The sequence below is a fragment of the Episyrphus balteatus genome, chromosome 3 (assembly GCF_945859705.1).
Source record: "Episyrphus balteatus chromosome 3, idEpiBalt1.1, whole genome shotgun sequence".
Lineage (NCBI taxonomy): Eukaryota > Metazoa > Arthropoda > Insecta > Diptera > Syrphidae > Episyrphus > Episyrphus balteatus.
Window position 1 is genome coordinate 114,871,369 of NC_079136.1, and position 123,837 is coordinate 114,995,205.

Sequence of the window (123,837 nt, forward strand, 5' to 3'; positions counted from 1 at the left end):
TCGATCACCACTTTACTTGCCACCACCCTTACTCCTAGAATTTTGTCCTTTTTCAATCAATTTCCATTCTGTCCAATTCCATAGAAATTATAGACTTGAATAAATAATATCAAGTGATTGTAGTCTCTAAGTGAATACCCAATTAAACTGAATGGAAATATCATCCTAAATATTATTATGTATTTTCTCTCTATAACAATTCAAAAATTAATACAAAAAAAAAAAAAGAAGTGAATAAATGCATTTCCATTTTATATCCATAACTCAGCCATGAAATTAAAAAATAACAAAATATAAAATCCAATATCACATTGATACTATCAGTAGCTATGAATTTTTTGTATTCATAATTATAACAAAAAAAAAAGAACTCACCGAAGAATCGACTATCCATCGAATACATTCAATAAACCAGAAATTGATCCATTTAATTTTCATGTTTGCCAAATGCATCATGCATGACCCAACTCCAAATGAATAGACCACGCCGCACGCCACACGTACCTATTCAGAATTCAAAAAAGGACTAAAAAAAATAAAGAAAATCTACGCTCTCGTCGATATTTTATTCAAAATGCATATTAATGTATGTAGATGAGAGGTCATAAAAACCAAGTTTCCAATTATTTGCAATTAGTTCTATTATAGCTATTTTTAACCTCTCCTCTTATACATACTCGTATACTATGTATCTGGATAGAGCATCCTTGTATAACATTGGCAAAAACCTATTCACACACAAAGTTCAATGCAAAATGTGAAAACACGATTTGAATCTGTGAGTCTATACAAATTGGCGCCTATTCAAATTCTAGTACATATTATCTTTTTTTTAATTTTCTTTTTTTATTTGAGGTGAAAACATGCCAAATGGCATTGACATCCGTTGGCGGTCTAACTACCCCTCACATATATAATTCGTCATATGGTTAGTTGGGGGCTTGGGGTTGGCGGCCATGTGAATGGAATACCATAAATGGAAAATTCTATTCGAAATCGTTTTTCCCTTCAATGATAATGGAGGGAGTTTATTTTTTTTTGTGTTATTTTTGAAAATTACCCTCGAAATCGGTTTTCGTTGACAATTTCTATTCAACGAATGTCCACATGAAAAGGACACGCGTGTCCTTGGTTTGGAAAAATTTAAATGATAGTCAGGTTTTCAGGCGCGTATTTAGAAATTGATCAAAAGGGTATTGTGTTGATTCAATGAGTATTTTTTTTTTTGCAGATGTAAGTCCCCAGGAGGGTTGTAAAAATATCAATTGAAAAATCTTTGCTTCCGGGTACAAAGGGGTTATGTAAAAAAAATCGATTTTCGGATTTTTATTGGACTTTAGTCAGTTTTTTTTTCTCTTTCGTTTGGTCCTATCGCTATAGCTCTAGCATATCTCCTTCCGTTAGAAATGTCTCGGTACAAAGGGCTTAAGTCAAAAATTTTTAAATTTGTGCGATACTAAGGGCGTAAGTTGAACTAACTCCTTTGTTTTGGCATTAATTTTTAATATTAAATAAAAAAAATTATCCAAAGGCATTAATACAAGAGGAAGATAGAAAACGAAAAGCCATTTTTCTACAGTATTATATTAGTTCAAAAAGAATTCTCACATTTGGTAACGCTGGTCAACAAAATTTAACTTTTTTTTTGCCACAAGAACCAAAATATACTTTTCTAGTAGTTTTTGTAGGTTTTGTGGTGGTTATTATAACAACATATATATTCTTCTTTCAAAAACTGATTAAATTTTCCCGAAAAACGAAGGCTAATATAATTTTTCTGATTATGGATTCGAGTTGAGCAACCCAAAAACCTTTAGAAAAGTATATTTTGATTCTTGTGGCAAAAAAAGTTTAATTTGGTTAGCCAGTGTTGTTTCTGATTCAAAGACCGCTACTTAAATTTTAAATATCTCGGGAAATAAAAGAGATATCGGAAAGATTTAAACATTTTTTGAAAGAATAAAACTAGCTCTTATTGGCAACGTTACAAATTTATTCACAATTAATTACTCCACATAAAAACATAACCTCGAAAACAGCCAAAATTACGTTTTTTGACATTTTATAACGGTAATATTTCAAAAACGAAGGCCAATCAAACTTTTCTGTCTTCAGATTTGAGTTCAGCACATCAAACACTACTAGAAAAGTATATTTTGGTTCTTGTGGCAAAAACCTTGTTGACCAGTGTAATTAATCACATTGATATTTCCAACTTTTTTTATAAATTAAACTTTGTTATCAAGGTAAACATAGATTTTTCTTGACTTAACACCTTTGGACCAAGTTTATTTTTGAATACTAAATGGCTCTAAAGTGTTAAGTCAACAAAATTTTTTTTAAGAACGGTCATTTTCTGGTCAACAGCATATGGATAGGTATTAAAAAAGATCTTATAGATGATAGTTCTGCATCATTCTTTTTTCAAAATAATAATATTCTGATTTACAAACGAAAATTGAAACTTCAATCTCATTTTCCTCAAAATTACCTTTTCTGACTTAACACTTTTGTACCCGGTGCCAAAGAAATATAAATGCATTTTAAATTTAAAAAAAAAAAACTATTTATTGCTAGTGAAAATATGTGCATTAAAAAAAATATTTACTACAAATAAAACATTTTCTGCATTGATAAAAATTCAATGCAAATATTTGCATAAAATATTTTTTTAATATTCGTCGAATTTCTTACAATTTTGGCTATTTGACCATACATAAGCTATTTCAACTATAATATTGATCCAAATATTTTTCAGTTACCTACATTATTTTGCTTTTTAATTGAAAATTGTTTTATTTGCAATAAATATTTTTCTATGCAAATATTTTTCGGTTGCAATATAATTGTTTTTAATGCAATTTTTTTTTTCAGTTGCAATAACTGCATTAGTTTACAAAAAAATAAAAATTTTCTGAACAACAAGTGCCGTAATACTTTTCGTATAGATTTGAGCCTAGAAAACTCGAAAATTGTATTTAAAAAAATATTAATGGACAGATTTTCGAGATATGATTTTTCAAAGTTTTTTGTCGTTGTTTTTCCCAGCATCTAAGTATGCTGGCTATATTTTGAGTAATAAAAGACTAATCTGAACAGAAAAAAATCGGCACCTAAGAGCTGAGTAAATAAGCAAGAAACACTAGAATAACTTTTCTGGGTCACTATAAATGTTTAAGTGCAATGTATTAAAACATTTAAAAAAAATCGATTTTTTGAATTAAATTTTTGCAAAAAAATCTTTATTAGGTACTGAAAGAAAAAATCAAAATCTTTCGAATCCTCATAGTTTTAAATTTTTCATGTTCTTTTTCACTTTCTGGCAAAGATAAGTTATAAGGGTATGACCATTTTTTCAACGATCAATATTTTCGACTCTTTCTGTTACTTTTTGAATTTTTGTCTATAGCTTGAAAACAAAGCTGAATTTGAAGATTTTTAATAAGTAATTTTTGTGTAGATAATAAAATTTCCAATTGATATGTATCCTTTTAAAAATTTTTAAAATTTAAATATTTTAAAAAACTTAAGAAAAACTATTCAAAAAAGAGAAAAAAAAAAACAACATTTTTGATGTTTTTACTAAATGATCTATTTTTATCCTTTAAGCATTTATAGATAGTGAACATGTACAGGAGAAAAGAAACTACTTTATCTTTCAACTTAATGGTCACAAAAATTGAATACGGCAAAAATTGGATAAAATATGGACTTTCAAAATCTACTGTTTTACATGGCCAACACTTAATTGAGGTAATGAAATCCGTTCTTTTTGGTTTATGAAAATTAAATATGAAGTTGTTTATTTTTAAACTGCAAGTGTATGGTTACGTTAGCCTTGCAATAATCTCATTGAATTTAATAAAAAAAATTTTTTTGTTGAGGTGCTGTGTCGAGTATTTTTTTAAGCTTTTTGATAAAATATTTAATTTTTTTGCAACTTTATTACCCTTAACCTCCCACTGGAACCGAACATGCTCTACAACGACCGACGCGACGGGACTAGTTTCATGAATGCATGAATTCTGTTTCATTAAATTGTAAAAGTTTTCAATTTAATTCATTTAATTAATCAATGTTTGTTAAATTAATTAATGAAGTCCGAAAACTTCCGTTTATTTGGTTTGTTGGTAAAAGTTCATCAATTAAATTTTCAAAAAAAGAAAAAATCTACTCAAAAGAGTTTGTTGGCCCAGAAAAAAAAAACAAGAAATCATCAACAGAATAGAAAACTCCAAAACTTTGGTGTCTGTCGAATATGCTCTTGGTCTGCCACTTAAGGGTAATTGCTCACTTAATTAAGCAAGCTATAGGGGAGGCTGAGTGTGAACACAGTAACACAGAGGGGAAATATACAAGGGTGTAGAACAAAAACACAAAAAAAAAATAAATACAAGATGTCTGCATTGCTTCGACTTCGACGGTATTCGGAAATGTAATAAATTTCAAATACTTGAGGTATTTCTGAAGGTTGTGTTGCAGGTGAGAGAGGGATTTTGGGCTTTGTTCTGTTTTATGACGAACGTAGTACCTTAAAGGTGTAGAAAAAAATGTTTCCTAATTGTTCGCTTCGGAATGGATTCTTATTCCATTTTTTGTTTGTTCTTTTTTTTGTTCTTTTTGCTATGAAGACTGGAAAATGTAATTTATAGTTTGAAGGGGGTTTGTTTAAAGTGGAATGATGTTTTTTTTGTGTAACTTTTGTTTTATCTTAAATTTGAACAGATTTGCTTGTTGGTAGAGGAAAAAGCTTTGACGAAAAACAAAGGAGATATGCACCCTCAGGTGTTGGTTGAGTGAGTTAATTTCGTTAAATGAGGAAGGATAACTAGAAAAAAATAATGGAATAAATTAAGAAATGTCTGGCGATAATTGGTAAAAGTGAAAAAAAAAACATACAGTAAAAAATACAAATTAGTGTCTACCAAAATAAACTTTTTTTTTTTTTAAATATTTTTTTAAGGTCTGAGGTGTGTACAATTACTACCCATAAATAACAAATTAACTTAATTCAAAGATGTTTCCCCCCCGGGAATAGTTTTTTGTTTTTTTTTTGAAGTGAAAACTTCTTTAGTATCGTAGTGATTTGAAACAAGATGAAACGAAAACGCGACACGACTTCAACTTGTAATAACTTTTTTGTTTTAATAGATAGATAAATGAACTTTGCACTGTAGATAGGTAATTAAATAAAATATAATTGTACAAAAATTCAATTAATTTCATATTCAAAATTCTGAGATAACGGTACAAAGATGTTCTTTTTCTACACACGTTATATCTTTTGATCTAGTGCACACACAAATTTGATTTAACTTAAATACGCATGCTGATAACATAACCTTTTATTTGATATATCACTCATAACGGTAGGTGCTCTACAAGTTACACAATCTTAAATTGAACAAAAAATTAATAATACCTCAAAACACCTGTGGAGATCTGTTGCCGATGACCAGCCACCAGTGTAGGAAGTACCGTTATCTCAGTTTGAAATATCGACATGGCTGGATATAAAATAAAATGCACGACTGGGTCGAACGTACTTGCTCTTGTAGTTCAAAGCATCTTTATCTTAAATATCTATTGGAAATTTAAGATTTTGTGAAGAAAAAAAAAATAAAAACAAAAAAAAATCGAAAGTTAAAAAAATTAAATTTTTGAAAAACTTTTTTTTTTTAATTTTTTTTTACATTTTACACTTCAATACCTATGATGTCTGTAAATTTTGAAAAAATTGACCTTTGCTTTGATGAAATATATGGACTTAAAAAACATGTCAATTTTTGAAAAACGGCAACGCCATATTTCCGCTCTTGGCATTTTTTGAGAAAAACTAAAAACGCAGTTTTGTTGGAATCAATAAGAGTACTGCGCACACCAAATTTAAACGAAATCGTTATAGCCGTTTTCGAGAAATTTGAAATACCTCGAAAACGTTATATGGGAGATATGCGTTAAATTAAAAAATCATCTGTACCAAGTTTCAAGCAAATCCATCCACCCGTTTAGGCCCTAGCTCGATGTACAGATGGACGTACAGACGCACAGACGCACAGACCGACGGACGGCATGACGAAAACCACTTTTTTGATCTTCTCCATCATCGTAATGTTGGTTTTGATTAAAACCTCGATTTTTTTTTTCTACACGAAACCAATACTTGCCCTATAGAGCAAGTAAAAATCTTACTTTTTTTGTAGGCATGGTAGAAATATGATTGATACGTCATATAAAAAGTGAAATAAGCATTCAGATGATATTTTATCATAGGTTGTCATTTAAAAAAATAGATTTAATGGGAGAAAAAAGATTGATTTTTGTACTTTTTTGATGAAAAAATTGATTGGGTTCAAAAAATTCTAGCTCTTTTTGTAGATGTTGTATAGACATTGTCAATATAAATATTTTGAGCTGAAACAATAAGCTTTTGGGTGATATAAAATTTATTATAGTTGGGTGGATTTAAAGGTGATAGAATAAAAAAAGGTAGACTTTTTCGATTTTTTTTTTTTGCAAGAAAAATGATTTTTTAAGGTTTCACTTCTACCACGTGTGAATTGCACACATGATTTTTTTTTTTTTATAGAAACAAAATTCATATTTTTTACCTACAAGGCATACTTTTACATATTTTTTATGTTCGTTTTGACTTTATTTTTTATCTAGCTATTTATGATTATGATTTGATCTAATTATGATTATGATTAAATTGCTTCACAGCTAATTCTAGTTACAAATCAAAAGATTTGATGGTCACTGTGGTGTATACGTAACTTTATTTTTCTCTATAATTTAACTGTTGATATTAAATATTTGTCACTGATCAATTATTTGGACCGATTGAGTTTTTATGATAATTTTCTTATCATTGTTTCATTGTGCAAAATTTAAAAATTCACTACTAACCTCACTTACAATTTTGTTTCTATAATGCTTTACAGAAGCAACAATTGCATCTGTAAAGCTTTATAGAACCAAAATTGTTTGTCGGGAAGTCTGATGTAAGCTAGTATTAAAATCTTTTTATTTGCTCGCCTGTAAAGCTTTTTCTTTGAATTTTCTCAGAAAAGTTCACCTTTTTCAGAATATTTAAAGACTAAACAAATACACACACAGAAATTTCAATTTAACATCACTCCGTACCTTCTTCAAGAAATGGAGAGGAGTTATCATTGAAAATAAAAAAAAACATGTCTCCCAACTATTATGGATGCTTCGCTGAGCTACCACCACAATACATTCGATTCTTATGTAAATTGTTTTACTTTTCTTCTTCTTCGTTTGTTTTCATCTTATTTTATTCGAGAAGATAAATGTGTGTATGCTATGGGGTCTATAAAAAGATTGAGCAGTGCTGGATTAAAGAAAACAAGCAAGTGGGAAACAAGTATCAAGTATATTTTTTTAAATTAATAGGTAACGAATAGAAACCTTCTTTATCTTACGATTTTAAAACAACAAAGAAAGATATTATATTTCTTTTACTTTACTTTACTTTACTTTACTTTACTGGATTTAAAGCTTACCTTAACCTTACCTTACCTTAACCTTACCTTAACCTTACCTTAACCTTACCTTAACCTTACCTTAACCTTACCTTAACCTTACCTTAACCTTACCTTAACCTTACCTTAACCTTACCTTAACCTTACCTTAACCTTACCTTAACCTTACCTTAACCTTACCTTAACCTTACCTTAACCTTACCTTAACCTTACCTTAACCTTAACCTTACCTTAACCTTACCTTAACCTTACCTTACCCTTACCTTAACCTTACCTTAACCTTACCTTAACCTTACCTTAACCTTACCTTAACCTTACCTTAACCTTACCTTAACCTTACCTTAACCTTACCTTAACCTTACCTTAACCTTACCTTAACCTTACCTTAACCTTACCTTAACCTTAACCTTAACCTTAACCTTAACCTTAACCTTAACCTTAACCTTAACCTTAACCTTAACCTTAACCTTAACCTTAACCTTAACCTTAACCTTAACCTTAACCTTAACCTTAACCTTACCTTAACCCTACCTTACCTTGCCGCATATTTGTTTCTTTATTTGTAAAACCGGCACTGGTTTGTGTGGTATGCGATATACACCGCAACCCTTTTTCTATGACTGCTATTTGTATGGTACACTCACCCTCCACGTGGGTTATTTGAGGTTGCGTATATAGGCGCATTAGTGGACATAAAAGCAATTTCAAGGATTCTTTTCCATCGAATATAGGATTCCTTTTCATTCTGTTTAGTTGTTTTTCTTGTTTTTTTTTTTATTATTTTTTTTTTATTTCTACCCATTTTTACGCAAAGCAATTGAAAGAATTCCACATCTTTGTGGCACTCTTGGGTGCTGCTTTGCTGGTTGTGCTCAATATAATTTTATTGCACTCTCATATGTGTGTATATAGAGGAGGGGAATATAGGTTGAGGACTATGATGTGGTTTTGTATGAATAGGCAACATAGGCAGCGATGCGTTGCGGTTTATTGAATATATTCCTTCCGCTTCATCCTTTTATGAGGGACTATCATTTTTAACTTGCAATCTAGGTGCTTTAAGGGTAAGTTCACATTTTGTCAACAAAAAAAAAAAAAATCGTTTGCTGAAAAAATACTGACAAAAAAGAGATAAGGTTGGCATAGCGAACTGTCACCCTTAAGCACAAGTTCAAACAACTCTGGTGATGGACTTTATTTTTTGCGGTTCTGGTAAAGGATTCTATTTTTCTATTTTATTTTTAGTGCACAAACGACGACTTTATTCGTTTTTCTATATTTGCAATGAGCTTAGAGTGAGGTACGTTTGAAGGTGGTGGTGGGAGAAAGGGAAGGTTCTTTTTTATTTATTTTATTTTATGACATTTCAACTAAACGAATCCTTTCAATCCTGCGTGTAGTTCGATGGTACTTTAAGCAAACATACACACTCACATCGAAGAATAAAATAAAAATCATGACATTGACTTTATGGATCAAAAGAGTTTGATTCATTTCTTATTTTTCTTTTATTTAAACCAAAAAAGGGAGTTTTTTTTATTAAAAAAAGAAAATCATAGATATTTTTGGGAAATTTAAGGATATTTTTTTGTTTAAAATTTAAATTTTAAATATAATAAATCGAATTAGATCAGCATGATGTCGTGTAATGCAATTTTATATGGGAAATTTTATTAAAATATGAGAACTTGGTTTGTTTATAGGATGAAAATTGAAATATTCCATGCTGTGTCCTGTGGCAAGGATAGCCAACGTAACGAAATTAATTGCTTGCCAAGAGGACCAAAATTCCTGATGGAATCACGATGTGATATAGGAAGGGTCAAGAGTTGTATTGAATTGAATGTGTGCGTGTATGTTTTTGACATTTTATTACAAAATTTAGCAAAACATTCTCTTTGACAAAATAATATTTTGGAAATGATATAGAAAATAAATTCAATGGATGTGTGCATGTAGTTTAATTTTCAATGCTACTTAGGGATATGATGATATAGCGACAAACATTAAATAGCAAATTTTAATGAGATTTATCGTGCTTGAAGAGAATTATATTTGATTTGGATTTACAAATCATAATTTTGTTCATTTATTGAATTTATGCATTTTTGGTTAAGATTATTTATTTATTTATTTATTTACCTACTAACTTTTGCTACATTCACGACCGTATTTTTTTTTTTATAGCATATTACTGGATCTGTCCAATTAACACAGCACTTTTCAATACTCATTCCAGGGAAAAAAATTACAAACATATTTTTTTTAGATTTTAGAAAAAAATAGCTTGGTCTAAAAAAGTTTTGGTTTAATGTAAATTAATGTAAAAATAACACAAATTTTTATTGAGGATTTTCGAGAAAAAACCAAGGTTGCTGAATTATTTGCAATCGAAATTTTTGGCGAAAAAAAATCATATTCAATTATTTCCTCCAAATCCATCGAGCGATACATCAAAAGAAAGGTCTCTTTAAACTCTATTTATAACTGATAGCAAAAAGTTTCTTGAATTTCTGAAAGAGTAGGTACTGACACTATCTTTCGAGTACTGGTTCAAATGCCTATATTTTCATTATTCCTTGAGGTTTTCTAGTCCTCTAATAATTCTAAATTGAACCCAAGTTTTACAACAAAGCAAGTAAATATATGTTTTGATTACTTTTGCATTCAATCCTCGAAAAGACTTAAAGCAAAAGGGCATAAAATAAAAGTCAACATATCTCTAATTAACACCCTTATTTTCATGCCCAAAAGTTTTTAGCCTAAAATCTCAAATGTCTGCTAGAACGTGTGTCCATATGTAACAAGGACACAACTAGAAAAAATTACTAATTAGATAAAACAACTAATTAGATTATTTTCACACCGTCATGCGTTGTTGCTATGCCTACCCATAAACTTACAATAAGCTCTATAGTAATTCTATGAGATCATGCCCAAGGCTGTAAAGCACACAAATTAGGAATTCTAATGACAACCTGATAAGTGGAGTGTTTGTTTTTCAAACACATGTTTTTTTTTGTTTTCCCTGTGGAAAAATTTGCTCACGTTTACCAGGACAACATAAAGAATTAGCCAATAGACTATTTGATGAAATTGTTCTCGGGTAATTTATATTGCTCAATCTGAAAGTATTTCAGAGATTTAAGAATTGATATATACATGAGTGTTTTTTTTACTGAGTGTCAAACTTCCATACACAATCTTCTCAAGGAACTAAAAATGCAATATTTTGAATTTAAGTATATCCCACTTCTGAAATTTGTAATAATCGAATTTTTACATCTTTATCTGGCATAATTGATGATAATAAAAATGCAAATAGCTTGCAAAAAGATTCTTTTTCCATACATGGATGTTGTGGAATAAAACGGTACAAGTTGCACGAACCCGGATAGTAAACAAGACATGAATTTACCCTTTAAAGTCTTATTGCATCGGAGAAAAAAATCCCTTCCTGTATCGGATTTTCAAGGAACGTATTTATGAAATGTTACATTATTCTCTATCAGCCTTAGGATAAAGACATAGATCGTGAATTTACCACCTTGGGTAAATTACATACAGATGCTATCCGAAAGGGGTATAAATATTATGCATCCTTTAGCTCGGTTTCTCGAAGTAAAAGAAGAAAAAAAAAGGAACAAGATTTCATAATTTCAGTGGAAAGAAGAAGAAAATTGCAAAAGACGCTTGCCATAAGACGCATTAGGGTGCACACACAAAAAAGTACCTCAATAATGGCAAAGGAAATGGAATTTCATTTACCACTTCATAGCGGGTAAAAGAGTTTTCACTTCAACAGCAGCACCAACACAGCAGCAGCAGCTGGACTACCGGCTCCTTATAGCTTTATGTGGACTTAACACCGCTTGCCCTGGCTGGCCGTGACGAGACTAGACCAAGGCTAGGAATATATTGGACAAAGTGATGAAGGACCAGTATATCAAGTAGACTATCCTTGCCTTATTTTTTTTGGCGCTGTATCGAGATTATACTTTATGGCTTGCGAACATGCCCAGACGCATGGAGCATTTATTTTGCAAGCAAGTGAGGGTGAAAAAAAAAACAAGTTCAAGAAGGTGGAAGTCATTAAAGTTCACTGCAAGGATTTTTTTTCATTTTGAGTGTTCAAGAAGTTTTTAGGGGGGCCAAATGTGAAAGTGCAACGAGACGAGCACGGTACCGAGTGTTTCCTGTTAGCTAACGCCAAATGACCCATTAAAATGATTGATTACGACTACGACGGTACTGTGGCGGAACGGTAGTTGCGATATAATGATGGGGGTGAGAAACTTCAAATTCTAAACTTGATGGGAGAGCACGTTTAAGGAAACTAGAAATAAGAAGTGTTCTTTAATTATGCAATTGTTTTGGAGTTGTGTTTATGTTGTGAGGATTATGGGAAATAGCATCTGGATAATGTCGTTACACTTCTGTAACTGCAATTGGAAGAGCCTCTGAGACGACAAATAATTTTTGATGGAAGAGAGTTTTGCAGACTTTGAAATTTATTTTTTTAATGAAGTGTTGGAAATTTTTAATGATTTCATTATGTTGGTATTAAAAAAAAAAATTCGTGGGTAATTGTTAAATTTTTTTTAAGGAGGCCACTGCAAGGACTCTTTAAGGACTAGTTTTTGTAGCATTTTAGAAAATAAATAAATTCCTTAAGCTAAGAATTAAGGAATAGAAGAAATACACAGCGATCCTTAACATGTTTAAGTTTGACATAAAATGGTGAAAAATAATAAAAATGAGGATTTGTTTCTGTGCACAAAAATGGACCAAAAAAAAAAAAAAAAAGACCAGTAGACTGGGCTAATGCGTGATTAACAATATTGAATACGACAAGAAGAGAGCGTTGCGATAGTCTCGTTGACGATTTAAAAAATTTCCAAGCATTGAAATCATTGAAAAATAGAAGTGACACCGCAGATTACTCTGCAACTACAAGAGTACCGGAAGATAGATGAACTACATGTTTGCGCCTCAACTATTATGTATTTTCGAGTTGAGTCTTAACTAATAATTTTTTTAAACCTTCATAAAATAAAATGCACGACTGGGGTCGCACGTACTTGCTCTTGCAGTTCAAAGCACTTTTATGTTAGTCTACTTGTAGATTATAAGAGCTGCCTCTATATATCTATATTTTTAAGGGTTTATGTAGAGGAAGAGCCTACGTTGAAACTAAAATTTGTTAAATAAATTTTTTTTTTGTTATTTGACTTTTTTGAGAAAAACAAAAAATGGAGTTTTATTGCAATTGCTTTGAATATTACGTATGCGTAAATTAATCAAAATCGTTAGAGCCGTTTTCGAGAAAATTGCAATAACTAATTAAAGATTAAAGGGAAGAGCCGACATTAGTGATTAAAAAAAAAGGAAATACCATATTTCTATTATCCGTATTTTTAGAGAAAAACTAAAAACGCAGTTTTATTGGAACTTTGTACAGCAATATGTGTGTTAAATTTAATCAAAATCGTTAGAGCCGTTTTCGAGAAAAGTGCAATAACTCAAAAATTTTGTATGGGAGATATACGTTCTAAGCTAGATATTAAAAAAAAAAAAAAAACCAACTTTGGAAATTACGAAAAAAACATCTATACCAAATTTCAAGAAAATTCGTTCACCCGTTTAGGCTGTAGCTACTTGTACAGATGGACGCACAGACCGACGGACGTCATGACGAAACCCACTTTTTTGGACTTCTCCATCATCGTAATGTTAGTTTTGATTAAAACCTCGAAATTTTTTTTTTGACACGAAACCAATACTTGCCCTATTGAGCAAGTAAAAATTAATAATTATTATTATACATATCAAAGAGCTTATATTGATATAAGTTTTCGTATATTGAAAAGTCATATTAGTCTTGAGAACAAGGACGATGCCTTTTACTCCTACTGGCCTAGGTTCGAATACTGGTAAAATTTGAAATTGTTTTTTTTTTTTTTGCGGAGATTTTTTTTGAGAAATTTAATTAATTTTTATTTTAGTAATGTAAAAAAAAAAACAATCTCATTTCCCCGTCAGATTCGAACCTAGGCAGGTTAACTTAACAGACATTCACCTTATCCTCTAGGCTATCTCCACTTTTTGAAATAGGAAAACATTTATCTATATGTATAAGCTGTTTAGGATTTGCTTTTGGATTGTTGGCTTTGCTTTTGGATTGTTGGATTTGCTTTTTTAATTCAACGCACGATATTAGCGACAGCAACTTTACAGCGGAAGTTTCCCTGGGTGTCCACTTCTATTTGTAATTATTCAATGATTGAAATTGTATGAAACAATACCTACACAAATTTGAGAAATTTCTAAATTTTTTGAAAAGGACGACTGTTTTTCGAAAATGAAATAGTATTATTATAATCTCCTAGGCAGCTTATATGGGTAAAACTTTTATCAATTCAAAAAGTCATGTTAGCCTAGCCTAGGTGATAAGTTGATAAGTTGATAAGTGATAAGTTGATCACAACGCTGAAGTTATACTTCTTTTGCGCTGTTGGGGTATGAAAAAATTACTTTCTAAAAAGAAATGTCAAAGGGATTAGCAAGTAGCAACATCTAGTGCTCATAATTGTGAAACAATTTTGTTATGGAATGAACCCACTAAGTGAAACTCTGCTAGAGTTACATCGTCACGGTCCGAATGTAGCTAAACATTCTCGAACTCAATTTGCAAATATCAGCTTTGAGTTTTAGGAGGAAAACATTGTATCTTGGGAATCTTGGATGATGTCTTAGGATACAAAAGTTATGCTATAATTTGCAATGAGAACATTAGAATTTCTGAAGTCTAGTCCATAAGTATGGCAGCGGAAATGTGTTGTGCGTTGATCTTTAAAAAGGTATTTCAATAATAAGGTGGAAGGTCATACTGTCAATCAATTTTCCTGAAAATTTTATTAAGTAATTACAAAAAAAAGTGTGTGTACACAAATATACACGCGATTTAAGTTATACGTCTCATTCACAAAAATTCAATTAGTGTGTTCATATTATAACAAAACTGTTTTACAATTATTATGAATGAGCGCTAGGTGGTGATTCTTGCTAATCCCTTTGACATTTCTTTTCGAAAAGTAAATTTATATAAGCCACGCCGCAAAAAAAGTATAACTTCAAAAAAGGTGTTTTTATTTTTATTTTCATTCTCTCAAAAACTGAAAAAACATTTTATCATTTTTTGTCTTTTATGTTTGATTACAATTAAGCAGTAAAGTACTTGATGATGTCAAATGATGATGAAAATAAAATAGTAATTAGTTAGGTTAAATTAAAAAAATGCTAATATCAAAAAAAAATCAAAACTATTTTTTTCAAAACTATAAAACAAAAAAAAATTTAGAACAGCCTATGAAAACTTTAGAGTAATTTAGGTATATGTGGTACACTTGGGTAATATGGTACAGGCAGGTTTCTTAAAAACTAAGCATGCCTTTACTTTAATTTTTGCACCAGTAGGTGAAGCGATAGCGAAAAGAGAAGCAGGCGTGTTTAAATGTCGAATATATCAAAACAACTGGACGAAATATTGAAAATTCAAAAAAGATGCAGTCGAGTTTATTTTTCAACTGAAAAGAAAGTGCTTGTGTCTGGGCAAGTTTTGTGTTTATCGTTGGGATTTGATTTTTCGAAGTTATTTACTCGTATGTGATATAATTTTTAGTTTTGTCATAACTTAATTAATTTATATATTATTAAATTTTTTGTTCAGCTATTATGTTTTAGCTAATGTGGTATACTTGTCATGTTCTATTGTGGTATAGTATACCACATTACCCATTTAGCAATTTTGCTTCTATAATACTTTACAGAAGCAACAAAAGCATCTGTAGAATCAAAATTGTTTGTCGGGTAGACATTAGCAGAAAACATCTGGAAGAGTGCATTATTTTTGTTTTTTTCTTCATGCAAATAATTTTTCCCCGGGTAAAAATTCTTATTTCATCACTTAAGGCCAAGAAAGTTCTTTTGTCCATTATTTAGTATTTTTTTAAATTTTAATCTTATTTCAAATCAAAATTAATTTAAATACATATATAATTTTGTTCATTCAAAATAATGTAAAAAAAATTATATGGGTTAAGATGTATACCCTACTAACAATTTTGCTCCTATAATGCTTTACAGAAGCAACAATTGCATCTGTAAAAAAATAAAGCAAGTTTGTCGGATAGTGTACCAAATTAGACGACAGGGTGTACCAGTGTACCACATTACACGCACTAGTTTTCAAAAATGACAATTTCGGGGTCAAGTCAATGTTTTTTAAATTTCTTGCCAAGTAATTGTTAGAATTAGCCGAGAAATTGGAATTTAAAAGCTTATATGTTTATGTGGACATCAACAAAATTTCAGAGCAAACCGTTCACGAAATTTCTGGTGAGGTGAAAAAAACAAACATGTATATCACAATACCCCAACTTTTTCTATACTTTGAGCAACTTATTAACCTTTGTAATACATAGTTTTATTACACTGGTCGGCAAAGAAAATAGAGGTTGAACCAAACCCTACTTTTCTAAAAGATTTTTGTCAAAATTTCACTTTCACGTCACGTTTTTGAAATATGAACCCACTTTAATATTGGCAGGTCAAAAACGCGTTTTTTGGGTAGGTATATTTGACTTCAAATTACATTTCGTAAAACTACTTATGCAATCTCAAAACGCGATATTAAAATGCCCTAAAGGCATTTAATTTATTTCAAAATTAATTTTTTTTCTCAAACATGAGAAATTTATGATACCTTCATATTTTTTTTTTTTTTTTTTTTTCACTTCAGATTCTTTGATGTAGTCAGCTTAGAGCAAGCTGTATACTACTATCAGAGGGTTCATCATTAGTGTCAATATGTAAGAGTTCAAATCTTCGTAGGTGGTGAGATCCTCCCGGATAGTTAAAGCCAAGGCAACCTAATAAGTCAGGAGCATCAAGTTGGCCATTAATTAATTGATGAAAGAATATAATATCGTTATTGACACGCCTTTGTTGCAAAGTTTGCATGTTTAAAAGTTGAATCCGCTGATCGTAAGGTGGTAAGTTGTAAGGATCTGTCCAAGGTAGACCCTTCAGAGCAAAGCGTATGAAATTATGTTGGATTGATTCTATACGATTCTTATGAACCTCATAAAAAGGACTCCATACTTGGGAAGCGTACTCGAGGTGGGTATCTCAAAACCTTGATTGTTTTTTTTTTCAAAGTAATGAATGGTTTTTGAACTAAATTCCAGTTTGGGTCTTCTGATTTATATTTTTTTTTTTTTTTTTTTTTTTTTTGACGGGAGGAAATCTTCAAAAGACACTTGGCAGTATTCGACACCAAGTAGTGTGGGACTCTTAACCACTAAAACCACCTCTTTATCAGGACCAATCTTGAGAGATCGACATCAGATTTTTCTTTCTTAACTTTGTAAAATCACTTTGGGGGAAGTTTAAACTTTTAATACTTTCCCATATTTTTTTAGACCATAAGCTCATGAGGCTTGGTTCTTCTTAATCTCCGAACATGGTTTCTTGTATTCAAGACGGACACCATTTCAGAATTGGTATGACTTTGCAGTCTCTGATTATGCGATACAGCGTATTTTTTAACAACTTCTGTAACCGTTTCTATTTGTAGGTCACGATGTAGATCGCTATTTCTTATGTACCAAGGTGCATTAACTATTCTTTGTACAGCCCCATAATTGGATACCATAGGTCCAAACAGGCTTTAGTACTTGGTTATACAGCATTATTTTGTTTTGGGTTGATAAATCAGAGTTGTTACCAAGTAACCAGTACATTTTTCTATATTTCAAGTTTAGTTCTTCTCTTTTCTTTTTGATGTGCTCTTTCCACTTTAGCTTTGCATCCAAAGTCATTCCAAGGTATTTGGCGGTATTGGCGTAAGGTACAGCTTGATTATTAATGAATATTGGAATATTGTTTATCTTTTTATTTGTAAAGTTTATATGTGAAGATTTTGTTTCATTGAGTTTGATATGCCATTTTTCGGTCCAATTTTTGACTGTGTCGACGGCATATTGCAGCTTTACTGCTCCCCTAGAGACACATTTGTCGGGTACCAAAATTGCGGTATCATCTGCAAAAGTAGCCATTATGGTGTGATTCCCAACTGGGATATCCCTTGTGTATAGTAAATACAGGGTAGGACCTAGGACACTTCCTTGTGGTACACCGGCTTCTATTTTCTTCAATTCCGAATATTCTTGATCGTACCTTACTCTAAACAATCGGTCTGAGATGTACGATTTTAATATTTCATAGTACTGTCTGGGAAGATCCCTTTGCAGTTTGTACTCAAGTCCCTCATGCCAAACCTTGTCAAAAGCTTGAGCAACATCTAAGAAAATAGCTGAACATACTTGTTTTTCTTCTAATGCTTTTTCTATTACATCCGTTATTCTATGAACTTGGTCTATCGTGGAATGTTTATTTCTAAAGCCAAACTGATGATTTGGGATTAACCTTCTTTCTTCTATAATTTTGCTAAGTCTCTTCAGAAGCAGTTTTTCAAAAACTTTTGCCATAATTGGTATAAGCGATATTGGTCTGTAAGACGTCACTTCTGTAGGTGGCTTACCTTGCTTGGGTATGACAATAACTTCAGCAATTTTCCAATGGTGTGGGACATACCGTTGCTTAAGGCATGCATTTATTATATATTGGAGTTTTATGAAGGCTTTCAAAGGCATTTCTTTCATCACCTGAGCAGTAATTAGATCGTAACCTGGTGATTTTTTATTTGATAGTTGATGTAAACACATACTTTTTATTTCTTTTAATCTTACAATTGGTATTTCACTTTCATCTATCTTATCAACTAACTGTAAGCTATTTTCAGCCGCGTTTGTTGGGTATGGCTTAAAAACATTCGCAAGATGCTCCGCGAAAAGGTTAGCTTTTTCTTTTGGGTTACCGATCCATTTCCCATCTTGAGATTTCAAGGGGGAGTTTAGTAACTGCGGTCTTTTCAGGCGCTTGGCTGCTTTCCATAGCGAAAAATCGGTTGAAGCATCAGTCGTTAAATTCTTTAGGAATGTACTGAGTGAATCATTTTTGAATTTATAAATTTGTTTTTTAAGATTGTTGCTTATACGGTTAAACGTTGTTTTATCATCTGGAAATCTAGTATTTTGCCATTTTCTTCGAGCTCTTCTTTTGTCTATTATCAACTCTCTTATCTCTAAAGGATATTTTATTTCATTTTGTCTTCTATTAGAAAATGTTGGAGTGCTTTCTTCAGCGGCCTGTTGCACATCAGCAATAAATTGTTCCACTTCATGGTCAATTTGCTCGATTGTATCCATGGGAGATCTTAAATTTATAAAACTTAAAAGCCTTTCTCTAAAATCACTCCAGTTTGTTTTCTTATTTACAAGCTTTGGATTACTTTTTTCTATTACTTCCGATTCACTTAGTGTTAGAATCACTGGAGTATGATCTGATGACAAGTCATAATTACCTTCGACACTAATGTGATTTCGTTTGATTCCTTTAGCTACGAAGAAGTCAATAAGATCTGGTATTTTGTTAGTATCGGAAGGCCAGTAAGTAGGCGACCTGGAGGAATAGAATTCGTAATTGTATTTACGGCCTGCTTGGAAAAGTCTTTTGCCTTTTGTTGATATAAGTCTTGAACCCCAATGGGTGTGTTTCGCATTGAAGTCTCCACCAACAAGAAAGTTATGCCCAAGAAGACTTAATAGATCTGTATAGTCATCTTCTGTCGGGGAGCACCTTGGTGGGCAGTATATAGCTGCTATCTTAAACTCTTTCTTTTTCATACCAATACTAATAGTTGTTACTTGCATATTTTCATTAGTAAGCTTGGTTTCTTCATAATGTTTTAAGCTTTCTTTTATAAGAATCGCCGATCCACCTCTTGCCTTGTCAGCTGGATGTGGAGCGTGGTAACATGAATAGTTTTCTATTACATTATCTAGACTTTGCCCATTGGAGAAGTGTCCGGTAGAAAATGGATAAGCCGGAAATGGCTGATAGGTGCACTTTTGACTGTTCTGAAACTGAATAGAAAAAGTTTCTCAATTCACAATTGTATGCCCATGGTTAAACTGAGCAAACAAATATTTTTTTTCTGCTTTGCATTAAAAAAAAGTTAAATTATTTTTTTTTTATAGCTATTGTTCAACGGTTATAACGCTTTATTAATAGTTATGTGTAAGAAGAATTATTGTAAAATATGACTGATAAAAGCATTTGTGGTAGCAACGTGAAAAACTTAAGATTTTACAGTTCAAATAATTTATAAAATTAATAGGCTTTTTTTGCACTTTGGTACCAATAACTTCCTAGTAACTCTAGATTTGATAAAAACTTTTAAAATTCTGCAATCCTCTTTGGACGCTCATATTTTTAAAAAAGTTGGCCACCTACGTTCCTATGGATTTTTTTTATACCACAGGTGTTTGAAAATTTTCATAAAAATTTGTTTTCACATTTTGCATCGAAAAACAAATTTCAAAATTTTTTTAAAGAAAAGATGCAACAGTTATAAAAACTTTTATCTTCTTATGTAGTGAGCCAATCATTTTAGAAAATTATAAAAATAAGAAATTTATAAAATTCATTCATTCGTGGTTGTGGTTAAAGAAAACGTAAGATGGTGAAATTTAAAGTACACTGAACGGAAAAAAGCTAATATTTTCTAAGCTGGTTGCGATAGAAACTTTTTCTATTCGGTATCAGAACAGTCAAAAGTGCACCTATCAGCCATTTCCGGCTTATCAATTATCTACCGGACACCCTGTATATGTATTTTTGACTTAACGTCAAAAAAAGAACTTAATTGAAAATTAACTTTTGAGTGATAGAATAAATCTGTAAAAAGTTTTGAATTCAGTACAAACGTCAATTGAAATCACCTAACAAAGTTGTTGCTCCCGACTTTTTGTTTGTTTTTTGCCGATCAGTGATATTATTGGCATGCCAGTCCGCAATTACCTGCCAGCTATCTGTTGACCGCTTTCTTTTTTCTTGGTATCTCATATTATCTCTGTGAGATTCGCTTCTTACAAGTATATCCGTGGGAGGCACTATACACTCTCCTAAGGGAATTTAACCAACTTTTTTTTTCAAAATTTTTACCCGCGTATAGCAGTTTATTTTCCCCTTAACCTTACATCGATTTGAGTCTGTAAACATCTTGGTGCTCTCAGGTCTTATGTATATCCTTAAAGTCTGCTGATCAATTATTTAAATATTAAATTGCTTCTACCAAGAACTTTTTTTTTGCTTTAGAAAGGTAATATTATGTTCTTACAATTCAAATACCTACATTAAAAACACACGGGAAACTTATGCAGTTTATAGTAACCTTTACCACTCAGAGTTAATTTTTTTTCTTTTTCCTTATCCATTTGATTCTTCTGAAAATTAAAAAAAAAAAAACCAACAAAATTTAAACGTTTTTGATCTTAACGTCTTTATTCATCTATAACAAAAGCTAACCCCTACATTAAGAAGCTATTATCCAAATAATAGTCCGTCTGGGAAGTAGCCATTTAAAAAAATAGTTTAATTTTAAAAGAAAATGATGTTAGCCTTTCTCCATGAATACGTCGATTTAGAATCTTTTCATTTCTCATCAAAAGATATAAAACATATTGAAAAAAAAAAACTTTATAAAACTCCTCCACTAAACCGGCAAACACAATATATTATATATGCACTTGGTCCCATCAAGACAACGAGAAAACTATCTAACCGCATATAGCCCAACAACAACAAAAAACTTCAATGATGTCCAAAATGCGGAATATGTCTTCTTTGGTCGAAAAATCACTCATCCTAGAAACATCAATGACGTATGTATATCGTCATCATGATGAGATGTATGTGTATCAACACTTCGGTTCACTAGCTTATTATCACTGAAAACAATTTAGTGCGATTAAGGACAATAGCTTCAAAAGCGTCATGGTTAAAAAAAAAAAATAGTAAAAACACTTTTTTATGTAAATGCAAATTTCGAATTTATTCGAGTTAAATGTGTTGAGCAAAGAAATCTTTTCAATACAATAAATTTAACTCACAACATTTGCATTTACATCGACATCAACATATTTGTTTACAGTATTCAAATTTCCGGAAATGGCAGTGTTATCTTGGTCTAAATTAAAAATAAAATATTTAAGTTTTTTTTTCAAATTTCGTTCCTTAAATAATAAATCATACTTGTTTGAGAGCTTCCCGTCGAATAATATGGTGTGGCACTTAGTCCAGATCCATATCCAAGACCAGATCCAGGACTCAGAACATTTGCATTTACATCAACATCAACATATTTGTTAACTGTATTTGCAGTTCCAGAAATGGCAGTTGTATCTTGGTCTAAATACAAAATTGATTATTTTGTCAAATTTTGTCAAATTTCGTCCCTAAAATAAAATTCATACTTGTTTGAGACGTTCCAGATGAATAATATGGTGTGGTACTAAGTCCAGATCCATAGCCAAGTCCTGATCCATAGCCAAGACCCGATCCATAGCCAACTCCATATCCAGGATAACCATATCCTGAATATCTAGGTAAATATCCATACCCTGAGTAGCCATATCCTGGATAACCTAAATATGTAGGATTAGCAGTCGCTTGGCCCCTTTGTAAAAAAGCTATGAACAAAAAATATGTTTAAAAAACTAAGATTTTAAATAAAAAAAAAGTAAAAAAAAACTTACAGCAAAATGCTGCAAGAAAAACAGATGCTACAAAAATAAGTTTCATTTTACTGCTTGAGTTAGATGAAGAAGAAAACTGTATTTCCACGATAATTCGTCGAATGATTTTTTTAACAAATTTCCAGGTTATTTATATAGGTATGTACCCAAAGAAAACACATTACTTAATTTAATTTCAATATTTCGAAGTAAAATCGTGAACTAATTAAACTTTTTTAATGACTAACTAATATTATTTTTTATAGTTTTTGACTAATAAATTTATAGTAATAGTTTAAAGTTAAATGTTCATCATAAAGTTCTATTTTAATCTTTGTTTGCGGGAAACATGTAAAGCCAAAACCGTGATGGGGCTTCATATCAATTAATGAATTGATTTTAATAAAAAACAGAACAGTTAGAATTCAATTAAAAAGTTTGAGTGACCTCAACTCCATATGCATTTCGCCCAGGTAAAATAATAATTTTCATTATTTTTTTCACTTTGTTTACAGAACAGTTAGATATAGCGATCTCTTAACAGAGAGAATTTCCGATTCAATCTGGTTATATATACATACATTAAAATCATGCCACCTTTATTATGTGATCTCTTTGGTTGGGGCAACTATGTATCAATTGTACAAATTGATAGAGAATGCCAAAAAAGTGGGTCTTGGAAGTCAGTCTGTCTGTCTGTAAACGAGGCTACAGCCTACAGTTTGTAGCGTTATTTGGCGACTCTCCAGAGGGATTTTTGGAATAAATTTTTTGGACCAAAAATAACGGTAGGTACTTGTAATATACTGATTTTAGTAAAATTGAAATATCTCAAAAACGGCTCCAACCATTTTGGTAAATAAAATGCACGACTGGGTCGCACGAACTTGCTCTTGGAGTTAAAGTTGCTTAAATTTTTAAGACTTTTTATATAGAAATTTGGAAAAAAAAATTAAATTGGTTTAAAAAAAAAAATAAAATAAAATCTGAAATTAAATTGCCCTCCAAAACAAGTATGCAGTTTTGATTAATATATTAACGTGCATTTTTAGAGAAAAAATTTCAAAATCGTTAGAGCCGTTTTTTAAAAAAACAATTTTTTATAAATAATTTTTTGGAAAAAAAGTTTTAAAATAAAATTGTAATGCCATTTTGTAGAAATCACTAATCAACATCTAAAAACAAAATTTCAAAAAAAATCAATGTCCCGTTTTCGAAAATTTGATTTTTCAAAAAAAAAAATTTCAAAATTTTTTTAAAAATCCAAAAATTATTTTTTTGGAAATTTTATGTTTGGTTTATATTTAAATTATATAAATACTTCTTCACAAAAAGTTTCGTTGAAATCGAATAAGAAATTTCGGAGATATTCGAATTTGAAAAAAAACGGTTCTATGGCAGGTACCGTTAATAATGATTTTCAAAAAAAAATTTTTTTCATTGAAATATAGACCTTAGCTTAAAACTAACATTTGAATTTTTTAAACAAAATCGTTGGAGCCGTTTTCAAGATATTTCAATTTTACTAAAATCGGTATATGACAAGTACCGTTATTTTTGGTCCAAAAAAAAAAATTCCAAAAACCCCTCTGGAGAGTCGCCAAATACCAAGTTTGACATTAATCGGTCCCCCGTTTAGGCTGTAGCTCCTTATACAGACAGACAGACAGACAGACTGACAGACTGACAGACTGACAGACTGACAGACTGACAGACTGACAGACTGACAGACTGACAGACTGACAGACTGACAGACTGACAGACTGACAGACTGACAGACTGACAGACTGACAGACTGACAGACTGACAGACTGACAGACTGACAGACTGACAGACTGACAGACTGACAGACTGACAGACTGACAGACTGACAGACTGACAGACTGACAGACTGACAGACTGACAGACTGACAGACTGACAGACTGACAGACTGACAGACTGACAGACTGACAGACTGACAGACTGACAGACTGACAGACTGACAGACTGACAGACTGACAGACTGACAGACTGACAGACTGACAGACTGACAGACTGACAGACTGACAGACTGACAGACTGACAGACTGACAGACTGACAGACTGACAGACTGACAGACTGACAGACTGACAGACTGACAGACTGACAGACTGACAGACTGACAGACTGACAGACTGACAGACTGACAGACTGACAGACTGACAGACTGACAGATAGACAGACGGACTTCCGGGACCCACTTTTTTGGCATTGTCTACCATCGTAATGTCATGGAAAAATGTTATCTCAACTTTTTTTTTTTTTGTACGAATGCATAACTTGATATATGGAACCTATATCGCAAGTAAAAAATTCAATTGGAAGCTTTAAAACAAGGTCTATCATTTAATGAAAAAGTTTATTTTTGAAAATCATTATTAACGGTACTTGCCATAGAATCGTTTTTTTTTTTTAAATCCGATTTTCTCCGAAACTTCTTATTCGATTTCAACGATATAATATATAACACGATATAATATAATAATATAATATAAGCCAAAAATAAAATTTCGAAAAAAAATAACTTTTGGATTTTGAAAATTTTTTTTGAAAAATCAAATTTTCGTAAACGGGACATTGAATTTTTTTGAAATTTTGTTTTTAGATGTTGATTAATGATTTCTACAAAATGGCATACCAATTTTATTTTTAAACTTTTTTTTCCAAAAAAATATTTAGGTATAAAAAAATAGTTTTTTTTAAAAACGGCTCTAACGATTTTGAAAATTTTTTTTCTAAATCAAAAATGGTTTTCGGTTATGAATAAAGCCTATCTATACATACCATTCGTTTGATGTATCATTCGATGGATTTGGAGAAAAATTTCAAAATGCATTTTTTTCGGCCAGGTAAATCCGAAAAAAAATATTTTTTTTTACCATAGCAGTGCTCACTGTGAACTCATATCTTTTAACCAAAACTTGATTCGAGACTTTTCTTCCAAGCTATCTGCGTCCTAAACTAAAAACAAAAAAATATTAGATTTTAAATAACTGAGCACCTAGACCTATTAGAAACCATTGGTTTTTAGTTGTAAATAGATTTTAAAAAAGGCCCGTCTCACTCGATTAGGAGAAAAACAATTTGTCTAATCCCGAGGTCATGACGTACACCCCTGGAAGAAATAGCTCGAATACTGAATAGTTGCTAAATATTCACGGCCACAGTACACATAAAAAGGTAATATATTCCGAACTGACATTGGTCGCCAGATTGTCAAAACATGACACTTTGGCGACCAATGTCAGCTACCGAATTCTTAATTGTTTAAAACACCGACGAAAAACGCACAAAAACCGATAAACCACGCACACCACTAATTTTTAAACAATTATTTACCATTTTCCGCGATGAAACACGAAGAAAATTTGTTATTTTTCAATTTATAATATTTTTAAATAACATTTTATAAATTAAAACAAAAACAAATTTCCTGTTTACTGCGAGTGAAATATAAAAATTAAAGGCCGACCTGACAGATTGGTGCCCATTTTTGACAAACAAATTTTGACAACGTTCGGAATATATTACCTTATTATGTGTACTGTGATTCACGGCATCTTAAGTAAATAGTCCAGCCAAAATAGACATTCAACCCAGAAATAATTCGCATAGAGCTGAATATGAGAACAGAGTATCAATAAAAGTAAACTGTCAATAGTCCCTACCTGATAATCCCATATGTGCATAAAAAGGTATTCAAAGTTTAAATAATGGAATGAAAACGCGAAAATTGTGAAAATGTTAAGAAGAAATACGCAATTTTTTCCACTCTCTGAAGCCTTGTATCTATTAAACGATGGTAAATACGAAAAAGCTTAAGGATTTCTTTTTAAAAACATTATGGTCTATTAAATAAATTTAAAATATTTTTGTAATAACCGAGTTTTAGAAGAGTTAAGTATGAAAAACCGTTATTTTGGATTATTATTATGAAATTTAAAAAATATTTTTTTTTTAATTAAAGCTCTGAGAAATTGAAACGGAATTAAATTATTTAGAGAATCACATAATCTACATGTATATGTTTTGAAAACTTTTTTTCGCTAACTTCGACCATTTGACGAAAATAGGCAAAAAACGATATTTTCTATACCACTCTTTTGATAAAGTAGTGTTTTTAAAGCATATATCATATGATATTTTTTGGATAACATTGTAGTCCTTAAAGTAAGTGAAAAATATTGTGTATTTAAAAAAAAGTTTTGGCTAACTACAAAAATTTACAATTTTTTAGTTTTGACAGCTTTAACAGCTTTTGAATGACTGCTTTGACGAAAAAAAAACAAAAAACCTTTTTATATACCTAGAAGAGATCATAGTACCTAATAAAATAATTAACCTACAAGCTTTTCAAATACAAGTTTTCGATAGGACAAATCGTTTTAGACTAATATGCAAAAAACCGTTATTTTCGACCACTTGACACATTTTAAAATTACGATATCTACTTAACGATCGCTCGAAGAAAAAAAGTTTTAGAACTTTATTTTTAGGATTTGAAAAACCTACAAGTCTTCCATATTCTTTGTTTAAATAGTTTCTCCCATTTCAAAGTTATATGTATTGTATAATATGATATATTAACATTTTCAACATTTAACCTTCAATAATTTTTTGTGCACAAATGAGATTTTTGGGGACTTTTGACATTTTACTTTAATCGATGATGTTTAAACTGAGCTCTAACTGCATATATCGCAACTCGCAAGTTAACATGTATAGCTCTGTTACTGCAGTGTGTTTGAAAAAAATGTGCTACAACTATACAAACACAATCAAACGACTCTCACTGTATCGTCCAACACCCACACTCTTAAACAAACCAGACACATAGACTGTCCAGTATAATCATTTCACTTATAGAGTGCTTAGACAATTTAATATGGCTCCGAATAGAAGGTCCTTGGAACCGGAAAAAATGTTCCACGTCTACAAAAGCTAACATGAAAACTGCTAGTTATTTCACATCAAATGAGCTTCCTTTCTTCCGTTTTGTCGTCATCGTAGCCATCATCATAGACGTCCTTCCTCGCTACCGTTGGTTGGTCCCCATGAAGGCATTTTCAATTCCTTTTCAATTGTTGTTTCCATTCGTCGTTCAAGCGAGGATATCCCCGTGGCGCGCCATCAGTAGAGAGAACAGTCTCTGTCTCAGTCTCCACTTCCAAATTTGAGATTCGATGATGATGATGAGAACGAGAACTATGATGATGCTGCTGGTGGAGTCAAAGCTAACTATGGTACCAAAAGCGATGGCGTCTGGTCTGCGACTGCTGCTTTCCAGCCATCAAAACGACACGACATGGCGGCACTGGCAGTGGCGGTGACGGGACGATTCGTGCGTTGAATTGCAAATTTCTGCCGATCACAGGAATAAAAGAATTTTGCACATGAATACAAAGTATCGATAGACTATCCTTGGTTATAATATCTGAGGACGGAGAAGTACGCATCATTCGGAGAACTTTCTTTAAACAAGGTTAAGCTCAAACGGGTAAAAGGTGTACGTACGTATGATGGCCTCGAATAAAAAAGTTTTTTTCTTCTCTTCTAATTTTTTTTTTTGATTAAAACTTCTTCTAAAGTGCCGTCGCGTCGTCTGCCGCGTCACATCGCTGTCATTTGCGTAATCGCATTTTGAGTGAAAGTCATATTTTGCAAAGTGGAAATGCCATGGAATTCCTCTTGTTGGCTTCAATGTTGATTCCCAGAGGAATCCTTGTAGTCCTGACTGGAGTTTTTCCTTCTTTTTCTCTTCTTCTTCCCCTCTCTTTGTTATATTTGATGAAATTGAACGAAATACACGGGTTGGTTTTGTGAGTGTTTTGAAGCTTTAAAAAAAATATGTTCAGCTACTTGTACTGTGTACACCAGCAGAATCAATTTCAAAATGAATGGGACATTTTTTTCAATTTTTATTTTTTTTTTTTTTCTGTTTAAAAGAAGGAGTAGGTAGTTTTTGGGGGCACATTTCTTTTGGTAGACTTTAACCCCTCAAAAACGTTTTGAACCAATAGAGCAGTTAAGTGATTTTGTGGCGCCACATTTATTATGAATTTTATGTCGTTTTGCAAATTAGTGTTACAATAAAAATGTTTGAGTTATGAAAAAAGAAGGAAGGCAAGAAAATTTTATGTTAAAGAAAGGAAATTGGGAAAAACTGTTGAAAAATCGATGAACAATTTTTTTCTTTAGGTAATTTTAGTTGTAACAAAGAAATAAAATCAAATGAAAGCATTAAATCGGCAAGAATGTCGGACGACTTATATCTTTATGGCTAACAAATAAAACCGTTAGATAGATAAGTTTTGATCGGTTTGGGAAATAATTTCGATATGATAATATTTTCATGTATTTTAACGTAGGTATTCATAAAAATTAATCCAAGCTTAAAAATAAATTATTTTCTTGCATTGCAAAAAAATACTCAAACTAACTAAAAGCTATTAGCTAATTCTAATGCAAGATTTAATGAGAATGGTTAAGATTGGACCATGTTAAGCTAAGAAAGGCTTTAAAACATTTTTTTAATAAAACTTTATTTTCTTATCCGAAGCTTTCAAAATGCCCTAACATATAGTAAATAAATTAGGTTTGAATTAAGGCGCACGCGAAATATGATTATTCCAATGATTTTTAAAAAGTTGTGCAATGGTGATCTCCCATGGACTGGCGTGCACACACAAAAAAAAAAAAAAAACAAAAACAAAGGGCCCTACACAAAATTTATGAATTTGAGTTCCCTGTGGATTTGTCTAAATTTTTGAAATGTTCTACCTACTTGAATCGGTCATTCTTTTTCCCTATGTATGGCAGGGTTGTAAAAATATCAATTAAAAAAATGCATTTGAAATACAAAAAAATATTTATATCATCTTAAAATATTTAACATTAAAAAAAAAATAAATTGCACGACTGGGGTCACACGTACTTGCTCTTATGCTTAAAGTTACTATAATGTTAAAGCTTTTTATTCAAGAAATTTAAAATTTGATATTTTGAAGAAATTTCATAAAAAAATTAAATCTGTTTTTATAATTAATTAAACTCCGTTTTAAATTATCTTAAAAAAAAAAACAAATATGCCATTTTATTTCTTGTATAAAAAGGTATTTTTAGAAAAATTTTTTCGAAAATTGTAGGAGCCGTTTTTTAAAAAAATAATTTTTTATATATACAAATTTTTTAACATTTTTCAAAAAAAAAGTTGGTATGCCATTTTGAAGAAATAATTAATATACACATAAAAACTAAATTTCAAAAATTTTCATTGATCTGTTTTCAAAAATTTGATTTTTCAAAAAAAAAATTTTGAAATATTTTTTAAAAAACCAAAAATGCGTTTTTTGAAAATTTTCTAAAATTTTAATATTATCTTTACTTACATACTTTTGTATAAAAATTTATATTTAAATCGGGTTAATGTTGTACGAGATATTAAGAAACGAAAAAAACCGTTTTATGACAGGTACCGTTAATAACGGTACAAAAAATATTTTTTTTATTTAAAAAGTTGGCTCTTATGTGTAGTACTACACACAAAAATTTTAATCAAAATCGTTAAAGCCGTTTTTGAAAAAAATTAACTTTTCTATTTCCGTTATATGACAGGTACCGTTAGTTTTGGTCATAAAAAAAAAATTTCAATTTCCCCTCTAGGGAATCACCAAAAACTGCTAACTACCAAGTTTGAAGAAAATCACTTCACTCGTTTAGGCTGCAGCTCCAGATAGAGACAGACACACAGACAGACAGACAGACAGACAGACAGACAGACAGACAGACAGAATTGCCGGACCCACTTTTTTGGCATTCTCCATCATCGTAATGTCATGTAAAATTGTTATCTCGAGTTCGATTTTTTTTACGAATCCTAAACTTGCCCTATAATAGGACCTACATATATCGCAAGTAAAAAATGTATTGCAAATGAAAAAAAAAATTCCATTAAAAATTACACTGCACAACAAGGTTTTGGATGAATAGACTATACAATACTTTTTGAAGGGTTTTCGGTGTGGTGAACTCGAATCCGGTTTCAGAAATATTCTATCAGCTCTAGTTTTTGAAATATCGCCATTAGAAAATGCAAAAACACGTTTTTGGCTGATAGCTCTGGTCAACAAAATTTGACTATTTTTATTATGAATAAACCAAACTATACTTTTGCAATAGTTTTTGGTGTGCTTAACTCGAATATGAAACCAGAAATATTCTATCAATCTTAGTTCTTGAAATATTGCCGTTAGAATTTGCGAAAGAAAACGTGTTTTGTCTGTTTTTGAGGTTATGCTTTGATGTGGGGTCCCTTATTTCAACATAATTTTTAACGGGTTCTATAAGAACTGTTTTTCTTCTTTGAAAATCTGTTTAAATCTTTCCGATATCTGTTTTATTATCCGAGATGTCTTAAGTTTAAGTACGTGTGTTTTGGCTTATTTTATCAATAACGTTATTTCAAACTGCAGTAACTTCAAAATAAAATATCTCGGATTATAAAAAAGATATGCAACAGATTTTTAAAGAAGAAAAGAAATTCTTATACAAACCTTCAAAAAGAGTGTTGAAAAAAATTCCCTCACATTGCAGCCTAACTTCAGAAACAGGTGTTTTTGCATTTTCTAGCAGTAATATTTTAAAAACGGGAGCTGATAGAATGTTTCTGAATTCGGATTCAAGCTCAGCACATCAATAACCTTTGGAAAAGTATTGTTTGGTTTATTCATCATACAAAAACTTTAATTTTGCTGTGCAGTGTTATTTTTTCATTTCAAATAAAAATATTCTGCAATGAAAGAAAATTATTTCAACTACCTACAAAATTTTCTGCATTGAAAAAAAAAAATCAATGCAAAATGTGTGCATTTAATGTATTTTCTTAATGTTCGTCAAATTTCTTACACTTTTCATTATTTGGTCTTATAGCTTGAATATTATAGTTGAAATAGATTATGTATGGTCAAATAGCTAGCTAAAATTGTCAGAAATTCGATGATTATTAACAAAAATATTAAATGCACATATTTGCATTTTTTCAATTCATAAAATGTTGTTTTTGTAGGTAATAATTTTTTTTTGTAATGCAGAATATTTTTATTAGTAGTAAAAGTTATATTTTCAATGCAAATTTTTTACATATGCAATAGCATTTTGTTTTTAATGTAAAATATTTTTAGTCGCAAAATATTTTTTTTTTTTAATGCAACTATTTTTCAGTTGCAGTAAATATTTTATCTTTAACTGAAATTCATATTTATATGCAATAGGTGCATATAATTTTTTTAATTTATAATAGAAAGCAAATTCTTTAAAAATAAAATAATTTTTTCATTGTTTTTAGCAATATCATCTGTCAAACAAGGTTCATTTTCAAATAATAGATGTGGGTACATATTTCTCCTATGGATCTTAGATAAGAAGCGATGGAGTAGAACAGGGAACAGAGGAACAGAGGTTGATTTTATTTCTGATTTCTGACATTATTTGGCCAATTAAACCTTCAAAAATGTCCTTGGCAAATTTCTAACGAGATTCAAAAACAGATTCAGTGAAAAACAAACTCCTTTTAAACATCTGGGACAAAGTGTTATTTCCGGACAGAAGGAAACTTTTGTCATCGTTGAATATCAGACAGAAAATTAAGTTCCTTTTAAGAGCCTCACTGGCTTTAACCTAAGACCTTGAATGTACAGAGCCTCAATTCTGACTAAGACAATATGAGTAATCGATTTTAGTATGAACCTTCTTTAAATCTTTCTTTTATTACTTGCTGTTTGTTCTGCTATCAAATCATTATGATAACTGACATATTTCATACTCATATCAAAATTTCGAACATCTTTTACCGTTTTTCAAAGAAAAAAAAAAAAAAAAAAAACTCAAAACTCCAATGAAATCGCATTGAACAAACATTCCTTCTCTTCATTTTTTAACGATGAATAATTTATCAAGGTGACTATGAAGCCTCTAAGTAACTAAATAACACATCAAACACAGAGTTTTACTTAAACGCAAGCAAAAAAAAAAGCCAGATTATACCTTCTTCAAAATCTAACTAAAAATTAAATTCCCAACACGTTTATCCACTCAAATATTTTACGTGCCTTCGAAATCACATATCACATCACCATCATCATCATCATCAACATCAACATCATCAACGCCTGAACGCAACATACCTTATTCTCCTACTCTAACTCTCAAATTCAGGTGTGGAGAAGAGTTTCTAGTGAGTATGTGTCTCTGTCTCTGACTCTGATGTGTAAATTCAAATTAGATTTTTACATAAAAATGGATGAGAAGGAGAAAATCATGTCCTCCTCACTAAATCACTAGTAAAAAAAAAAGAAAAATCACTCAATCTTTCGATTCAACGATGACGGTGGTGTCACTATACTTCTTTTTCTTCTTGTTTCTAAATGTTTGTCAATGGAATTTGCTTTATTTTCCCTTCTTAAAAGAACTTATATCTTTTGGTATGCATTTTCGAATCGGGGATATACAAACATATCATCAGATGGGAGGAAAAGTTTTTTTTTTTTTTGGAAAAAATAAGAAAAAAAATATGTAGAACTGACAGCTTTGCATGTTCACACGAAGGCTGATCCGTTAGAATCCCAATCGAAACACAAGTGACAGCTGAATTCAAGCTCACAGAAATTTAAATGCGATAAATGGAAAATAAATAGAAAACCCGATTTGAGTCCTTTGGGAATGAAGTGGATGTGTGCTAATTTGATGCTGACAGCATTAAGGAAATTTATTAGATTTCTTTGCCGTGAAAAGAAAAATATTCGTTCATTTCTCCCCCTTTGAGTTTTTTCATTGTTCAGAAGCACATTCCTGTATTTTGAATAAAAAAACATTTTTTTTTGAAAAGTTATCAAAAATTATTATAGACTTAATTTTACCAATATTGCAATGAAGCCAAAGATCTAATGTAAAATTAAATTAAAAAAAAAAACACGTATACGCCACAGTGTACGTATGAAATCTCCTAATTCTTGCATACAACTAAACTTTGTGATCGAAATATTTATCTATTTGTAAAGACACATTCAAAAGTCGTCTTAAACTCTTCAAATCTCTTAAAGCGGCTTTAAAATTAATGCCATCATAAAATTTACTATCAATAAACAAAGATTCATTAAGCAATAAGCTTCTAGAAAAAAACGAGGTCAATCCAACCAAAAGATTTCCAATAAAACCACACGAAGGCACACATTAAATACCCCAAACCAAATTGCCACCATAAAAGCTTGATGGTTAAATAAATCAATTCAAACTTCAAAAGAGAGAGATATTTTCACACCAAAAAGCATTCAAAGTGAAACAATAACAATCGGGAACTAAACCAATTTATCCCACGGGTAGAATTTAATCAGAAATTACTGTGCCACTTTGTGTCGTCGCCAACACCGCACCAATGCCAAACATTAAACCCAAAAATCCTGTGTCGAAATCTCTGATTAAAAGGACGATACGAAAACAACCGCATGTGGCGTGACATTAAAGCCTTTATATTATACACCCGTTTGTCCTTTCTTTCTCTCTTTCTCTTTCACTCTTTCAATATTAAAAGGACTCTCAAGTTTAAACATTTATTCATTCATTTCAATCAACCCAGCTAGCAGCAGCCACCAACGAACTGCCGCCACCGCGAAAGGACCCAACAGCCAACATAGTTTGACACACAAAGAGAACACTGAGTAATTGCAGGCTAAAATAATTGAAATGAGTTCGATCGTGGGTGAAAGGATTTGCAATTATTGTTTCATCTCGACTCCCCTTCATCATCATCGATGTTTAATGAAATGTGGGTTGTCTTCAAAAAAAAAAAAACAATAATCCTTGTTCCACTTCAAAGGATTTATTTTTTTCTTTGAGAATACGGAAGGAAATACCAGAAGATGAAAAAAAAAAAAATCAGAGAATGTGGCTTTCCACTTGAGAGGACAAAGGCTTTGAGCCAAGAATAATAGAAAAAAAAAAAACATAAGGAAAAACTTATAAACTCCTTAGTTGAGAAAAGAATTTTAAAATTGAACAAAAGTTTGTAAATATACTTAGAGAGACGCGTTGGGCTTTTATGAAAAATGACAATTTTAATACCTTAAACTTATTTAAGGACAAAGTTGCATTTCTTAAGAAATGCCCTTTAGAAGATTTTCCTGGCTTCTCCATCAAATATTGAGGAGAATCTATTATTTCAAAAAGAGAGATATTTCAAAATATTAGTAAGACAACATACTTACATATTCTAAGATCATTTTCTAGTACAATCAATTTAGTATTTATGTAATTAAATTTCCGCAAAGTTTCTAAAAATCGGAACTAAGGCATTTGATATTTTAATATGGTTTTTTAAGTTTGCCCTGTAAATACTTGCACAATCTAACATCTTTCTGAAATCTCTCAAGAGAGCGGGTCTTCCAAACTACCGATCATTCTAAAATATTACATTAAAATAAAAAAAAAAACAAGTATACGCCACAGTGAACACGGAACAAGAAATATGTGATGTTATAAAACTTATACATACCTACATACATTATATCAGTTTTTTTTTTTTTGAAAAAAGTTTTGTTTTTACTTTATAGTAATATAATATTATAACCAAAGAAGTTAAAACTATTTGAATTGACTCCCAAAACTAGCTGGGGCAAGAATATAGTAAATTTTGCAATAAAAGTCGCCATGTCGCTTTGTAGCCATGTAACTATCAGCGTTGTCACTTCCACTGCACTTCTTGCAAAAAATAAATCTACTGCACTTTTTCAAATCAAATTTCAAGCGTTTCAAAGAAATAATAAACCAATTCCTTGGTAATAAATAATATTGAAATGAGAAAATCTGCTCTTAACTCTAAACCAGCTCTATTTGTTCAAAATAAAGCTGCAAAACACCAAGAATAACACTGTTTAAAGTGTTTTTGGCCCAACATATAGAGTCTGGGTTCGTGAAAAAAGTCTGATAATCAAGTACAAATGCTTAATTTAAATTCTGTACATGAGTTTGGTTGTAATAAGAAAGGCATTCTGACTGTTAGATCAACATACCAGTATTTTGTATGTTAAATAAAAAAATCTACTGTGAAATTTTTTAATTCTTCCGGGATCTACATAAATTTTGCCGGGGTCAAAATTCTTTTTCACAATACTTTGCTGCTCATTGATTAGGTGGATTTTTGCTTAGTAAACACATAATTCTATAAAAAAAAACTGAATTAGTAGAATTTGTTTTGTTCAAATACATATACATACATATGTATATGCTGGTAGAATTTGAAAAGCAGATTTTTAAAAAGCAGAATTTTGTAAGACAGAATAGAAAAAAAAGTAGAATTTTGGAAAACAGAATTTATTTAAAAAAACAGAGTTTTGAAAACCAGAATTTTGAAGTCTGAATTTTGATTCGCTCCGAAAAAAACATTTGAGACAGTTAAACACGATACAGTTGGGAAAGTACTTAAGTTGAATTACATTTAAGAGGTGTATTTTTGTTTAGTAAGTGCATAAGCTATAAAAAAAGAGTGTGTACACATGTAAACCCGACTGAAGTTATACTTCTCACTCAGTATATTAAGTGAATTTTATATGACAAATAATCAAACAAAATTTTTTGATGCTAGATCTACTTAACCCAAGACAATTTGACTTCCCTGAAAATAGTTATGCAATAAAAAATCTTTATAATTGGAAATTAAGAATCTTCATACCTATTTTAATACTAAAGTACTGCCAACTCTTAAGGTGAAACGACAGCCCTGCTGCCCAATTGTCAGTATCGGAGGTGGTGATCGTGTCATAATCTTTTTGACATTCTTGTCAAAAAGTAAATTTTCATGGCTCATCGCCGCAAAAGAAGTATAACTTCAAAAATAAACAGAATTAACCGATTTTTTTTTTTCTGGAACGGGTCGTTTTCTGTATTCCAAAATTCTGTATGGCCAAAATTCTGTACCTATCTGAATAAAAAATTCAGTATGAACCTAATTCTGTATTCCATTATTCTGCTTTTCTATTATTCGTTTCAGCAAATGGCTCTAAAACCCCTTACAAAAAAAAAAGAGAAAAACAAATAATACAAAATAACAAAAAACAAAGTGATGAAAAATGTAAAAGATTCTTACTCGTATTTTGTTACTCCAATTCAATCGAATAGCAAGCCATATGCAAATTAATTGGAGAGATATTTTACTTCAAAGGATTTTCTACAAAGAAAATACCAATAATTTGTACTCCAAAATTCTGTAAATGATAAAAGAAAAATTGTTTTGATAATGAAAAAAGTGCGCACTTTTTTTCATTATCAAAACAATTTTTCTTTTATCATTTACAGAATTTTAGAATACAGAATTTTGAAATCCAGAATTTTGTATTTACAGAATTAAAAAACAACAGCATTTTGAAAGACAGAATTTTAAAACACCGATTTTTGGAATACAGAATTTCTGAATCCGAATTTGGCACATACAGAATTTCGACCCCAACTTTTTTTTTTTTTGTTCAAATGTATGCTGGCAGAATTTTGAAAAGCTGAATTTTAAAAAGCAGGATTTTGAAAGACAGAATAGAAAAAGCAGAATTTTGAAAAACAAATTTTTCGTAAAAAAAAAAAAGAAAAAAATTTAAAACCAGAATTTTGAAGTCAGAATTTTTATTCATTTTTGCATACCTATATGTTTTTGTTTAGGGTTTAATTTAAACATGTTTTCTATTGACGATATACATACCCTATATTCTTTATATAATGTACTAAAGTTAGATTGAAAAAAAAAAATTCTTTGATTTTTGTTGCCTTATTTTTAGGCAAAACGTTCACCATACTCATCACACTCATGTCTGGCTGTTCCCTCAGGCGGGAAATTTTAATTTCGATTTTCTGTCCACAAAAGTGCTGCCAGAGTTCTATCCTCTTGAAGTAGGTAGGTTATTTTTTTTTGCACTCTTCCGACTGATAACATTCTCGCTGCCAGTGTGTGTTATAACATGTGTATGTGTGTGTATGTGAATTAAATTTGGCTGAAAGGCTTTCAAAGTATTTGTATGTGCCTTTGCCAATTATAACTTTTGCCAAAGTAGTCATGGATAATCCTTGTGTGCATCATATTAGAAAAGAGAGGACCAATATTGTATAGCAACATATGTGTGATGCGATGCCTCCTCGACAGTAGGTATAGTCAGGCTCGCTCTATTATGTATGGCAAAGGAGCTGGAATGAACTTTTGCCAAAAATGAATTCATCTAATGAGCCAACGTTTCCTGGACCGAAAAGTTATTGCACTCGCTGATATAACACACAAAAACCATAAGGACGAGGACGATAGAGGAATCAATATACTCAGAATTCTGTGTGGGTCAAGTCTAGACAAAGGATTAAAACGCAAGAAGGAGGCGTTTAATCCCTTATTCGAAAAAGTTTTGCTTCCTTTTGTGCCACTTTAAGTCAAACTAAACATCAATTTAACCTTTCAATAGATACTGCTTTGCTCTGGAAAATGAAATAGACCAACAGAATAGAGTAGATAACTTTCGTCCTTATTTTTTTTTTCTTGTTGTTGTTATGTCAGATTGTTGAAAGATAAGAATTCCTTCTCGGTATATCCTTAATCGTATAAACTTCTTTCTCAAGTTCTTAAAGAATTTCCCTGACAAAGAAATTTCACATCAACATCAAAATAGACCCTTTTCGCATCCTTCGCATCCTTCACACAGCAAAGAAAATAAAGTTAAAAAGGACAATTGAGATGAGAAAAGGACACAACACACAACAACAACAGAAGAAAGAAGAAAAAAATTATATAAAAAGGAAGAAGTTTCTCAAACAATTTTCATTACATCCAAATGCAATTATTCCTCGGAGACACACTTAATGTACTTTCTTTTCTAGTGAGCTTCTGGATAGAAGATAGACGAGGTATAGGTAGTACCTACCTATGTGAGGGCCCAGAACGAAAATGTCCCTTCTTTCTTTCTTTCATTTTTAAAAGTGTCTATCGTCGTCGTTTTCTCCTTCCAGAAAAAAAGTTTGTTGTTGTGTTTATTTTTTTCTGTCGTCATCATCCTCGTCATTTCTTCGTCTGCTGTTGCATAGTATTTTTTTTTTCCTTAAAATGAGAGAGTCCTTTTATTTTGTATGCCCGCAGGATATCAGTGTCGGTTGGTTAGCTGAATGTTTTGGGTTTAAGGATATAAACATTTTTTTTCGTGTCGTTGTTGTTGTTTGGATTATGTAGAATATTTTTTTTTATTTTTCTACGGATGGAATGGATTAAGTGTAGAGTCTGTTATGAGTGCTTAACTTAACGGACAGCAGATTACTTTGAAAAGTCCTTAAGTATTTTAAATGCCGTAAATAATTTTCATCTTGTATATGTGAATTGAGATAAACGGGGGACCAGCTACCTCTATTTATTTTGTGGGAGGATATTCGCGCTAATTGGAAGGAATTAACCTTTTTCTTTTGTCAAATTATCTTTATAATGAGGGTAACGTAGAAGTTTTTTGGGTATCGAAAAGGGTTTTTTTTTCGGAATATCAGAAGCTTTATGAAATAAATTGGATGAAAGTGTCGCATGTATTTTGACAGCTCAGATGCTGTACTTTTTCTAGTTTTTTCTTTTTATCGTGTCGTCGTGATCGCGTCGTTTCTTCTGGCTGTACAAACAAACGTTTGTTTGTTCAATGCTTGATGTCAAGGCTTGATATCTTGAAAGCTTAACAAAAACATAGCTATTAAAAAAGGAGCCAAGTTCTCCTATTTTGGAATAAAGGCTCGCACAAAAAGCACTGATATATAAAAGGCACCAAATTCTATGATTCGGATTAATGGATTAAATTTTGATTGTTTTCTTAGCAAGTTTTTAAATAACTTTAAAAAATGATCATTAAATGAAAAATTGCCAAGCAAAACATTGAAAATTTTTTCGAAAAAAATTAAATAGCAAATTTTGGAACTTGGTGCTTTTATAAAGTCCGTTTGGGCATATTATGAAGTGTCAAGTTTTTAGATTAGGAAGTAGAAAAAAATATATGAACGCAAGAAGCAAAAATTCCGGACAGTTTTTATTAAAAAAAAAATACTTTTTGATCACATTTATATTTTTTTATTAATTTAATTTAAATATTAAATGATTCATTTTTGGCGCAAAAAAAACACTATTATTTAATTTGGTTGTCAAACTTATTTTGAAAAAACTCATATCTGAGCCGCAGGAAATTCTTTGGGTTAAATTTTTCAGGAGGGAAAATAAAATTCCTATCTCATGAGACCTTTTTTGACGTAATTTGGGTTTAAAATTTGAACATTTATTAGTTTTAGGGCGTTCCCAAACGGATTTTATTTTTGTGCGAGACTTAATTCCAACATAGAAGGACTTGGCTCCTTTTTAAACAGTTATGTTTTTGTTGAGATTTTATGTTATAATATAAGAAATAAATAAGTAGGTATAAGAAAAAAATTGTTTTTATGGAAACATATTTTTAGAAAAAAAACAAACAATATATTTGTGGAAGCCATATGTATACACAAATTTCCAAACATTAAAAAAATACCATTGAAGTAAAATAATTAATCGATATAATAAAAACCAAGTTCCAAACAAATTCATTGACCCGTTTTCAAAAAAAAGAACATTTTCAAAATTTTTTTTGTCTGTGTCTGTTAAGTCGGTTACGAAACGAAGGATAATTTTACGTGATGACGTCAAGAAAACAAGTTGTGTGCTTTAAATAAATTTTTTTTTTTAATTTATTCGTAAGCCAAAAAGTGGTTTAACAAGCTGATCTTTTGACTCGTAATGTAGGTAATATGTATTAAATGAAATTGCAATCTACATATAACACACTGCTAACAGGCTCATTCGTAACTCATTACGCTCTTTCTTCGAATAGTAAAATTATTTTTCAAACATTGTAGGTAGGTACTTATTTTTGATAAATAATATTAATAACGGTTCAAAAATATATTTTTTATTTCAAAAATACATATCACACACAAATTAATTAGAGCCATTTATTAAAAAGTAAGTTTTTTCATTTTGGTTATTTGACAAGTACCTAGTGTTAATTTGGTGCTAAAAATAAAAAGTCTATTTAATAGACTTGAGCTCCGAAGGAAAAAAAGAACAAATTCGTTCAACAGTTTTTATTGCTGAATATGATTCCTTGCCATAAGAGTATGACTCAGCCAAATATCCAACTAAATTCATTTTTGCATTTCTTAGAAAACGGCAACACTTGTCGGTTTTAACTCTAAAACTACTTTTTTTCGAAAATTCAATTTTATATACAATTAAGTTGAAAACAATATATTAAAATAATTGGTTTGGACTAAAGTTCTAACCCAAAATAAAAAAAATGTCAAAATATTGAGGATTTTCTGAACCCAAACTATGTATGGATAAATTAAAGCAGTTTGATGTTTTACATCGTTAAAAAAATTTTTTTTTTGTTAAAAAATGAACGGAAATTCACACCTCCAAAAATCAGCTCTTATTTTTTCATTTTAACTTTTTTCAAATGCAATAAAACAATAGTAAATTAGTAAGATTTGGACTTTCAAAAGTAAACTGAACTCTAGGTGCTGATTATACTAACAATGGCAAACAAAAATTATATTGCATCCTTATGGCTTTGCATCCAATTTGGTCTATGTATAATTTAATTATATAAATACTTACGTAAAGAATGAGTGTACCAATTGCCATTAGACTTTGTTTATTGCATAAAACAGCATTTAATACCAGTGGCGTACGTTTCGTCGCCGGGGCCCCGGGGCAAGACTAAATTTTGGGGCCCCTTTGATATTTGGGGGCACAAAAAAAAAAGTACGTATACGCCATACATTTTTTTGTATGGCTTATTTATTTTTAGGTTTATTTGAATGTTTTAATATGTTCGTAATCCACTTTGCTATACTTACTTAAAATGTCTATCATAAAAGTAGTAAATACTTGTACTAGGGGCCCCAAAATTAAATATTTAGAGACCCCGAAAATACATTTTTTTTACCTTAGAATTGATAGTTCTTGAGGCCTCTGTTCTGAAGTAATACATATGTACACATTTGATTTTCCATCATCAAACATAGTTTATTTCTTTTGGGGCCCCCTAAATATTATTTTTGGGGCCTCAAAATTAAGTGCTTAGAGGCCCTTAAATATAATATAATTTTTTTTGGAGCCAAGAATTAATAGGTATTGAGGCCTCTGTTCTGAAGTAATATTCGGAATGCCAGCAATAACGTAATGTTTTTATTTTGGGCCCTGATATATTTATGTTGGGGCCCCTGAATTGATATTTAATTTTCCATTTGATTGTTTTGAACCACTGAAGTAATAGCTTTTGAGCATCCTCAAATAAAATTTGCCATGCCATCAAAAAATTTGATGAATATTTTTGGGATCCTTGGTAATAGATTTTGGGGCCCCCAAATTAATATTTGATTACCTCTCAACTAACGGGGTTCCTGAAAAATAATTTTTTGGGACCCTTCATATAATATTTTTGGAGCCCCGAAGTCATATTTTTTGGGGCTCCTAAAGTAATATTCAGTAATCCATCAACAAATGTAGTTTAATTTAAAAAACAATTTTTTTTTTTATTTAATTTTTTTTGACACCCTGAAGTAAAGGCTTTTGGGGACCCTGGCCTGAATTTGTTTGCTTTTTTGGGGCCCCTAACGTATTGAATTGAAGTAATATTTGGTATGCCATTAACAAAGCTTTTTTTGCTTTTTTTGGTTGCAACTAATATTTTTTGGGGCCCTAAGATAAAATTATAATTTTTCTTTTAAAAAAGCAGTTTATTTTTTTGGGGCCCCTGGGGTAACCTTTTTTTAAATCAATATATATTGTGTGGCTACCAATGCATTATAAATTACACTGAATCACTAATTTGTCTTCCTTGTATCCAAAGTGATTCAAATACATATTAATTTACTTCATAACTCAATTTATGCTAACAGTTTCCTTCTCTGCATTGTCTCCAGTGGGGGCCCTAGGGTCGGTCGGGGCCCCGGGGCGCCGCCCCGCTTGCCCCAAGGGAGTGTACGCCCCTGTTTAATACTAGCTCATATATATTTTTCAATGGCCTAAAGTTAAAGTTCTTTTCAAAACAATAAATCAACGAACAACGAAAAGTTACCCTTGAAAAACAAACAAAAAACACGCCAATGAGTTTTAAATTAAAGTGTTTTTTACAGTGTGAGAAATAATTGCACAGTACTAATTTTTAAGAATGTTGCTAAAATAGCCAGCTAATTTAAAACTATGTTTGTAACTACTTAAGACCTGTGATTACTTCGCAGTGCGCGAAAAACAGCCAAATTTTCTGGCCATTTTCAGTTTTAAGCTTTTAAAATTTAAAGGGTGCACTACAAACCAGTCGATATCTGGGTCAAGGATACAATTTAGTATAATTTGAGCTTAGCCACAGCGTATGTATGTCCAAATCATCTTGAAATAAGTCACTCCAAAGTTGAATATTCTCGCCACAAAGTAGGGTAGGATGGTATAAGAGTGTGCGGTTGATAAGAGTGCGCAAAGCGATTTTCTACGGTTTGAAAGGGAATATTAGACTGAATGCACTTATTTTGGAAAGATCTAAATGAGTTTGATCTGCTGTCAAAATTTCATGCAAATGTGTTTGTAAACAGAGGTGCTAGTTAAGTTTAAGTTTTTAGCACTTTTTTTCCAATATTTCTTGCCAAACAAATTAAATTTTCCGCTTAACAACAAAAAATAACAATAAACAAAGTATGGGACATTAAAAAGTCGACAAAAAGAAACATTTGAGGAACACGTAAGACTGGTCATAAAGTGCATTGTGAAATATATATATATTCTTCGATTACATGTCTGAACGTGTAAGAGTGCGCACCATGATGATGTATAAGAGTGAGCGATTTATAAGAGCAGTAAATGCTATCCAAGGCTTCAAAATAACTGACATTTGTCCATATACCAGCAAACAGCAGCTAGAAAAAGCAATTCCAACCAAAAAGAAACCAAATACAAGTTTTACAAAAAACAAGCGAATGAAAGTAACTAGGAAATATTGAAATTTTTTCGGAACCATTAATCGAAGACTAAATTGATTGTTCCTCATGCAAGGAGTGATGGGTTGAAAAATACTCTGTTTATTTAAAGATAGGCAGTTTTATTTGCGACTTTTGTGCGAACTTACACCTGTACGCAGCTGCGCACTCTTACAAACTAAGCCGCGCACTCTTACACAATAGTGTGTATAAGAGTGCGCAAATGACCTAATGCGGTATTTTGTTTATAACTATTGAATTAATACATTTTTGTTACCAGTTTTAAGTTTTTTTCGTTGCTTTGATTATAAACTTAAAACTACATATATATAAAAATAAAATGCACGACTGGGGCCGCACGTACTTGCTCTTGCAGTTCAAAGCACTTTTATGTTAGCTTACTTGTAGATTATAAGAGCTGCCTCTATATAATTTTTTAAGAAATTTGGTTGATGTAGGGGAAGAGCCGGCATGGAGGCCAAATGTTAGTTAAGAAAATTTTTTTTTTTTTATTTGACTTGACTTTTTTGAGAAAAACTAAAAACGCAGTTTTACTGCAATTACTTTGAATATTAAGTATGCAAAATTTAATCAAAATCATAAGAGCCATTTTTGAGAAAATTGCAATAACTCCATAATGATGTACGGGAAGAGCCGACATCCGCGATTTAAAAAAATGTAAAGACCTTATTTCCACTATCCGTATTTTTTGAGGAAAACTAAAAACGCAGTTATGTTAAAACTATGTATAGCATTACGTGTTTTAAATTTAATCAAAATCGTTAGAGCCGTTTTCGAGAAAATTGAAATACCTCGAAAAGTTTGTATGGGAGGTATACGTTCTAGGTGAGATATTAAAAAACAAAAAAAAACCAACCTTGGAAATTATGAAAAAACTATCTGTACCAAATTTCACGAAAATCTGTCGAGCCGTTTAGGCTGCAGCTACTTGTACAGATGGACGCACGGACGCACGGACGCACAGACCGACGGACGTCATGACGAAACCCACTTTTTTGGACTTCTCGACTATCGTAATGTTAGTTTTGATTAAAACCTCGAAATTTTTTTTTGACACGAAACCAATACTTGCCCTATAGATACGGTGACCATATTTCTAAAAGTGAAACCCGGGACCAGTAAAAAATTTGTTGGATCGTTTTGAAAACTTTGTTTTATCAAAAAAAAAAAAAAAAAATTAAAATAAAATAAAATAAATAAAATAAAATAAAATAAAATAAAATAAAATAAAATAAAATAAAATAAAAAAAAATAAAATAAAATAAAATAAAATAAAATAAAATAAAATAAAATAAAATAAAATAAAATAAAATAAAATAAAATAAAATAAAATAAAATAAAATAAAATAAAATAAAATAAAATAAAATAAAATAAAATAAAATAAAATAAAATAAAATAAAATAAAATGCTTAAACAAACATTTTCGTTGAAATCATTTAAGTCGTTTACGAGGAAGTCAAAAATCAAGAAAACGGTTTTATAATAGGAAATGTTAATAACTTCTGAAAAAATTTGTTTTATTAAAATTGTGAGAGCTGTTTTTTAACATTTTAATTTTATTTTAAATGATTTTGAAATTTTGTAATATGGAATTCAACTGTCCTTAAAAGTTTTGAAATATAGCTGGGTTCTTTCTCATTCATATGTTGTTCATTATTCGACTTATATATTAGTGCAGCTTTCCAAACTGACAAAAACAAGCTGGAATTAAATTATAATTTATGAAGAATTTTTATAAACTAATGCTTTTATTCGAAAAATTAAAAAAAAAACTTTTATTTTTCAACCACTGTTTTCTTGTTTTTCGTATAAAGTAATTAAAATTTTGAATACAAAAATCAGAGAATGTTGAAATACGGGACAATCACGGGACACATTACAAAATACGGGACACTGATACGTCCCGGGTTTCCTAAATAAAAACCAGGGACAAGCTATAGAAATACGGGACAGTCCCGGGTAAACCGGGACGGATGGTCACTGTACCTATAGAGCAAGTAAAAAAGTAGTTAAATTCTTTTTGTTATTGTTTTATTTGGTGTTTTGTCTAAAATGCGCACTCTTATACCACCTTACCCTATAGTAAGGCAGAATTATATGAGATTTGGGTCAAAGGCGTATAGCCATGAGACTGGCATAAAAAGTATGTCGTTTTTGAATATCGTGTTTTGGTAATCATTAAAAATAATATATTGTTTGAATACCAAAAAACAATAATGTTTTTTCTTTCTTTTATCTGATCTGAATCACCCTGTTAACCTACGTATTTCTTTTTTTTTGTAATAATTTTCCACACAGCTGCATTTCAATTTAAAATAATTTCCATTCCATCATATTCAATAGAATTTTATACCTATCAAAATTTGATTTAATGAATGGCATTTTAATTGTTATAAATTTTGTTCTAACACCATCGCGTCAGAAAGGGTTAAGCTCTCAAGCATCAACTTATTAATTTTAACTGACTCACATATTTTGCGAACATAAACCGCAGAAACAACCATTATACTGCTACTATACTGGCTGTATAGCAGCTATAACATCATTTATTTATTATTATCCATGGCTATTCACACCTGAATTAATTTCCCATATTCCCATTGACAAATCCATTTACCCAGTCGTCGTCGGTCGTCGTCAATTCGTTCCATCATCATGATGAGATATACTAAAGTTGTGGTATTATTACTATACAACTTGGGTGCTGGCTGCTATGTTGTTGGTAGTGTTTGACTGTCACCATTATTGTGTGGTATACTGACGTTCAACTCGTCACCGTCACTGTCGTCCATCTATCTAACCCATCAACCGTCCCTCCTCTGTTTTTTTCGTTCTTTAGAATTGTCTCCAAAGTCCAAACTATGAAAGAGCGCAACATTAAACTCATTAACACAGCGATCACGGTTTTCATTGTGAAATTATTATTAAATTCACGATCAAAAAAAAGTATCTATCTCTATCTATATGCGAATTGGATTTTTTTTTTTTTTTTGTATCTTTTTTATTGTTGTTGTAATTCACCCTCTCTCAACATAATACGAATCACTATCTATTCTAGTTTGAAATTCTAAAATGTTTATAAATAAAATTAAGAAAGAAAAAATACAAAAAAAAAAAAAAAAAAATACTGGAATATGTCGACCGGTTTCGCAAATACCATTTCGCACGTTTTTATTCAAATGAGCGTTTAAATTAAAACAAAAACTTTTTTTATTTTTTGTTCAAATATCTTTATTTCCACTTGTTCGATTTAACTGTGACTGTTGCCTCAACATTCAGTTGACAGTTGCTAACGTTAGAGTGTGAACGCGTGCGATAAACTACCGCAGACGACGGCGAAGACGGACGCTTTTCAGTAGCTACCAAGCCTTTCAATAAAATTCTTTTTAGACAGAAGGGAAGACAGGGTCTTAATTAGGGAAGACTCTTTGTCCCGCAGCTGTGAAAAAAAAAAAATACAAAAACAAATTAGTCACAAAAATGGACAAAACAAAAGGTCAGATCTCGACCAGACATGGCGTCGTCAAACAAGGTGTTCTCTGGCAACAAAGTGATAAACTTTTTTCAAAATGGAAGGAGAGGTGCTAATTGCTTTGTGATATTTCCTCTTTTCTTTTTGCAAACCGGAAGTGACCATTTTGTTTTCTTTCTTTTGTCCGATTTTAGATATTTTATTCTTACTCGTGATCATTTGTGTTGTCTGAAGAAAGGTGAAGGTGGTTTCATTTGTGGTGAAACACTTTCTAAGGTGAGTGACCCATCAGAAGTGGGATAAACACAAAATTTTGTGTAAGTTTGTATCTTTTTGTTTTTTTTTTTTTTTATTTAGATAAAATTAGAAGATATTAAATCATTAGAATTTATCACAAGAATAACACAACAAACAATTGAAATGACTTTGGGTGGTGGTAGTGGTAATGGTGGATATGGTGAAAACCATCGTATATTATTAAAGACAAATGGAGATCTAAGAGAATGGTTTGATATATTGAACGTGAGTTGGGTTTTTTTTTTTTTAATTTCTGATGGTGTTAAGTACACTTTTGAAATATTAATGCAAAATGTATATTTTCTTATTTTAGGCATGCTGCAATATCGCCAAACAGAGAAGAAATCCACAAAGTCATTATATTGAAGCTATAAAAGCTAGAGGAAGGAATTTGCGAAGGGAAAAGACTGAAATAAGACAAAGTAGTAGTTCTTGTCATAGTGATGGATTAAGTGAGTTTAATTTTCATTCATTTTTTGTATTTAACTTTATTTATTACAAAAAAAAGAAATTTAAGAGGTGGGGTTTTGTGTATACAAGAAATTATATTTCAACTGACATTAAGAATAAATTATTGAGTGCGAAGTTGCAATTGTTTTGTTAGTGTCTATTCGAACATTAAAAATAGTGATTGATTAACTAAAGAAAGTTAATTAATGATGTGTCAGTGATTTTATTGTAAAAGAATTTGTCATTACTAGATTGAGTCATAAGACTTGGTTGTATAGAGATTGTATCCGACAGTAACAGTTATTTCCGTAGGAAATTCCATAGTTTTCCTTATATTACATTTGAAAAACTTACCGAGGAAATTTTTGCACAGGCAGATGTCAAAAACAGCAAAATTAAAAAGAAAATCAGTTTACAAAAAATTTTTCTATTTAAGTGAATATTTGGAGAAAATAGCTCATTCCACTTAAATAATAAGAAATGCACGACCTCTCATATCATATTTTTCTTGTTTTTACATAACGTAGGTACACGATTAAGCCTTTGAGATTGAGAGGGATTGCTCTTTGAAGATCTGTATGCTGTATCTATTGTTTGAGAAATCGTATTATCTTCAAAAGTATACCAAACTAATGGAAATTTGATGCTCGTCTACAACATTTATGATGATGAAAAATTATGTAACTAGGTATTATAGGGAGTGAGAAAAATTTTAAAAAACTAAAAATTAAAAAATAAAATGACATACCCTTAAAAGTGTTGTCCTCGAATGAAAACAGTGTATGCACAAGAAAAGACATATATATTACCTACAACTTTGATTAAATAATAACTTAACTTATTCGGTGAAGCCAATAGTTTGGGAGACCAATTCGCGTTTTTTTCAAAATGGCCAGTTTCGCCAGATGATCAAGTCCCGAAAACCAGGACTTAAGCTTTTCTTATACCCTTCCTTAAGTTAAAAAAAAAAAAAAATCATGTGTGCAATTAACACGTGGTAGAAGTGAAACCTTAAAAAATCATTTTTCTTGCAAAAAAAAAAATAAAATAGAAAAAATCTACCTATTTTTATTCTATCACCTTCAAATCCATGTTTTTTATATGACAACCTATATAAATTTTATATCATCTGAAAGCTTGTTGTCTTAGCTCAAAATATATATATCGATCAAGTCTATGAGATATCTACAAAAAGAGCTAGAATTTTTTAAACTCGATGAAATTTAATCCAAAAAGCAAAAAAAACATTTATTTTTATGTTCTCATGCAATTAAATCAATTTTTTTGTTTGACAACCTATAAAAAATGTTATACCATGTGAAAGCTTATTGTTTCACCTTGTATAATGATGCATAAATCTTATTTCAAAGATGTCTAAAAGAGAAGTTAGAATTTTTTAAAGTCAACCATGTCGAATTTCCAGACTGAGATTACGGTACTTCCTACACAAGTAGCTGGTCATCGCCAACAGATCTCCACAGGTGTTTGAGGTTTCCTCAGATTCAACAATCACTCCCGTTTGGTCCTCAAAAAAGCCAACTTTGCTTTCCATCGCCTTCACCCTCTGATGAAAAGAAGAACAGGATTGAGTCAACCAACGAAACTCTTGATCTACAAGCAGCTTCTGCGACCAGTCATTGCCTACAGCTTTCCAGTATGGTACACCATCTCCAAGACAGCCATGAAGGAACTACAAATGTTCGAGAGAAAAATACTGAGGATTTGCACTGGACTCATCTTTGACCGACAGCGGCAGAAATACTAAAGCAACAAGCGACTCTACGAGGAAGCAAAAATCATACCACTGGACAAGTATCTATTGCAATCGGCGAAGGTACTGGTAGGAAATATTGCCAACCATCCCAATCAACTGATGAGAAGAATGACAGCACAACAACGACATCCGGAACCTAAGTACCTTTGCGCTTTGGATATACTGGCTGAGAACATAATTTAAATGGACAACGAAGAAGTTAACTTTTACGCCGACACCCAGTCGGCTTACTACCGTGGCTAACGCCAACCAAACCAACCCAACTCAACCAACCACACAACTGGACATCCGGGTCTGAGCACCCCGAGGACAACCTCAGCAGACTTTAAATTAAGTTTATCCATGTAAATATTATATTTATATTTTATAACTTAGTCATTGTATAAGGTTAGGCCCCCTCTGTGCCAACAAAATTTTGTATCTATCAATGAATCTTAGACATAAGTTAATTTTAAGTCAATTGTAAATAACAAGTTCAATAAAAACAAAATTGAAAATTGAATTGAGGTGTTTGAGGTATTTTTAAATTTTTTCAATTTAAGATTGTGTAACTTGTAGAGCACGTAACGTTATGTGTGATATATCAAATAAAAGGTTATGTTATCAGTATGCGTATTAAAGTTAAATCAAATTTGTATGTGCACTTGATCAAAAGATATAACGTGTGTTGGAAAAGAACATCTTTTTACCGTTATCTCCGAATTTTGAATATGAAATTAATTGAAATTTTGTACAATTATAATTTATTTAATTACCTATCTACAGTACAAATTTCATTCATCTATCTATTAAAACAAAAAAGTTATAACAAGTTGAAGTCGTGTCGCGTTTTCGTTTCATCTTGTTTCAAATCACTACGATACTAAAGAAGTTTTCACTTCAAAAAATCAGTCTTCCTATATTTCGTTCCACAAAAGACCTGTTTTTTTTACTAACTTTCCTGTACTAGAAAAGTTTTCATAAAAAAATATCAAGAGTTAAATTTGTTTTAAATGTCAGCTAAGGGAATAAAATTTTTGTTTCGATTGATGAATGCATACCTACTTCATTTAAAATATTTACTTTGCCAATAAATATATAATAATAAATATAAGAAAATATTCTTTATATATCATTTATATCAAAAAAGTCATTTATTACTTATTAAAATTTATAATAAATGCCTTCATATACTTTGAGTATCTAAAAAGATTCATTATACAGAACTCCCGTTTCAAATTTTCTGGAAAAAATCTTGCAATAAAAATATAACTGTGAATTGGGAGTTTAGATTTATGGTCAAATCAAAATGTGAATTGCAATTTGAAAGGTATGAGTGTTCTGATATCGCATTTAAATGTCTGTTAGTTTTAATATTTTAAAGACTACAATTTAACGATACTAGGTGCCCTATAATAAATTTTAGGGCACCTCTGCTCTAAGCGGTGTTAATTGTGTTCTTAAGGATTATCAAAGTTTAGATTTAAGAATACAACCTAATTGCTCACAAAGGTGTATTATTATTTACATTCAATGCTTTTATAAATTTTTTTAGTCGATTGGTAACAAGCTTTTTTTTTGCATATGACCCATTGTCTCAAAAATTAATATATTTTGTTCTGGATTTGTCTCTAGTGATATTTTTAGTGACTTTTAATTGGGAAATTCTTTTTTTTTTCAGATATTTTAATTCCAAATTTTTGTTTTCTAGATCGTGTTCGTGGTTTTCGAGATTTCATGGTAGACCCATGTTGAAGAAAACTTACATGACACATCTTTAAATTAAAGTTGAAACAAGTAAAAAAGTTTGAAAATTTTTGCCAGCGACATAGCCTGATGTTAAAGCCTCCTTTAGTGGCCCAAGAGCTGTAGGATCGATTCCCAAGGCTGAATAAATACTCGATACGCCATTTTTTATTTTTTTTTTTTTATTTACCGTTTCTACGAAGTTTCGGCCAAAAGAGTCTGCCACAGCCGTAAAATTCAATTGTTTTTCATTTTTTAATTTAAATTGTTCCTTCTTTTTCAATGTTGAAACAACTTTGATTTAAAAATGTTTTATGATTGAATGCAACTTTAAACTAAAGTGCGCCGTTTTACTTGATTCTAAAACTTTCGTCTTCAATGCAAAATCATTCAGAAAACTATTTTAATTAAGTTGGTTTTCGTTTATATTACGTTGTTTTTACCCTCAGGTTGCCATTTAATTTCTCGTATAACAAAGAACTTTTAGAAAATTCATTGGTTCGTTTTCAAAATATTGATTTCTCAGCAAAAAAAAAAAAAATAATTTTTTTTAACCCAATAAAATATTTGTTTTTAATTTTTTTAAAATTATTTTTACAAGAAAAATCGTTGAAATCATTTTAGTTGCTTACGAAAAAGTAAAAAATTAAGAAAACAGAAAATGGTCATAAAGCAGGTACCGTTAGTACCTTAGTGTTAAAAAAATATTTTTTAACTTGAAGAGTATTAAATACAACTAAAAATTGTTGTAGCCATTTTTGAGAAATTGAGGTTCTTCATTTTGTATGTGTGGCAGGTACCTTACACAAATGTCCCCAACTCAAGTTTCTAAAGTCGATATCCCTAGTATCTTCAATACTACTGCACCGTTCCTTTTGAATACTAGTTCTGTACTTATTTTACAAAGTAACGCTCGAGAAAGTCGCTTTTTTTTGCTGGGGAAAACTAATGTTTAAAAAATGAATTTTGATTTCAAATGAACCATCAACAAGTTATATGCTCTGCAAACAATATTAAATATGCCAAAAATTCAAATGTCTTTTTATTAAAAAAAAAAAACAATGACACTTCCAACGAAAACTATTGAATAATGTCTTACATTTTTTTGAGAACATGAATTTATTATTATTAAAAAAAAAAAACACGTATACGCCATAGTGAACAAACGCGATTTACACATTTTTGATGTGTAGATTTCATACATATAATTAATTTTTTTCCTAAAACTTCTTATAGAAACCGTAGGAGTAGACATATTTTTATATATAGGTATTATACAATGTGGTTGCGTGCCAAGCTCTAGAGCAAAAGCAATAAGTACAGTACATACTGTGATAAAATTATTATTAAATTATACCTACATATATTAAAAATTCTTGATTTTTTAATTTTTTTTAAGTAGTTTTAATTCAATGTTTGATCCTTTTTAAATGTTAATGTATTTATTAATTCAACATTTTTTATTTAAAAACTAAGAATTTAAATATATATGAATAAATAAGTTCCCTTGAGGAAATAGACAAAAAACGGCAAAACGTTGGGAAAATCTATGAAATAATTTTTTTTTTGTCACAAAATATACCCCGAATAAAATAAACGGTATTTAACAAAACTTTGCTCCTCACACTCCTTTGAGCAATTACTACCTAATTCGCAATTGAAATAAGTGATGCCTCAAATCATAAATTAAATATCCTTCTCATTCAAAACATTAAAAATCTTCAATCACCAAACACCCCAAAGAAGCAATCTATACAATTAACGAATAAATAATTATCCAGTATAATCTTATTGTATTTTTATTAATATTAAAAACCCCCATTAAATAAATATTAAACTATCTATTTGCAGAATTCATCAACCTATCCGATCACCTGCCTCGTTTCTCCTTTCGAAGAACCAGCACATCCCTCCAGAAACGACCTAGAAGTAATTCAGCTTGTCCTTATGGGCCATTAGCCGATATAGATTCATTAACAATTAATGGCTTTGCTCTACGTAAGCCCGGAGGAAGTCTTCGTTCGAAATTACGAAATTACGACAAAATCTATCGAAATTATGACTCAGCGACCGACAAGGAAGACGACGACCATGAGCTTAGTGAAAATGTTTGCTATCGAATGAGTCGACTACAATCATAATAAGTTATAACGGTACAAGAGTATTACCTAATAATGAAGGTAAAAAACAAAAACAAGACAAAGACAAAAAAATAAACGAAAAATAAAATCCTTAAAACGAAAACACTCATAATAATAACATGAAAAAGCTTATAAAGCAGATCCTTGACAAAAAATTGAAAACGTACACTTTTTTTTGTTAAGCTTGAGAATCTAAATTCAAACGAGGGAGTCGTTCATCAAAATGTATCTAAAGGTATATACCTACCGACTATCGTAAAACTTCCTCCCTTAACGGTACAGTAAAGTAATAGTATGCAGCAGTAAAACTATCATAAATAGGATTCACGGCTCCCTCCACCCTACTCCTACACACTGCCATTCAAAAAGGACCTCTCTTAACTTAAATAACACTTTAGGTGTGCAGAGCGAGTAAGTCCACTGTCGTCCATGGGCCAAGTTGTCGCATAAATTTAACTTGGCCTAACCTTCGGAGTCCAATAATAGTGAATAAATTTACGAAAGGACATTCGGGACGATATATATATACAAAAAGGATGAGAACAAAAAATAAACAAAGAAAAAGTAAAAATACATATTTAACCCTCCTTATTACATATTCGATTTAATTCGTATAAATTGAGTCCTTTTGTTCATTCATCGCACAAGAAAATGAGGAAAAAAATAGGAAGATGAGGGAAAAAAAGGACACTCTCATTCATCCGGATGGATGACAAAAACATTCCATTACATGATCTCATCCTTATCCACAATTTATTCTTCATTCATTTAAGGATTCTCAAGGAAGTAAGCCATTCATTGTATTGCCAGCTTTCCATTTGCACTTATACACACAATCCCATAAGAAGGATAGATACCAAACAAATAATAAGACGCGCGAGCAAATAGAATCTCGTATCCATGTCAGAAGCCAAGGATTTATTTAACACAAGTAAAATTAAGTTATTCAAGAAGATGAAGAAAGTAAGGAAAAAAAGGACGAAAGAGGTCTATTGTAATTACAGGTAGTTCATAATTGATTTCAAGGGAATAAGCGTCCTATCAACAACCCACCACCCAACCCACACTATACACAAAGGAGACTCAAATTTATTGGTTTATCAGGACGAAAAATGATTATCATTAGATCCTGTTAGTGTGTATATATCCTTGTGCCTGATTTAAATTCAAATTGCACTGTCAAATCAACAAAACACAAGTCACCCAGGATCAAAAGGATTAATGTTAGAGAGCCTTGACAAGAGTAGGTTGTATAATGAAAAATAGGCAGCGTCGCGGAAAAGTTAGAAAGAGCGAGGATAACAAAAAAAAAATTCAAAATAAATCGAAGCTTCTTAATGAGCAACAACCCGCGAGGGATACCTCTATAAGCCTAGCATCAAATACCACCACACCACTACAATGCCGCATCATCTAAATTTGCAATTTGTGCGACAAAATGTCAAAATTGGAATCCTCAAACCCCATCATCAACCAACTACCAGAAGCCTCGTCGACACTGCCGCCGTTACCGCCACAGTGGTTGAAGTTGCCGAATTGAGATAATAATTTATGCAAAAAGGATGAAATTTCGCGCGGAAAAGGACGACGAAAAAAATCTTGAAATATGGAGATGAGTTTGTTTTATGAAGATGGAGAGGGAAAGAGATAGAAGCAGAAAGTGAAAACAACAAGGATGTTCATCTAAATGCAAATAGCTTAAAGGGAACTCTTTTTTTTTTGGTTTCTTATTTATTTCGTTTTTTTGGTGTGGTTTTTTGTTTTATTTAAGGTTTTGTTGGTCTTTTTTGGTATCAAAAGTGGGATAAGGGGGGGTTAAATTTTTGTGTTGATATATTTAAAAAGATAAATGGTAAGAAAGCTTCTTTGAATTTTATTTTATATGGAAGTGTAAATTAGGAAATAAAAATTGTGGCAATTTAAAGATTTGTTTGTGTTTTTTGTTTTTTGTTTAAGTTTTTTTTGTTTTTTATTTTGTAGTTAAAACTTTGTTTAATAGAAAAAGAAAATATTCATGATTTGCTAAACTATATAAGTATTTAAAGATCCAAGAAAATTGTAGTCAGTATTGTTTTTAGGATAACGATGATTAAAACAATAAAATTAATAATACCTTGAAAGAAAAAAAAAAAGTATAAAATCAACTACCTACTGAATTTGTTCTATATTTCATACAGGGCTTCCGGTAAAGATTGGATAAGCCTGAAATGGCTGATACCTACAGTTATGACTGTTCTAAAACCAAATAGAAAAAGTTCTATCGCAACCACTTCAGAAAATATTAGCTTTTTTTCGTTCAGTGTATTTTTAATTTCATCATCTTACAAAAACAATAACACTCCCAAAGAAAAATATTAAATATCGTTTTACATTTATTCAAGAACATGAATTTATTATTAAAAAAACACGTATACGCCATAGTGAACAAACGCGATTTAAACATTTTGGATGTAGAATTCATACAGATACTGAAGTTTTTTCTAAAAAAATCTTATAGTATTATGCAATACGGTTTCGTGGTCCGTGCCAAGCTCTAGGGCAATAAGTTCGGTACATAGTGTGTTAAATTATTAAATTCTTGATTTTTTTAAGTTCTTGTAGTTTTAGTTCACTGTTTGATCCTTTTTAAATGTTTAAGTATTTATAAATTAAAAATCTTTTATTTTTAAACTGGATTTATTTATATTATGACTAAATAAGTTTCCTTGAAGAAATAGACAAAACAAAGTATCAAAGTATCCGATCTTGAGTCGTGCTATGTTTTAAGTCGGTCTATAAAGTTTTTCTGTATTTCAAAGTTCTAGGGTCGAACTATGGCATACCTATGTACGTTCGTTAACGTTTTGACTATTGCTATCTCTATTTAATCAGAAGAAAATGATAGAGACATAAAGCTTCAATACGTTAACGAACGTATCCGGTAGTTTGACCCCTGCTTTTCTATTGATATCTATTCTAAAATTCTGTAAATTCAGAATTCTGTATTTTAAAATTCTGCAAGTCCAAATTTCTTCATAGAATTCTGAATTTTAAAATATTTATACCAATAAATAATTTAAAGTTGGAAATTAAAGTTAAAATTGTTTAACACTTTTAAAATGTTTTGATAATAAAAAGGAGTGCAAACTTATATTTACTATCAAAAGAATTTTTCTTTTCTCATTTACAAAATTTTGAAAACAATTTTTTTTAAATAGAATAAATAATTGTATTTACAGAATCTTGCACTCCTCAACTGCTAGGAATTTATCTCCAGAAAACGCTATTAAAATAGTTGTAAGCTTTTTAAAAACCTGCACTCATTTACTAATTTGGCGGCTCGTTGTCCAATGCATATTCTCCGCAAATCCTTTCAAAACGTTTGAAAAAATAGTGCAACGCTTTGATCCATTTTTAAAAATAAGGAATTCTTCAAACTCTTGGAATAAAAATGTACCTATTTCAAAAAAATGTTTCAAAATATGTTTTTTCAAAGAAAATAGATAAAAGGATATTTAAAAATATTTAAAAATATGCCCCTAGAGATTGCTCTCAAAAATAATAGGTTTCCACGAAGTTTTGGGTATTGGGTAGTTGTGAGGACTTTTTTTTTACAAAAAGCGTTATATTCAATTTACTTGATTTTTATCGACTTCCGACTTTTTTTTGGGTGTTACCTCATAACTTTGGACTGAGTGAACCAATTGTGATAATTCTTTTTGTAAAGCTGGTGCCTGCAGTGTGGTCCGATTTCAATTTCGTTCAGTTCTGGCTATAGAAACTATTAGAAAAACCATTAAACACAGTTTGGATCCATGGAAGTCGGTTTTGTTTTTTGATAAAAATGATTATAATATACCTAACAGATAGGGATAACTTTCTAGATTTTCAAAAATTTATATCTTAATACTGTAGGTGTTGCCGTATTGTTCAAATTTTTTTTTTTATTAAAATCTATTTCTTCTACAACTTAATCGCTAAAAAATTGTCCCTCACTCCCATCATTATTTTCCTTTAACTATTTAAGACGATCCTTTGAATTTAAATTTTAAACACATTTTAAAAACAAAAAACGATATTTTCTTAAAAGTCTTAATTATTATAATTTGAAAAAACAATATGGCAACACTAGCAATTTTCAACCCATGGAAGTTAAAGTATTTTTAATAAGTGACGTCTGAAAAAAAGGTCATAAAAATCGGAATTTTTCGGTGCGGTTCCATAATATTGCCATTTTTTTAACTTCTCTACTATATTTTAGTTAACTGATCAAACACTTAAAGACTGATGAAAGCCATACAATTTTTATTCAATTATTCAGAATCACACAATGGAAAATACCTACAAAAGGATGTTGTTTAGCTGTCAACAACTGTTTTTGCTGCTACCTTGAAAAATATCGTCCTTCTTTCAACAGCTTTGTGATACGAATCTGTTTCACTTCTCCACCTTTAATTTACAGTGCTTTGTCCAAAAATCATTTTTGCACGTTTTACCTCCACTTATCTGTTTCTAACACCTTTAGCTCGTTTATTAAAATGACTTTTATCACAATGCCAACACAAAGAAGAAAAAAAAAACAACCTAACCTTTTTGCAACTTTACACAAAAAATCTTTTAATTCCAACACGACAAAATGTTTTTTCTCGCCCTACATTAAATCCAACAAGTTTTCTTCTACACATGTTTAAATTTTGACACATTTTTTCTTCATTTTTATTATACCACCACTTGACAGTATAGCTACCCTACCTTTTCATATATGTATTTTTTTTTCAACACTGACATTTACTGTTGCGTTTTCTTCCTGTTTCCTGCTAATATGCTAATATCCTTTTTCGTCCTTTTTTTTTGGTATGGGTATGTCTTGACACCCCAAATTCACCCATCCACCTGGGCCTTTATCTTCACATGTTGCCTCTTTTTCGAATGAAATTCATGAAGTTATAATTTGAGTGAAATTATTGGCTTCAGCTGCCTAACGGTAGTAGAAAAAAGAAAAAAAAAAATAACCCCGATATAACCCCTAAGGCAATAAAGTCACTAGTACATAAACGAAAAGCGACCAAGACACAAAAAAAAAAAAGGATATCGAAACAACATTTTGTATCCCGCGCTCCTTCAGTTTCCTTTCATTCAAGGAAATTTCCTTTAAAGTTCAAAATGACCCTTTTTTTGTGGGGGTTGTTGTTGGTGTGTATAGACAAAAAGTCTCTTGAAAAAAATATTATGTATTAGTATAACGGTACTTGTGTAAAAACGAAAATTTAAATATAATGACTATGAAGGTTAGGCGACGGCAATTCTTTACGCCTTTTGAATGAAAAGGTAAGCATTTTAGGTTATGACACCCTAAGGCGCGTCAGAAAGTCCTTGACTGAGTGTGTTTATTGATTTTTTTTTTCAGCCCCAAACCACGTCTTGGAATATCAGCCGAGATAAAAAATTCCGTTGAAGAGATTCAACCTGGAGGGACTTGAAAGCTAATTTTAATAACAAGAGGTGGGGGAGTTGAAGCAATATTTTAAAGTAGGGGAGAGGGGGTGAATATTAAAAAGGGAAGTTTATTTTGTCGGAAGAGTCTCTGTGATGGGAATTATTTGGCCTAATTTGAATTGCTCCTGTGAGAATTGAATGTGGAATACAAAAAGGATTTTGAACGACATCCTTGATGTGTGTTATTATTGAAAATTATCCTTTCCAGCAAGAAGGAAACAAAAGAAATAAAACCCATGATTTATTAATGTTTCTTAACGGATTTTCATTTGGTGGATCTCACAAAATTTAATTTTTTAATTTTCTTTTCCATGTCTTCTCCCACTCAAAGGAGTCTTCATTGGCAAAATCCTTCATCCACCACGCAGAGAAGATTCCAATAAATCTAATTTCAAAAATGAACCACAATCACAGATAAAATAAACATGACTGAGCAAGAGTAAGAATATAAAAAAATAAAGGAATTTCCACCCACCATCTTGTTTATGTGCATCAGCAAAAAGGATCTCCCGCATATACACATTGGAACTCGTATTAGGTTGTTAAAAATTTACGACTGTCTGGTCTGGCATACCTCTTACACAGAGGAACCCAAAAATAACTTCAAACAAGGCGCCAGAAAAATCAATATCATTTCCGCCCACATGCAATCCAACAATATCCTTTTATTATTGTGTGTCCTTAAAGGACACACGAAAAACACCAGTAGATTGTTCGTTTTCCTTATTTCTTTGACTTTTGCACGCCATTCTTGGCTCCAGGATGTTGAAAGTTTAAGAAGGGGAAATTTTTAACAATCACGCAAGGATATAATTACTATTCTATCCTTAAAGTCCAAAGGATATATTATATTGAGAAGGATTTTTTTCTTTCTTTCTTAAAATACAACCAAAAGGTTTTTTAGCAAAGGCAAAGATTATGAAATCGTATGAAATCCTATTTGTTGTTTGTGATATTAAAGAAAGTTCCTGGGAGGTATGGAAAAGTCCTTGCAAAAAAAAAAAAAAAAACGAATAGAAAAAAATAAAGTTTTTCCTTCAAAACTTTTTCAAAACAAGTAGGTATCTATCTTCCTTCAGTTTGAAAGATCTTAATGAAAACCATAAAATGACTTGTGTAAATCATTTTGAATGGCTTTCGTATATATTGAATCTGAGAAAATTACCTTTAAGGATAAAATAGAATGATGAAGGGTGGGTGACCTCGAATGCATTTTATGGACTAAAAGGATTTTCTAGATTTTTTTTTCTTACTAGCTACGTGAAAAATATTTTATGATGTAGGTTTTCTTTCTCTTCTTTGTAGTAAAAGCATTCAAAATGAAGATGTGGCTTTAACTTTGGGCCATTTGGAGGTTTAAATATTTGAATTATATTTGCCGACAGAGGTAGTTCTGAATAGAAAAGAAATGCATTCACAGATTTTCTTTTCTGCAGGTAAAAAATGTATATGAAAAGTTTTCTAAAAAATGTATTTAAAAGTGGAAATTTAATTTATGATTCATATTTATTCGTGTTGAAATCCAAGGTAAAAAGTTTTGTACTTTTCATTTTCATTAAATGACTAAACGGAAATTACTTAAAAGTCATCTTTTGCCATATCACTTAGAGCTCTTTGTTCAAACTAAACTTAATAATTTAAGTCCAGATAAAACCTCGAGCTCTCGAGAAAACGAGTCATTAATATTTTTGATTACTACATCTTGAAACATAAGCTATGTCGAGTATTTAGCTTCAAAGACTTGGGTGTCCAATTTAGTTCAAATTTAGGATTTACTGAACACATCAATTTTATAGTAAATAAAGCGAGCTCAATACTTGGTTTTATTAAACGTTGGGCAAAGGAATTTGATGATCCATTTGTTACTCTATCTTTGTACAACTGCTACGTTCGACCCCATCTTGCGTACGCTTCTCAAGTATGGAGTCCTTTTTATGAAGTTCATAAAAACCGAATCGAATCTATTCAACACAATTTTGTACTCTTCGCTCTAAAAGGTCTTCCTTGGACCGACCCTTTCAACTTGCCACCTTATGAACATCGCATTCAACTTCTTCAGATACAAACTTTAGCACAGAGACGTGTAAATAATGATTTAATCTTTCTTCATCAGCTTATTAATTCCCAAATTGACGCCCCTGATCTATTAGCTTGTATTGGTATAAATTATCCGGGTGGATCTCACCTCCTACGAAGATTTGAACCTTTGCATATCGACTTTCATAGAACAAACTATGGTATTAATGAGCCTCTTAGTCGCATGAGTAAACTTTTTAAGTTGAACCATTCATCCTTATACTTTTATTTGACGAAAATGGGTTTAAAAACATTGTTTCGAACCAGTGCTCCACAATCGTGACTTTTAATCAATGTTTTAAATAAATTATACATGTTGGATTTTTTGTACTTATAATTTTATAACTTGTAAATTTGTTCGTAATTATTTTGTTTTATATTGTGCATGTGGGAGGTTGTATTTTTTGTCTACTAACCACTAACATGCACTTATGATGAGCCTCTGATTGTAGTTAAAAGCTTGTTCTAAGCTTACTACATCAAAGAATCTGAAGTGAAAAAAAAAAACCTTATATGATAGTTTGAACAGGTATAAAAGAAAACTAGAGTTTATATTCAACTTAAATACATATTTAAATTTCGTTTCATCAAAAGGTCCTTAATTATAAATAATAGTTTAATAGTTATATTGAATTTAGTATGATGTTATTAACTATAAGGATGAATACTTTATTTAAATGCAGAAAAAACATAAACAATCAAATGACATCTGAATGTGAATGCCATTAGAATGAGAAGAATTTAGATTCTCTTAGGCCTAATTTATTTACATCACTCCATTAAATTAACCCTCTGTAGGCACACCTCTTTTTTGCGAATTTGGTTTATACTTTTTCTTGTCGCTAGAACTTTTTTCGGTCTCTCTATTTTATGGAGAATCATATATGCAATTGATGTAGAATTTTCCGAGGAATTCGAATATTGTATTCACAATTGTATATTGTATTCACAATTCCAAAAAAATGTATTTTCAACCTTATAAAGACACTTTTTTGTGTCCACTTTTTTTTGTTGTCCTGCCAAATTCGCACCCATGTGCCGACAGAAAGTTAAAAGTCGCCATTTAAAACGGGGTAATCTTATGCGATTTTACAGTTTTCGCATTTGTAATGGAGACCTTAAATTGTTGTTTAATCATGAACTGCCCTTACCCAGAGAGCATTTTAAATTTTTAAAAATTACATTTTCTTGCATTTTATTTCAGGAAAAATTTTAAAATAAATTTTTCGAGATTTCGTGTTTCTATTTTTTTTTTTTGTTTATGTGAGATATATGTAGGGGAAGTGGGGGCAAGACCGTATTTGTACTATGTGTATGAAAAAAATTAAAACTGGCAACACTTGTAACTCAAGTAGCACAAAAGTCTAAGATACACCAAAATATTTGGTGTATTTTTTGCACTTTCGTGATATGCATTTTGAATATAAAAAATACACCATTTTCTCGTATAAAATAAACTCCGGTGGTTAAAAAAATATACCGATTTTGGTGTATAAATGGCACTAGTAGTATATTAAATGATCTGTTTTTGGTGAAAATTATCCCTTTGAAATTGAAAAATACACAATAAATCTATGGATAAAATACACCATTTAAATTATTCTGATTTAAAATTTGAACCAAAGTTTATTTTTTATCTCAAACAGTTTGATGAATTCTAATTCACACCATTTCTTATGAAATAAATGAAAATGAATTTTTATTCACTTTCATAATATTGCCATAAGAAAACAATGGTTAAATATGATTTTGTTTGCCAAATTTTAAAACGAAACACATTCTATCTACTAATTTTAGATGCTACCCCCTCTAAAAATCGAGCGCCTCAAAAATGTCAGTGAATTAATGATTTTTTTTTCGATTTTAAGAATCAATTTTTCAAAAATTATAATTTTTGTGTTGTTTTACATTTTTTTAAGAAAAGTTATTTTATAATGAATCGAAAAAACTAAGAATGCGGGACTATTAGGTCGATAAATATACTATTTTAATAAAATAATTAATCGCTGTCTTCTATTTTTAAATGGCGTCCATTGAAAAATATGGCGTCTCCCACATATGCATTTTGGTGAATTTTATGTCCACAGGGTGTGCTTCCTACACCAAACAGAGTGTACAAAATAAACCGTTTTGGTTGATTTCAGAATCAAATAATTTTATGCACCGTTAATGGTATATTATAAAAACAACTGAATATCGGTGTATTTTTTGCACGGAATCTCAAAAAAATGTTGAAATTTTGTACAGAAAAGACAGTGGTATAATTTTTATACCACTAATTTTGAGAAATACACCATATTTTTTCAATTTTCTCAATTTTACACCAAAATTAATGAATTTACACCAATTTATACACAAGTGTGCTACTTGAGAATATAAAATAAATGGCTTCTAGTAAGATACATTATGTCTTTAAGTATGAGCAAGTTCAGTTGAAACCCCAAAAAGTTACGGTGAATTTTGTGTTTTTTCATGAAATTTTTAAATTTTATGTGAAAAATAATTTGTAGGTACTTTTGAAAGTGAAATAATTAAGAGTCTTAAATTTTTCTTTTTTTTTAAATAAAAGGTGGGAACCGATGAAGATATATCATACGTGTCTTATTATTAAAAACAATTCCATTTTTACAGAAGGAATCGGTTTTACTACCAACAGAATTTGATAGGGCGGTCTCTTTTGACTTTGAGGACTTTTTTGTTTTTTTTAGGCCTACGATTTTGCTTTATTTGACTTGGTCTTTTTCTTTGTATCAAAAATTAACAAAATGCAACAAAAAATGTTATATGTATAAAACTATGTTACTCAAAACAATTTTCTGTCTTTCGAAAAAAGACAATATTTTTCTTCCATTTTTTCCAATTATTGTTTTCAGCTTTACTTACCCAAAAAATATCCTGCAAAAAAGGGTGGAATTCTGGAAAAATTACCAGAAACGTTTGCACATTTGCACAAAACCATTTAATAGGTCAGGGAATGATTAATAAAGGTCAAATCGATTAATTAATTACTAAAGATTAATAAAAAAACATTCACATACGCCACAGTGACCCTATGAGTATATCGCCAAAAAATTATTCAATATTAAAATAAAAAAAAATTTATGCTAAATATCATAGAGTTTTTTGTTTAGAGATTTTTTAAAGGCAGTGAAAAGTGAAAAATGCTCGTATTGAAAATTCCCAAATAGAATTTTAAAACTCCAATATTCTAGTTTTTAGATATTTTATTGAAAAAAAAAAATTTAATTTTTTTAAACTTGGAGAAAAAGTTTCGTTTTACAAGAACTTAAAATCTAAAAAGTCTCCAGAATTATGTTGAGTGAAAGGGTTTTTTTTTTGTGACAGAAAGGTGAAATTCAGAACGAAACTGTGAAAAAAAATGATACCCCAACGAAAATTGGCAAAAATGTTTCATTTAAAACGGTAATCAAGAATCTAAACATATTTCTAAAATATTTTAGGTGAATGGGTGTTTTTTTTTTGGGAATTAAGGATAATCCACGATTAGTCCGATTAAATCAATTTTATAAATGTCTTTGTCATGGGAATTACCAATGTTTTATTCGTGTCAAAGAACATTTTTTCTAAGTGTAGACATAGTTATGAAAACCAAGTAAAAATAATGGTACCATGTTTAAATCCAGCAGATATGTTACATTTAAGAATGGAACATAGAATCTAAATTGTCTACAAGAATATAAATGTTTAAAGTGTTTTTTTGATTGGAAAAAACTATCGAAATTGAAAAAAAGACATAATTATTTTTGGATGAAAGGGTGTTTTTATTTTTCCAACGAGGGAGGTTAATTCAGTAAAAAATCCTCAATGATTCGTGTAGTATGTATGTTTAAAAATATATATATATATTCAATTTATCTTTGAAATCAAAAATAAAATGAACTTTGGGTCAAAGGGTGTTTTTTTTTTTTGTAAAGAAAATTGATTTATATTTTTGAAGACAAAAATTCCTTAAATTGCAGGTACATGTTTTCCCAGTTGCTTATAAATACTCATCCTCTGAAAGCATTAGTAGCAGAAAATTAAAAAAAAAAACACTGAAAAGTCGTTTTCAAAAGGCAAATAAAAACATATCTTTGAACTTCAATTTGAAAACTATTCCTTCTTATTTAACTTATTATTATTAATTTCACATAAATAATTTTTAAAAAACTCATAACTTGTCCACCCAATAGCTGCACCTGGCGTTGTTTTCAAAAGTCTTGCCTCCAAACCTTTCAGAAAACCCCTTACACCAGCAATATTATAAATTTTCCGAATACCTTTAATCATTCCACCAATATTACCAATTTCTTGAGTATTCAACAAAGTCCTGACAACATCTAATGGTGTGGTCAGAACAGCAGCTGTTGCACCTGCTGTTCCACCTGCAACAACTTGCACCGTAGGATTGAACTTTCTCTCTGGATTCATTAGAACCCTAACATACTCATAGGTGAGCAAATGTAATGCTTGCACTGGCACATTCATACAAAGTTGTGTTGCAAAAGAACGATAAAATGCTTTTAGTCCTTCGTGTCTATAGATACCCTTCATACAAGTTATTACAGAATTGTATGGTGAATTATACATTTGCAAACGTTGCTTGATAACTTCACTTGGATTTGCAGCAGCGTCATGAAGAATAGTTGCGATCACTCCAGCAGACATGTAATTGATATTATTTTGAGTAGAGAATTTCGAAAGGATTTTCTTGGACATTTCGTAGGATCCAAAATAAAGGGCGGAAGCGGGTATTGTACTGGCAATTACAACTGATACTCCTCGTAAAGGTCGGAAAAGGCCTTCAGATTTGATCATGTCTATGAAGGTTTCATAGATATTTAAAGCTGAATGTTCTGGTGATAAACTTTGCATTCTTGTTCGCACCGAATCCATTGGATACATCAAACCGAGTTCTAGGACACCAGCAGCAGCACCGGAAAACATATTGATTGCAATACTTGAAGTTGGAGGCTTTTTGAAGTTTTCATCATCCATCATTATGATAAAATAATTTTACAAAATGACAACTAAATTTTATTTTTTTGAATTTTTCTTTTCAAAGTAATTTTGATGATTTTTCTGTGCAGCATTACCCACAGTACTGTATCTGCAGAACAATCCATAGAGACCTTAAACAATAGAAAATAAATTCAAAATTAATTTTTCAATCGGTTTTTTAATGAATAAACAGTTCAACTAAATAGACCGCTAATTTTCAGTTTATTGATTCTAATTTATCGTGATGATTTTCATTTGTTTATATTTTTACATAATTGAATAAATCAACAGAAATACTATCTCTACTATCTACCACATTATTTAATCCAATTAATAATTTATTCCTTCATCTAGCAGTGAATCAATATAATTAAAATTTAATTATGAATATTTTGTAAATTTTATTGATTACAGCCCACGGAAATCGTCCTAGAACACTTGCATTGCATTAAAATAAATTAAAAAAATTAAATTAAAAAGAATTCAAACCACAAATGCATTCACCTCGAACATCATTATAATCTCACAGAAAAAAAAAAGTTTACCACCATTATTTTTATATAAATTTACGTAATGTTGTATGTGAGTTGACTTACTCATATTGTTTAATCGTCAAAAAATATGGTAGTGCTACAGTAAAGTGACTTCATTTGGGGAAAAAAAAATATATTTAAAATTAAAATAAAAAACAAAGCTTGTGAATAATTTTCATATATTTTCTGCCTGAAAATCATTAAAATTACATCAACATGATATTATAGGCTGTGATATATCAAAAAAAAAATTCATATGCACACACTACGAAAAAGTCGATTAGGACTGAGAGATTTTAAAGAAATTATATATTTTAAAATATAAAGATTTGAAGGAATTAAACTTCGTGCATTTTAGTAAGAAATTACAAATTTATCATTTTTTCAGAATTTTGAAAAATATTCAAGGTCCTACACAATCCTGAAAAAAAAGGAATTTTCAAAAATTTCCTCCAAGCTCATCGAGTGATACAAGTGAAACCCAAAAGTTCCTTGGATGTGTCTGGTTGCTGAATTATTGTTGTATCTAATCAATATAAAATAAAATGCACGACTGGGTCGCACGAACATGCTCTTTGAGTTAAAGTTGCTTAAATTTTTAAGACTTTTTATATAGAAATTTGGAAAAGAAAAAAAATAAAATTCGTTTTTTAAAAAAATAAAATAAAATCTAAAATTAAATTGCCCTCCAAAACAAGTATGCAGTTTTGATTGATATATTAACATGCATTTTTGGAAAAAAAATTTTCAAAATCGTTACAGACGTTTTTAAAAAAAACTAATTTTTTATAAATAATTTTTTGGAAAAAAAGTTTTAAAATAAAATTGGTATGCCATTTTGTAGAAATCACTAATTAACATCTAAAAACAAAATTTCAAAAAAATTCAATGTCCCGTTTTCGAAAATTTGATTTTTCAAAAAAAAATTTTCAAAATTTTTTTAAAAATTCAAAAATTATTTTTTTGGAAATTTTATTTTTGGTTTATATTTAAATTATATGCTTCTTCACAAAAAGTTTCGTTGAAATCGAATAAGCAGTTTCGGAGATAGTCGGATTTGAAAAAAAAAAGTTCTATGGCAGGTACCGTTAATAATGATTTTCAAAAAAAAAAATTTTCATTGATAGATAGACCTTAGCTTAAAACTAACATTTGAATTTTTTAAACAAAATCTTTAGAGCCGTTTTCGAGATATTTCAATTTTACTTAAATCGGTATATGACAAGTACCGTTATTTTTGGTCCAAAAAAATTAATTCCAAAAACCCCTCTGGAGAGTCGTAAAATAACGCTACATACCAAGTTTGACATTAATCGGTCCATCCGTTTAGGCTGTAGCTCCTTATACAGACAGACAGACAGACAGACAGACTGACAGACAGACAGACAGACGGACTTCCGGGACCCACTTTTTTGGCATTGTCTATTATCGTAATGTCATGGAAAAATGTTAACTCAACTTTTTTTTTTTGTACGAATGCATAACTTGATATATAGTACCTATATCGCAAGTAAAAAGTCTGTACTTGAACATTTTTGGTTTAAATGAGTAAAAATGTCCAAATGTCCAATCATCCCAAAAAATTGCGATTTGATTTACTAATTTGCCTGGGCTATATTGTTATTTTCGTTAGAGTATATTTGTTCATTTTTCAAGAGAATATTTTTGTTGGTTGATTTGAAAAGACTTGTTATTTTAGACCATTTTAAATTGCGAAAAAGTTCGCATAAAATGTTTTTCTATGCAATAGACCAAGTCTAATGGCTGTCGGTCCATCCATTCGATGCGTATTTAAAAAAATACACATACCCAAATTGCACACAAGGCCATAAGGATGCACATAATTTTACTTGCTCTATAGGGCAAGTATTGGTTTCGTGTAGAAAAAAAAATTTGAGGTTTTAATCAAAACCAACATTACGATGATGGAGAAGATCAAAAAAGTGGTTTTCGTCATGCCGTCCGTTGGTCTGTGCGTCCATGTGTACATCGAGCTAGGGCCTAAACGGATGGATGGATTTGCTTGAAACTTGGTACAGATGCTTTTTAGGTTATTCCCTAGGACCGTTTTTTTTTTATTTTTTTAATATCTCCTTTTTAACGCATATCTCCCATATAATGTTTTCGAGGTATTGCAACTTTCTCGAAAACGGCTCTAACGATTTTGATTAAATTTGGTATACGTAATAGACTTATTGATTCTAACAAAACTGCGTTTTTAGTTTTTCTCAAAAAATGCGGAGAACGGAAATATGGCGTTGCCGTTTTTCAAAAATTGACATGTTTTTTAAGTTTATATATTTCACTAAAGCATAAAGTCAATTTTATTAAAAATTTACAGACATCATTTTGAAGTATAAAATGTAAAAAAAAATATTTTTAAAAACATTTTTGAAAAAAAAAATCTTTAATTTAATTTTTAAACTTTCAATTTTTTTTTTTCTCGACACTGCATAAAATCTTAAATTTCCAATAGACATTTAAGATAAAAATACTGCGAACAACAAGAGCAAGTACGTGCGACCCAGTCGTGCATTTTATTTTTATTTGTCATAATTATTTTATATTAAATCAATAACTCGATTCTGTTTACTTTAAAAGTCTAAAACTGACCAATTATAACGATTTTATCGAATTTTAAAAACTTGCTTTCAACTAAAAAAGTCAAAAATATAGAAAAAATTCTAATTTTTGAAAAGGTACATTTCAGTTGTTTCTTGACAAAAAATTAAATATTGCATATTATCAATGGAATTTACCTCTGCTTTATTTTATTAGTACAAAGTTTGGAGGTACCGGCTAAAAAAATAAAATCCTCAATTTTTTAACATTTTTTTCATTGATTTTAGGTTAGAATCTTATTCAAAAATAATTTTTTAAATTCTCTATGAAAAATGTCTTTGAACCATTTCAAAGTTAGGCTTGGTTTTCAAGTTAAATAAAAAAAACTGAAAACCGACCAGTGTTGCCGTTTTCTCCGAAATGCACCAATGGATTTAGTAGCACTTATGACTGGAGTATTCTTTTATGCCAAGGAATCATATTCAGCAATAATAACTCTTGAACGAATTTCTTCCATTCAAAAGGGTCTATTCTATAGACTATATAGAGCTTCAAATATTTTAATTGTTCAACTTATAGAATCAACAATACAAAAGTTGAAGAAAATAACATGTTCAAGTTATTGGATTGTTCAAGTTATCGTGTGTTCAAGTAAGCGAGAGTCTACTCTCTACTGTATTTTCAATCGAAATAAAAATATTTTTTGTCTTCATTCGGAAGCAGATATTTTCGGATCAAGGTCTCGAAACAAGATTTGGTTTACAGATATGAGCTCCTATAATGAATAGGCCTATCCATTTATGTAAAAAAAATTACACATTTTTTTTAAGATTTTCGACAATTAATTAAAAAAAAATTTAACCAAATTTTTGAAAAAGATTTTTTATTTACAATTTTTTAATTTTGTTTGTAGATAATGATTAATTTTGATCACTTGCGATTTTTTTATGAACTTCAGAACCTAAAAAGTTTTTTTTACTTTTCTTTACTTATTGACAAAATTTATTATACTTATCTTTTTTGACTCGATTAAAAAAATTTTATGTGATTAAAATCCCTTGACTCAGAATGTAGATTTCCATCATTTATTTGACAGTGTAAAAAACAAAGAAAAAAAAAACCCTGAATCGCTAACCACTCGTTTGGGAAAAATTAGTGGTTGATTGCGAACACTGCTGCTGGTCCTTTATAATGAGTTGCATCACTTACACAGGGGAAAAGGGTTCAAATAGGAAAATACTATGAAAAAAAAAGGATCCAACCACACAACCACAACGCCACCGTCAGTCGATTTTCACCACTAGGTTGGTGCTAATTGCTAGCGCATTTGTGCATAAAATGGGAGCAGAATTATGTGAGGCAAGGCTAGAGCTGGACTATGTTCTATGTAAAGAGATATTTATTTTTTTTTCTCTCTCAAAGGAAGGCGACTCTACCATTTAATTTTTCAAGGCAAAATAAAAAAATGTAAAGCGAACATTTTTTCTAATTAAGGAGAGCGGTTTTCCACAACATTCAAATTCTTTCTTTCCTTTTCCTCATTTTCATTCAAATTCAACGAAATATTTTGTGTTTTGTAGAAAACGCGTACCTAGCTTGTAAATGTTAAATGGTGGTTTCTAGAAAATTAAAAAAAATAAAATAATTTCCCTTGAATTTAAGAGAGCGTGTCCCAGTTTTAAATGATGACGACGACCATGGTGGAAATAAAGGTATTTTTTTTGTTCATTTTTTGCTTTTGCTTACAATATTTCGTCATTGTTTGATGTCCTTCCGAATTTGAAAAGATATATCCTTTTACTTTTACATTTCTATGAGAATATGTCTTGCTTTGTCAAATATCAAATTACAAAATGGGAATTAAAACTGGCAAAAATTAATTCCAGAATATCATTCATTCCAAATAAAAAAAAAAAAAACTCAAAAAACTTGGTATCTTCTTGTTTTTGAACACAAAAGCTCAGGGACGGGTTTTTTACATAAGGACCTTCACAACAATGTGTATTTCGTTTGCACATTTTCAGTTAAACAGAAAAAGCAAAGCCTTATATTAAATAAACCTTAAAAATATAATTATATAAATGCTTACAATATTGATCGAAAATACACATATTCAGCAATAGAATTATGTGCTTGACACAAAAATTATAAAATAAAACACTAAGAGTTTTGTAAAATATATCGCTAAATAGGCTTAGAGGCTTAGATCAAAGGCAATTCTAAATAGTCAGCAATATTCATTTTCTACAGTCAATAATTATCCAAATTAAAACGCTTACAACGCTTCTCGATTGTTCAGATATTCAGCAGTGGAAGGGTGATTATTTAAGTGTATTTCATCCAGCAGTAGATCTTCTCCTCTAAAAGCACAAAATATGTTTATTTGAGGCTGTTTGATTTTGAAAAAAAACTTATGTTTTTGACCCTAGGAAAAAATTGTAAGCGGTTACTACCCGACAAATGGTAAACACGAAAAAAAATTACTGCCTTCTATAATAGCAGGAAGTAAATCGTAAAGCTTACAAAGTATGTATAAATTACAATTAGTTCTGCACGGAACAATTTAAGATGTGTGGCCAGAAAATCCTTGCTGCAGGTTTTAAAAATGTGCACGGCTTGAAGAGTATATCAAGACTTCAGCAAATCAAATCACATTACTTTTTGGTACATTTTTCCTTATATTTTCATACTTGAAGGGCAGAGAAGTCAAAAATCGTGTTGCTTACAAACTTTACTGAGGGGAAAAACTGTATAGCCATTTGGTTTCACTTGAATATAAAAGAACTGCAGATTTTAAAAAATTTAAAGGCTTACAAAGTATATCAAGACTTCCTATACATAGTAAGCAATACAAACCACTTTACTTCTAAGTAATATTGTTCTTATATTGTCATATTTCAAGTCCAAAGATGTTAATAATCATAGAGCTTACAAATTTAATTGAGTATCAAAAGTGCTTACATACAAAAAAAAAAAAACTCGTATGACTGGAACAAAAATCAAACTAATGTTTTTACTCCCCGTAGATTCTAAAACAGCAGATTTTGAAAATTGCAAGAGTTATAACGTATTTCAATAATTCAGCAACAGAATCAAACTAGTTTTTAGTAATATATTTAAAAAATGTTCATGTTTCAAGGTCAGAGACGTTTAAAATCATAGTGCTTACAAAGTTTACTGCGATCTAAAAGCGCAGACATTTCAAAGAATTAAACTTGTACGACTAGGAGAAAAATCAACAATTCTCCCAATGTTTTACTCCTCCCTAATAGACTTTCACATTCGCTCTGCCAAGTCTAGGCCTGTTGTTTTGTAAAACCCATCCCTGTCTATGTTTTCTATACCAATAATGATTTTCCGATTATGTTTTCCTGGCAATTTGCATCCACTTTGAATCTATTTATGTGTATATTTCATTTCATTTATATATTTTTTTTTTTCATTTTGTGCAAAAAGAAACTCCATCTTCTTCAAAGGATATTCTAAAAGAATGGAGTTCTATATAAAAAATAATATCCTTGCAGAAAATTCAAAATCGTTTTTTCTTCTTTAGAGATTTCCCAGAAGCAAAAAAAAAGAAAAAAAAAAATAATCCTTGTATGTTGATTTGGAAAATAATTTTCCGCATAATGTGACGGCATTTTTTCATTTCTTAAAAAGTTGATGTATTTTCTGCGCTGAATGCTGCATAATGGAACCCAACGCAAAATTGATGAAGAGGGTAAGCCTGTTGAAGGATATGAAGTTTTTTTTTAAGGAACTTGGTTTTTATACCTGAGGCATTTTATATAGGCATTGCAGTTGATTTGTGATTGGATTCCTTTTTTTTCGTTTTTTAAGTACTTTTTTTATATTTAAATATATATGTGGTTGGTAGACAAAATAGCGTTCAGGTTAAATAAATTGTATTGATGCCAATGATTAATATGGTTGATAAAATCCTCCGTTTAATTAAAAATGTCTGTGAATATGAAGGAGTCTGAAGGTTAAGCTAAAAACTTCCCCAGAGACTTTTTTTCCCCAACTCAAAATTGATTAAAATAATAAAAAAAAAATAAAAATCCATTCAATTTAGAATCGCTTAAAATATACGCTCTGCGGTAAGTCCTTATACAATTTAATTCAACTACACAAGGACTCTTTTAACAAACCCTTGCAACATCGTTGTAAAACCACAAAAACCACTTTGCGTGACCATCCGTCATTTAGATAATATTCACCTCATAAAAGCTATTAACTCACGTATACACACAAATTTAGTATGCTTCACTTGAAAGTTTATCTGCACGCACCATCTGCATATATACAGAAGCCACTGCCGCCGCCCGAGAGCAACCTAGACCAATTCTCATTCCCCAGTGTACCCTGTCAAATGGCTAGAAAATTGCCACTTGTCATACAATAATGTAAGCCAAGGTATCTGCACTTTGTTTGGCTTAAAACGCGACTACATATTGCACAATATTTTTTGTATTACTTATTCACACATACATACAAACATAAGCACGAAAATATAGAGATAACAGAGGACTCGTGGCGTTTGGATTGGTGGCAACAACGAACGTCTCGGTTTATCCTATTTTACAATATAGCTACAGAGGACTCAGAAGTGGGATTGTGTTGGAGTTGTGTGATGGTTACGTACCACACAATCCACTCCACAACCCTTGTTGCATATCTCATTATTATCATCGTGCCAGGACAACAAAATCCCATTTTCCTATTAAGCCATGACAGGAGCCAGGACGCCATCATCCAACCACACACAATATCGTTTGGTTTTGTTTTGAAAGAGGAAGAGTTTGGTGAATTGTTGGGTTTATGAATTGGGGACGCCAGAGTATACTCTCGTATGTATATCTGCCATCTAGCCTCCCACTTGCACGAATATAAAGTGAGTTTTCTCATGCGTGGTCATAAATTTTGTGCAATTATTTTGATTTGATATGAACCCAAAAAGGATTTTGTTAAATGGATAGCTATCTCGTTTTGAGAGGGGTTGAAGGTTCGCAGTTTTAAAGGTGAGAGTATAACAGGTGAATATGGGGTGTAATGTTGAGTTAAATGGGTATTTAATGAAGAAATGCAGTTGAAAGTGTATTGGATGCAATATAAGAGAGTTAGAATTGATAATGCAGTTCGGTAAGCAAATATTTTGACGGAAAGAGTAAGCAAAAAGATTAAAGTTGAGCAAGTTAAGTGAAACTTATAATTTACTTCCAATAAGCAACAAACATTAAGTAAATACAATTGCTTACAAAGTTTAAAAGATATTCAGCTAATCAGCAAGATAGCTTTTAAAGCAATTCAACTGATATTTACTATTTGTTTGCCGTTTCCGTTATGCTTACAAAATATTCAGATATCCAGCAGTGAAAATTATTTATGTTTCGAAAATAAATTTTTTTTACACATGTCAAAATGGAGATAACGCCCTCTGTTAAAAAGAGAACACCAAATCTGATAATTGCTTCAAGTACAAAATATTATAAATGCTTACAAATTTCATAGAAAATTTTGTTCAGTGATTCAAATTGCACTTCAACACTATGTCAAACTGTTTTGCTCATAATATTTATTGCTAAATTGGCATTGAAAATTAAAAGTATATCTTAAAAGTATACAATAATTTTAAAGTATATTTTAAGTAAATAAAATTAAGATAAACATTCAGCAAGGTAGCTTCTAATCCCATTACATAAGAATTTACATTGTTCATTCCTTTTGAGCTAACAAATGTGTCCATTATTAACATTAGCGTAAAATACTCAGATATTCAGCAAAATATCACATGGCTTCAATTCAATATTTACTTGTAGGGACACAAAATTATTCATACAATACATTTAATAAAAAATATGAAGCTATTAAATTGCCTCAAATAACACGCATAATCTGAAAACATAAAAAAGATATTCAGCAAGCTCATTTGGAAAAGAACACCAGAGTATTATTTGCAATAAAGTCATTACTATGACTCCAAAATCCTTTATGGTTATCTGTATAATATATTTTGAATTTCTAGAGGAAAAATTCCGTTATTCAGCACAAAAAAAAAACATTGCTAATTAAAAATTGTTACAAAAGTTGAAAAAATTCATGTACCTATTCAGAAAAATTTTGGATTTCTTTGTTCGGTTAGGTACTATTATAATGATTTTTTTGCAAAGAAAGGGTGAATAAAGTTAAGTTTTACAATCACTCACTAGCATTATTTTTTATATAACAAATTTTTGCATTCAGCAAGTCAAAAAACAATGATATTCCACTGTTTTGACTTTTATCGTTTTACCGTCATGACTCAGATACCAAAAAATTGCATGCTTACACTTTTTTAGCACTGCTCAGAAACTTTGAACAAAGTCCTCATATTCAGCAAGTTAAATTTCATAACGTTTGCGACTTCAGTGCTCGTGCTTACATAATATAACTATAGAATTTGAATATTCAGTGTGGAAATGGTTAACAAAAAAAAAAGATATGTAGATATTCAGCAAATAGCAATTAATTGCTTACTTTTTTATTTTTGTATGAACAAATGAGAAGAATTACTTAAATAACTTCATTCACCCGAAAATAATGAACAACTACTATTTCCCATTTGGTAGTCATATAAATTACCCTTCTGAATGAACCGTCTGACCTTCTCATTTTCAACTTCCCATTCTCAAAATCAAAGCAAAAAAAAAAAATATCTTCTCAACCCAAAATGAAGAGTGAAAACATTTTAAAACCAATTTTTGTTTCCATCAAACCCCACATTTTCTACACAGACGAGAAAAAAGTTTTTCTCCTTCGATTTAAATCTCTACGCAAACCCAAAACACAAATTATCAAATTGGTATATTGTCTCGTTTGATTATACCCTTTCAACGAGCTTGTCAATTGGTCTGAAATTGAAAAGTCACCCCTCATGGACCAAACAACACAAAAAAGAGCTTCCGCCGCATATAGCCCGTGCCCACACCCGCTTATTATACCTTACAACAATTTGTTCGGTAAATTGCCAAGCAAAATAGTGAACCGGATTTGATCCTTTGTCTTGAATTGAGTTTTTTTTTAGCAAGGTTAGTCGAAGAGAAGTGGGGTGTTTCATTTTCTTTCTTTGTCATCTCAACAAGGACACGAGAATAACGTTGTCTGTTGGATAAATAAACGGGTTCTCCCGGATACTGGTTGGATACCCATTACCCAATTTCTTTTCTGCTATTTTTATTTTCTGCCGAAAGACATACTTTCGATTCAATCTCAGATGCTGCTGTGTAGTCATCGTCGACACGAAAGGATGTTGGTTATTGGACAGGCAGTCAAGTCAAACCCCCTCAAGCAGAGAGACAGTCAATTGACATTCTCATTGCAGCACACGAATGAACAAAAAAAAAAAAAATGGAGCGAGAGGCGACTCACTACTCCTTTACACATTGTAGGCTGACGTTGCAAAAAATTTTCGAGAAAGTTCAATAAAGATGTCCTGAGACATCCTTTTTATAGAAGAAAGAAAATCACTCGTGGTAGTAGTAGAGACACACGGATCAAGCTATATTCTGGATCATCCGTGTGCAGTGAAAGGTGTGTCGAAATTCTATTCATGGTGTCGATATCAAAAAATTGAATCACCATCGTCATCGGCTTCATATAGAGAAAGGGTTATTGTATACTCACATACGTCGTCGTAGGTGTCTGTCTCTTTTTCAAGGAGTCATTGCTAGCGAAATAATGAATTTGCATATTGGATTCCGTCCGGTGTGAATAGTCAATAACCTGACTATTAGCATCGTTTTGCATAGATTCGGGTTCGATTTCTAAGCAAACTCCGAATTGATAGGTGAAACCAAATTTTGTTTAAACAAGAAGAGGACACTCTAGAGAGAGAATCTCTTGAGAACCTGTGTTTGGGTAATTGAGTGTCAATATTTGATTGACCAGTGCTGGTTTGGTTTTCATTGGAATATTTGAATATTTTTTTCAGGAGAGGGAAATTTTTTTAAAGATATTTTCTAAGAAAAATCTTCTAAAGTTCTGAAACCTTTAATACTGAGATATTTATATCTAAAAATGATGATAAAATATTTTTTTATTTAGCAAAGAAAGGTTTATTTTCATTGCTGAATATCTGAATTTTCTAGAATCTTTGTAAGCATTAACACTGGGATAGTTATTTCTCAAAATTATGTCAAAATAATTATTTGTTTAGCAAAAACAATGTTTACTTTCACTGCTGAATATCTGAATTTTCTAAAATTTTTGTAAGCATTAACATTTCGAACATTTGTGACCTATAAGTATAAGGATGAGACAAAAGTTTTAGTTGTTTACCTGAACAACTCCTTTTTTATTAAAGATTTTAACCTTTCGTCAGCCAACTATTGAACATAACTTTGTTAGCAATGCAATATTTTAGAATATCTATATCTTTTGAACAAGAATAAGTAACAATTAAATTTAAAAAGTGTTTTGAATACCTATAAACGTTCTATCCTTTTTTTTTAAGGATAACTCTTTTGATATCTTGTACCTGTACTGAGTTCCAATGGGAATTCTGAAGAAAAACTTTTCATCTAAGTTGTCATTTTTTTTTTTTTTTTTGCTTATTTGCGACTTCAATAAATGATTAGAAGAAAATAAATGTATAAAATTCAGTTTAGTTTATCGCTGAAGTGTAAACAAAAATTGCTGAATTCGTCAATTTCTTACAAACTTTGTAAGCATTACATTTTAAATATTTCCAAGCTGAGACTAAAAGACAAGATGCACAAAAAATTAATTTAAATGTGTTGGTTCTTTTTGCTGAATATTTGGATATTAATACTTGCTTACTTCATGGCTCCTTTGGCTTTTTAATATGTAATTCAGCCACCAGTACATTCTCCAAATATTAAGCTAAAAGAGAACAAACAAATAAAAAACACAAATTTATCCCAAAAACTTGTTGATCCTTTTTGATGCAACTCTGACATTTAAAATCTCTTCGCAGACAACAACCAAAAACATTTCACACAATATTAACAATATTGCCACTTAAAAACACAAAATAATAAACAGAAAAAAAAATAAAAAGAATAAGAAAAAAAAAAACTTGTGTAAACAAAAAGCTTTCAGCAAATTAAAATTTATTGCTATTTTATTAAAAAAAAAAAAAAAACTTTTGTTATCCTTCCTGTCTGCCACTCACTGTCGCATGAAGACGCAAATTTCAGTTGAATTGTATTTACCTTCCAATAGTATTACAAGAGAGTGAAATGGATATCAATTCCCCCTCTCTTTTTCACCGCTTACTCTCCACTTAGCAGAGTTATTGTCGATAAATTTTAATTCGATACACTTCCCCAATCAGTATTCATTGGTATTTTCCACCTTGCTTTTGGCAAAAAGGACATTTTCTGAAAATTATCCTGCCACTTGGAAAATACTCTACTCTTGTGATACCTTCTCTGGAAGAGTGTTGTCTTCATAAAGGGAAAGTGTCCGTATAGAAGTATATGTCACATCTTGTTGTATAAATCTGCAAGAACAATGGTGGAGCAGATCTATTTACTGCTGGCTGACTGTGTGTTTGCTATTCAAATCAGGACATTCGTCAGTTGTTGTTGCAAGGAAGAAACGTACCTAACACATTTTTCTTATACTCGTTACTATACCCGTGAAAATTGTGTTGCGTTTGTTGGTTGGTATTTATGTGTTCTCTTGTAGAGTTTATTGTCAAATACACAGATACATTTTACAAACTTTGTGAGTGTTTCACATCACAACGGGAAGAATCGAACTCTCAGCCAATTTTAAGCAAAAGTGAAAGACGAATTTCAATTTGAATGGAATTTTCACATTTTCAAGTCTGAATATTTTGAAGTGAATTATTTATCGAAGAATAAGTATATTGGAAGGGATTTGGAAGGATATAGATCGTTGGATGAATGCAGATGCATTGGCATATTTTTATTTTCTCAAAAATTCAAAAAATGCAAAATCCTTGCTATATTGTTGATATACATAATGCACCAAGTGTGTCACTTCTGTTTTTCACAAAACACATGTGAGATGTGAGTATTTCAAGAATAATTTAATGGAAATATTTTGTATGTTGCATTTGAATGCACCATATTGTTGGTTATGGTAATATTTTATTCAGGAAAATTTTACTGATTTTGGATGAAACAACAACTGTGCAATATATGAAAATATTACATGATATTTAAATCATTGTAAAAATGTATTTAACATTTTCTTTAAGAATGAAGTAAAGCTTAATAAGAAAATTAAAAAAAAAAATAAGGCATTTTAAAAAAATTAAAGACAGCTCTATTCATAGCTGAAAACCAAAAGTTTCTTGGAAGTCTGGTTGCTAAATTATTTGCAATCCAAATTTTTTTTTTTACATTCGAAAGCAGGTATTTTCGGATCAATGTCTCAAAACAAGATTTAGTTTACAGATATGAGCTCACAATGAATATTTCTATCCATTTATGTCAAAAAATTACAAATCTATTTTTTTTTTTTTTCAGATTTTCGAGGGTTAACCCCTTGCCTAAAAATAATGCATTTTCTCTAAATCCATCAAGTGATACATCAAAAGAAAGGCCTCTTTGAGTTCTATTCATAACTGAAAACCAAAAGTTTCTTGGAAGTCTTTTTTTTATTCGGAAATATTTTTTATTTAAGTCAGAGGAGAGCTATCGACTACCTCGCATATTACCCCGGATTTCACAATAGAAGAAAAGTGAAATTAAATTTTTCCGGGTGGAATCTTTTTCACACGAAACTCCCGATATGGCTGAATATTAAGACAAAAAAGAAATATTTTATTCGTTTTGAGAGTTGAAAAAAATAAATTGCACGACTGGGGTCGCACGTACTGGCTCTTATGGTTAAAGTTACTCTTATGTTAAAGCTTTTCATTGAACAAAATAAGGGAAAATTTAAAATTTGATATTTGCACGGAATTTCATAAGTGGTGCAAAAAAAATAAATAATTATTAATTATAATACCGCTTTAAATGATCTCTTACAAAAAACTAAGTATGCCATTTTATTACTTGTATAAAAAGATATTTTTAGAAAAAAATTTCGAAAATCCTTGGAGCCGTTTTTTAAAAAAATAATTTTTTATATAGGTATAAAAATTTTTTAACATTTTTCAAAAAAAAGTTGGTATGCCATTTTGAAGAAATAATTAATTTACACACAAAAACTAAATTTCAAAATTTTTCATTGATCCGTTTCCAAAAAAATTATTTTTCAAAAAAAAATTTTGAAATATTTTTTAAAAATCCAAAAATGCGTTTTTTGAAAATAGAGACAGACACACAGGCAGACAGACAGACAGAATTGCCGGACCCACTTTTTTGGCATTCTCCATCAATGTAATGTCATGTAAAATTGTTACCTCGAGTTCGATTTTTTTACGAATCCTAAACTTGCCCTATAGTACCTATATCGCAAGTAAAAAACAATTTCAGGTTCTATCCACAAAAATTAAATAAAAAACTTCCAATTCACACCAAATTAGCTCCACAAATCTCCATTACTGACAAACAGCCACAGAAAAAAAAAAAAAAAAACACACCAATACTTCACACACAAACAAAAAACTTCCCAATCAAGACTAAAACTTTGTTCCTTTTGTGTCCCGTTTCTAATTCGTGTCATTCAGTTGATGTTAAACAAAAATTGAAAAAAAAAAAAAAAAATTCTCGAGAACAACGAAACCATTACTTACTAATTCATCTATTCCACCATCTGTCGCTTGTCTTCTGCTTCATTTGACTTCATTTTGTGTGTTATCCTCTTTTATTCCCTCCCGAATATAACTTTTTCCCTACATTTTCTCGCTGAGCTGTCAGTTTAATGCTGCCTGCCACTCTCCACAACAACCTCCACAAAACTCATTGAAGTTGTGTTCCTATTGTTATGTCCAAAACAGTATAGTATAGAAAATACAATTGAAAAGTTTTCTTATTGTGAGTGTTATAGAGGATAGAATGTTGATAAAGAAGAAGAACACAAAACTATTGTCATCCTTTAGGATGATATTGTACTGAATCATTATTTTTTGTGTCAAAAAAAGTATATGGAGAGTGGAGAAAACAATAGAAAGACTGGAAACCATTATTTTTTATCTCAACGTAATTAGATCTAAATTAGGTCTGCATCCAGATTTCTTCTTAGTCAATACCTCCTAAAAGTATGCAATTCTTCTTGGAATGTGCTCCTATAAAGGTGCAATGCATGCAACCCTAAAAGTATTCATCAAAATCTAATCTAATTTGTAAAAAAATATCAAATTTTCTTGTAATCGGAGTAGGACCTAGGTATCATTAATCATTCACCACTCAACAGGAAGGAGACTGTTTTCCAGTTAACTGTGTCTCAGGATATTCACTTGGCTTCCTATTTTTTTTTTTTTTTTTATTTTGCACACCTTGTACCGTGTATAATGGTAATGTTGTGTCTACATTTTCTATCTTTCCCATTTTACGTGCGAGATAATTACCTAGAAAGATAAGCCACACTCAACTTCAACACTTCTAACATGGGGGAGGAAGGAATAGTGGGTTTAAGAAATGGGAAAGGATGTAAGAAATGTGGTTCATTTAGCATAAATTGGCTTCTTATTCTCATATCGTTGTCTCGGCGTTGTCTTCGCATCTATTCATTGAGGTCCTTGGAGGAAAAGGATATCTTAACAAAATATCCTCATTTCCCATCCTTAGACATTGTTCTAAACAGGTTATACTATCTATATACAACGTCTTGTCTTATTCTATCGGTGTCCTTTACTGCATATTATAGATATAGGATATCCTTTTTAGAACTTAATTAGATTTTCAAAGGATTTTTGATGATACACATCAAAGAATTTGAAAGGAAACATTTGTTAGGGGTTTTTAGTTGTATACATAAACTTGGGAATTTTCCCATGGATCCAGAAGGAAATCATCTTAATGTTTCTGCTTATATGTCCTGTATATATGTATAAGGAAATAAATTTCTACCATAAGGACACATCATATCCCAAATGTGATAGAAATATTTTTCAAAATCCTCATCATACTATATTCTCATAACATTCATGTTATTACTATTCATTCCCTTAAGGACCCAAAATATAAATGTCCTTTTTTTTTCCTTGTCTTTCTCTCACTTTCTCTCTTACAAGGGTAGTTGTTTGTGTGATGATGACCGGTCAAATATTATGTCGTTCAACCCAATTTTCAAAACTTACCCACCCTAAAGCCCCCACGCTTTCTATATGTATAGGTATCGAATAAAATCGGAACCAATGACCAAATATTCAAGTTGAATATTTCATTCATTCATGCTGATCCTTTTTTTTCGCTTGAATGTTTATTGCTTTCTATTTGGAGAATCGTCTAACAAAAAAAAAAAGAAAAGGATAAAAGCCGAAAAACTCATAAGAAATGTCGTCTCATACCAATGTCTCAGCATTTAACCCAATTTCATGTTGATGCATTCTTATAGGCAAGGATAACCATAATATAGACGACGGAGTAACCTCATTGACACTTTCATTAAAAGGATAAACAGAGGTGTCCTCTATGTGAGTGTGTGTGTTGTTTTTTTTTTTTTGTCCAAATTTTGGGTATTGCAACATTTCACCCAAGGATATAAGAAAATCTATTGGAATAATGTGAGTCGTTTAATTCTCTCAACAAAATGATGTGTGTGAAAGCGAGTGATCCTTGAAGGTATTCCTGTCACATACTTATCATAAATGTCTCTTCCTTCAATCACACCCGCAACGCAACAAAAAATAAAAGAAGACTAGAACTACTATACTATAACCGCTTTTACTTATATTTCTTTCATTCTTGTTTATTGGTTTCGTCAACAAGGACTATAAAAAACTCGCAAGGAGAACTGAGAAAAATTCAAAAAAAAAAAAAATAATAAAGATACGGAAAAAAAAGGAAAGAATCAAAAATTCTAAACACGATGGCCCTGAAAAATAATTTTAGGATGTGAGAGGATCCTTTTTCACACCATCATCATCACCCCCCTTTCCACTCCCAACTTTCCTTATTCAGTTAGGAAGAATATACTCTCTATATAGATATATCTTCTCAATCCGTTCTCGCTCCTCGCCTAAATTTTTGTATAAAGCCGGAACTGGCACACTGCTTTTTTTGGGGCGAAATTGAGATGCCTTTAGCGTTAAAGTGACAGTTTTCCAGTTCATATGTATATTTAACATCCTTGTAGAAAGAAAGAGCATCAGTGACGATTTATATTTACACACCTCTCTTATCAGGATGTGTTTTTCCTTGGAGAAAAAAAAGGAAGAAATTGATATAAATTTAAATTCCCAGCATGAAAGGTGTGTGTGATTTGATTTTCGTCCTTTTTTTACAGTTCTACATAATATGGGGGTCTACATATCTACCTTTTTTTTTATTCAATGACATCATAAAATAATGTTTGAACTGCGGCGATAACATCGTCCTTTAGGGAATTGGAATGAAACAAAAAAAAAATCAGAACAACATCAATACACACAACTAATACATTACAGAAAATAGCCATACTGGCTATATGTTGTATAATCTTTAGGAAATTTATATTGAGTCAATATAAAAATGTCGCCATCATGACAGCCTCAAAATATCCTTTTTAATGGATTGTTTCATGTTTTTGTGTGTGTTTTTGTTTTTTTTTATTTCTTTGCTGTCGATTTTTTTGTGTGAACATAAAAAAGGACATTTTATTTTTGTGGTGGTCAAGAAAATTGCCTGCACCAAAAGTGTGATATGTTTTCGATGTCTTCCGTTATGTGTCGTAGAGATTTCAAAAATCGATAGAAATGTTTTTTTTTTTCTTGTGACTCAAGGGATAAATTTTGTTTTATCAAATCCTTAAGAAATTAAAGAAGAAGGAAGACATCATTGGATAACGTTGGAGTAACGAGAAAGGCGTCGTCATTGAGTTGGTTTTCAAAGACAATGTGTATGTGTACCATGTGGTGTACCTATTTTTTTTTTTTTTTTTAATAACACCAGAACTACATAAGTAAAGTTAATGTTGGCCCGGTTGGAAATTGTTAGACGCTATAAAGGTTTCGGATATATTATTTGGAGAACATCGAATGAAATATTTTTTTTTTGTTCAAAAATCCATGGAACCAATGTCTTAGAAGCCCTGATTCCAAAGAACTTTCTTCTTATCCCGCTCTATTTTTTTTTATCACTAACGAATATTGAAATGAAAGAAATAAAATGAATTCCCGAAAATCAAAAATCTTTTAAAAAATAAAAATTTAATTTTTGAGAAATCAAAAACCCTAAAAAAAGCTGGTAATAGAATTAAGACAAAACAGCATACCTACATTTTTGAGAGAATGGTCACAATGACATGGTAAAAAATATAATTTTTAAACAGTAGGTCGAAGAGAGTTGAATTTGTTTTTCATCAATAGAAATAACTTCATTTTTTTTAAAGAAAAATGACAAAAGTGTTGAAAAATTTTTTAAAAAAACTGTTTTTTTTAACAATTCAAGGAGTAGACCTTTGAAAAAGTAATTATTTAGGTAGAGGAACATTTAACAGAAACTTCAGTTATACAAATCGAAAGATAATGAAAAAACAGTGGTCTGAAACAGAGTTTTTGAAATATGAATTTTTTGAAAAACACCTATTTCTAAGGGGTATATTTCAGTGTTTTTTTTTTTTTTTTTGTATTTTAGGAATTTTTGAAAGCTTGCAAGAAATATGAGCTTACAGGACTAATAGGTGAGGTTTACTAAATTAAGTTTGTGGATTCCTAAAACGATTTTTTTACCGAGAAACTTTGTTTTCTCCCCCAATTTCTTTGAACGTTTTCAACCGTTTTTTTTTTATATTTTTTATTTTGATAGATAGAAAGGCTGAAAAATAAGCTTTCTGGGGGCAAAAAATGAATAGTTAGTACCGGTAAAATAGGCATTTAAAAAAAAAATTTAACATTAATGAAACTTGGCAAAAAGTTTTCTTTTGGGATGAGAACCAAGAATCGAATTGGTAGGGTGTTTGAAGGTAAAAAAAATAGTGAAAAAAAATTGCTTGTGGAATATCGTCATACACTGAAAATAATAAATTTCGTAAAATTACGAAAATCGTTTCATACACTACATTTTCGTTGGCCCAACGAAACTTTCGTTGGCTCAACGAAAATATGTAATTTTTCGTAATATGAAAACCTTCATCAATTAATGAAAACGTTTCATACACTTTCTCTCCCTTTTTAGTGCCAAAAAATCCAATTCAATGAAAAGATTCATCAATTAACGAAAAATTTCATACTCATTTTAAAGAACAAAAATAAGAATTTTTTCCTTGCTTTATCAAAGTTTTAATTAAGTAACGAAAAAATTCATTAACTTATGAAATTTAACATTAACTAACGAAAATCTTCATAAGCTTATGAAAATTCTTCATATACTAATGAAATATTACATTGGCTTATGAAAAAATACATCAGTTAACGAAAAAAAAATCGTTGCCTTACAAAAAAAAAAAAAACGTAGACTTGGGTGCATTTCTGTTTTATGGATTAAAAATTGAATCTTGCTGGATATAGTTCACATTAGGTTTTTGTTTAAAAATCTATGTAAGTTGAGCTGAATATAAAAAATATTTGCGTATTGACAAGGTGTCTCACGGATGAGTCAACTGATGAGTCCAAGTGAGCTCCACCGGGTCGAAACGCCAATTTTTTTGTTTTGGACTTTATTAAATTAATAATAATTTAACAAGTCCAATAAATATATATTAAAATCTATTAAAAAATAAAATTAATACAACGAAAAGTTTCGTTACCTAACGAATATTTTTTCGTAATTTAATAATTAAACTATTCATAAAATTTACGAAAAAATTCGTTAGCTAACGAAAGTTCTTTCATAAATTAATCAAAAAATACATTGACTAACGAAAAATATCACCGTGGTTAATTAAATTTTACATTAATCAATGAAAAAATTTCGTAAAGTGATGTAAAAATTCATTAATTCTCGATCAAAAATTTTTATGAAATATTTCATTAAAATACGAAAGTTTTCGTTAATTGATGAAGTTTTTCATTAACGTATGAAAGCCATTTCGTTGAGCCAATTAAATTTTTCATCGGCTGAAAATTAATTAAATTTTCGTTGGCTCAACGAATTTTTTCGTTGTATTTACGTAAGGATTTGGTTCAGTGTAGGGCACATGTTTTCAAGGTATTTTTATATGCTGAATCTAATTACATAAAAATAAAGTCAATACGATTGCTCTTAGAAAAGTTATTGCCGATTAAAAACAAGGGTGCTTGTTTTTCAACTTCAACAGGTAAAATATAACCGAAACATGAAACACATGATACACTGATAAAATTCGGAATGAAGGGACAAAGGATTCATAAAGTTTTTAAAACTATTTTTGGTGAAAGGGAGTTTTTTTTATGGGTTGAGTTATGTGTAAGAAAGGTATCACAACAGCTGACATAAATTTTGTAAATTTTTTTAAACTTGGTGAAAAAGTTTTGATTATTATAAGAACTAAGAATGTATAGAGTCATTTAATTCCGCATCAAAAAAATACCTTAAAAACATGTGTCATACGATGATATTCCACAAACAATTTTGCTCACTATTGTTTTTACCTTCACCACCTTCCTCTTGTCCGCGAAAAAACACCCTTCCACAAATTTTTTTTCTATAGCCTTTTTTGATCCTTGGTTCTTATCCCAAAAGCAAACTTTTTGCCAAGTTTCATGAGTGTAACAATTTTTTTTAACCGACTTCCAAAGAAGAGGAGGTTATCAATCTTGATGTTTGTTAACTCATAACTTTGGACTGTGTGAACCAATTTTGATAATTCTTTTTGCATTCAAAAGCTGGTGCCTGCAGTGTGGTTCCATTTCAATTTTGTCAAATTCTGACAAATCCAAGTTTCAATCCATAGAAGTCGGTTTTTTTTTATAAAAAGGATTCTATTATTATTTGTTGATTTTATGTACTATTTTACCAGTAATAAGTAGGTTGTCATAGTGTAATGGAAGTAAATTATTATTTTTTTTTTTTTTTTGTGGAAACTGATTGCATTAGATGTCAGATGTACAGACAAAATAATATGCTTTCATATGGTATGCAAATTATAGTAAGTTGTCACATAAGAACACCGACAAAATGGTGTGCGAAGAGAAATAAAAGTTAATTTATTTTTCACTTAAAAAAAAAAAAATCATTATTTTACGCGAAATATAGACATTAATATAGTTTTTTCCGTAGAACTACAAATAATATAAGGCTTTTAGGTAGTATATTGTAATTTTTTCATATGAAAAATTTACAGAATGATAAATAAAAAAAAAAAGTATTTTTTTTTTGCCTTTTTTTAATAAAATTTGATTGGTTTCAAAAAGTTATTAATTTTTGTATTCAAAACATACAGATAGAAGTTTTATTTTAAAGCCATACTACGAGACGAGATCTTATAAATTTGTATATAAAAAAGTTGACAAAAGTAATTTAATAAAATTGAAAAGCAGATCCAACGATGTGGAGGTCACTGTGGAGTATGCGTAACTTTTTTTTGTAGACATATGCAAAAACTTTTCTATCGCAGACCAAATAAATCTAGTTAAATTTCTTTTTTCGTATTACTTTGAAACCTTTTAAAAGATAGCTATTCATAAGGACTGACAAAAGTAAGTGCGTTGCTAAATGACTTAAGTTGATTACCATATAAATAACACTGTGCAAGTTTTTTGAAAAAAATTTTTGAGACAGGTGCGCGATTAACTGTTTCGCCCTATTTCAGACCCGAGAAATCCATTGGCATCATTAGTTTTTCGATTTATCGGTACGACTTCGAACAAAACTTTTTTTGAAAGTTTTTTCAATTATTTTGAGAATTTTCCACTGTTTTTAGTGATTTTTCAATCAAACAGTGTTTATATCAGGGGCGTACACTCCCTTGGGGCAAGCGGGGCGGTGCCCCGGGGCCCCCGACCGACCCCAGGGCCCCCACTGGAGACAATGCAGAGAAGGAAACTGTTAGCATAAATTGAGCTACGAAGTAACCAGGGAGACAAATTATGTCATTCAGTGTAATGTATAATGCATTGGTAGCCACACAATATATGTATATTGATTTTAAAAAAAGGTTACCCCAGGGGCCCAAAAAAAATAAACTGCTTTTTTAAAAGAAAAATTATAATTTTATCTTAGGGCCCCAAAGAATATTACTTGAAAAATCTTTGCCACCACAAATAATACATTAGGGGCCCCAAAAAAGCAAAAAAATATTATTTGAGGATCCTCAAAAGTGGTTGAAAACAATCAAATGGAAAATTAAATATAAATTCAAGGGCCCCAACATAAATACATCAGGGCCCAAATAAAAACATAACGTTATTGGTGGCATTCTGAATATTACTTCAGAACAGAGGCCCCAATACCTATTAATTCTTGGCTCCAAAAAAATTATATTATATTTTAGGGGCCTCTAAGCACTTAATTTTGAGGCTCTAAAAATAATTTTTCCGAGGCCCCAAAATAAATAAAATTATGTCTGATGATGGAAAATAAAATATGTATTATTACTTCAGAACAGAGGCCCCAAGAACTATCAATTCTTAGCTAAAAAATTTTTATTTTAGGGGTCTCTAAATATTTAATTTTGGGGGCCCCTAGTACAAGTATTTACTACTTTTATGAGAGACATTTTAAGTAAGTATAGCAAAGTGCATTACGAACATATTAAAACATTAAAATAAACCTAACAAATGAGCCATACAAAAAAAAACGTATGGCGTATACGTAATTTTTTTTTTGTAACCCAAATATGAAAGGGGCCCCAAAATTTAGTCTTACCCCGGGGCCCCGGCGACTCAACGTACGCCACTGGTTTATATTGCTAATACTTCTGCTCAAACGTTATTTGCTACCAGTAAAAAGACATTGTAAACAATTTTGAACAATTTATTTAAAAGTTTAGTGATTTTTTTTGAAAAAATTAAAAAAAAATCGAAATTTTTACATTGTTTATCGTTTTTTCGCTGTTGTTGTTCTCTTTTGCACAAATACATTGCATGTTTTCCATTAAAAATTAATTTAACTGTTGATTTAGTGTTGGTTAAACTTTGACATACTATCGATAACAAAAAAAATATCGAGTATATCGATACTTCACAAAACTATCGATAGTTTCAATACTTCCAAATTATTTAACCACAAGGCTACCGATACTATCGAAAGCTTTGAAATTAATTGAACATAATTTGAACTACAAGTTAAGTTTTCGTTTGACATTGGATGTAAACAACGAATTAACATAGTGTTTGGTAGATATCGATAGTTTCCATTGTCGATTGTATCGATAGTTTTAAGAAAAAACTATCGATAATATCGGAAGCCTTGTGATAAAATAATTTGGAAGTATTGAAACTATCGATAGTTTTGTGAAGTATCGATATACTCGATATTTTTTTGTTATCGATGCTATCGATAGTATGTCGAAGTTTAACCAACACTAAATTAACAGTTAAATTAATTTTTTATTGAAAACATGCAATGTATTTGTGCAAAAGAGAACAACAACAGAGAAAAAACGATAAACAATGTAAAAATTTCGATTTTAAAAAAAAAATTTCAAAAAAAATCACAACTTTCAAATAAATTGTTCAAAATTGTTTACAATGTCTTTCTACTGGTAGCAAATAACGTTTGAGCAGAATTATTACCAATATAAACACTGTTTGATTGAAAAATCACTAAAAACAGTGGAAAATTCTCAATATAATTGAAAAAACTTTCAAAAAAAATTTTGTTCGAAGTCGTACCGATAAATCGAAAAACTAATGATGCCAATGGATTTCTCGGGTCCGAAATAGGGCGAAACAGTTATTCGCGCGCCTGTCAAAAATTTCGACTTGCACAGTGTAATTGATCTGATCACCTATGGCGGTCATTATAGGCAAATACCCACTTAATATGATATTATGCAATGATTTACCCCAGATTTATTAAGTATGTAGTTTCCATGTATACAATAGAAATTCGAATTTACTTTTTTCAAATTTTCTTGTAATGGAGCCTAGGAAAAGCTTCTTATAAATTTCATATTTTCCATAATTCCAAACAAACGTGGTGTTGCAGACAATCTACTAACACGAACAGCTCAGCTATACCTATCCAACCTACTTTAAGCTCAAAAATAACTTCTGCACGTCCCATCACATCACAATAAACAAAATTCAATCATACACAAAGTTGTTGCTGAAAGAAAATATTGCATCTCTTCTTGCATCAAAACGTAAAATGCAATTTTCTTCCCTTATTTCATCTGCAGTATTGTTTAAAAAAAAAAAAAATAAGAAAAAAAAATACAACACTCAAAGGATTCAAGGCAAAAAGAAATATATGACAACAGGAATAAATATTTTGCATTTTTTTCAAAAGAAAAAAATAGAACTAAAAATTGTTTTCAAAAATGATTTCCTTCTGGTGTTCCAGTTTATTGTATGCCTTTGCCTTGTGTGCGGTGTCTCATATATTCTTCTCTCTCGCCATCAACACCATCAATGATGCCTGAAAACAGAAAAAGGATTCGGATCACGTTCAGCCACTCAAATGTGTTACGTGTCAGTGAGTGGTTATCAAGGATAAAGGAAGTGAGTGATAGCAAAATGTACCTACTGCCTGCCTCTACCACCAACATTTTCCACATAGAAGAACGAACGAACAAAAAAAAAAAAGCCAAAACTTCATCGAAGCTTATTTGAGTTTTTGATGTCGGTATCGGAATTCAACCGAACGGAAGTAGAAGAAGAAGAAGGCAGCAGCAGCTCAGCATCATCAATGAAAAGATGAATGGAGATGGAATATTGAGTGAAAGAAAAAAAAAATTGTAGATGGATCTTTTGGAATGGAAGCTACTTTGCTAGTTTGGGATGTGACTGTATGCGATGATGATGGTTTTGTGACCACTTTTCACCACTGAATGTGTTGATTGGATTTTATTCTTTTCTTCTTCGTTTTTTTTTTTTTTTGTATTTACATGATTGAGCTCTGAACGAATTATGTCTTGGGAAGATGGTACACACTTTGTTGCGGTCATTGAATTGATGTTTAAGTTGATTCGATTTATCACACGAGACTGGCACTGGGAAAGTACCAAAAGTGCCAGATAATTGATGAGAAATGTGGATATTTGTTTATTTTGATAGAAAACTGACATCAGATGGTATTCAATAAGCCGGTTAATGGACACGTAGCAACTTATCCGAATATAAATTGTATTTGAAGTTGCAAGTTTGAAAACAATATTTATACAAATTGAAGATAATGGGAAGCCGCTGCTGCTACGAGAAGCCTCTACTATTTTAAGATATCGAGTCAAAATCCCTAAATTGACCATATTGTTGGTATTTGAATTAAAATCAACGATCAACGCGTTTACGAAAGCAGATTTACTCGGACTTAGATTTATTTAGCCAAAAAATTAAAAAAAAATATTTTTTTTCAAATTTTCGAAAAAAATCCAAAGGCTAATCCTTCCCCCAAAATAATTTTTAAAAATTTCCTCCAAATCCATCGAGTGGTGGTAGATCAAAGAAAAGGTCTCTTTAAGATCTATTCATAACTGAAAACCAAAAGTTTCTGGTTGCTGAGTTATTGTAAATCATTGTTTTTTTCTTACATTCGGAAGCAGAAAAAATATGTAGGTACAACAAAGGAAAGAGGTGTACTTTAAAAAAAAAATCATGTGTGCAATTCACACGTGGTTGAAGTGCAACCTTAAAAATCATTTTTATTGCAAAAAAAAAAAATCGAAAAAATATAATTTTGTTTTTATTCCATCACTTTTTTTATAAGACAACCTACAATTAATTTTATACTTTCTGAAAGCTTATTGTTTCAGCTCAAAATATTTATATCGACCATGTCTATACAACATCTACAAAAAGAGCTAGAATTTTTTTAACCCAATTAGTTTTCATTAAAAAAGCAAAACAATTAATCTCTTTTCTCTTCTAACGCCATTAAATCCATTTTTTAAAAGACAACCTATAATTAATTTTATATCATTATTATTTCACCTTTTATATGACGCTTCAATCATATTTCTACCATGCCTACAAAAAAAGTAAGAATTTTTTAAAGCCAACCATGTCGAAAAATCAAACTGAGATTACGGTGCTTCCTCTACTACTGGCTGGTCATCGGCAACAAATCTTCACAGGTGTTTTGAGGGATTTTTTCAAGTTTTTTCTATTAAAGATTATTATAACTTGTAGAGCACGTACCGTTATGTGTGATATATTAAATGAAATTATCAGCATTCGTATTAAAGTTAAATAAAATGTGTATGTGCTCTAGATCAAAAGATATAACGTGTTTAGAAAAAGATCATCTTTTTACCGTTATTTAAGAATTTTGAATATGAAATAAATTGAAATTTTGCACAATTATAGTTTATTTAATTGCATTTCTACAGTATAAATTTCATTAATCTATCTATTTAAACAAAAAAGTTATAATCAAATGATTTTTCCTGTCGCTTTTTCGTTTCATCTTGTTTCAAATCACTACGATACTAAAGAAGTTTTCACTTCAAAAATTAAAAAATCATGAACAAAAATTAAAACAATTTTTTTTTTAATTAATTTTTTGTTTTTTTTTTTGAAAATTTTTATACTTTTAAATGATAAGAAATCGGTCCATATTTAAACGAGATATGCGTGAATACCTAACCAAAATGTCAGTTTTCTAAAAAAAATGGAATGCCAAATTTTCACTAACCGAATTTTTTGATAAAAACTAAATACGCAGTTTGATTAGAATAGCTTAGATTAATATTTACACAAAATTTAATCGAAATCGTTGGAGTCGTTTTCGAGGAAATTGCAATAACTCAAAAATTTTGTACGGGAGGTACACTTTTTAAATGAGATATTAACAAAAGAAAGAAAAAACCCTCGAAATTACTTACCAACAGTTCTAAGTACCAAAACAATTCCTTGGGGAAAGTCATCTTACAAAATTGAATTTAATTCGAAAAATAAATGAACATGCTACTGACTGTGATCCTTTTTTGTATTCCACAATAATCCCCTTGGCCAAAAGGGAGAACTTAAAAAGGGATGCATTTGGATACTATTGTAGTGAGTTGTTTGAAAGATATCTTAAAGATGTCTTAGACTAAAAAAGAGAAAACAAAAATAATTTCAATTTAATCCAACTATCAACTGACTAGACAGTATACGAGTCGAGTGTAGTCCTTCCTTATTTTCAACATTTTCATGCAAAATAGAAGGAAAATTCTTCCTTGGTCGAGTTTTCCTTGGGGCTAGACTAGACATTGGGGAGAATTTGTAAAGTGTTAGCTGTTGGTTAACACCTCTTTTTCATATTGTTCAAACGATAGGAAATTCTTTGCTATATGTATTTCTTATTTCATCTTTTTAAGTGATAAAACTGCTGTAAATGTATATTTGTCCATATGAGAATAAGAAAAAAATTTCAATAGATTTTTACATGAATGTACTTCTTCAAAATGCAAGCGACCATCTTGTTATATTAGAAATGTAGACATAAAGAGATCTTTGCAATGCATTTAAATTGATATTAATATGGAAAATGTTAGAAAAAAATCCATTTGGAATTACATGAAAGTTATTTGTAATGAGTACAAGGGAAGTCCATATTTTCTTAAGACTCACCGAAGGAAATAGCAACTTAAGCTTTGATTAAACTATTTTCGAGAATTTGAAAATTGTTAACTTATTTTTAAACAAAGAACATTGTCAAATTGAAGAAGTCAAAACCTTTGTTGAAGAACGAAAAATAAAGAACTTGACTGCAGAGGCGTACGTTGAGTTGACGGGGCCCCGGGACAATATTAATTTTTGGGGACCCCTTTGATAATAAGGTGCCATTTCGATACAGAAAGTTTTTTAAAAAGCATGTGTATACGCCATTCTCTTTTTTTTTTGGGGCCCCAGAAGTATTATTTTTTGGTCGCTTAGATTATTTTAGTAGCATTTTTTGAGGCCCCTGAGGTAATATTTTTTTTTACTTTACCTATTTATAATAACAGTTTCCTTCTCTGCAGTGTATCCAGTTGGGGCCCGGGGCACCACCTGTACGCCCCTGCTTGACTGGTTTTTTTGTACATGCTTTTGTGGTCAGCAAAATTAAATTGTGGGTCTCAAAAATCGTGTTTTTTCGATTTTTATCAAAACTAGACTTCCTATCGAAAAAAATTAAAACAAAAGTTGTAGGTTGTAAAAAGATATACCTACAACTTCTACTCAAATTATTTTTATATAACCTCAAAAATAATGGTAAAAATGCAAAAATACGATTTTTAAATTTTATCTATCTTTTAGGAAAAAAGTGTTTTAATGAAAATTTTGTCAAAAATGTTTTAACTAATTTTCAATGTTTTTTCAGCAAAATATCAATTTTCAGATTTTTGACAAAGGAGAATGGGCATATTGGACGTTTGGCGGCCAGTAATGAAATTGGTATCAAATGAAAGAACTATAACGTAGGAAAAATTTTTACTATGGCCGTTTCGTTGTATTGCATTTGGAATGGAAGATATGGAAATATTAGTGTTGTTAATGCATCGAGCAATATGCGAAGGGCAAATTGAATAACTATTTTAATTAAATTATGAAATATGATTTTATGTCATTTTTTCTATGATTTAAAACCTCAATCTTGAATATCCGACCAATGGAACTCAAAATATAAGCTTTTTAAGCCAACCACTTCAAGATTTTGTTTTTGAGTTTTCAAAAGGAAAAATCAAACAAAAAATTGAAAAAAAAAGTCTTAAAATAGACTCGAAATTGATATTTTAAAAAGCCAATATTTTGGGTTCCATTGGCTGAATATCCAAGATAAAGGTCTTCAGGCTCAGGGAAAATGACAGATTATCATATCTTGCACTTAAAATACACGTTCAATTTTAAACATTGAGACAATTTGCATTAACTTTTAAATGCAAAAATGCATTTTATCCGTTTGTGAAGAACGTTAGAAGGATAAAACTTCTGCACAATGTATGTAAGACTTAATTTACATCAAAAAATAACAAAATCGTTCTTGGCCGCGGAACGTCCAAGTTCCTAACAAAATTGCCCATTCTCCTTTAATTTTAAAAAATATCGCATTTTTCAATCAAAATTTACGGAAGCATGACAACATACTAAAAGCTTCAAACAAAAATTAAAATACCCTAAAGTCTAAAAGAAACTGATCCATTTGAAAGATCAAAAAAAATTTGTGAAAAAATGGTAATGTTTCTCAAATTTCTTTACTCGGAAAAACATCACAAAAAAAATATTTTTTGGAAGTTCAAAATTCGATTTTAAAAAAAAACTTTATTTTTTAGAGATATTCTGATATAACTACATAAGATTCAAATTCAAAATGTCAAAAGCCATTAGAAAAGTATAATTTTGTTTCCCTGGCTGGCCAATATGTCTATCATTAACGTAAAAATCGATCTTAAGAAAATCTTATTTTTTTCAATTTTTTCCAATATTTTATAAAAATAAAAATGAATCAAAAATTTTGCCGGCAACTTTTTTGATAGAAAAATAGGCTATTTTTTCAAAATAAATTCGCCAAAAATAAAAAATAATATTTTGCTTTAAGAATATTAAAAATATGTAACAAAAAACGACCTTTTAACTATGTTTTGATAAAATCCAATTTTTTACACCTACCCCACTTTTTAGCAAACCCAAACCTTTTCTATCAATTTGTTTTTTTTTTTATATGTTTATTTTCTCCTTTCATATAGGTACCATTTTTTCAAAATTTTCCCACCTTCCATAATCCATTATGATACTTGTATTTTTTTTTTAATAAAAAATGATGGCCAATGGTCTATAAGTCCTCCAGCTTCGAAGTACATATGGAACAAAATCCACACAATACACAGACCGACGACGAAAATCTAAGAAATCTGAACCTTATCAGCAAGCCTTCATGAAGCTTATTTTATAAACATGTTCATGCGTTAGTAACAACTTGCAAAAACGTTTCCATAACCAACTTTGGTCAAAACCTCTTGTTTAAACCCTCAAGTTTATTTTTGTTCTTCAAAAAGTATTTAAGGCTTATGTAGGTACATATACTAAAACCAAAACATGACAAGAAAAACAAATCGTCTTAAATCTAAGAAATATTTTCCTTCAAAATCTGTAATCGTTTGTGCAGGTATTATAGGTACTTGAGTATATGTGTACTTACACTTACATCCTTCCAAATATATTAAACGTGACAAACTTAAAACGCTACGTCTCGTCTTTAAAACACTCTCAAGGTAGACACACGTCATATATGTAGAGAAGTACAAAATACCTTCACCTTCGCATGCATCCTCGAACTTATAGAAGAACTAAAGATTGTTATAAGGATGAAATAACATTAAAAATTACAAACTTCTCAGCTAGTCTTGTTATCTTATGTCACCCTTCTTTGTCGTGCACCTCTCATCTCTCCTATATACATACCTACCTCATTTTCAAGTTCTTCGTGTTTAACAAAACATTTGGAAGGATATGTGAACACAAAATGTGTATAATGTTAGTAAATGCCAAAAATTGTTTTCTCAAAATTTTACAACAAAAAAACTTCAGTTTAGTTATAGATACACACACAATACAAGACACTTGGCAGGAAGACAAACTATGAAAACAGCTTAAGGACAAGGACACACAATTGGCCAAAAAGTGCGGGAAAGGTGCTGCAAAACAGAGCAAAGGATGCAACTTTTTAGCACGTTTTGTCGTTGATTTACAACAATTCCCATTATAATCTTCCTCACACGCATTGCGAGTGTCAAAAATGAAGTCTCGCACACTCATATCCTTTTCCTTTAAAGTCTCAGATACAAATACATTAACAGGAAGGATACCTAATATAAGGATGTGCAATGTGCATTCTATGGAATTCTATTTCGCATTCCATCAAGGATCAAAATGTAGAAGGATTGTCTTTGTCGCCTTGGATGCTTGATTGGATGGCAAATTATGGAAAATCCGAAACTCCACGACGGAAGTTTTCTCATTAAAATTCAGAAAAAAAAATAATAAAATAAGGAGAACATTTGTGTCCTTTTTCAATCATTTGTCATGGAAAATGCATGACATTTTATACAAATCACATGGTGGTGAGTGACAAATGATTTTTGCTTCATGACATTCTCATTAGGATAATGAAAGTTTGCTCCTTTCGTAAGAAAATTTTATTAAATTGAAGCTGTGAAGTGAGGAAAAAAAAGGACATTTACATGTTAATCGTTCTTATTTCTTTTTGTTTTATATGAAAAAGGACTAAATTTAAATGATTTCTTGCTGCAGCTGCAAAAAACAAGGATCAACGCAGTTGCAATGAGAAAAAGAGTATAAATCAGACGGAAATGCAAGCCTTGCGGCTTTTTTTTTTTCAAGGCAGATTTTATATATATCTACAACACCACAACACCTAACAAGGATAATTTGATTGACGAACCATGTCCATGGTGGCAGAAGAGCTTTTCTCGACATTTTTATGTTGTTGGTTAGGGCTGAATACTGGAGAACTGAGATGAGTTCGAGTTGATTTGTCTGTGTGTGTGTGTGCAAGCAATTCTCGCCTCCGGAAGAGATTTAATTTGAATTTTTATCAAAAGGATTTCTACTCTTGGTGTATAGGTATGTTTGTATGTGCACGAGTATATGCGGGTTGTTGTTTGTTGCCCAGCTAAGCGGAAATATCCTGCGAAGAAGAAATTTATGGTAATGTGAAGAGAGAAGACTTTGATTGTACTTGTACAAGTACATATATAAACCTAACCATGTTTGGATATAGTTCAGATTTTCTGAAAAGGATTTAGATGACAAAGAGATCTCTGGGATTGAGTTAGAGCCAGAGATGAGTAGATACGAATTTTCTGCTTTCGCACTGCAAATCACAAGAAAGACATTAGCATGGAAATGGAAAAATTTAAACAAAAAAAAAAAAATAGCTAAAGAGGTTTATTCGAGGTTGTCTGGTGAGCTAATTTGGGAACACCAGCAGCAGTAGGAAAAAACGAAGAATAGAAGGCATTTCTTAAATTGGTTTGATGAAGCAGTGATTAGGGCAATAAAGCAAAGGCTCGAGGGATTTTTCGGGGAATGATTTTTTTTATTTAGCTTACCTAACATTATGAAGGTGAATGTATTATTTTTTTTTTGATTTAAATACTTTCTCGTAAATAAAAAGTCATGAACAGTTCTTAAGGACAAGTAGCTCAGGTAAGAAATTTTGACTGACCAGCTGGTTTCATTACACTGTACAACAAAATAAAAAAAAAAAAATAAGTACACCCGACAAGTAACATAATTTAGGCTGTTTATATGGTCGAATTATGCATACAAATATTCTTGTTATATTTTTAGAACCCTCCATTTTTTTTTATTAAAAAAAAAACCATTTTTACAGACCTTACGAGGTAATCTATCATGTTTTTGGAAAGAGGGTTCTCAGACCTTTTAAATGAAGTATATAAACCTATTGTTTAAACAAATTAAGTGTAGGTTTTTATAACATAAATCTTGAAAAAGTGATTTTTTCCTAAATTTTTTGAACTTTACCCATTTTTTATTGCACAATAATATAAACAAAAAAAGTTAGGTTATAAATTGGTGTATTGTTCTATTGAATTTGACCAAAACTGCGGAATCTATGCTACTTTTTCGTAACTAGAAAATATGGCATATCATGATGTGAATTACAAGGTGCACAATAGGGTGCTACTTATTTTAAAATAATTATAATTTGTATGCTCCTAAGATCTTATATGGTTTTAAATAAACTAAGAAAAATATTCCCCAAGTTTCAAGTCTCTAACTTAATTCTAACCCTAGTACAGGTAAAATAGTACCTACATACAATCAAGAAATAAAAAAAAAAAATTGTTATACACTCATGAAACTTGGCAAAAAGTTTGCTTTTGGGATAAGAACCAAGGACAAAAAAAGCCTATAAAAAAAAGATGGGTGGAATAGTGTTTTTTCGCGGATAAGAGGGAGAGGGTGAAGGTCAAAAATATACTGAAAAAAATTGTTTGTCTAATATCATCATATGACACATGTTTTCAAGGTATTTTTTTATGCTGAATCTAATGACATAAAAAAATTAAGAATTAAGAATCCATAAAGTGTTAAAAAATTTCTTGAGTTAAAGGGTGTTTTTTTTTTTAAGATATGATAAAATTCGGAATTAGTACCACAAAAACTGGGACAAAATTGTTACACCAATGAAAATTGGTAAAAATGTTTGATTTATAACAGAAACCAAGAATCTAAGTAGTCTATAAAAATATTTTAGGTGAAAGGGTGTTTTTTTTGAGTAAATAAGGGAAATCCGCTAAAAGTCCAATAAAATCAATGGTATAAAAATTATCCTTACGAAATTTATTAAAAATGTTGCCTTTCCCATGGGAATTACAAATTAAGTAAAACTATGAATTTTTTTCATGTGAAAGAGTGTTTTTTTTAGGTGTAGAGAAAATATGGGTATATTTGGAAGAATGTGCAATACTAGAGAACTACTAGTGGTACCCTAGTGAAATTCGGGAATTATGTTACTTTTGAGATAAGAAACAAGAATCTACAGTGTCTATAAAAATATCATGGTTAAAAGGGTGTTTTTTGAGTGAAAACAAAAATTATGAGTCACCCTTAAAAAATTTGGTAAAAACATTGAGTTTGGAATAGAAAGCAAGAATAAAGAGTTTTCATAAAAAAATGTAGTCAAAGGGTGTTTTTTTCGAAGAGATGGTAAAATCTGTAATTGGTCCCAAAAAGCGAATGATTTGTGTAGAACGTCTAAGAACTTAAGCATAAAAGTTTAATTTGTCATCAAAACCAAAAATAAAATGATTTCTTGAAATCACACATTTTGCATGAAAAAAGCGAAAAAAAAAACTTTTTTTTCTTTACTCATCATACTGTCAATATTTTTACATGATAACCTGTAATAAATTTTATATCATCTGGAAAGCTTATTATTTAAGTTTCAATATTCACCTCAGTCATGTCTGTACGACATTTAGAAAAAAGCTGTTTTTTTTTAATCCAATCAATTTTCATCAAAAAAATACATTCGGAAGCAGATATTTTTGGGTAAAAGTCTCGAAACAACTTTTGGTTAACAGATACGTGTTCCTTATGAACGGGCCAATCTCTTTATGTAAAAAAATTAAAAATTTTATTTTTTGGATTTTCGAGAAAAAATAATGCCTAAAAATAATGGATTTTCAAAATCCATCGAGTGATACATCAAAAGAAAGGACTTCAAGCACTATTCGCAGCTGAAAACCAAAAGTTTCTTCGACGTCTGCTTGCTGAATTATTTGCAATTGAAATTTTTTTTTCGTATCTACATTCAGGAGCATAGATTTTTTTCGGATAAGAGTCCCTTTAAAAAATGTTGGAAGATTTTTATCAGATACTTTCATATCACAAAATCCGTCCGTAAACTTTCCACCTAGATTGTTTTCAAACAAAACTTGAACCAACTCCCATCAATTGTTGACAACTCCACACAAAAGCCAAAAGATGAGAAAAAATTAATCAATGCAACTCGAACAGGTGAAATACGTGCTCTGCCAAAAGGAGTTCCATTCCATTCAATGGCGGCGCGCAGTAAAGCTGACTCGCTGAACTCTCCAACAACGAACTATGAATGACGAAGAGGCTACACGACGTTTTGACCTTTTCAACGTAAAAATCACTTTACGAGACGAGAATCTCGTCTCGGTTGCGACGCTGACACCTGAGGTTCAGTCCAAATTACAGTTTTAAACGATCCCCCGTGTCGGTCGTTGTCGTGGAAATGGAACAGTCAGACCCACAAAAAAAAGAAAAAAACTTTTCAAATATGCAAACTTTTGTGATATTCTCAGTCTCTCTCTCGTGAATCACTTGAACAAAAGTTCTGTCCATTTCTGTGTTGATGCTGGTGATGGTGATGATGGTTAAAAGCTAAAGCTGGTGCAAATGCTGGTAGAGGTATAAACTGTTTGGTGCATCTCATCATCACTTCAGGACACGACTACGGAAAGGATAGTGGATTTCAGTTTTATAAATGATTTTATTTTCTGTTGAAAATTCTCGACCACGTTCTCACAAAAGGTGGGTTGGTACTTTAAAGTACTTTTACGTGCTGGCACAGTGCACATGCACTTAAGAGCTGCTACTCTCCGTTGGGTAAACTAATGAAATAGGCACACTATATATAGTCGAAGTCGTTGTAGGTACGAGTTCCTTTGGTCCTTTTTCGGGTCTTCCAGCATAACCACTTGACAAGATATGGCAGACAAAACCACATGCAAGAACTCCATGGGCTCGATGGGTGGAACGTGCTTTCGTTTTAATTTCGGTAATCACAGAGGACTATTTGCATAAATATGACTTTTTGTTACAAAAAAAAAGTATTCTTGTTATAATAACGCGCATCTCATTAAATGGAGACCGTGTGAAGACCGCTAGATTCGGTGCCTTTTTTGGGACGTTTTTTTTTTTTTTGTGCTTTCTCTAAAAAGGATAAACCAGATAAAGCCATTTATACTTTGTGTTCACACTTGAACATCAAATTCCACTTGAGACTTGAATATGGTTTACTCGATTGATAAACACCACTTTTAGGTTTTTTTTTTCTTTAGAGGTTAAAAGCTTTGTGAAGTCTTGGAAAAGAAAAAAATGTCTCATGTGTTTGGAGGTGGGAAAATCTTTAAATCGATTAAGGAAAATAATTGAGACTTTGATAATGTAGGATAGGATACAATCATAACATTCCAAATTCTAGTAGGCTTAAAAACTGTAAAAGAAACCACCAAGCAGTTTAAAAGAGCAAAAAAATCTCACTACGTTATTGAGTAAAATTAAAAAAAAAAAATTTAAAACGCTTTGAATAAAATTGTAAATTTTTCACCTAAATGCATAGACTTGTTCAGTGTTCACTGCGAACTCATATCCGTAAACTAAGACATATTTCGAGATTTTGTTCCGCAGATATTTGCCTCCGAATGTAATAAAAAAATTTGTTTGGATGCAAATAACTCAGAAATCAGACCTCGAAAAATCTTTTGCTTTTCAGTGATGAATAGAGCTAGAAGGTACCTTTCTTTTGATATCCCACTCGATGAATTTGGAGGAATTTTTTTAAATACATTTTTTTCGTCCCCTTGATTTTTTTTTTTTTTCGAAAATCTGAAAAAATATATTTCAATTTTTACTAGTAGGTAAGGTACCTACATTTTAATCCATATTTAACTATTTTCATTAAAGTATTGCACGCATAAACATAAACAAGTCATTATAATTAAGTCATTGCTATGGTATTTACACTCTTGAACAATGTTTCATAATTTAATCAAAATTAATGTATTTTTTTTTTTTTCTAATTTTCATAACCATGACTCAATCAAATCTAAATAAAACAAGATAATAAGATAAATGCGTTCACACTACACCAATTAAGAAAAGCTGTTAAAAAATTCAAGCCTCCAAAACTCCGCAATCTCCAAACACTATTGAATTTGATTAAATCATTACCATCCGCGTAATAAACATATCAAAATGATGCAAAATTTATGAGAAAGAAAAAAAATTATTATTAGTATCTTTTGTTATTTTGGTATACTCTGAGATACATATTCATTAATTTGGAAGGTGGCGAGAACATCACCACCACCGCACCGCCGCTGCCCGCCAGCAGCGCCACCAGAGAGTGATATTGTCGGTGTTCACTTTCTTTCTTTTGCTAAATAAACAAAAAACAAAAAAATAAGACAAAACAATTCAAGTGAAAGTAAATTTGTTTCTGTCTGAAATCTCAACAAAGTCTGACCGTATCTATATCTTTCGTTATTTTTTAAAGTTGGCATCTTAAAAATGAACTCAGTTTGAATTCTGGTATTATGAATCTTCGCTTCACTGGTATGACGGAAGAGGAAACACAATTGTTGAAAAATTCACTTTATTTTTTTTTTTTGCTCCACTCACTGATTACGAAGACTTTTATTATTTGTTTGTAGGTTTTTTTTTCACATATAAGTGAAATGGAAAGGTTTTAAATTTTTGGATTTTCATTGAGTTAATTAACGATATTATAATGGTCACGTTTATATGGTTTTATATTTTATTGTATTTTTTTGGTAATTTTTTGAATTTCAAATTGAACATTTTTTTATGTTTTCTATTTTTATTTTTATTATTTTTTTTTTGTGATGTAAGATCAGGGAGCGTACACTCCCTTGGGGCAAGCTGGGCGGTGTCCCGGGGCCCCCGACCGCTCCAGGGCCCCCACTGGAGACAATGCAGAGAAGGAAACTGTTAGCATAAATTGAGTTATGAAGTAACCAGGGAGACAAATTATGTCATTCAGTGTAATGTATAATGCATTGGTAGCCACACAATATATGTATATTGATTTTAAAAAAAGTTACCCCAGGGGCCCCAAAAAAAAAATAAACTGCTTTTTTAAAAGAAAAATTATAATTTTATCTTAGGGCCCCAAAAAATATTACTTGAAAAATCTTTGCCACCACAAATAATACATTAGGGGCCCCAAAAAAGCAAAACAATATTATTTGAGGATCTTCAAAAGTGGTTCAAAACAATCAAATGGAAAATTAAATATAAATTTAGGGGCCCCAACATAAATACATCAGGGCCCAAAATAAAAACATGACGTTATTGGTGGCATTCCGAATATTACTTCAGAACAGAGGCCTCAATACCTATGTATTAATTCTTGGCTCCAAAAAAATTATATTATATTTTAGGGGCCTCTGAGCAATTAAATTTGAGGCTCTAAAAATAATTTTTCAGCGGCCTGATGATGGAAAATAAAATATGTATTTATTACTTCAGAACAGAGGCCCCAAGAACTATCAATTCTAAGCTAAAAAAATTTTTATTTTAGGGGTCTCTAAATATTTAATTTTGGGGGCCCCTAGTACAAGTGTTTACTACTTTTATGAGAGACATTTTAAGTCAGTATAGCAAAGTGCATTACGAACATATTAAAACATTAAAATAAACCTAAAAATAAATAAGCCATACAAAGAAAAACGTATGGAGTATACGTATTTTTTTTTGTAACAAAGGGGCCCCCAAATATCAAAGGGGCCCCAAAATTTAGTCTTACCCCTTGGCCCCGGCGACTCAACGTACGCCACTGTGTAAGATATTCGTGAACTCGATTTTAATTATCGTTTGATAATAAAATTATAATGATTATCATGTTATCTTTAATGTTCATTTGTGGTTTATTTTTTTTTTTTTTTGTGATATTAAGACATAAAATATGTCTTAAGCAGATATTAACAAACATAAATAGACCTATTAATTTAGTTTGTTATACATAACAATAGTGGTTTTATAAATTGAGAGTTCAGCAGCTTGAGTTATACAACATAGCTCATAATTCAATGATCTTATGCTAACACCGCAGTAAACTTTTTCTACTACCTACTATTTAAAACAATAAAATGACAATTTACCTCCGAGTCCGTACGGCTTTGTGAATGCTTCGCAAGAACCAGTATCCCTGAAACAAATATTTTTAAATCGTGGTAACAACTTCAACCGATTTGAGCGAGCCAAAGGCGAACGATATTATAATTTTTTTTTTACATATTATTAAACCTTAGACCCTAACAAAACTTTTGACCACTATTACATTGCAAAATTAGATAATTTTTTTTCGTCCATACAAAAGTGACACACCCTATTATGCAGTGACGCAATTTTACAGAAAGATCTGTCAAAGCAAAGCTCCAAACGACGTTACACAGAGAAAAATAGACCACATAAAATAGAACAAAAACAATAAGATTTCTCTATGGTTTTATGAAGGAAACCTTATTAAAACAATCGGGTTTTCCTTATTGTTTTAAAATCTGTACTTGTAGGATTTTGAGAGGAAACACGAAAAAAAAGACGACCAGGCTGGGGATCGAACTGGGGCCTTTAAATCATGGGTCGCACACCTTACCACCTGAACCAACCTGCCATAAAAATATTGATCGCGATTTTTGTTCTAGTGACAAGTTGATATCAAAAATGAATTTTTCACTCAAATTTTAAGAAAATTTTCTCTATAAAAATAATAAGAAATCTACTTAAAAAAACCTTATTAATCGTTGATTTTAATAAGATTTCCTTATAAAATGTATGGACAGTAAAACGATATGGCAAAGGCAATCTATTACTTTTTAGGGGGTCATATTTTTCTCTGTGTATGAAGCGACAATTACGCTCCTGGCCCCGATGAACAGTGGTGCATTTGGTGCTTTTTGGTGTCAAAAATCATTTGAATGGCCATTTCTTCTAAAGTTATGAAATTTGTTACACTGAAGCATACTGCCAACTTTTTTTTATTCAAATTGGCGACTCCAAAATGGCTGACGGAATAAGCTTTTTAATTCAATTTTCTTTTTCAAAACGGTCTATAAGTTAAAAGTTTTGCTAAATTGATGTCAAAAAGGAGTTCAATCTTGAATTCAGATATAACTGTTCATGTTCAACAAACAAAATTCAAAAAACATAATTTTCGACCTTTTATAGTACTATTTTTTATTTTTTAATTAGTAGTACTATTTTGACATCTTTTCTATTTATTTTTGTTAGAAAATTGTTTTAAGGTAAAAATTTAAAAACATGATATAATTAAAAATAACAATGTCCAATAAAACTGAATATTTATTTTTTCGTTCAGCCAAAGTTTACTTTTCTAATAGAGTTCAATATCCTAAATTCGAATCTCAAAAAAATGTCATATATGTCATCACGTTTCCAATATAAACTAAACACTCATCATGGAGTTCTTATGTATAACTCAAAAACGAAAAATCTATAAGAAAAGTATATTTTGGTTCAACGAAAAAATGAAATATTCACTTTCATATTTCATTGGACATTGTTATTTTAAATTTTTAAAATGGACGTACAAACGCACAGATCAACGAATGCCTTGACTTTTTTGGGGTTTCCCGTCGTTTTGATGTCGAATTTATTTTTAATAGGAAAAATATATTTTTGAATAATATAAAAATAATTACATACATTTTTTTAAATCAATTGTTTTAAATTGGGTTGATTAATACTTTTAAAAATGGGCACGTTCAGGAAATATTAGGGACTAGATATTTAGGCAACGTCATTTTCTGAACGGAAAATTGAGTAAATTGACTAAATTAGTTTGGATGTAATGCTATTGTCAAATTTCGAAATTTATTTAAGAATTTTACCGGTTGCATGGGTAAGACAGCAAACTTCCCTTAACTATAATGAATAAATAAAATGAATTATAACCGATAATGCACTTTTTAGTTGTATTTCACAGACATAAAAACAATCTGCTGTCATGTTGACAAAAAAAAACTTTCCTAAATTTTTAGGGAAAATTTTCTTGCCTAACTTTCCAGTCAGCTTTCCAATAAAATTACCTAAATTGGAAGGATTTTTTTTGACAGCTGACCAACCAGAGACCGAGAAATTACCTAAATATTTAGTCCCTAACGTTTCTGTTCTGAACCTGCCCAATTTGTTTTTATAAGTCAGTGGCATGCCAAATGCTTTTCTTTCAAAAATGTTTTTTACTTTTGAATTAAAAAAAAAGATTCTGTGAAAACTTGTAAGTATAGCTGAAGTAATTTTACTTAAAACTGTATCTAAAATTTTTCTTCAATCCTTCGCCGCCCCTAAGAAATTACAGCAATACAAATTTTCTTATGAATTTTCATTAAATTATGCATGGCAAAATTTTGATTGCTGTAGTTGCTATACGGTGAGTTATATATACTAAAACTTTAAAGGACGATTTAATATAAAATGAGCTAGATAAGCTACAAGCTTTAGAACAGTAACTCTTTTTTTCTTGAGCCTTCTTAAGATACAAATTTTTATGACCATTGTGAAGTCTTAGAACTTTTCACAGAATGTAAAATATTTAATACCAATTTTCAGCTAAAATTTATTATTTTTCTTTGTCATTATTTTGTCTCTTCTTAATAACTTTTTAAGAGGGATCTTATTTTTTCTATAGAGTTAAAGTTGCTTAACTTTTTAAGACTTTTTATATAGAAATTTGAAAAATAAAAATAAAATTCGTTTTTTAAAAAAATAAAAGAAAATCTAAAATCAAATTGCCCTCCGAAACAAGTATGCAGTTTTGATTGATATGTTAAGGTGCATTTTTAGAAAAATAAAATTTTAAATCGTTAGAGCCGTTTTTTAAAAAACTAATTTTTTATAAATAATTTTTTTGGAAAAAATGTTTTAAAATAAAGTTGTTATGCCATTTTGTAGAAATCACTAATCAACATTTAAAAACAAAATTTCAAAAAAATTCGAAGATTTGATTTTTCAAAAAAAAATTTTCAAAATTTTTTTAAAAATCCAAAAATTATTTTTTTGGAAATTAGTTTTTTGGTTTATATTTAAATTATATAATTGCTTCTTCACAAAAAGTTTCGAAATCGAATAAGCATTTTCGGAGCAAATCGGATTTAAATAAAACCGTTCTATGGCAGGTACCGTTAATAATCATGATCAAACAAATTTTTTTATTAAAAGATAGACCTTAACTTAAAACTAACATTTGAATTTTTTAAACAAAATCATTGAAGCCGTTTTCGAGATATTTCAATTTTACTAAAATCGATGTATGACAAGTACCGTTATTTTTGGTCCAAAAAAATTAATTCCAAAAACACCTGTGGAGAGTCGCCAAACAACGCTACATACCAAGTTTGACATTAATCGGTCCATCCGTTTAGGCTGTAGCTCCTTATACAGACAGACTGACTGACGGACTTCCGGGTACGAATGCATAACTTGATATATAGTACCTATATCGCAAGTACAAATTGTGACTTTGTAAGGATTATACCTAGCTCTCAAGTTCCAACAATTTTTTTTTTTTTTTAGAAAATACAAACTGTGTTTAAAATAATTAGAAAACATTTTTGTTTTAATAAGATATCGTTCTTTTGGAATGAATATCATAGAGAACTACTACTTGGCCAAAGCCAATCTAAAAAAAAATCTCTTTCATTGATATATTTTTGTGTGCCTCCAAACATTACAGCTGTATCGATAAATGTTTAAAAACTTCTTGTCAAAAATGTGTCGCCTATTCATCTTCTTATCTGGTATTTTGTCATATTATAAACATTTATCCAATATACTTATCGTCTGATATTTTTTTTTTCTTCATACATATGTCGACATCATCCGGGTACTAGTGCATAATACACCCTCATCTGAAGTCGCTTATACAGATTTATTTGTTTCCAACATCCACCAGTTTGCACCATGCTGTGTCCATATCCACACACCATCGTCATACCCTCGAATATTTGGTGCCACAATGCCAAAATGTTTGCTAATCGTGCACATGTCACGTTCAGATAAACATTTGGAAAAAAAAATAATATGAAAAGAAAAAAAATCCAATCCTCAGATTGAATTCCGAACGGACAGTCATCGGTTGCAGCAGAATGATGATGATGATGTCGTCTGCCATATTCACCCGATATGGATTTTATGTTTACTTAAACAAAATCAGACGAACGACTGATATGACCAAGTCCAACATCTGGAATCTGGATATCAACCAAACAACGGCTGGAAGGGATTTTAAAATTCTTCCTGGTTTATTTGCCATTTTTATGACTTTTTTCGTTGTTTTTAATTCCTCAAAAAATAAATCCTTTCTCTTCCTTTTAAAATTATCCTTTATCTTCTTTATATACATCCTGCGAGAACACCTTCTTTCTGCAGCATCACCACCACCGGCACCATCACAACTCTATTACAAAGAGAGTGAACCTTGAAATCCTTGTTTTCTTCTCTTGGGGTATTACAGGGTGTCAGAATAAAGATATAGAATTACACTTACCGCACAAGGTGTGCAATCGTGCACCTGAAGCAACTTCAGATGCCACAACATGAAATTCAAAAAGGGGGGTTGTTGGTTTGGTTTTGATGCTGGAGCCACTTTGCAACGTCTGCATCTTCTCATATCATAATCATCAGCATCATCTTTTACTCCTCTCTACTCTGGATGATGTTCGTGCTGTGTGTCGGTTTCTGTAGCAAGAAGAGTATCTTCTACTCGTATTCTCGAACCAAGATACTCCTGATGCAAATTGCTTGTTTATAGTTTTTGAGATATTGAGATGCGAGCCGGCTTCCTGTGTTGCGTATTAAGTTTCATATTAGGTCTTATGGTGTAGCGCAGAGCGCACCAGCACCAGTTCCTTTTGCTATTGTTTTTGTTTCTCTTGATTTTGTGTACCTATTATACACCATTTGGAATAAACTTGAGAGTGTAAATACTTTCTTTAATAATTATAATCCAAGAGGTTGGGTTGTATTATAAATGTTTTATACCAATAGTTTTTTTTTTTTATTTTTTTTTTTAAGAAAAACAAACAAGAAAAGAAATACTTAATATTTTTTTTTTTTTTTTTGAAAATATGAGTTAGACCATTTTATACCAATTAACAAGGATACCTTTAAGCAAGCATAAGCTTCCATATTTAATCAGTGAAAATGACAAAATATCGCAATTGAGTATAACAGGATTTTTAGTTTTAAATACAGATTGATCAGTTTATACCATTCAAAGAATACAAAGAATACAAGTTGATACCATTATAAAGAAAAAACATACATACAAAAAATTGGCGTATTAATAATATTCCGATACACCAATTTATTTTCGTTATAAATAGTTGGAATACAATACCGGAACAGTTTATACCAATCATTAGATATGGAAAAGCGTCTTCTTTTTTCATTAAATTTGTTCTTAAGTATACCAATAGGAATATATGTGCATTATTGGAATAATTGCAGTTCTAAAAAAAAAAAAAACAAAAAAAAACAAAAAATAACCAAATGATTGTTCCAGATCCAATACTAAACTATGATAAAAAAGAATTTTCAAAAGCATTTTTTTAGAAACTTTCCAATGAATTTTTCTAAATATTGCCTCCTCTTTATTGATTTATTAACGAAATAATACACTGATATGTGTTTTTCCAAAAAATAAAGAACAGTAAGAAAAAAATACATATGTTAAGTTAGACTATTTTATACCAATCAGAGGTCGTTTAAGAATGTCAGTTTTGTGTATGTATATTTTCTTAATTGTGATGGAAAACAAATAATGATTCATAGTTTTTAATTCTTACAGAAGATACTTGAATTTTTACCATCTAATTGGTATAATATTGGACGTTGTTTTTATTTTAGAATTTACTAACGCACCTGTCTAACTTTTGTTTTATAGTTTCTATAACAATTGCTTTTTACGAAAATGAAAACAGATAACAATTTTTTTCAAAAAAATTCTAAAAGTTTATACCAATTAGCATATCGAAAATTGTGTACGTCAAAGTTGTAAGACTAGTTCATTCGTATACAAAAACCAAGAAGAATTTGGCCTTTCTTCTACTATTTATGAAATGTTTATGTTTTCATATTGGTTCTACCAGTTTATACCAGTCAAAGTATGTATAAAGACAAAGTTGTGACTTTAACTTCTTTTATTAAATATTTTCAAAAATAACCATAAAGTTAATTTTCAACCTTGTTTCTCTGATTATTATAAAATAAAAAGCAGCATGGCAGCAAGCGTCAAAAGTATCTCAAGAGTGTTTTCTTAAAATAAAAGAGGATTGCCACGAGTAATGCAACCGCAATATTACACCACAAAAACACCAAACCGCACAATAACCAAAAACCACTGGGATGAAATGAAGGGCGAGTCTTGATAAGATAAAGGAAATGAAGTGGTTCTAAGAAAATGCATTCTCTCTAAGTTACTTTGTGTTTTGTTGTTGTTTAAATATTTTTCATTGAGGAAGGTCTTCCGGCGACGAAGACGATGATATGACGACGATGGTGATAGTGTTTCTTAAAGTTCTCTTTCAGAGAAGTTGGTTTTAAAAGGTGTCAAATGAGTGGGAGTGGTTTGGGTTAGGGTTTTATTTTGTAAATGGATTGGGTACATACTCATTTATTAAAATTCTGTCAGGGATAAGATGGGTTGTTTTTTGAAAATTTATATTCTAAGAAAATTACATTTATCTTTTATTTTCATAGAAGTTTAAAGTTTAAAATACTGTTCGGATTGTGAACCGGATGATTTTACTCTAGTGCTGGAAATTCATGAAGTGATTCATTCTAATTACACCGGCACACAAAAAAAAAAAAGTGTCATGAACCAGAAACCAGACCTATCTTTCTATATGTTTTTGGACCCGCTGAATCCGAATTTCAAGTCCGTTTGGCCCTGTCACCCTCCAGTTTTGAGTAATATGCAAAAAACTCAAAAAAAGGTAGTTTTTGGGGTCTTTTTTACACTTTTCTCAAAACTGGAGGGTGACCGGGCAAAACAGACTTGAAATTCGGATTCAGCGGTCCCAAAAACATATAGAAAGATAGGTCTGGTTTCTGGTTCATACAACTTTTTTTTTTGTGTGCTAGCACTGTCGCGACATGTCGTGTCATACCCGGCACACAAAAAAAAAAGTTTCATGTACCAGGAAGCAGACCTATCTTTCTATATGTTTTTGGGACCGCTGAATCGGATTTTCAAGTCCGTTTTGCCCGGTCACCCTTCAGTTTTGAGAAAAATGCAAAAAACTCCAAAAAAGTCATAAAAATTCAAACAAAATGCACTCACAGCTCAAAACTGGAGGGTGATGGGGCCAAAAGGACTTCAAATTCGGATTCAGCGTGCCCAAAAACATATAGAAAGATAGGTCTGGTTTCTGGTTCATGACACTTTTTTTTTTTGTGTGCCGGTGTTATTATTGTTTAAAAACAAAAACCATAAGGTTGGGATAGTTTTAGTGAGGGCTTACAATTTTTTTTTTAACTTAATCAAGTGACACATCGAAAGAAAAGTCTTTTTAAGCTTTATTCAAAATTGAAAACCAAAAGCTTCTATGATGTCTGGTTAATGAGTTATTTGCATCCAAATATGTTTTTTCATAGTTTCGAAATACGAAATAAGTTTTGGTTTATAGTTCAGGCCTGTTCACGCCTATGCATTTGAGTAAAAAAATTCCAAAATTCAAGGGGAACCGCTTGCCAGAAAAAAAGCATTTTAATCATCGAGTGAGATATCAAAAGAAAGGCCTTTTCTATTCACAACTGAAATCCAAAAGATTCTTGGAGGTCTGGTTGCTTAGTTATTTGCATCTGAATATGTTTTGGTGTTAGTTTTTCTGACTTTATTATTATCTTTGGTCTTATTCACATTGGCCATTTTTTCAGTAACTTTAAATTGTAAAAATATTAGAGCAAATACTAAACACCACGTGATGCACCTTATTTATTCTTCCTTTCATCATTTTCTTGCATGTCTGAATTCAATGTTTTCCCGGTTTTATGTTTGGTAAGAGCAGTTATCGTTTTTCAACTTGGGTGGAAATTAAGTCACGACTTATATCGCTTTGTATACATTTTTTTACCATTATGATAGTCAAGGACGTAGCCAAGAAAATATTTTTGACTTCTTAGACCAAAAGAATATTTAGAAAAATGTGTTATTTCTCACAATGGAATTCCGCCGCAACACCGCCGCACGACTTTTTGACAGCCGCACCATGTCCGCACCATTATCAAAAATTTCAAATCCGCCGCACCACCACCGCATCATGATCAAAAATTCCTTTCTCGTACTTATATAAATGTTTAAGTCGTCTTCGAAGTTATTTCGACTCAATGCGGCAAAATTTTACTCCAATTTTACTGCGGTGGTGTGGCGGCGGCCAAGATTTTTTTTTCTTTATAAATCAATTTTTATTTTTACTCGGGCCATTTAAAAAAAAATATAATGCATATTTTAAAAATCTACTCTGAAAGATTAAACGCATTCTAACGAAAAATATATTACCCCATGAAATTCGAAGACAAGGTTGCCCAAAACCCCCATAATCCCATTCCCATTCAGGATTAGGCTTTTGTTATTCACTTCTTAGCCTTGGCTTCTTGGTAGATATAGCCAATTTTCGTGAGAATGTTTAAAAGATGGCTAAAGTTTTGTTGTCGGACTGTCTGTCTTGCAGTTGTAGGTTGTTATAGATATATCCATTAGGAAGTTGTATCTTTGTGTAATTTCCCGGTGCCGTTGCTCTATAATGGGAATTAGATATCAAAATTATGGTTTGCCGGTCTAGTTAATTGCTGTGTTGTGAGTGGGAGTTGAATGGCAATGGCAATAGAGAGATGGAGAGTTTGAATTGAAGTTGAAGCTATATGGACACAAAAGTTATTATAATCTTCCTGAAATTGACCCAATCACGGTAATTGTTCGTTCTCCACAAAGGACTCCATTGCCACACGTTTCATTTCCTCTCTCATCTCTTTGTATCCCGATTGTTGCTGATGGACTTCTATCTGTATCTTAAGGATATAAACAGCATCTATACAATAAGACGGCGGCGACGACGATGAACGACCATAGGATGACCAAAACGACGCACGTCTATATCTTGTGGCAAAGAGAGAGGAGATAAATTACAACTGCTGGCAACACACAGGGAATACAAATAAAATCATTATCCCTGAATGAGCTCCAAGGTTTATAAGAGCAGCTAACAGCCAGCGGTTTTGGTCGAGGTTAGATGACTTTTGTCAGGTTCAACATGGTTCAATGCGGAGGTAGGTTTGTCAGTTTTTGTTTTATCTTTTCTGTGTTCTCATGAATCTTTGAGTTTTTTTATTTCTTGAAATAAGGCGACGACCGATGGTCTTTATGATTTGTGTTGCATCATTTTATAGGTTGATATTAGGATGAATGCATAATTAAAATTAAAATTAAAATTAAAATTAAAATTAAAATTAAAATTAAAATTAAAATTAAAATTAAAATTAAAATTAAAATTAAAATTAAAATTAAAATTAAAATTAAAATTAAAATTAAAATTAAAATTAAAATTAAAATTAAAATTAAAATTAAAATTAAAATTAAAATTAAAATTAAAATTAAAATTAAAATTAAAATTAAAATTAAAATTAAAATTAAAATTAAAATTAAAATTAAAATTAAAATTAAAATTAAAATTAAAATTAAAATTAAAATTAAAATTAAAATTAAAATTAAAATTAAAATTAAAATTAAAATTAAAATTAAAATTAAAATTAAAATTAAAATTAAAATTAAAATTAAAATTAAAATTAAAATTAAAATTAAAATTAAAATTAAAATTAAAATTAAAATTAAAATTAAAATTAAAATTAAAATTAAAATTAAAATTAAAATTAAAATTAAAATTAAAATTAAAATTAAAATTAAAATTAAAATTAAAATTAAAATTAAAATTAAAATTAAAATTAAAATTAAAATTAAAATTAAAATTAAAATTAAAATTAAAATTAAAATTAAAATTAAAATTAAAATTAAAATTAAAATTAAAATTAAAATTAAAATTAAAATTAAAATTAAAATTAAAATTAAAATTAAAATTAAAATTAAAATTAAAATTAAAATTAAAATTAAAATTAAAATTAAAATTAAAATTAAAATTAAAATTAAAATTAAAATTAAAATTAAAATTAAAATTAAAATTAAAATTAAAATTAAAATTAAAATTAAAATTAAAATTAAAATTAAAATTAAAATTAAAATTAAAATTAAAATTAAAATTAAAATTAAAATTAAAATTAAAATTAAAATTAAAATTAAAATTAAAATTAAAATTAAAATTAAAATTAAAATTAAAATTAAAATTAAAATTAAAATTAAAATTAAAATTAAAATTAAAATTAAAATTAAAATTAAAATTAAAATTAAAATTAAAATTAAAATTAAAATTAAAATTAAAATTAAAATTAAAATTAAAATTAAAATTAAAATTAAAATTAAAATTAAAATTAAAATTAAAATTAAAATTAAAATTAAAATTAAAATTAAAATTAAAATTAAAATTAAAATTAAAATTAAAATTAAAATTAAAATTAAAATTAAAATTAAAATTAAAATTAAAATTAAAATTAAAATTAAAATTAAAATTAAAATTAAAATTAAAATTAAAATTAAAATTAAAATTAAAATTAAAATTAAAATTAAAATTAAAATTTATGGGAAATTTTTTTTCTTTAATTTTAAACATTTGCACCCTGATTGTCTTACAATACCATGTTTCCCCGTGTAGAACCTTATTTCGTATGGCTATCGCTATTTAATAAAACTATAAACAACCTCTTGTTTGTGTGTGTACTGTTTTATTTGATTGCCACCATATGCCATGATTTTTTAAGATTGTGGATGGGGGGTTGTTTTATTGGCAAGACCATCCGCTGCAGGCTCGTTCCAACAGACTCAACCATATTCGTACTTCACTGCGATACAGTTGCTTGCACTGGATATGTTTTACTACTCATACAAAATTAATATTTTTTTCAATTTTTCTTTTGGTTTTTTTTTTCTTTCGGAATCAGAGTTTTCATGATGTTTTTTATCTTTACCATTTTGTTTTGCGTGAGAGTGTGTGTTGGGTTTAGATAACAAAAAAAACTAAGGGAAGTCCATCAGGAATTTTTGTGTACTCTTTTTTTTGACTGGGGTTTATATTTTATTTAATTTTCAATGAACAAGTGACAAGTTTACTATTTTATCTGAAACTCGAGTAAAATGTAAGTTTAAAGATCAGGATGATGAATGAAGGGTCGAAAAGATTTCTTTACAGCTCCATGCCAGCAGACTAAAAGCAAGATTTTGTTAATACCTTCACACGAATGAACGACTTCTGCTAAATGCATTTTAAGATAAGACTTTTGTTGGTCCAAGAGATAATCTCTCTTGATTTTTCATGCAAAATAATTTGAAATATCTTACTTATCTTTCAACTCTCTTTTATAGCAACAAAATTGTCCCTGAATTTGGAAAATATTGTTAGGTAATACTCAAGAAAATGTTGAAAAGTTCTGTTATTTTGGTTTAATTTTAAATTGAAATGATTTTTTGTTGAATTGAAATTGTTACAACTCTCTTTACCAGATGATACCTTTCAAAGGCCTAAGCGATACAGGATATCCTTTATCTCATCAAATTACAAATGGGTTTCACAGAGGCAACTTTAATAAAAAAAAATAAACTTTTCTATTTTTTCCTTCCCTGGAATATGGATTGAAACGTGTCAACGGAAAAAGGATTTCCGTGAATTTTTAATCATAACACGGATACAGATATAGTAAAAAAACAACAATACCACATGTTGCCAAGCTGTTAATTTCATCACAAAGCGACAAACGAGCACAAAAACAATGAATTTTATTTGTTTCTTTTTTTTTGTAATTTTATTTCTAAAACAATAACATTGGAAATAATATTCTCTATTTACCTTTTATTGTCCAATTACATACAACTTCAATTACCATCTCATTACACAAACACGACGAGTGTGTTTACTATGTGGAAAATTGGTTCTAATAAAACGCGACATTTTTATTTCGAATAGTAACTATTTCCCACACTCACAAGAATCACCTACAACTCCGTATATAGGAAAAGTGAGTGGGTGATAAAAATTGTAATGATCGATATCCTGGGAAATAATCCCTAAAAGAACAATTTGCTGTTTATTTGTATGGAGTTTTGTAGTGTGCATTCACTATAAAATCTGTAGCAGACTCTAACAACAACAATACGAGTCATCTAAAAATTTTGTTGTTCGTCTTGTTTTTTGTATGCCAATTCACAGGTAATTGCAAATTTAACCATTAACATCCTTAGAGTCCTTTGGATTTCTTACAGGAATAGAAAAGGAATAGCATACAACGACAATGACGACAGGGACAAATGGTGAAATGAAAACCTATTCTCTTTTCTGGTGACGAGAATGGAAACCAGAGAGAATGTCCTATTCATTTGCAATAAAATCGAATGGAAATGTGAACTTTTTTTATGATCCTTAAAAATGGATATAAAGGACGTGAAAAATAAGGCAGGAATCTCGTATAACAAACGGATATCGTCCAAATGGTGATGATCTTCTGTAAGTAGTAGTTTTTGGTACAATAGTAGAAAACTATTGCACTCGTGGGTGCTGTAAATGAATGTTTTTTACTAGCGAATAAGGTACAAACTTCACTCTATGAAGAACCCTAAACAAGACATTGATTGGTTATTTTTTTAAGGCGAGAAAACTGAAATAGGTATGTATTAGATTTACCTTCTTAGAAGAAGCGTAGGTAAATTTAAACTCAGTTTACTAAAAATTACCACAAGATAGATACGTAAAAAATAGTTTATGCTTTATTTTTATCTGCAGAAGAATCTGTCTAGGGGAATCCTCTAATCATATAGACAATGTAGATGTTTTTTTTATTATAACCTACCATCAGCATCCGGTTTATGTATGACAGTAATAAAACTAAAGACACATGTGATGAGTCCTTAACGATAGACAATATTTTTTCCTCTTTAGAGTACTTTGTTTAAGTTTATTTTTATATACTTATGTTGCACATAAGGATTTAATATTGTAATTTATAATAAATTAAACCAACTGATGCTAGTTTTAAGGCTTGAGTTCTGGGTTTTATTATTAATTATATTTGAATGTAATCTTTATATGGTTAATACACTACATTCAACTAAATTTCTTAATACAGGGTTTTGAGTTTTAATAGTAATAATTTAGCTCAAAAAAAATTAAGGACAATGAACAAAAAAATTAATGTTTGCAAAATTTTTGTTCTGAGCTACGTATTTCTCAGAACTACGTCATAAGGGTGTTTTTTTTTTTTTTTTTTGAAACGTAAAGAAATAGATCTTTCAAATTTTATAATATAAATGAACATGTACAGTAGCGAGCAAAAAAATGCAAACGAAAGAGGTTTAAAGAATTTTGAACAAGAACTAAGTTACCAAATATGGCATATTTAAACTGTATTTTTTGCATTAAACAGAGTCAATTTGTGGAATATTTTACTCCAAAACCATTATTTGGTCAAAAGTCTACCTAAATATGCGTTTTTAGACGAGCAACAAAATGCAAATGTTTTTATTGTTTGCATTTTTTTTTTTTTTTTTGCTCGCTACTGTACTTCATAAATATGACCAACTTCTGAGGGCAATATAGCGGGCATATTTTTTTTCTGGTTAGATGATTCACATCCATCACAAGATTTTTTAAATTCCATAATGTACATGTACATTAGGGTGGTCCTTAGGAAAAAAAAAATTGGGGACGCCCCCTAGATTGATTCCAAATCAGGAAAAAAAATGCCCTAATTTTTTTCAAATTTTTATTCCTAACCCTTCCTGACCCTATTTCATTAAGAAGTTTATACGTATGAATGATCAAACATCCGCCATTTACCCAACACTGGACACAGAATATCGCTCCTGCTATAGTAACTTCCTATCAAAATAGAGCCAGGAAGCGTTAAAGATAAAAATATGAAAAGAATAGGGTATTTTTTTTTTTTTTTGACTTTGAGCCAATCTAGAGGGCGTCGCACATAGGAGTAGTTGCAGTAAAAACCTGGTCATAAGTCGATTTTCTGAAAATCAAAATTGACACCAAAAAGTTTGGCAAAGTGGTTGCAAAATAAACATGTGTCAATATGCTGCACTAATTTAAAAAAAAATTTAAATGGAGAATTCTTCTTCAATTATTTATTAACGATATTAATAAAGTTTTGAAAATGTTAGATGGTTTTTTCTATTTTATTTTTGGTAAGTTATTATTTGAACTTTAATGATTTTGTTTTAGTATACCCCGTTATTCTGCGATGAATTGAAACTTATGAGTTAGTTTATATATTCTTTAACACAATGCAACAAAAATTGGGTGCTCTTAGGTGCTCTTTAGAGAATCGAGGGTCAATTAGTTTTTCACTTTCTGATAGAAAATACTCCTTACTTTATGCAACGTTTTTTATTTTTAAATTAAATTTACTGATGTTATTAGTGTATTTTATTTTGGGTGATCTTAATTAAGGTTGGTGAAGAGAGAAAAGAAACTGAGAATTGCGTATTAGGGATGAGGAAAAAAATTTGAGAAAAATAATGTCGACAGGCGGAGTACAGGCCATTAATCAATTTTTTTAGTTTTTGGTAAAAAAATAAAAATAACAAAAACTAGGTTTATATTGTATTTTCTTGTGGGAATACTCATTTTACACAGAAATAATAACAAAAACCACAAAAAATAATTATGGCCAGGTTTTTGATGACAATACTCTTATGTGCGTCGCACTCAATTTTCGCAAAAGAGTGAAATAAGGACCACCCTAATGTACATATACCAGTTCCTGCAGCATATAACACAAAGAGCAAATATTAAAATAACAAGCTAAAAATAAAAACATTTTCATTTTATTAAATATGTACCCCCAAAACTTAAATTACACTAGTTGACAAAAAAATAAAAAAAATTTTGGACACCAAGTGCCGTTATACTTTTCGTATAGATTTGAGCCCAGAAAACTCGAAAATCTTATCTAAAAATATATTTATCAATAGGTTTTCGAGATATGATTTTTCAAAGTTTTTTGTCGTTGTTTTTTCCAGCCTACTTAGTATTCGGGCTTTATCTTGAGTAATAAACGACTAACACAAAAATTGAATACGGCTAAAATTGGATAAAATATGGAGTTTGAAAATCTACTGTTTTTGTTTTTTTGAACCATTTTTCTTCAACACATTTTAGAAGTTGTAATTAGGAGTTTTGTATTTTTTTTATTTTTATTAATTTATACCTCTATTTTCTAAAAATTAATCTCATATGATCGTTTATCCCGAAACAACTTTTTTTTTATAAAATTTTATTCAAATTTTATTATTTTATTCGAAAGATTTTGATTTTTTCTTTCAGTAATAAAGTTTTTTACCAGAAATTTCTTTTAAAAACTAGATTTTTAAAAAATGTTTTAATACATTGCACTTATACATCTGGAGTGACCCATAAAAGTTGTTCTAGTGTTTCTTGCTTATTTACTCAGCTTTCAGGCACCGGTTTTTATGTTCAGATTAGTCGTTTATTACTCAAGATATAGCACGAATACTAAGTAGGCTGGAAAAAAACAACGACAAAAAACTTTGAAAAATCATATCTCGAAAACGTATCCATCGTAATTTTTTTTAAAGTGATTTCCGAGTCCCTGAGGTCAAAGTACGTAAGAAATAGTGGGATTGAGTGTCCATTTTGGCTGTAAACCAGTGTTATTCTTTTATCTTTTCATCTTATTTCGTCAGCAAGAATCGTAAAAAAGTGATTTAAAATTTTTCAATTTTTGCTTTTTAAAAAACGGTTCCTACAATTTAAAAAAAAAAATCTTTAAAATTTTTGTAACCCAAAAAATTAAATGGCTTACTTAGTTTGGAGATTTAAAAAAATTAAAAAAGGTATTTTCATTATTTTAAGAAAAAATTTTAATCATTTTTTACATTTCTTATTGTTTTATTATTCCTATACCTACAATTTTTTACTATAACAAAAAGTACGTGCCACGTAGTCGTGCCTTTCATTTTTATAAAAAATATCATAAAATGAAGTAGGTACCTATTTTATTGAATTTCTTGGATAAAATTTAATTTTTAGAAAAAAATTTAACATTTTTAAAATCGTAAGAATTGTTTTTTTTTTTTATTAAGTTATTATGTGCATATATGAAAAAAAAATTTAGTACCTAGTTTAAAAAAGAGCATGCTATTTAAGAAAATATTTTTACAAAACTATTAGGTAGGTAATCTGTATTGAAAAAAAAAATTTTTTTCTAAAAAAAAAATTAATATGTAAATACAAACTTTTAGTAACACATAGACCCGAATTCAGTCATTTGTGCCCACGATATGTTCCATTAAAAACATATTCAGTCCTATTTTGAGTTTCACTTGAACAAGTTTCCACCCGGAAAAATTGAATTTCACTTATCCTCTATTGTGAGTTAAGGACGACAAGTTGTTCGCGTCCCGAAAACTCACCGTTTTTGAACTTTTTTTTAGTTAAAAGGTTAGCAGCTCAACTAAACTGTGATGAAAAAAAAAAAATTCCGGACGAATAAAAATATTTCGGGAAAAAAATTGACCACGTGAAACTCACAACAGGGCTGATAAATAATAAACAAAAAAAATGTTTACTTAATTTTTTGAAACCCACCCGAATTTTTTTAATTTTTTTTCTTATGCCTTCTACGCATTGTTGCTACAATTTCTACAAATCAATAACACAAAAGTAAATTTAAATAAATAACAAAATTTAAATCCTACAAATCCTTTACATACTCACATGTCTACAAGTTCTTTATCCAGTTGCCAAAATCCATTACAATTACTGTTCATTCATTGCTGGCTCGTTTCTTCTTTTTTTTTTTTTCTTGGAATCATTTAAGTTTTCAAAAAGTCAATTTCTACTTATAACGATAGTATAATAATTCGTCTCGCCATCATCCTTCTTCTAAAAATAAAATAATCTGTCCTTTTTCACTCAAATAGTCTCCAAACTTTAGCCAAGGTCTGATTATTTTTTTATTTCTTCTTTTACACAAAATAAAACTTACTCAAAACGTACAACAAAACAGCAGAAGTCAATAAAAATTCAAATTTATTACAAAAAAAAAAAACTTTAAGTGAAAGAAAAAAACATGAAAACAACAGAAAGACATAGAACTTGTTATCTACAGAAAATTGCAAAACTTATATCCGTTGCAAAATTATTTATCCTTAGTCCTTTTGTTGCAGAAAATATGACAGACACGTACTTTTACCCCAACGACAATAACAAAAAAAAGGATACCCATGTGTAGAATGTCAAGATACAGGGTGTTTAAAAGAGTCAATAAAATAAGTCTCATCAACCAAAATAACAGTTCTTTTTAAGTAAATTAAGTCAAGTCTCCAAAAAAATTTTAAAAACTCCTGATGTCTTTGGTTTAAACCAAAACTAGAAAAATACAACCTCGATCTTAAAGTATTTTGCCCAATTTTTTTTTAATATACTGTTACCGAAACACCCTTTTATAGTGCATTATTTGTTGTATAAATATCTGAACAACAAGTTAGTAAAAAAAAACATGCAAATAGAGGTTTGGAGGGGGGATAGAAAAAGAACCAGAAGTTATTATAACACCCCCTTGGCAATTGCTTTGAGAAAAAAATAAACCATGAAGGGTGCAGTCGACTAAGTGGCGCCACAAAAAAATAAAGAACAAAAAAAAAATACAACAAAGTACCCTGCTTAACAATAAAGTCGTTTTGATCGGAAGTTAACTTGAACTCATCCCCCCTTTACCCATGTCAACAACCCCACCTCCCTTGTTAAGCATATTACCCCAGCCAACTTGTGTATATTGGATACACACAGACAGACTTTTGTCGTAAATTTCAGGCGTTGGCAATTATTATTGTTTTTTTTTTTCTTCTTGTTGTATTTTGTTTCCGTATGAAATAGAGATGCGAATTGTGAAAATCATAATTGCAAGGACAATTACGGAAACGGAAACAAAAAGTTTCATCCTTCATTCGTGTTGTGGAGCTCATTTACAGGGCTGAATTTAGTAAATTTGATATATACTTTGGGAGCAGTTGGGTTGGATGAAGAACAAACTAAATCTCATCCCGAGTTTCACTTTAAATTCAACGTACATAATTATATCATATATACCGTCGATCCACCGCACCTCCGCCGCCATTTGGCAAAAAATTCCACTGAACCACCGCCACACCACAAGCGCCGCAGCACACCCGCTAGCTTTCATTTAATGTGAAAATTCCAGCGCACCATGATAAATTGATAAATAATTATGGATTGAAAAATAATAACTAAACTGATCATGGTGCGGCTTTGGTGCGGCGGCCAGCACGGTGGTACTGCGGCGCGGCGCACACTGGGGATTTTGCGGAAAAAAGTCCAAAATTTAAAGTTCCTCGGAGAATATTTCAATAGTATTTCTTAATTCTAGAATAAAATCTGAAACAAAATCAGAAAGAATTACTAAAATCGGACTTGTAGTTTACTTCTTAGAGCTTTGTAAAGGGACAAGTTGTTGAAAGTATAAAAAACGAAGTGAAAATACCCTCAAATTAAAGCTGTGTAATTTTTTTTAGCTTGAGCCGACTCATACACTTTTATTTTTCCGTAAAGAAGCCATCGTTTGTCTATTGTAAATCGAAGAAATTATTAATTTTAAAGATGTTAATTATTTTATATAATTATTTAAAGAAAAGAGAAAAAAATGGCTTGATTTTTTCATATTTTTGTATATATTATTTTAGCTACACTTGCCTACAGTTAGAGACTATTAAAAACTTTTTCCTTATGAAATTTTCTTTCGATGAAGGCCAAATTTGGGTGCCACCAGGTGCCACTGCGTTTTTTATTGGCAATTGAAAACTTCATTTGGTCGCAAAAATCATTTTCTTAAAAATTACTTAAAATAACAAAAAAAAATATTAAAAATCAATGGTAACACTTACAGTTATAAATGATACTTTTTTTAAAAGCCAAAATATTAGGCTTAATTTTAGCTTTTAAGTTAAGATCTTTAAGTGAATTGTTTTTAAAATAATCGATTTCAAAGTCAAAATTTTGAAAAAAAAAAAAATAAAAAAAACATATCCAATACTATTTTTGACAAGGCTGGGGATTTGAATTCAATTTGAATGATAAAGAACACTGCCTTAATTAATTCCTTACCAAACACTGAAAACCATATGTTTCTATGCCTTCTAGTTTTCGAGAAAATTGAAAAGTAAAAAATCTCCTTTTTGTCAGATTTTTGTTTTTTTGGCTGCAAGCTTGAAATTCTTATCCGAAAGACAAAAAGACAAATATAGAAAATAAAATTAATTCGTAACACATTTTTTTAACAAATCTATGTACTACAATAAAATTACATTTGATTTTTTGAACTTGGCTCAGAAAAATTAATTTTCGTTATATTATGTAACTGAAATGTATGTATATACCAATACCTATTGAAAACTATTCAAATTAAAAACGAGTGAAAAGGGATTATGCGTCTTATTATTATACATTTT

General features: G+C 30.3%; 3 protein-coding genes and 1 long non-coding RNA gene across 6 annotated transcripts; 1 reads left to right on the plus strand and 3 right to left on the minus strand.

Annotated features, from left to right (window-relative positions):
- Positions 1–21,545: 21,545 nt before the first annotated feature.
- Positions 21,546–22,324, minus strand: LOC129915997 (shematrin-like protein 1). Its single transcript, XM_055995755.1, has 4 exons — positions 22,229–22,324; positions 21,947–22,162; positions 21,726–21,881; positions 21,546–21,660 (listed from the first exon to the last, which is right to left on the minus strand). Exons 1-4 carry the CDS (start codon positions 22,272–22,274, stop codon positions 21,575–21,577), a joined length of 504 nt encoding a protein of 167 aa, XP_055851730.1. The 5' UTR covers positions 22,275–22,324; the 3' UTR covers positions 21,546–21,574.
- A 13,511-nt stretch (positions 22,325–35,835) lies between these two features.
- LOC129915999 (uncharacterized) lies at positions 35,836–36,717 on the minus strand. Its single transcript, XR_008772390.1, has 4 exons — positions 36,631–36,717; positions 36,362–36,479; positions 35,948–36,283; positions 35,836–35,890 (listed from the first exon to the last, which is right to left on the minus strand). It is a non-coding gene; the product is annotated as an uncharacterized LOC129915999 (long non-coding RNA).
- A 9,830-nt stretch (positions 36,718–46,547) lies between these two features.
- On the plus strand, positions 46,548–55,068 carry LOC129915995 (uncharacterized). The gene is made up of 5 exons (XM_055995752.1): positions 46,548–46,872; positions 46,958–47,039; positions 47,121–47,285; positions 47,374–47,512; positions 52,861–55,068. Exons 1-5 carry the CDS (start codon positions 46,772–46,774, stop codon positions 53,148–53,150), a joined length of 777 nt encoding a protein of 258 aa, XP_055851727.1. The 5' UTR covers positions 46,548–46,771; the 3' UTR covers positions 53,151–55,068.
- Positions 55,069–64,794: 9,726 nt separating this feature from the next.
- LOC129915994 (mitoferrin-like) lies at positions 64,795–121,352 on the minus strand. 3 transcript variants are annotated; one of them, XM_055995751.1, is made up of 2 exons: positions 121,088–121,285; positions 64,795–65,833 (listed from the first exon to the last, which is right to left on the minus strand). In XM_055995751.1, exon 2 carries the CDS (start codon positions 65,700–65,702, stop codon positions 64,815–64,817), a length of 888 nt encoding a protein of 295 aa, XP_055851726.1. In that variant the 5' UTR covers positions 65,703–65,833; positions 121,088–121,285; the 3' UTR covers positions 64,795–64,814. The 3 variants fall into 3 exon arrangements, 1 of the variants encoding a protein (XP_055851726.1); XR_008772388.1 differs by lacking the exon at positions 64,795–65,833 and adding an exon at positions 120,630–121,012 and having other exon boundaries at positions 121,088–121,352; XR_008772389.1 differs by lacking the exon at positions 64,795–65,833 and adding an exon at positions 120,954–121,012 and having other exon boundaries at positions 121,084–121,352.
- Between the last annotated feature and the right edge of the window lie 2,485 nt (positions 121,353–123,837).

Excerpts from the sequence above, each read along its gene's own strand:
- LOC129915997 (XM_055995755.1), bottom strand. The coding sequence starts at position 22,274 with ATGAAACTTATTTTTGTAGCATCTGTTTTTCTTGCAGCATTTTGCT. Across the intron at positions 22,163-22,228 it reads TTTTCTTGCAGCATTTTGCT|CTTTTTTACAAAGGGGCCAA; the intron begins GTAAGTTTTTTT and ends TTTTGTTCATAG. Across the intron at positions 21,882-21,946 it reads ATCTGGAACGTCTCAAACAA|ACCAAGATACAACTGCCATT; the intron begins GTATGAATTTTA and ends TTTTGTATTTAG.
- LOC129915995 (XM_055995752.1), top strand. The coding sequence starts at position 46,772 with ATGGACAAAACAAAAGGTCAGATCTCGACCAGACATGGCGTCGTCAAA. Across the intron at positions 47,286-47,373 it reads AATGGTTTGATATATTGAAC|GCATGCTGCAATATCGCCAA; the intron begins GTGAGTTGGGTT and ends TTCTTATTTTAG. Across the intron at positions 47,513-52,860 it reads TTGTCATAGTGATGGATTAA|AATTCATCAACCTATCCGAT; the intron begins GTGAGTTTAATT and ends ATCTATTTGCAG.
- LOC129915994 (XM_055995751.1), bottom strand. The coding sequence starts at position 65,702 with ATGATGGATGATGAAAACTTCAAAAAGCCTCCAACTTCAAGTATTGCA.